A 137,798-nucleotide genomic window follows, 5' to 3' on the forward strand; every position below is an offset into this window, starting at 1 on the left:
GATGACACCGGAACTGAATTCAGAACTCCAGAATGCCCCGAGCTGTAATCGCGTCACGCTAACCGCTACGCCCACTTCCCTTTTTCCTTATAAGGAAAATACTCCAATCCTGGCAGCACAGCAGAGAATACCCTCTGCACGTTCTCCAGAGCACTTGTCGATTCCTCAGCGTGGTGACCACACAATTTTCCAGCTATGGCGTGGCCCAAGCTTTATACAGGTGGACCGCACTTCTATTCTCTGCCCCAGTTAATAATCTTCCCCACCTTCTTCACCATCTTCAGGGACTCTTGGACTTGTATGCCGCTGTACCATGCATGGTAGAGTAGCGGTTAGCCCAGAGTTTTACCGTGCCAGCTGCAAGATCGGGATTCAGTACCCACTGCTGTCTGTAAGGAGTTTGTACATTCTCCCCGTGAACGCATGGGTCTCCTCTGTGTGCCCTGGTTTCCTCCCACATTCCAAAAACGTACCGGTTGGAGTTAGTGAGTTGTCGGCGTCCTCCGTTGGCACCAGAAGCGTGGACACATTTGCAGTCTGCTCGGCATAATCCCTGCTGAGCATAATCCAGCAAGAATTCACTGTATGTTGCAATGTCTTAGCGTGCATGCAACAAATAAAGTTAATTTTTAACCTCTTTAATCTTTAATCATTTCTTCTTGCATATGTTCTGTTATTAGTCGTCCAAAACGCATCACCTTGCACTTATCTGGATTAAACTCCATCTGGCCTTGTTCTGCCCATCTTAACAATGGACCATTATCTTCCCATAACCTATTATAGGTCTACAAGACTATTGACCTGCCTGTCAATAACAACACCAGTGATTGTGTTCTCATGGTGACCTCCACACCCTCTCCACATGATTGTTGAGCTTCCTATAGTGGCCAGAACTGCACAGAGTTCTCCATCTGTGAATTACATATCATATAACCACAGGCTTCCAATCACAAGCACAGCCCTCTGCTCTCCGTTGCCAAACCTACTTCAATAGGTTTCAATGGGTACATTTAATGTCAGAGAAATGTATACAATATACATCCTGCAATTCTTTTTCTTCGCAAACGTCCACGAAAACGAGTGCCCCAAAGAATGAATGACAGTTGAATGTTAGACCCTCAAAGCCCCCCAGCTCCCCCCTCCCACTCATAAGCAGCAGCAAAGTGATGACCCCCATCCCTCACCAGCAAAAAAGCATCTGCACTCTCCACTCAGCACTCAAGCGTGCAGCGAAGCATCAATAAAGACACAGACTCGCAGTACCCCAGAGTCTACTCGTTCACCCGGTAATTCAAAATACCACAGGCCCTCTCTCTCTCTCCCTAATAAGGGAGAAAGAGATGTTCCCATTTCACTGTGAGAGGGGAGACATAACAAAAACAACTCGCCAATTTATGGTGTTAAAAGTCTGTTGTGTCACTTTTTCCAAGCTCTGTGCCCAAAGAACTGGGGTCTCTGGGCACGCGGCCAGCAGCCAGCTTGCTGCCTTCGATCTTCCATGTACTTTCATGACACATTAGGCGGTGGCACCGACCTCGAATCCACCCACCTCCAGAGCCATGGAAATCCGGCACCCTGAAGGCACGCTATCGAAATACCTTTGGCATATTGAAAAGCGGCCGGTCGTGAGGCTCTGTGGGCGGGTCCCATTTCCGCAAAGAACAGAAGTCAGTGTGTAACTCCAGGTCAGGGTCTTCAAAAGAACCCTGAGAAGAAAAAAAAGAGATATTAAAGATAGAGATAGAGCTGTTTCCAAAGATGCAAGCAGAGGAGTTGCCATCATCCCAAGCTCTGCCCTGTGCCGAGTTTGCCTTGCATCCTGTGCGCTCAAACCTTTTGGTTCAGTCGCCCAAGTGAGGCCTTGTCAAAGCCCTGACTGAAGACTATGTAATTAACATCAGCCGCACCGCCCTCTTCAACACATTTCATTACTTCTCCAAAAATTTCATCAAATTAGTCAGACAGGATGTTGAAGTCAGAGTCAAGTTTATTGTCATCTGCACAGGTGCAAAGCCCAAGTCGGTGCGACCTTTCATTGACTCTATTACGCCTTTATTGAGTATGCCTGCAAGGAAATGAATCTCCGGGTTGTACATGGTGGCATATATGTACTTTGACAGTAAATTTACTTTGAACTTTGAGAAATTCACTTGCAGCAGCATCGCAGTCTTATGCAGCAGATAAGCAGCATTCAACTGAGCACCACACATTCAACATAAATTACAGACAGTTTTTGACAAGATAGCATAATTAGAGCAATAAAAGAATCAAAGTCCATTTTAGTGAAAAGTGTCTGAACTGTGATGATTCGGGTTCAGCAGCTGGTTGAAGAATCGAATGGTTGGAGGGAAGTAGCTGTTTTTGAATCTGGTGGTGTGGGACCCCAGGCTTCTGTACCTTCTGCCTGAGAGTGGTTCTGAGAAGATGGCATGGGGACTTTTGATGATGGATGTTGCCTTCCTGAGGCCGTGTCTCCTGTAGGTTCTACCGATGGTGGGAAGGGATATCCCTGTGATGAATTGAGCAGAATTCACTCCTTCCTGCAGCTTCTGATCTTCCTGCATACTTGAGTTGCTGTACCAAACCATGATGCATCCGGTCAGGATTTCTTCGACAGTGCATCTGTAGAAATTAGTGTTCAGTAACAAGCTGGACTTCCTTAACCTCCTATGAAAGTTGGTACACTTCCCTTGTGCATCAGGACAGGTCACCCGAAATGAGATTGCACAGCTGACTCTCTCCACCAGCGTTCCCAAATGTAAAATGGTGCATGTTTGCCCTCCTCCTCCTTCCTAAAGTCAACAATCAACTCTTCAGCTTCGCTGACGTAGAGTGAGAGGTTGGCACTCAACCAGTTTTCTATCGCGCTCCGGTAAGTTGACTCATCGCCTCCTGTGATTCGTCCATCGGCTATGGTGTCATCGATGAATTTGAAGGTAGCATTGGAGCTGTGCTTGGCCACACGGCCATGTGTGTATACAGAGTAGAGTGGGGGGACTAAGCCCGCAGCTTTGAGGTGCACTGGTGTTGGTGGTCAGCGAAGAGGAGATGCTGTTACCAATCCTCACTGATTGAGGTCTGCCGTTGAGGATCCAGTTGCAGAGGGGGGGTACAGAGGCCCGGGTCCTGAGGCTCGATGATGAGTTTGGATGGGATGATTGTGTTGAATGCTGAGCTGTAGTCTATGAACATCAGCCTGACGTACAGGTGCCTGTCGTATAGATGGACCAGAGCAGAGTGAAGAGGCAGAGAAACCGCATCCGCTGTTGACTTCTTCTGGCCAGTTGGAGTTGATCCAGGTTGTTTCTGATTCACACCATAACCAACCTCTCAAAGCACTTCCTTACTTAAAGCAACACACTCACAAAATGTCACAGCAACTCAGCAGGCCAGGCAGCACCAGTGGGAGAGAGTAAACAGTCGACATTTCTGGCCGAGACTCTTCATTAGGACTGGAAAGAATGAAGTTGGGGCGGAGGGGAGGAAGAAGTACAAGGTGGTAGGTGATAGGTGAAACCAGGGGATGGGGGAATGAGTGAAGTATGGAGCTGGGAAGTGGCCAGTCATTCTACTGTTCTCACTCAGCTTTCGGCTGCTGCTTCTGCCTGAACCCAAAGGGTTGGATTGGCTTGACGACCCTCCCCTGGATGGCCCTCCTCCACATGGATTCCCAGGTCAGTGGGGCTGCTACACATATTTACAGAAGCTTTGTGAACATCCGGGAATCTTTCCATCAGTCCTCCTGGTAACCTTCCTGTGTTGGAAAATAGATTGCACTTGTCTGTTTGGAAGTCCAGTGACAGGTATGTGACCTGACCTGCCCAAAATAGATAAGTGGGGTTAGCCAGTGCCTCAGCGTTGGCCCAGAGCAAGGACGCTGATATTGGTTTGCTTGGCCTTACAGTGAAAGTGGAGGATTTTGTACAAACTACACAGATAATTCTTTTCCTGTGCCCCATTAATATTTAGTCTGGGTAGATGCAGGAACATTTGGGAGGGCAGGAATCACTACTGCCCAGTAGGTTATCTGTGCCAAGATGAAAATCTTGATCCTCAGTATCCCTGTCCCCAGCTAACAAGAGAACATGGCAGCACAGGAGGGTATATATGCTGGAATCTGGAGCGACATACTGGGGAGCTCCTGGTTCTTCTGGGCCGAGGGAACTCAGCAGGTCAAGCAGCATCTATGGAGAGAAATGGACAGGCCAAATGAAGGGGCTCAGCCTGAGCTGTTGTCTGCCCATTTCCCTCCATAGATGCTGCAGGACCGGCTGAGTTCCTCCAGCCAAGGGGGCTGGTGGAAGTAATGGTGAAAATGCCTTTTATCGTTGGAAGGTGACCTTTGAGGGATGGGAAGTGGTCCATCTTTGCAGGGTATTATTGTGAGCCTCTATTGTCTGCGTGAAATGGGGCCACTTGGTCATTTGTTTGTTATGTGCTGTACTGTACGATGTGGGAAATCATGGTCTTTCCATGACCATGATTGTTCTTGGCAAATTTTTCTACAGAAGTAGTTATCCATGACATTCTTCTGGGCAGTGTCTTTATAAGACAGGTGACCCCAGCCATTACCAATACTCTTCGGAGATTGTCTGCCTGGCGTCAGTGGTCGCATAACCAGGACCTGTGATATGCACCAGCTCCTCATACGACCATCCACCACCTGGGAAGGCTTCACCTTCATAGGGGGGGCTAAGCAGGTGCTACACCTTGCCCAAGGGTGACCTGCAGGCTAGCAGAGGGAAGGAGCACCTTACACCTTCTTTGTTAGAGACATATCTCCACCCTGCCACCCCAAAGTAAGGTAGAAGACATATATTTTATGGGCATTGATTATGAGGGCCATCCTCTGATCTGTTTCAGAATATTCACTAGCACAGGTATATTCTGCATATAGAGGGTCAAGTGACTTTGTTTCTGGAGTATGCTGGCTGTAGATTGAGCAGTGGATTTGAGGTGAAAGTCTTTTGCAGGGTTGTCAATATCTGGAACTTGCTACTAGAGGAGATGGTGGAATTAGATATAATCATGACATTTGGGGGATGTTTAACACGCACTTGAGTGGGCAAGGCATAGACAGATATGGTTATACAGGCAAATGGGATTAGAGTAGGTGGGCTAAAAAGTTGGCATGGACATTGTGGGCCGAATGGCCTGTGTCTGAGAGTACAACTCTCACCCTGGAAAGGGGGGTTCAATCTGGTATCATTGTCCATTTACAGTCAGGATCACTCACAGTGTAGAGGAGAAAGATTGCTTTATGAGGGTAAGGGTCACCCATTTTATAAAGATATTGTTTTCTGCTTATTTTTATTACATTTATAGTTTCAATGAGGAACAGGACCTTCCAGCCCTTCGGGCAGTGCCGCCCAGTGACGCCCGATTCAACCTTAGCCTAATCATGGGACAATCTACAACGAGCAGTTAACCTGCTGACCAGTACAGCTTTGGACTCTTTGAGAAAACCGGAGGACCCAGAGAAAACCCACACATTCCATGGGGAGGATGTACAGACTCGCTACAGGTGATGTCAAATTTGAACTTCGAACCCTGACGCCCCGAACTGCAATAGCGTCGCACTAACCACCACGCTAAAGTGGCGCCTTTATTAAGGGCAAGAGTCGCACACTTCCTAACTGCAGAGCCATTTCTTTAGTTCAGTGTTGAGGAACTTGCTGCAAAATTTTACAGAAGCGCTACCTGACCCAGAGGAAGGGACATACACTGTGTAAATGTACAGAATCACAGGTTGTCCAGAGCAAGGCGGCTCGCAAGAGAAGCTGTCCAGGGTCGCTCTTTATACAGGGTAATAAACACTCCCTGGGTGACGGGTGTTCCATTCCCGTTTACGGAGGCATGTTTACAAAGAGTCAAGATTCAAGATTGTTTATTGTATCCTTCAGTGCATGAGTGTAAAAAAGAACAAAATGGTTCTTACTCCGGATCAGAAGCAGCATTAAAAAACATACTAGGAGCATAAAGAACACAATAAAAAAAAGAAACACAATGAAGGTTCAAAGATTCATTTATTATCAAAATATGTATGCAGTGTACAACTCTGAGATTCACCTTCTCCAGATAGCCACGAGACAAAGAAAGCCATGGAAGTCAGTTCAGAGAGGAACAGCAATACCCACCAACACGATCATCCCCACCAAATCTCCCTCCCCCTGCACAAAAAGCTAACAGAATAACAACAAGAACATCGACCCCCAAACCCCCACTCCCTCGCACAAAAAAATCTAACAAAAAAGCGACAAGAATATCAGCACTCAAATCTCCCCCCACACAAAAAACTAACAAAAATGCAACAAGAAAGTTGCCCCCCCAGCCCCACTTCCCCACACGAAACGCAACAACGAATCTCCCTCCTCAGCACATAAAACAGTGAAAACACAATAGAAAAACCATAAATATTCTGTAAATATGAAAGCCATCCTACAAAACACAATGTTATGGATGTAGACTGTATGTATGTAAAGTCATGCTAGGTGGTGTGTGTGTGTGTAGTGGTGGTGGGATGGGCCAGTGGGTGAAGGTGTTGATCAGCCCTGACAGCTTGGGTGAAATAACTGCTTTTAAGTCTAGTGGAACTGGTGTGGACACCACGTAGCCTCCTCCCTGATGGGAGTGGGACAAATGGTCCATAAGCAGGTTGGGCGGGGTCCTTCATGATATTGCTAGCCTTTTCCCGGCACTTTTCTGGATATATGATAATGGGAAGGCTGGTGTCAGTGATGCGCTGCAAAGAAAGCAAAGGTGAGAACTCAGTACTCAGGAATATTGACTTTTAAGAAGGATGATTGGGAAGGAAATGATGGAGGTGTAGATCTGATAATAACAAGGAAGATGATGTATAATTGCGAGAGGTTTAGACAATGCTGAGTCGATTAGGTTGAAGGTGATCATAGTGTGATAGGAGCTATGTGTAAGTCTCTGTAACGAGGAAGAAGATTCATGGGTCTGGAGAGCAGGACAGAAAACACTGACTATAAATAACTATACTAATCATTTATTTACAAAGAGAAAAAATTTGAACAAACTTTTAATGTTCCATGAAGTTACTCAAACTATAAATCTGAACGTTCAACGGACAGATAATTAGTTAAAAAGTGCAGGCGGAGCATATCTTCCCACTGGTTCTGTGCAGCATGGTTCAAAGCTTAATTTATTATCAAAATATGCATGCCGTATACATTTCTGAGATCCACCTTCTCCAGATAGCTACGTGTTACTCTTTATACACCCAAGGTGTTTGAAACTGGACACTAGGTGCCGTGGTGCACAGGTCAACCAGTGGGAAAAGAGCATCACAATCTTCAGATGAACCAGTCGGTGACCAACACGATAGATGCGGCTTTCGACCGGAAATAAGCCACGCCTCCATGCAGATCCCAAACAGAACCCCTAGTGCAGAAAAGGGCAAAATTCAATGTATACAAAATGTATGGAGAAAGTTGATAATGTCTCCATACCAGAGCATTAGTATTAGGCGAACTAACACGTTGGATGGTGACGAGCCTGAAGTGGTTAGAGTGAAGGTGGAATCTTTCAAAATCTCTAGACTCTAGAGAGGGACTGGAGGATCAAAATCTGCCAATGTAAGACCTGAGGAAACTAACTGAGTTCAGGAAGGGGAATAGCAAGTCTCACAGGCTTATTGGTCTTTGAGGAAGTATCATCATATCATGATGATTTGGCAGGAGATAACCCCGTGGCGTGGTTTTGTGATAACAACTTTTCCCTAAGTGTCTGCAGAATAAAAAAGCTGGTGAAGGGGAAGCAGTTCACATGCTTCTGTTTTTTTTATCAATGGAGTTGAGTTTGTGAGGGTTGAAGGTTCAGATTCCCAAGAGTGAATCTCACCGGTAGCTTGTCCTGGACCAAGCACATAAACCCATGGCCAAGAAAGCTCACCATTTCCTCTACTTCCTCAGGAGGCTAAAGAAATCTGCCACGACCCCTTTGAGCCTCACCAACTTTTATCAATGCAGAATAGAAAGCATCCTACCTGGAGGTGTAACGGCTTTGGTATGGAAATCGCAAGAAACCTCAGGGAGTTGTGGACACAGCTCAGAACATCGCCGAATTCAGCATCTCCTCTATGGACACTTTCCACATTTCTCACTGCTTCAGTTAAGCAGCCAGCATAGTCGAAGATCCCACCCACCCCAGACATGTTCTCTTCTCCCCTCTCCCATCAGGCAGAGGATACATGCAGAGCAAGTGCCACATCTGCCTCTACACCTCCTCCCTCACTACCATTCAGGGCCCCAAAAGTCCTTGCAGATGAGATGACACTTCCCTGTGAGATTGTTGGGGTTAACTACTATATTTCGGTGTGGCCTCCTATATTTTGGTGAGACCCGATGTAAATTGGGAGATCGGTTCACTGAGCACCTATGCTCTGCCAGAAAAAGCAGGATCTCCCGGTGGCCACCTATTTTAATTCTACTTCCCATTCTCATTCCAACATGTCAGTCCATGGCCTCCTCCACTGCTGCAATGAGGCCACACTCAGGTTGGAAGAGCAACACCTTATATTCTGTCTTGGTGGCTTCAACCTGATGGCATGAACATCGATTTCTCGGACTTGAAAGCACACCCCCCCCCCCACCTCCCTTCACCATTTCACATTCCGATTTCTCTCTCTCACCTTATCTCCTTACCTGCCCATCACCTCCCTCAGGTGCTCTTCTCCCTTTTCTTTCTTCCATAGCCTTCTGTCCTCTCCTATCAGATTCCTCCTTCTCCAGCCTTTATAGACAATAGGTGCAGGAGTAGGCCAATCAGCCCTTCAGGCCAGCACCACCATTCACTGTGATCATGGCTGATCCCTTTTCCTGCCTTCTCCCCACTTTACTCCGCTATCTTTAAGAGCTCTATCTAACTCTTTTTTTGGAAGAATCCAGAGAATTGGCCTCCACTGCCTTCTGAAGCAGAGCATTCCACAGAACTACAACCCTCTGTGTGAAAAAGTTTTCCTCAACTCCGTTCTAAATTGTCTACCCCTTATTCTTAAACTGTGGCCTCTGTGACCTGTCATCTCTTTCACTAAATGACTTCCCAGCTCTTTACTTCACCCTTCCCCCTTCTCCTGGTTTCACCTATCACCTACCACCTGTACGTTTTCCCCTCCTCCCCCCCACCTTCTTGCTCTAACTTCTCATCTTTTTGTCCGGTCCTGATGTAGGGTCTCAGACCACAATGTTGACTGTTTACTCTTTTCCATCGTTCTACCTGACCTGCTGAGTTCCTCCAGCATTTGTGTGTGTTGCTTTGATTTCCAGTATCTGCAGATTTTCTCTTGTTTGTAGAAGATACAAAATCCTGAAAGAATGTACCATCAGGCTTAAGGACAGCTTCTAGACCACTGTTATAGCATTATTGAACAGTTCCCTTATACAATAAGAATAGACTATTGGCCTCACAATCTACCTGATATGATCTTGTACATTATTGTCTACCTGCATTGCACTTTCCCTGTGACTGTACTCTGCTATTCCTTTACCTTGTACTATCTCAATGCAGTGTTATAATCTGTATGATTTGTAAGCAAGACAACTTTGCTTTATACCTTGGTACATGAGACAATAATGAACCAATTTACTAATCTACCAAGTATCAGTCAGAGCAGATATTCGGGAAGGAGAGATAGATTTTCAAAAGGCATTTAACAGGGATCTACCCAGGAGATGACTTTGCAAGGTAAGTATTCATGTGGTTAGAGGTACTAAAATGAATGGAGAACTGGCTAACTAGCAGGAAGGTCTTGGCAGGGGGGCAGCCGTCTGGTTTAATGAGCAGGCTGGCCTTCTGGTAATAAGGTGACTTGCTTGGTTGGGGCTGCTTCTCCTGGTCCAACAAATGGTGCAGCTGTGTGTCCGAAACATTTTTTCTGACCCTGTTGGACACTGGCGATGTAAAATACTGCCTGTCTGGTTCATTGGTTGACTGACGAGGGGGAAACTGTGCGGCCTCGGCTGTTGCGCGGACCTGGCCCTCACACCGTGATGTCATCTGTTACAGCCACCCAGGAGAGGAAGCGTCGGGGGCAGTGTGGGAGAGAACGGAGGCATGGCAGCAACTCTGGGATTCGTGCTGGGGTTGGGGGCTGGCCCCTGCAGACCAGACCTCCCGTCGACGCTGCCCTCCAGTGCTCGCTCCCTCGTAAACAAGCTAGTTTGGGGCGGCACGGTGAGCGCAGTGGTTAGCGCAACACCTTGCAGTGCAGGCAACCCGGGTTCATTTCCCGCCGCTGTCTGTGAGGAGTTTGTACGTTCTCCCCGTGACCGCGTGTGTTTCCTCCGGGTGCTTCGGTTTCCTCCCACAGTCCAAAGACGTACTAGTGGGTAGGTTAATTGGTCATTGTAAATTATCCCGTGATTAGGCTTAGATTAAATTGTGGGGATTGCTGGGCTGGGTGGGTTCAGGGGCCAGGAGGGCCAACTCCGCACTGTATCGCAATAAATAAATAGATTGCCTTCATCTGCGGCTGACCTAGAGTGAGATGAGGAACTGCCGTGTGTTTGCTCTTGCAGAAACATGGCTCCAGGACAACATCCCATGTACCGCCGATCTTCAGACTTTATCAAGGTTGCTGGTGAACACAGCAGGCCAGGTAGCATCTCTAGGAAGAGGTACAGTCGACGTTTCAGGCCGAGACCCTTCGTCAGGACTAACTGAAGGAAGAGTTAGTAAGTTGCGTTCCACCAGCAACTTTGATAAAGTGTGTTGCTTGAATTTCCAGCATCTGCAGAATTCCTCTTGTTTGCGTAGCTGAATACATCTGTATGTATGAATGACAATTGAACGAACTTGAGGAAGCAACAAAACAGGATGAAGGGGGTTCCACAGAGGTCAGTGGTGAGCTGCGGCTGATTGGAGCGATTTAGAGGAAGGACACATATACTTCATGTTTGTCATGTCTGTGGATCATTTCGAACATCAGGGAAGTGCAACATGAAGGAGGAACCTGTGAAAGTGTCCACTTTGAAGGGAAACATGATTAAAGGGCATGATTTAAATGGAGGAATATGGCAAAACACTGAGGCCAGTGGGGATTTGTGGGTCCTTGTGCACAAAGCACCAGATGCCATCTTGCCGGTGGCCATGGGGTCTCTGGGGAGTCGGGGGGAGGCTAATAGAATGCAGGCTTTTGGCTCAGAGGAGCTGAAGTGTAAAAGTTACTGCAGGGCTCCAGTGAGACCAGATCCAGAGCATTGGAAAGAGCTTTAATCGTGTTACTTAAAGCAAGATACATTACACTGCACTGGTAATTGGTTTACAATTATCACATGTACCGAGGCACAGCGAAAATCTTTGGTTTTGATCCCATTCAGGCAGATAGTTTCACAACAACAATACTTTGAGGTAGTACAAGGGAGAATCAGTAGCAGACTGGAGAATATAGTATTACGGTTACAGAACACAGGAAGTGCAGTGTGGATAGGCCAAAAGATGCAAGGACCATAACAAGGTAGACTGTAAGGTAAAGCGTTTCTGCTTATCACATAAGAGGTCTGTAAAGCTGTCCTTCAGCGTGGCAGTAGTGCACTTTCAAGCTCCTTTTCATTCTGCCGTCTTCCTCCTTCCTTTCCAGTCCTGAAGAAGGGTCTCGGCCCAAAACGTCGACTGCTTATTCATTTCTGTAGTTGCTACCTGACCTGTTGAGCTCCTCCTGCCTTTTGTGTGTGTGTGTGTTGCTTTGGATTTTCTGCCTGATGGAAGGTGGCGGGAGGGAGAAGAGAGAATGTCTGGGGTGAGTGAGGTGGGGGGGGGGCGGTCTTTGATTATGCTGGCTGCTTTTCCGAAGCAGTAGGAGATGTGGACAGAGCTCACGGCGGGGAGTCTGGTTTCTGTGGTGAGCTGAGTTGTGTCCACGGCTCCGTGAAGTTCCTTGCAGTTGCCATACCAAGCCATCGCACATCAAAATAGGATGCTTTCTATAGGGTATCTGCAAAAACTGGCGCGGGTCAGTAGGAAAATATTGAATTTCCTTAGCCTTCTGAGGAAGCAGAGACACAGGTGTGCTTTCTCAGCTGTTGGTCCTGGTGGCTGGATCAGAGCAAATTGCTTATGTTTACACCATAAGACCAGAAGACGTACGAGCAAAATTAGGCCATTTGGCCCATCGAGTCTTCTCCGCCATTTCATCATGGCTGATCCATTTCCCTCTCAGCCCCTAAACCTAGGAATCTGGAGTTCTCGACCATCTCCACCTCAGCACCATTGACACGGAGAAGGGCATGTGCTCCACCTCGCTTCCTGGTCAACGACCAGCTCTCTTGTTTTGGGGTAAGACGTGTTGTCTCGACACTGCGCCGCTGGCTCTCTATCTCCTTCCGGTACTCCGTCCTGTGCTTGTTTCAGATCTGGCCCGGCACAGTGGTATCATCTGTCAACTTGTAAATGGAGTTGGAACAGAACAGTGAGTGGATGGGGAGTAAATTCAAAGGCCGAGAACACTGTCTAGTGGGGTACCAGTGTTGGAGATGTTGCTGCCTACCTTTACTGATCATGGTCTATTGGTCAGAAAGCGAAGGATCCAGTTGCAGAAGGTAATGCTGATGCCAGGTCCAGGAATTTGGGGATCAGTTTATCTGGAATGATAGTTCAAAGTAAATTTTATTATTGAAGTACATATATGTCCCCATATACAACCCTCTGCTTCATTTGCTTGTGGGCATACTCAACAAATCTACAGAATAGTAACTATAACAGAATCAATGAAAGACTGTCCTACTAGGGTGCTCATCCAGAGTGCAGAAGACAACAAGTTGTGCAAATGCAAATATAAATAAAGAGAACATGATAAAAATAAATATCAAGAACATGAGGTGAAGAGTCCTTGAAAGTGAGTCCATTGGTTGTGGAAACATTTCAGTGATGGGGCAAGTGAAGTTGAGTGAAGTTATCACCTCTGGTTCAAGAGCCTGATGGTTTAGGGGTAGTAAATGTTCCTGAACTTGGTGGTGCGAGTCCTGGGGCTCTTGTACCTTCTACCTGATGGCAGCAGCGAGAAGAGAGCTTGGTCTGGGTGATGGGGGGCCCTGATGATCAACGCTAGTTTCCTATGATAATGTTTCATGTAGATGTGCTCAATGGTTGGGAGGGCTTTACCCATGATGGTCTGGGTACAATCCACTACTCTTTTAGAATTGTACTGAAGGCAGAGCTTTAGTCAATAAATAGGAATTTGATGTAGCTCCAGATGTTTCAGAGATGAGTGTAGGGAGGCAGTTCACTAGAGGTTCATTGGGATGTCCTGGGAATAGAGGATTCTCTAATGAAGAAAGGTAGAGGTGGTTGGGTCTGTACTCATCTGAGCTTAGAAGATAGATTGTCCTATTAACATAGGAGGTTCTTCATTTTAAAAATAAACTTAATTCATGAAAATACATAAGAAATCAGGACTGGGAAGGAAGGGAGAAGAAGCCAGAATAAGAAGGTAGACGTACAAGCTGGAAGGTGATAGGTGAGGGGGAAGGTAGTAGGTGGGGGAGGAGGGGGGGACGCAGTGCCCACTGGCCTACCGCCCCCCTTTCTTTCCAGTCCTGGTGAAGGGTCTTGGTCTGAAACATCAATTTATTCCTCTCCATAGACGTTGCCTGACCTGCTGAATTCCCTCCATCGTTTTGTGTTGCTGCAGATTTCCAGCACCTGCAGAACCTCTTGTGTTTATGAACGCCGCTCACGGAGCACCTTAGAACAATGCATCCTCCTCCGCCTCCTCCAAATGTTGTGGGGCAGATTGAGTAGATTGAAAGCAGATTGATTAGAGGATGGGAAAGGATAACAGCTACAGAGAAAGTGCAGTGCAGATAATCAATAAAGTGCAAGATCATAACGAGATAGATTGTGAGATCAAGAGTCCATTTTATCATACCAGGGAGCCCCATCTAATAGGCTTATAACAGAAAGAAAGAAGTGCCTGTGACCCTGGTGGTAGGTGCTTTTGTATCTCCTGCCCAATGGAAGAGGGAGGAAGAAAGAACATCATGGTGGGTGGGGTCTTTGATTACGTTGTTGGCTTTACTGAGGCAGTGAGACGTGTGGACAGATTCCATAAAGGGGAGGCTGCTTCCCATCATGTGCTGAGCAGTGTCCATGGCTCTCTCCAGTTCTTGTGGTCACATGCAGAGCTGTTACCATATCAAGCCGTGATACTTCCAGATAAACCCAGAAGGGATGAGGACCACAGCTTCAGCAGACCTCAGCCCTCCCCTGTGCCAAGGGTCTTGTCCATATCTGGAGTCAACGTTCAGTTGGAGAACAGAGCTGGGCTTCTGCTTTGTGCACGGCAGTGAGATCAGCCGTGGAGATGAAGGGTGAGGTTGGGACTTTCTGCTGGACCCAGGGAGATGTGTCTCACACCTCGTGATGCACTCACTGACCACTAAAAATGCGTAGCTGTAAGAATAGCGGTGATTTATTCCTTGTTGCCTCAGTTCCTATTGCCACATCTAACCACATCTATCGCAACAACCACCTGATCTGGTGTCACACTTAGGGAGGAGTGGTCTTATGGGTTTAGGAAGTGCTGGGGAGAGAGAGTGGTCCTTTTCGGGCTGTGCTGTTGGAAGAGGCTTGGGGTGAGCTTGGAGACAAGGGCCTTTGTGGGTTAACACCTTGGGAGTGGTTGGGAGAAGGAGACCATGGAGGTTTAGGGCTTATTGGTCACTGTTTTAGTAAAAATGGTAAATTAATAATTGTCACGTGTACCAACGTACAGTGGAAATCTTGTCTTGCATGCTGTTCATGCAGATTAATTCCTTACAGCGTTGTATTGAGGTAGTACAAGGATCAAGAAAAGAAGAGTCAAAGCTTCATTTATTATCAAAGAATGTATGCAGTACAACCTTGAGAATTGTCTTCTCCAGATAGCCACAAAACAAAGAAAACCATGGGAATTCAAAGAAAAACATCAACCTCCCCCCCCCAACACACAAAAAAGCACTTACAAATTGCCCCAAATTACATCACGCAACAAGAGCATTAATCCATACCCCCTTCTCCCACACACACAGACAAACAATTGGGTGAACTGCGAGAACATCAAATCCCAACCCCAAACCCCCACGCACAAAAAAAACTTATAGATCTGGCAAATTAAATCACTCACACTGCAATAAGAACGCAGCACCTCCCCACACATAAAAAAAAAACAAATCGAGCGAACTGCAAGAAAATCAAATCCCAACCCCTCCCCCACACTCAAAAAAATCAGGTCAAAATTAAATCGCTCAGAAAGAACAGGTAAAAACACAGAATATAACAGACAAAAAACCAAAAAGAGTCCAGTCCAATCCATAAATCTAACACCTGTCCTCCGACGGCCACAAGACGGATCTCTCGAACACAGAGTCACAGCACTGAGGGGGATAGACAAGGTGAAACCACACCAGATTGTAGAATAAATTGTTACAGTGCAGAGACAGTGTAGTGCAGGTAATCAGTAAGGTGCAAGATGGGTAGTGAGTGGTCAGTGGGGTAGAGACCCCAATGGGGTAGTGGGAGAGAGACCCCACAGGGAGTGGGGCAGTGGGGAAGAGACCCCATTAGGGAGTGGAGTCAGTGGGGTAGAGACTCCAAGGGGGAGTGAGAGGCAGTGGGGGAGAGGCACCAATGAGGTGTGGGGGGATCAGTGGGGAGAAACCCCAGTGGGGAGTTGGGGCAATGGGGTACTTGTCAAAAAGTCTCTGAGGTTTAGAAGATGCAGACTCTATCCCTCTTCTCTTCACCCCCATTCGTATCTCTCTGCTTATTCCACCTGCATTTGCCTTTCCTTTTCCATCTCCCCCTCCTCCTCCTCCTGTTCCTGTCTTCCTGAAAGCGGCAGGGAAATAGCTGCTTGCTTTATTAACTTTTGCCATGTCAGTGGTGGGGAGAGAAAAGGCTGCAATCTGGGGAGAAGCTCGCGACGGCTGGAGGAGGCTGTGCTGCTAATGGTGTGTGCCCACTGGGACTCCAGTGCACTCAGCGCCTGCTCGTTCCCACAGCCCGCCCTCTCCAGCAGCGCTTGCCCGCGGGCTCTGCTGAACCAACTGGCGGCTGGCATCAACCGCGGTCCTCAGCTGCTCGTACTGAAAGAAAGGGAAGGGTGGAGGGAGAGAGGTGGAGTACAATGGAGTGAAAGCAGGGATCGGTGAGGGAAGGAGGCAGTTCAGCAGGAGAGGGTGGAGAGCGAGGGCCGCCCCTGTGGGTGGGGGTGGGTTCTGAGGAGAGCTCAGCTATGTGCAGGGGACTCACTCATACCTGGTGTGTGAATGGAGTCAGCGTTAGATCAGACGCTGGGGCTGGATCCTTGCCCTGAGCACAGCAGTGAAATCAGCCACTGAGATGGAGTTTGAGATCGGGCCTTCCTGCTTGGCACAGTGAGTTGTGTCTGACTGACTCGCCCATTTACCCGAAAGCAAAGGTTGGGCGCAGTAAACAGAACTGCTGTGGCTTATCTCTGGTTACCTCAGTTTTCCCGTTACCACATATCAACCACACGTATTGCAATAACACGTGCATTTGATGTCTCCATCATTATACATGACCTCAGGAGGAAGGAGGATGCAACACTCACAACACGCTGGAGGAACTCAGCAGGCCGGGCAGCATCCGTGGGAAAGATCGGTCGATGTTTCAGGCCGGAACCCTTCGTCAGGACCGTAGGGGGAAGGGCAGAGGCCCTATAAAGAAGGTGGGGGGAGGGTGGGAAGGAGAAGGCTGGTCGGTCCAGGTGAAAAACCAGTAAGGGGAAAGATAAAGGGGTGGGGGAGGTGATAGGCAGGAAAGGTGAAGAAGGAATAGGGGAAAACACAATGGATAGTAGAAGGAGGTGGAACCATGAGGGAGGTGGTAGGCAGCTGGGGGAGGGGGCAGAGTGACATAGGGATAGGGGAAGGGAGGGGGAGGGAATTACCGGAAGTTGGAGAATTCTATGTTCGTACCAAAGGGCTAGAGACTACCTAGACGGTATATGAGGTTTTGCTCCTCCAACCTGAGTTTAGCCTCATCATGGCAGTAGAGGAGGCCATGTATGGACATATCTGAATGGGAGTGGGAAGCAGGATGGTCTGATATCACAGCAGACTGTGCCTCATTGCTCCAAAGACCATAAGAGCAGAATTAGGCCATTCAGCCCGTCAAATCTGCTCCACCATTCCATCATGGCTGATTCATTATCCCTCTCAACCCCACTCTCCTGCCTTCTCCCAGTAACCTTTGATGCCCGTACTAATCGAGAACCTATCAACCTCTACTCAGTTTTGATCTGGGGCCATTGGGGTGGCACAGTAGCACAGTGGTGAGCACAACGCTTTACAGTGCAGGCGAACCAGGTTCAGTTCCCGCCGCTGCCTGTAAGGAGTTTGTACGTTCTCCCCGTGACTGCGTGGATTTCCTCCGGGTGCTCTGGTTTCCTCCCACGGTCCAAAGATGCACCGGTCGGTAGGTTAATCGTAAATTTAAAGATTCAAAGTACACTTACTTTCGAAGAATATTATACAACCTTGAGATTTGTCTGCTTACAGGCAGCCACAAAGCAAGAAACCTGAAATAACCGAATTTAAAAACATGATGCACAGGGAAAAAGGGAAAAAAAAAACACAAATCATGCGAACAGCAGAGCAAGCAATAGCATTCTGAGCCAAATTGATCTGAATCCTCAGAGCAGGCCGGTGTTGGCCCAAGCCTCGGTCTCAATTCATCATATTGGTGGGGCAAATTATCCCGTGATCAGTCTCAGATTAAATCGGGAGATTGCAGGGAGGCACGGTTCGAAAGGCTGGAAGGGCCTGTGCTGTGCTGTATCTCAATAAATAAGTAAATTAATTAATAGACCCAGTGACTTGGCTCCACAATAAACTCCACAGACTCACGGCCCTCTGGCTAAAGGGAATCCTGGCACTGGGTGTTGTCTGTGTGGAGTCGCCACATTCTCTCTATGACAGTGTGGGTTTTCTCTGCATGTCCTTTGCCTTCCATATACCAACCGGTCTATTGGCTGCTGTCACTCACATTTTCGTGTGGGTTAATGGAACAGAGTGTCAGGGGAGGTGAGAGAGAATAGGTCGCAGAGGTAGAGGGCAACCAACCAATGCTGAATGGGACTGGAGGGATTTTCTGCAGGGGCCAGCACGGTCCCAGTGGGCCGAGTGGTAGTCTTCTGTTTCTGTAGTAACAATAAGATAGCCTGAAGGATGGAGCACCCGAAGTAATAGAGGAAATAGAACACAAGGGCAAAATGGAAAACGGAGAGATTAGATTATTAGGTTATGAGGACACTCAGTCCTCATTTATTGTCATTTAGAAATGCATGCAGTAAAAAATGATACAATGTTCCTCCAGAATGATATCGCAAGAAACCCAGGACAAACCAAGACTAAAACTGACAAAACCACATAATTATAACATATAGTTACAACAGTGCAAAGCAATACCGTAATTTGATAAAGAGCAGACCATGGGCACGGTAAAAAAAAAAGTCTCAAAGTCCCGATAGACTCATCATCTCACGCAGGCGGCAGAAGGGAGGAACTCTTCCTGCCATGAACCTCCAAGAGCCGCAAACTTGCTGATGCAGCACCATTGGAAGCACCCGACCGCAGCGGACTCTGAGTCTGACCGAAAACTTCGAGCCTCCGACCAGCCCTCCGACACCGAGCACCGAGCACCGAGCGCCATCCTCTGCCGAGCGCTTCGACTCCGCCCTGGCCGCTGAGCAACAAGCAAAGCCAAGGACTCGGGGCCTTCCCCTCCGGAGATTCTGGACCCCACAGTAGCAGCCGGCAGCGAAGCAGGCATTTCAGAAGTTTCACCAGATGTTCCTCTGTGCTCTCACGTCCGGCTCCACCAAATCAGGATTGTGCACGGCACCCTACTTGAGAAATACCAGACCTCACCACCATCTTCTCCTCCCGCCTAAGAGAAGAGGCAACAGACCAACAGCAAGGCAAAGAGACAGTTCGATAGAGCACTAGGCCAAGTGCAAATCAATCTTAATGTGGGCTATGATCAGGCTGCAGCAGACAACATCCACCAGTGTATCATAGAAACATAGAAAATAGGTGCAGGAGTAGGCCATTCGGCCCTTCGAGCCTGAACCGCCATTTATTACGATCATGGCTGATCATCCAACTCAGAACCCCGCCCCAGCCTTCCCTCCATACCCCCTGATCCCCATAGCCACAAGGGCCATATCTAACTCCCTCTTAAATATAGCTAATGAACTGGCCTCAACTGTTTCCTGTGGCAGAGAATTCCACAGATTCACCACTCTCTGTGTGAAGAAGTTTTTCCTAATCTCGGTCCTAAAAGGCTTCCCCTTTATCCTCAAACTGTGACCCCTTGTTCTGGACTTCCCCAACATCGGGAACAATCTTCCTGCATCTAGCCTGTCCAATCCCTTTAGGATCTTATACGTTTCAATCAGATCCCACCCAATCTTCTAAATTCCAACAAGTACAAGCCCAGTTCATCCAGTCTTTCTTCATATGAAAGTCCTGCCATCCCAGGAATCAATCTGGTGAACCTTCTTTGTACTCCCTCTATGGCAAGGATGTCTTTCCTCAGATTAGGGGACCAAAACTGCACACAATACTCCAGGTGTGGTCTCACCAAGGCCTTGTACAACTGCAGTAGTACCTCCCTGCTCCTGTACTCGAATCCTCTCGCTATAAATGCCAGCATACCATTCGCCTTTTTCACCACCTGCTGTACCTGCATGCCCACTTTCAATGACTTTTGTATAATGACACCCAGGTCTCGTTGCACCTCCCCTTTTCCTAATCGGCCACCATTCAGATAATAATCTGTTTTCCTATTTTTGCTTCCAAAGTGGATAACTTCACATTTATCCACATTAAATTGCATCTGCCATGAATTTGCCCACTCACCCAACCTATCTAAGTCACTCTGCATCCTCTTAGCATCCTCCTCACAGCTAACACTGCCACCCAGCTTCGTGTCATCCGCAAACTTGGAGATGCTGCATTTAATTCCCTCATCCAAGTCATTAATATATATTGTAAACAACTGGGATCCCAGCACTGAGCCTTGCGGTACCCCACTAGTCACTGCCTGCCATTCTGAAAAGGTCCCGTTTATTCCCACTCTTTGCTTCCTGTCTGCTAACCAATTCTCCATCCACATCAATACCTTACCCCCAATACCGTGTGCTTTAAGTTTGCACACTAATCTCCTGTGTGGGACCTTGTCAAAAGCCTTTTGAAAATCCAAATATACCACATCCACTGGTTCTCCCCTATCCACTCTACTAGTTACATCCTCAAAAAATTCTATGAGATTCGTCAGACCTGATTTTCCTTTCACAAATCCATGCTGATTTTGTCCGATGATTTCACCGCTTTCCAAATGTGCTGTTATCACATCTTTGATAACTGACTCCAGCAGTTTCCCCACCACCGACGTTAGGCTAACCGGTCTATAATTCCCCGGTTTCTCTCTCCCTCCTTTTTTAATAGGTGGGGTTACATTAGCCACCCTCCAATCCTCAGGAACTAGTCCAGAATCTAACGAGTTTTGAAAAATTATCACTAATGCATCCACTATTTCTTGGGCTACTTCCTTAAGCACTCTAGGATGCAGACCATCTGGCCCTGGGGATTTATCTGCCTTCAATTCCTTCAATTTACCTAACACCACTTCCCTACTAACATGTATTTCGCTCAGTTCCTCAATCTCACTGGACCCTCTGTCCCCTACTATTTCTGGAAGATTATTTATGTCCTCCTTAGTGAAGGCAGAACCAAAGTAATTATTCAATTGGTCTGCCATGTCCTTGCTCCCCATAATCAATTCACCTGTTTCTGTCTGTAGGGGACCTACATTTGTCTTTACCAGTCTTTTCCTTTTTACATATCTATAAAAGCTTTTACAGTCAGTTTTTATGTTCCCTGCCAGTTTTCTCTCATAATCTCTTTTCCCCTTCCTAACTAAGCCCTTTGTCCTCCTCTGCTGAACTCTGAATTTCTCCCAGTCCTCAGGTGAGCCACTTTCTCTGGCTAATTTGTATGCTTCTTCTTTGGAATTGATACTATCCCTAATTTCTCTTGTCAGCCACGGGTGCACTACCTTCCTTGATTTATTCTTTTGCCAAACTGGGATGAACAATTGTTGTAGTTCATCCATGCAACCTTTAAATGCTTGCCATTGCATATCCACCGTCAACCCTTTAAGTGTCATTTGCCAGTCTATCTTAGCTAATTCACGTCTCATACCTTCAAAGTTACCCCTCTTTAAGTTCAGAACCTTTGTTTCTGAATTAACTATGTCACTCTCCATCTTAGTGAAGAATTCCACCATATTATGGTCACTCTTACCCAAGGGGCCTCTCATGACAAGATTGCTAATTAACCCTTCCTCATTGCTCAAAACCCAGTCCAGAATAGCCTGCTCTCTAGTTGGTTCCTTGACATGTTGGTTCAAAAAACCATCCCGCATACATTCCAAGAAATCCTCTTCCTCAGCACCTTTACCAATTTGGTTCACCCAATCTACATGTAGATTGAAGTTACCCATTATAACTGCTGTTCCTTTATTGCACACATTTCTAATTTCCTGTTTAATACCATCTCCGACCTCACTACTACTGTTAGGTGGCCTGTACACAACTCCCACCAGCGTCTTCTGCCCCTTAGTGTTACGCAGCTCTACCCATATCGATTCCACATCTTCCCGGCTTATGTCCTTCCTTTCTATTGCGTTAATCTCTTCTTTAACCAGCAACGCCACCCCACCTCCCCTTTCTTGATGTCTATCCCTTCTGAGTATTGAATATCCTTGAACGTTGAGCTCCCATCCTTGGTCACCCTGGAGCCATGTCTCTGTGATCCCAACTATATCATAATCATTAATAACAATCTGCACTTTCAATTCATCCACCTTATTACGAATGCTCCTTGCATTGACACACAAAGCCTTCAGGCGCTCTTTTACAACTCTCTTAGCCCTTATACAATTATGTTGAAAAGTGGCCCTTTTTAATGCTTGCCCTGGATTTGTCGGCCTGCCACTTTTACTTTTCTTCTTAGTACTTGTTGCTTCTACCCTCACTTTACACCCCTCTGTCTCTCTGCACTTGTTCCCATCCCCCTGTTGTGAACTAACCTCCTCACGACTAGCCTCTTTAATTTGATTCCCACCCCCCAACCATTCTAGTTTAAAGTCACCTTAGTAGCCCTCGCTAATCTCCCTGCCAGGATATTGGTCCCCCTAGGATTCAAGTGTAACCCACCCTTTTTGTACAGGTCACGCCTGCGCCAAAAGAGGTCCCAATGATCCAAAAACTTGAATCCCTGCCCCCTGCTCCAATCCCTCAGCCACGCATTTATCCTCCACCTCACCGCATTCCTATTCTCACTGTCATGTGGCACAGGCAGTAATCCCGAGATTACTACCTTTGCGGTCCTTTTTCTCAACTCCCTTCCTAGCTCCCTATATTCTCCTTTCAGGACCTCATCCCTTTTCCTACCTATGTCATTGGTACCTATATGTACCACGACCTCTGGCTCCTCACCCTCCCACTTCAGGATATCTTGGACACGATCAGAAATATCCCGGACCCTGGCACCAGGGAGGCAAACTACCATCCGGGTCTCTGGACTGCGTCCACAGAATCGCCTATCTGACCCCCTTACTATCGAGTCCCCTATCACAACTGCCCTCCTCTTCCTTGCCCTACCCTTCTGAGCTACAGGGCCGGACTCTGTGCCGGAGGCACGGCCACTGTCTCTTCCCCCGGGTAAGCTGTCCCCCCAAACAGTACTCAAACAGGAGTACCTATTGTTAAGGGGCGCAGCCACCGGGGTACTCCCTATTACCTGACTCTTCCCCTTCCCCTCCTAACCGTGACCCACTTGTCTGCCTCCTGTGGCCCTGGCGTGACCACCTGCCTGTTACTCCTCTCTATCAACTCCTCACTCTCCCTGACCAGACGAAGGTCATCAAGCTGCAGCTCCAGTTCCGTAACGCAGTCCCTTAGGAGCTGCATCTCGATGCACTTGGCGCAGATGTAGACATCCGGGAGGCTTGGAGACTTCAGGGCCTCCCACATCCGACACCGAGAACAGCAAACTGCCCTCACACTCATACTGCCCCTCTCCTCAAATAACAGAAAGTGAATGCCAAACCTTCCTCGCCTCGCCCGTTTCCACCTAAGCCCGTTGAGCCGAAGCTCTTAAGTCTTCACTCTGCTCCCGGCTCACTCCACCGCCCGCAAACTACGCTGCCCACTGTATGAGGCTCTGTTCCTTTTAAATCTGCCACGCTGCACTGCCCGACGTCACACGCCTGTGCAGTCCCGCCTCTCAGAATGCCGTTGGAGAAAAAAAAAATAACGAAAATTTCAAAAATGTCTTTCTCGGCACTCCCACTCAGACTCTCAGACTCCTTTTTCGAATCAAACTCGAAGCAAGATTTCTGCTCTTTTAAATCTGCCGCGCTGCACTGCCCGACGTCACACGCCTGCGCAGGGAATCCTGGGCCAAAGTGATGTGTTCCTAGGACACCTGCCTACAGTACTGTGCAAACAGCGAGGGTGTCTAAAACCTTTGTGCAGTATGGTATCTGTCGTCGTGGAGCGGAGAGAGAGCTTGTAAGTCTGGTGGGAGCAAAACAAGTTGGGAATGGCAAGGGTGGAGTTTGGCAGGAGGTGTATGGGACAGGTGGCAAGGAAGGAGTGCCAGGGATGGGATTGAGCTGGGTGCAGACATTTCCAGCCTGAGACATTGTGCTGAAGACTTTTGCACAGTGCTGTAGTGATTTTATGTGCTGCTCTGTACTGCTGCTGCTGCAAAAAAATCATGACATAGGTGAGTGATGATAAATCTGATTCTGATATGGGTCTCTATTGTTGATGGAGAGTGGGAAAGGGGGATCATGGTTGGGAAAAGGGGAAGGGAGAGGGGAGGGAGCGGGAAGCACCAGAGAGGCATTCTGTAATGATCAATAAACCAAGTGTTTGAAGTCAAGTTAGTTTGCCTGGTGTCTCAGGCCTGGTGTGTCTGCACCTGCACCATCCCCCGCCCCGGCATTCCTTCTCTTCCACCTGACCCACACCCATCCCGCAGTGCTCCACCATCACCATTCTCAACATCCTTTGATCCTGCCAGATTTACAAACTCACTGTCTGCTCCACATTGACAATTACGTTACTCTGCAAAAGTCTTAGGCACCCTGGCTATAAATACGTGCCGAAGACTTTTGCACAGTTCTGTATGTACTTGTACCACAAGGTCTTCCAGGTCTATGGCACTCTCCAGGGCCCTGACATTCACCAAGCATGTTCAAAGGTTCAAAGTTCAAAGGTTCATTTCATTATCAAAGTATGTATACAGAATACAACTCTGAGATTCATCTTCTCCAGATAGCCATGCACTACAGAAAAACCATGACAGTCATTGAAAGAAGATACACCAACCCCTCCCCCTCATGAAAAAGAGAAAGAAACAGAGCTTGCAAACCCCAAACCCCCCCAACCCCTCCCTCACAGAAAAGCTAACAGATCACCCACCCAGACTTGGCAGCTAAAACATCAAATCCCTAACCCTCAAACACCCTCATACAAAAAACCAGCAACAATAACATCAAACCCCCAACCCCCTCTCACACACAAAAATCTAACAAATTGCTCACAAGAAAAATCACCAACAAGAACATCAGACCCTAAATTCCCAACCCCTCTATCACCCAAAAAAAGTAACATATCACCCACCCGCCAATCAGCAACAAAAAAGAAAACACAGAAAAAGTGAAGGAGACCAATATAAACTGCAGTCCATACCGATAATCGCATACAGTGTGTCTCCAAATTTCAAAAACATCCCCCATCAGCATCAAAGGGAATGACAGCTCGAACTCAGTCCTTCCGTGGGGAGCGACCATCGACCTCTGGCCTGACATGGCCTCCTGATCCATGAAGAGCAACCACTGACCTGCCCTCCTCTGCATTTGCCTCGATGTTTCAATCTTCCACAACATTTCAATCAGTGATAAGTGGAGTCAATCATGGCTCCGCACCCCGTCTCTGGTCTCCTGCTCGAGACAACTTGCGCTCGCGGTCCTCTCCTGAAATTTCTTTTGGGGACAGCACAGTACTAGATCATTTGATCAAACTCCAAACTGTAAGTTGCAGGCTCCAACAGTTTCTGAAACACAATTAAGATAGAAAGAATAAGTAAAAGATGTAGAAAAAGTGAAATAATTGACTATCTGGAAGATGTCACCTGAAGAATCGTTGTTCGCCATCTTGACCAGAATTCCCCTAATGGGATATCCTGCCTGATTGAAATGACCAAAAATGCAACACCTCACTCTTGACTGAGTTAAACTCCATCTGCCATTCCTTGGCCCATTTTCCCAGTTGATCTAGACTCTGTTGAGATCTTAGATAACTGCCTTCACTGTCCATTGTACCATAAATTTTGGTGAGGATGCAGGTAGAGAGGCTGGTGAAGATGGCACTTGGCACATGTGCCTTCATTGGCCAGGGCATTAGCTGCATGAACTGGGACATCACCAAGATGCTAGTGAGGCCACAGTTGGAATATATAGTGTGTACTGAGGATAACCTTACAGAAGAATGTAAATCATGAGGGTTGTAGAGAAGATGGACGATCGTGGTCTTTCTTGAAGAGTAGGGGAAGGTATAGATTTAGATAGGGAGGGTAAATTATTTAAAGGGGACCTGAGGGGCGACTTTTTCTCACAGAAATGGTGGGTCTATAGAAGGGGCTTCAACAGAGGAAGTAGGTCTGTGTCCACTTTATGGTGTGCATATATATCCATGTATGTGTGGTCAGGGTATGTGTATGTGTGGATGTCCTTGTCTGCTTGACCCTACTGTTACATACCTCATGGATATCTTGTGACTGTCTTATGAGGTTGATGTAATGGTTTTGCGAAGGTCACATGATGACCTGTTCTCACCAGGTATATAAGTGTAGACCCCTGGTGATGCAGTTAGTTTTCAGTTAGATCGTCAGTCAGATACTCCGCTACACTGCGTATTAGTCACATGATGCAGTAGAGTTTTAAAACGGAGTTTTACTTTCTATTGTAAGGTACAGAAGTGTTGGGCCGGCAGTTTCACCAATAGCTGACAGATTTGTTGATGTGCCTTTTCAGTGGTATTGCAGAGTGAAGACGGGAACCTGAAGGAGTCATTTGGCGGTTTTGGGGAGGATTGGCTATTATTGAATTCGTTCAAGTAAGAGTGATCTACATGAGATGACCTCTGCTAAAAGCAGCAGAAAGGTTGTGCAATATCTAGTTTCTAGAGGAAAAGGTCAGAGCCTTTAAACCGTTTTATTTCCGTCATCGTGAGTCCTGCAGACAAGGCAGGTTCCGGCTGGGATCGGCAGTGATGTCGTGTCTTCGAGGGATTCTTTACTTCAGGGAAGTCTCTCCTAATTGACTGTATAAATATCTTGGACTTTCAAATTTACCATTCTAAGAACTGTGTTCCAATTTACCACTTTAATACTGTGTTCGCATTTACCGCTTTAAGAACTGGTACTGAGTTTAGCGGTTTGTTAAATGGCCGCATAGCAGTTTACTTCTGGTTAAGGTTTTCGTTTGTTTGTCCTTTTACTAATTTTGAGCAGAGTTTAATAAACGTTTATTTGTTTATAAAACCTGACTCAATTCTATATTCATTGTTGCTGGTCGCATGACACTACCCAGAGCTGAACTGCAGACGTCTTTGCTCTCAGGAACTCTTCGTCATGGCAAGGTGATGGTCCTCAGAGAAGTAAGGTCATGTTGTTAAGATCAAGTGGGAGGTTTCAGACAAACTGCGATCCAATGAAGACCTTGATGGTGGAGCAGGTGGAAGATGATGACACGTCAGAACGGCAGTGAGGGCGGAGGAAGACTGCAGCAGCGAAGGGTCCCAGTTGTCTTGTTTTCCGTGTCACCGGACCCTGACTCTGATCTGTAAAGGACTGTGTGGTGGCTGCCCGTGAATTAGCCTCCCCACTTCAAGCAAGGTCACACTCAGGCATTCTCCATTAAGGGAATCCACCTCAACCTCCCAGAATAAGTCCCTTGGTGATCACTAGGTGGTGAAGGGGGCAGGATCGTGAGGACTGAAAGAAGTCACGAGCTGGTACGTTGGGTGGTGGGTGGTTCATTCAATCGTTGGGCTCTTGGACTGAGGCAGAAGGAGATCTTCAGCAGTTGCATCCATGACTAAGCAGCCCTAATTTGGATCCATTCTGCTCACCCCATTGTGGCGGACGGAGTGGAGGTTACATCGGTGAAACCCGACGCAGATTGGGGGACCGCTTCGTCGAGCACCTCCACTCCATCCGCCACAACAGACAGGATCTCCCGGTAGCCACCCACTTCAACTCTGCTTCCCATTCCCATTCAGGTATGTCCATACATGGCCTCCTCTACTGCCATGATGAGGCTAAACTCAGGTTGGAGGAGCAACACCTCATATACCGTCTAGGTAGTCTCCAGCCCCTTGGTATGAACATAGAATTCTCCAACTTCCAGTAATTCTCTCCCCCTCCCTTCTTCTATCCCTATTTCTCTCTACCCCCTCCCCCAGCTCCCTCATGGTTCTGCCTCCTTCTTCTACTACCTATTGTTTTCAGGGCTATAATGTCATTGCGTCCCCTCCCCCACCCCTTTGTCTTTCAAATTACTGGTCTTTCAACTGACGCTACAAGCATTCTTCAAATCCTTCCCCATCTTTCATTCTTCAGTCCTGACGAAGAGTTCCGGCCTGAAACGTCGACTCATTGTTTCTGACTGATACTGCCCGACCTGCTGAGTTCATCCAGCGTACTGAAAGTGTTGCTTTACTCCTTTTTTTTTTGCTATTTTGCGCAATTTTGATCAGGGCACTTTGATGTGGACTGTCTCTGCGGCCTGCAATCAGCAATCGAAACAGAGCTAAATTGAACTGAACAGAACTGAACATTCCCAGGCTGTTTCAAGAACTCTGCGGTTTGATGTTTAAGATTCTGTGTGTTATTCTCTCTTTCTTTGCTGTTTACATGATTTGTTCTTTTTTCGCGCATTGGGTACTTGATGTTTTCTTTGAATGAGTCAAATGTTCCAGTACTGTGCAAAAGTCTTAGCTTCTTTTGTGTTGCGTTTGAAGCTTGATGTTTTTCTTCAAACAGGCGGGTTCCATGGTTTTTCTTTCTTCATGGCTGTCTGTGGGGAAGGTGAATTTCAGGGCTGTAAACTTTGACTATAAATTTACTTCTGAATCTTTAGATATTTCTGAATGATCCTTGAAGACTTCCTCATTATTCTTTTGCAGTATTTATTTTCTGATATTTATAGGAATGTTATACCTCTGCACTTTACTGTTGCCTCAAAAACACCTGTCATTGAGAGTAAACCTAATTCTAATTCTGATATTATTCTGGTCAGTTTCCTTCCTATAAGCATCCAGAACTGTTGCCACATCTTTGCGCTGGTTATCTTGGTATCGTCTGCAAACTTGTCAGAAAGCCATCAATTCCACCATCCAGATCGTTGATACATAACCAGAAAAGAAGCGGTCCCAACACGGACCCCTGTGGAACACCCCTGCATTCTACCAGAAAACACCCCCTTAATTTCAAGTCTTGCCTCCTGCCAGTCAGACAATGTTCAATCTATGCTAGTACCTAGGTAAATCTAGAAAGTCTAAATAAACAATATCCACTGTCTCTTCTTTGTCCATCCTGCCTGTTATTTCTTCAAAGAATTCCAACAGATTTGTCAGGAAAGATTTTCCCTTAAGGAAACCATGCTGACTTTGGGCTTTTTTTTATCACACACCTCCAAGTATCCCGAAGCCACATTCTTAGTAATAAACTTCAACATCTTCCCAACCACTAAAAGTCAGGTGAACTGGCCTATAATTTCTTGTCTTTTGCCTCCCCTCCTTCTCAAAGAGTGGAGTGATATTTGCAATTTTCCAGTTCTCTGGAACCATTCCAGAACTAGTGATTCTTGAGAAGGGAAGTGACAGGTGAGGCCAGACGAGGAGGAAAGTGGGTGGGTAGGGGAGGTGGGAGGTGATAAAGGGTTGAAGAAGAATGAATTGGATAGGAGAGGACGGTAAGGTATAAAGGGGAGGAGGTGATGGGCAAGTCATGAGGATAGTCAAGCCATCAGGTTGGAGGTCACCCGGACAGAATATGAGGAATTGTTCCTCTAACCTGCGTTTGGCCTCATTGTGGCAGTAGAGGAGGCCGTCGGCCGATATGAGAATGAGAAGTGTAATGGGTGCCGCTGAAATATCCTGGTTGCCGCGGCGACCAGAGTGCAGAGGCTCGTCTTACACGCCCTCCTGCAGCCACCGATCGCCCCGGACTCCCGTCTCAGACCCTGCCCCTCTCCCCTCGGTGTTGGCTGCCTCCCATCTCCACTCTCAGGCCTGACGCAGGACCTTGGCCCGTATCGTTGACAGCTCCTTGCCTCCCACAGATGCCGCCCGACCCGCTGGGAGCTCCTCCCGCGCACTGCAACTCAGCGACGTCCCGCTGTGTGATCCACCCTCCGGCAACATCGCCGCAGATGGTCACCCTCTACTCTGTGTCCTGCCTGGCTCCTGGGCGGGGTGGGGGGGGGCATCGTCTATCCTCCTCGGGAATATTGTCACTCGCTGCACACGTACAGGGGACGCGGGTATGCCGGCTTTCCGAGTTTACCAGCAGTCACGCTCACGGCCCCGCTTCTGAAAAATCCCTGCTTCATCTCGTACACCTGCCCTGCGACTGCCTCCGGAAGAAAGTGCCACGCCTAGCGCGAATGCCCCCAGGGTTTCTGCTCCTGACAGATGGGCTAGGGAGCATCGGCAGGACAGACCCGCCTTTGGGGCAGGCAGTACCTCAAAAGGCACTTCCTACTTTCGCATTCAGTCCCTAAAGGCGCCCCTGTTCTCAGTGCATATTGGGGAGTGTGGAATTACAAGTTGAATATTTGCCGAAGAGCAAGCCACAGATCGAAACGATTTAGATAAGAGGAACGATGAGGAGAAAGCATCCCCCCCCCACCCCCCGCAGATGTGGCCGTTCCCCCACCATCTCTGTACATCTTCCCTTTCCTGAGTCAGTGCACCGGAGCCGTGTCAACCTGTCACCATTCGAGCTTATATTTTGGGCCGATCCTGCTCAGTTAGAGATGTGGGAGGCATTTTAGCCTCCTCCACAGGCATTACGGAGCAAATGCTGTAGTGTGTGGGTCTGACCGTCCGGAGGGACAGACAGCACTATTCGTCCCACAACACAGCACCCCACTCACTGGGGGGGGGGGGTACTTTTGAGGGAATTATCCCCATATCTCCACTTTCTACCTTGACAGTATTTTTTTTCATAATTGAAAAAGCGGTGTCTTCTGTATACCTTTATAATTTGTGGAGCGCCGTGTGTGAGAGAATTGCTGTACTGCAGAAATCTACTCGGACGGACAAGTGTGCAAATCTGACCGACAGAAGGAATAATTGACTCAGAAACGAGAGGGGATCTGCAGACGCTGGAAATTCAAAGCAACACACACACAAAATGCTGGAGGAACTCAGCGGGCCAGGCAGCATCTATGGAAAAGAGTACCGTCGACGTTTCGGGCTGAAACCCTTCAGCAGAACTAATTAACAAGTGTGTGTGTGTGTGTGTGTGTGTGCGTGTGTCTTAATGTCTGCTGGTATAACATTTCAGTCTCCCATGGGGATATTCATTTGACACACTTGCACCGCTCTCCCAGACGTATGGATAGAGAAGAGACAAGGAGAAACTGAACTAAGTGAATTATAAATCAGAGTCTGGTGGGGGCAGGGTAAAGCAGAGGTCAACATACAAAATGCATCGAGGAATTCAAAATCTCATAGCTAAACGCTGACTGAAGGCTGAAAGACACAGGAGATGGCTAATAGCAGATACTTAAAGTTTAACAGGCGGAGAGGATTTGCCAGACAGAGCCAGAAACAGACAGTTGGAGAGGAACCCCTTGGCAGTGGGCGGAGAGAGAAATTAAGTATAAGCGAGAAGCAAAACAGGAACTGGGTAAAACAGAGGACAGAACTACGAGAGGGTGTGAGTGAGAAAGGGAGGGGGCAAAGGAGGGACAGACGGGAGGGGAGGTAATCGAGGCAGGTCCCAGGTGAAGAGGGGCATAGCAGGACACAAAACACAACAGGATAAAGCCCAGCAGGTCTGCTTGTGGTGCGGAAGGTTTGCGTTGCTCGAAACATGTTGGAGAGGGTAACCCCAGCACCAGCAACGATCCCGCTCATCTGGACCATCCTGACCTTTGCTGAATTAAGCAGGAGCGAGCAGCCAGCGGCCCAGGACATCAGCAAAGGAGTGGTAAGCGTTTTGGGTGCGTTCCCACGGAACGTGGAGGGGGAAGCCGCGTCGCTCTCCGCGGGGCAGAGGTTGGGAATGAGCGAGGGGCTAGTGCTTGTGGCTGGCAGGGGGTTCAACAGTCAGACGGCACAGGCTTACGATGGAAAGAGAGAGAGAAATAAAGAGTATGTGAGAAAGAGAGAGGGAGGGGAGAGGGGAGAGAGAAAGAGAGAAAGAAAGAAAAAGAGAGGGAAAGGGGAGAGAGAGTGAGAAATAGAGAGCGAGGAAGTGAGAGAGAGAAAGATAGTTCGATAGATAGAGAGAGAACCTTGTGTATTGTGCTAATCAAAATAGGGAGCTGAGATGGCAGTAAAAACAGATTCAGTCGGAGCTTTCAAAGACGGAGAGGTGGATCATGAATGATAGATGTCGGGGATGTGATCGGATGACTTTTGCCCAGTCTATAGCTACAAACTGTATTGCAAGCAATCTTTCCAGTTCTAGCATCGTCCCCATCGGTGCCTTTTCTCTGGATATTTCAAATTCCCAAACGATCATCGACGAGTCGGCGGGGCAATGCTCACCTCCATCTGTGCTAGTGAAGTCGGTTAAAGTGCCCAGCACATGGGCGTTGGGTGCGGTTAGCGGCTCTCTGCTGCAGGCGATCAACTATCACATCGGCTCAAAGATTTTATCAGCTTGTTCAGTAGTGATAGGAGAGTTTCCGCCCGAAACGCCGACTGCTACTCTTTTCAGTAGATGCTGCCTGGCCTGCTGAGTTCCTCCAGCATGTTGTCTGTGTTGCTCGGATTTCCAGCGTCTGCAGATTTGCTCTTGTTTGTGATTGAAAGTGCAGAGTGTTGAGATTGAGGGTGGTAACTCCGTGTGGTAGGTCACAGTAAATGAGAAATCAGTGCGCGCCCGGAGCCTCATCAGGTAATGAAATTAAATGTCACGCTGCAGGTTAGCATAGAGCGGCACGTAGCGCAGTGGTCAGGACATCGCTTTACAGTACCAATTCCCGCAGCGGCCTGTAAGGAGTTTGTACGTTCTCCCCAGGACCGCATGGGTTTCCTCCGGGAGCTCCGGTTTCCTCCCGCAGTCTAGAGACGTACTGGTTGTTAGCTTAATCGGTCGTTGTTAATTGCCCTGTGTTTAGGCTAGGGAATTGCTGGGCTGCCCGGAAAGATTGCCTGTAACTCAATAAATAAGTGACTAGGTCAGTCCCCAGCACCTGGAGTCTTCATTACACACGTACTCGAGTCAGCGGAAGAGGTAATTCAGGCAGGAAGCTGACGGAAGTATCTGAAAGCAGAGGATGTAGGTCATCATCTCATCTCGTGTCCTATTTCTCTGAGTTCGGCCTGAATTTGCTGAGTGAGGTTAAACACAGAGGATCACAGCCCTGTAGCTTTGTAACAGGTTACATATGCTAAATCATTAGCATCATTGTCATTGTGTGCCGTGTCGGATGGCATGGGTGATCATGGTCTTTCCATGACCGTGATTGTTCCTGGCAAATTTTTTCTACAGAAGTGCTTTGCCATTGCTTTCTTCTGGGCAGAGTCTTTCAAAGACGGACAACCCAGCCATTGTCAGTACTCTTCAGTGATGTCAAACAGGACTAGTGATGTGCACCGGCTGCTCATACGACCATCCACCACCTGCTCCCATGGCTTTTCATGACCCTGATCGGGTGCTAAGCAGGTGCTACACCTTGCCCAAAGGTGACCTGCAGGCTAGCGGAGGGAAGGGGCGCCTTAATACAGACATATCTCCAACCACCCCCCCACCCAAAAGTAAAGGTGGAAGACCTTTATTTTGTGGATGTTGATTATGAGGGTCATTCTTTGCTCTGTTTCAGAGTGTGCACTAGTGCAGGTATATTCTGCATGTAGAGGTTCAGGTGGCCTTGCTTCTGGAGTATGCTGGCCGTAGATTCTCCATCCCTCCATCCTGCCTCCCCTTATGCTAAGTCTGAGTCTGAGTGAGGCCTCCGTTGGTCAAAGTTGACCATGGATGTTGTCTAGGTACGCAAGCCAGGACAGTATCATATGGAGAGCAAGCTGTTGCCAGTGTAGCAAGCTCCCTCTCTCTACACAACTGAAGAATCCAAAGGAACGGCGGAGACTGATCCAGTTTGGTACCAGCAGCGTCGCAGGAGTTGCCAGGCAGCGTTGAACTCAACGTCGGACTCCCTTAGGGACTCCAGCTCTGGATTTCCCCCCCCCCCCCGGGTTTACTCCTAAAGCCTTCCCCATGAGTGGGTATAGCTGCCAGGCAGTGGGGGTTTGAGATCAGAGTTTTCCTTCTCCTTGATGAGCTGCCAACTGTGGCTGACGAGCCCAGTCGAAGCAACTGGTTTTAAGGTGCCAGTAACCCACCTTTGCCCCTTCTCCTGTCAGTAGAAACGGTTCTGCCGGGCTTAGTGGCTAAGCCACACGTGAAGGCCAGGAGCTGGACTTGGTTGTCAGAGACTATTTGAGGTACACACCATTGGGAGCATTTAATGGGTAGTGGGAGCTTGTCCCCATTACCACCCCCAGCTATAACAACTTTAAGGAACTATGTGCTAGGTAACCATTACAGTTATGGTGGCATAAGGACTAAAAATATTATTGATATCACAGGGTATGATTAAATATTATATAGGTAACTGCAAAATGACACTATACCCTAATAACTTTCCAACACTTTAAACTTTAACTGTGACTACTTTCACCTTACTATACTTTTGCTTAACCCTGCTCCCAAATGCAAAGTATTTTGATGATTTGAAGAAGCCACTTCCATCTATATGTGCTATCTACCATTTCATTTGATTTTCATTTTAGCTTTCAAGATGACCCACAGCTGAGGCTGCTTAACAGGTTAAGAGTTCATCATATTGCAGGAAATCAAAGATACGAGCTTGAATAGAAGATTGGCTGACTGGCGGGGGTAAAGACTGGAGATAAAGAGGACCTCTTCTGGTTGGCTGCCGGTGATGAATGGTGCCCTGCAGGGGTTGATGTTGGGACCATTTCTTTTCGTGTTATACGTCAATGTTTTGGATGAAGAAATTGGCGATTTTGTGGCCAGGTTTGTGAACGATATGAGGATAGGTTGAGGGCCAGGTAGTGCTGAGGAAGCAGGGTGTCTGCAGAAGGACTTAGACAGATTGGGAGAATGAGCAAAGAAGTGGCAGATGGAGGTGTATGGTCATGCACTTTGGTGGAAGGAATAAAGGCCTGGACTATTTTCTAAACTGGGAGAAAAATTCAAAAATCAGAGTTGCAAAGGGATGTGCAGGATTTCCTGAAGGTTAGCTTGCAGGTTGAGTTGGTGGTAAGGAAGGCAAATGCAACTTTAGCATTCAATTTGAGGAGACCAGCATATAATAGCAAGGATGCGATGCTGGGGCAATGGTCAGACTGAACTTGGAGTATTGTGAACTGGTTTGGGCCCCTTATCTAAGAAATGATGTACGTGTTTGCATTGGAGAGGGTCTAGAGGAGGTTCATTAGAATGATCCCAGGAATGAACTTTGACAAACTTTTATAGATGTGTGGTGGAGAGTATATTGACTGGCTGAATTACAGCCTGGTATGGAAACACCAAAGCCTTTGAATGGAAAATAATACAAAAAGTAATAGATACAGTCCAATCCATGACGAGTAAAAGCCCTCCATCATTGAGCACATTTGCATGAAGTGTTGTCACAGGAAACCAGCGTCCATGATCAAGAACATCCACCACACACAACATACTCTCTTCTCACTACTGCCATCAGGAAGAAAGTACAGGAGCCTCAGGACTCACACCACCAGGTTCAGGAACAGTTATTACCCCTCCGCTATCAGGGTCTTGAACCACAGGGGTAACTTCACTTGCTTCATCATGAAAATGTTTCCTCAACCTATAGACGCATTTTCAAGCACTCTTCATCTCAGGTTCTTGATATTTAATGCTTATTTATTTATTATTATTATTATTATTATTTCTTTCTTTTTGCACCTGCAGTTTGTTGTCTTTTGTACTCCGGTTGAACACCCAAGTTGGGACAGTCTTTCATTGATTTTATTATGGTTATTATTCTATTATGGATTTATTGAGTATGCCTGCAAGGAAATGAATCTCAGGGTTGTATATGGTGATATAAACTGTATGTACTTTGATAATAAATTTACTTTGAACTTTGAATGAAGGGGTTAATGTATGAGGAGCATTTGGTGGCTTTGGGCTTGTATTTGCTAGAGTTTAGAAGAATGGCGGGGGGGATCTCATTGAAACCTATTGAATGTTGAAAGGCCTCGATAGAGTGGACATGGAGAGGATGCTTCCTATAGTTGGGGAGTCTAGGACCAGAGGGCAGCACCTCAGCATAGAAGGACGTCCCTTTAGAACAGTGATGAGGAGGAATTTCAAAGGGTGCTGAATCTGTGGAATTCGTTGCCACAGATGGATGTGGAGGACAAGGCATTGGGTATATTCAAAGAAAGGTTCTGGATTAGTCAGGGTGTCAAGGGTTACGAGAAGGCAGGAGAACAGGGTTGAGAGGGATATTGAATCATCCAGGATAGAATAGCCTCAGTCTGTTCCTATGTTTTAATAGTTTTATTGTCTTAAGTCCTGATAATTTTGAACATGTCCAACCAAACACTCAGAGGAATTTATTTCCATGTAGTGGATCAGTGCTCTTCACAGATTCCTTCCAAGCTGCTCAACCTGCCTTGATTCTGCCTTATTTTATTCTCAGAGATCAAATTTTATTGACCCAGTCCAACCCCACTTTGCTTGTGCCTTCTTGACCTTAATCAGTTCAATTTGCTGTGTCTGTGGAAAGGTTCCCTCTCTCTCCTGCCGTTGAATTAATCCACGGTCTTCCCAAGGGAAGGGCCTCCTGTTGGATGTTGTGAGCAGAATCAATGCCAAGCAGTTTTGATGGGAAGAGTTCTAGAACTACCAGCACTTTATCCAGCAGTGATTTAACATTTCCTGGGCTTTGGAGGCTGAAGAGGCAACACTTGGAACTAATGTGTGCATGTGTGAATCTTGTGGACAACGAAACCATAATCATTGAAGAGGAACCAGGGCTTCCTCACGACTGGGTTTGAATTGTGGAGTCTGAAGTACGGTCCGTTATTGCAAAATGACCCAAAATGTCACCCTACGCCCTCTGCCTCCACTGTCTCTGCTCACCCGCTAAATTCATCCAACATTCAACAGTTCCATTTAATATCAGAGAGCGTCTACAATATACAACCCGAGATTCTTGCTCCTTGCAGACATCCACACAAACAGAAGAGTACCCCAAAGAATGAATGAATGATAGTAAAAATGCTAGAACCCCAAAGCCCCCTTCTCTCCCTTCCCACGCACAAGCATCAGCAAAGCATCAACCCTCCCCCTCGCCCTCGCCCACTTCAGCAAAAAAAGCATCAACACCCACCACCCACCAAGCAAGCAACAATGAAGCCCCCAGCAGAGACCACGATCTGCAGTACAGAAAAACTGATCATTCACCCGACAACTTGGCATGGCACGGGCTCTTTCTCTCCCTATTAAAGGGGCAGAGCGGTGTCACACGGCAAGAGGGGAGACCAACAACTTACTGATTTACAGTGTTAAAGTCTGCCAGGTTTCTTTTCCTGAGTTCTCTGACTCGAGAATCACCAGCAAACTCCTCCCCACCAACGAGAGAAAGAGAGAGAATGATTTGCTGAGTACAAAGCCCCCCGGCAGCAGGTCCGCTGTTCCCGATATTCCGTTTTCTCCCACAACGCACCAGAATAGGATGGGCTCATCCACGGGGCCAGGAAGCCTCAGGCCCTTGGGATATCCAGAAACGGCCGGTCAGTGAGCCCTGACAGCAGGGTCCCATCGCCGCAAGGAAACGCGGTTTGAGTTCAGCTGCAGGTCAAGGGCACTGGCAGAACCCCGTCCACCTTGGAAAGGGGAAAAAAGAGACATTAAAGGTAGAAATTAAGCTGTTTCTGCAGGTGAGTTGAAGAAGCGGCTCTCCAGTGCCATTGCTGCTCCGCCCACGTTCCAGATCATCCTGAAGAACATAAAGACCACAAGACTGCCTTCACAGTACAACTACCGGAAACCTTCAAACTTCTTCAACTTAAATGCTGCGCACCGGTCACCGACGCTGGGTTCTGCTGGTGGGAGTGAGCTCACACTGTGGCCTAGTTGGTCACTGTGATATACTGGTCTCAGTTCACCTTGAACTTCATTATCACCTTTGTACCTTCCTGCCATTCACGTCTAGTCTCACACTGTTACCCATCCAAAATGCCAGAGAAAGTCAGCAGGCCCAACAACACCTACGGAGGGAATGAACAGTTGATATTTCAGGCTGAGCCCTTCGTCAGAAAGGAAGGGGGCAGAAGCAAGAATAAGGTTGTTGGGGAAGGAGGAGGAGGAGTAACACTCACAACACGCAGGAGGAACTCAGCAGGTCGGGCAGCATCCATGGAAATGATCAGTCAACGTTTTCCACAGATGCTGCCCGACCTGCTGAGTTCCTCCAGCGTGCTGTGAGTGTTGCTCGGATTTCCAGCATCTGCAGAGTATTTTGTGCTGAGGAGGAGGAGTACGAGCTGGGGGGTGACAGGTGAGACCAGGCAAGAGGGAAGGTGGGTGGGTGGGGGTGGAGGAATGAAGTAAGACGATGGCAGCTGATAGGTGGAAGAGATAAAGGGCTGAAGAAGAGGGAATCTGATAGGAGAGGAGAGTGGACCATGGAAGGAAGGGAAGGAGGAGGGAAACCAGAGGGAAGAGATGGGCAGGCGAGGAGAAGTGAAGGTCTAAGAGGGTAATCAAATGGGGAATAGAAAAAGAGAGAAAGTGGAAGTGGGGAGAAATTATCAGAACTGACATTAACTGAATTGAATTTGCCTGGACTGTTTTGATGATTTCTGGGTTGATGCTTGTATTTTTTGTTGTTCACACTTTTTTTGCCACTATGCATGATTTTCTGCATGTTCTTTTTCTTTCCTGTTGGGGTTTTGGTGTTTTTTCTTTGAATGAGTTCCACGGTTTTCTGTCTGTTTTGTGGCTGTATGCAGGAAGATGAATCTCAGGGCTGTGTACTGCATACTTGCCTTGATAATAAAACGTACTTTGAATCTTTGAAGTTAGAGAAATCAACGTTAATACTATCAGGTTGGCGGCTACCCAGATGGACTTGCTCCTCCAACCTGAGTGTGGCGTCATCGTGGCAGTAGTGGAGGCCAACATGTAGGAAAGATGCCACCAAATTATAGGAAAGCTGTCAGCAAAATAGAGAGAGTACAGAGAAATTTACTAGAATGTTACCTGGGTTTGATCACCTAAGTTACAGAGAAAGATTGAACAAGTTGGGTCTTTATTCTCTGGAATGTAGAAGGTTGATGGGGGGACTTGATAGAGGTATTTAAAATTATGAGGGAGATAGAGTTGACGTGGATAGGCTTTTTCCATTGAGAGTGGGGGAGATTCAAACAAGAGGACATGAGTTGAGAGTTAAAGGGCAAAAGTTTAGGGGTAACATGAGGGGGAACTTCTTTACAGAGAGTGGTAGCTGTGTGGAACGAGCTTCCAGCAGAAATGGTTGAGGCAGGTTCGATGTTGTCGTTTAAAGTTAAACTGGACAGCTATATGGACAGGAAAGGAATGGAGGGTTATGGGCTGAGTGCAGGTCGGTGGGGCTAGGTGAGAGTAAGAGTTCGGCACGGACTAGAAGGGCCGAGATGGCCTGTTTCCGTGCTGTAATTGTTATATGGTTATATGTCAGAATGGGAATGGGAAGCCAAGTAGAAATGGGTAACCACTGGGAGATCCTGCCTTTTGCAAGGGACAGAGAGAGGGTGCTGAGCAAAGCACTTCCCCAATGTGTAAGCGGTCTCACACATGTAGAAGTCACAGTGGCAGTACCGGATATGATAGATAACTCGGCAGACTCGCAGGTGAAGTGTCACCACACATGGAAGAGCTGCTTGGGTCCCTGAATGGTGGCGAGGGTGAAGTTGTGGGGCAGGTGTAGCACTTGCAGGGGTAGGTGCCAGGAGGGTAATCGGTGGGGAGGGACGAGTGGCCACGGGACTCAGGTAGAGAGCAACCCTCATGGAAAGCAGAGAAGAGGTGGGGGGGGGTAAGATGTGCTTGGCAGTAGGATTCCATTGGAGAACTTGGAAGTCCGTCACACAGTTACCAATGTAATTTAATACTGGTAATACTTACTGACTCGCACAGTCGCCAATGTAACTCAGTGTCAGTCATACTCCCACAGTTTCATGCTGTGACCGGTATAACCCGGTGTGGTCACACACTCACCTATCTCACAGTGACCAATATACTGTGCAAAAGTCTTAGGCACATGTATATAGCTAGGGTGCCTAAGACATTTGCACAGCACTGTATATGTCAATATGGAGCAAAGAGCAAGTTTGTAAATTTGACAGGAAGAAAGGATGTTGGGAATGGCGAGGGTGGAGTGCCACGGGAGGGGTATGGGACAGGTGGCAGAGAAGGAGTGGCAGTGGTAGGGGCTGACATGGGTGCAGACACACTCAGCTCTGAAACACCAAGCAAGGTCATTTGATTACAAACAATTGGTTTATTGATCATTACAAAATGTCTCTCTGGTGCTCCCAGCTCCCTCCTCTCTCCCCTCCCATTTTCCCAACCATGATTCCCCTCTCCTTGCCCCCTTCCCACTCTCAATCCACAACAGAGACCCGTATCAGAATCAGGTTTATCATCACTCACATGTCATGTAATTTGTTTTTTTTTGCAGCAGTGCAGTGCAATACATGAAACTACTACAGTACTGTGCAAAAACCTTTGGCACCATAGCTATATATAAAGTTGAAGTCTGTCCTGAGCCTTGTGGCCCATCAGGCCGGTGCTTATGCCGGTTTCCGTGGTGTGAAGTGACTGAGAGTGCGAGAACAGTGCCTATAAAAGGAATTCACCCCCCTTCGGAGTCTTCATGTTTTATTGTTTTACAACATTGAATCACAGTGGATTTAATTTGGCTTTTTCTGACACTGGTCAACAGAAAAAGGCTTTTTTGGGTTAAAGTGAAAACCAATATCTACTAAGTGATCGAAATTAATTACAAATATAAAACACAAAATAATTTATTGCATAATTATTCACCCCCCCCCATTTAGTATGACATCATTGGTGCAGCTAATTGGTTTTAGAAGTCACATAATTAGTTAAATGGAGATCACCTGTGTGCAGTCAAGGTGATTCAATCGATTGTAGTAAAAATACACCCGTATCTGGAAGGTCCAACCGCTGGTGAGTCAGTATCCTGGCAACAACTATGCCATGAAAACAAAAGAAACACTCCAAGCAACTCTGTGAAAAGGTTATTGAAAAGCATAAGTCAGAAGATGGATACAAGAAAATTTCCAAGTCACTGAATATCCCTTGGAGTACAGTTAATTCAATCATCAAGAAATGGAAAGAATATGGCAGAGCTGTGAATCTGCCTAGAGCAGGCCGTCCTCAAAAACTGAGTGACTGCTCAAGAAGGGATCTAGTGAGGGAGGCCACCAAAAGACCTATGACAGCTCTGGAGGAATTACAAGCTTCAGTGGCTGAGATGGGAGAGACTGTACATACAACAACTATTGCCCGGTTTCTTCACCAGTTGCAGCTTTTTGGGAGAGTGACAAAGAGAAAGCCACTGTTGAAAAAACATGAAATCTCTGCTAGAGTTTAACAGAAAGCATGTTGGAGACTCTGAAGTCAGCTGGAAGAAAGTTCTATGATCTGATGAAACCAAAATTGAGCCTTCTGGCCATCAGACTAAATGTTATGTTTGGCACAAGACAAACACCGCACATCATCAAAAACACAGCATTCCTACCGTGAAGCATGGTGGTGGCTGCATCATGCTGTGGGGATGCTTCACTGCAGCAGGCCCTGGAAGGCTTGTAAAGGTAGAGGGTAAAATGAATGCAGCAAAATACAGGGAAATCCTGGAGGAAAACCTGGTGCAGTCTGCAAGAGAACTGCGACTTGGGAGAAGATTTGTTTTCCAGCAAGTCAGTCACGCCAAACGTAAAGCCAAAGCTACATGGGAATGGCTTAAAAATAGCAAAGTTAATATCCTGGAGTGGCCAAGTCAGAGTCCAGACCCCAACCCAACTGAGAATTTGTGGCTGGACTTGAAAAGGGCTGTTCGCTCATGATCCCCATGCAATCTGACAGAGCTTGAGCAGTTTCGTAAAGAAGAATGGAGAAGAATTGCAGAGTCCAGATGTGCAAAGCTGATAGAGACCTTTCCACACAGACTCAAAGCAGTAATTGCTGCCAAGGGTGCATCTACTAAATACTGACTTGAAGGGGGTGAGTAATTCTGTAATCAATTATTTTGTATTTAATAATAGCAATAAATTTAGATCAATTTTGTAGAAATTTGTTTTCACTTTGGTCAGTGTCAAAAAAGTCAAATTAAATCCACTGTGATTCAATGTTGTAACACAATAAAATATGAAAAGTTCTCGGGGGGGGGGTTGAATACTTTTTATAGGCATGTTATGTGCCTAAGACCTTTGCACAGTTCTATACGTACATTGACAATAAGTGTACTTTGAACTGTGTGAGACTGGGAATGAGTGGGACTGACAGAGTTACAACTATCGCCACTTCTTGTCACCCTCTTTCAGGACTGGCTGACCCGTTATGGTTACCTGCCGCGCCCGGACCCTATGACGAACCAGCTCCAGACCCTGGGGAGCTTGACCAGTGCCATCAAATCCATGCAGAGATTTGCTGGTATTGAGGAGACTGGAATTCTCGGTGAGATCTTGGTGGCATTGGCTGATCAATATCCATGTGGTGAAAAGCGAGCAAGAGCTGGGAATTTCGGAGAATTGATGGGATGAGGAAGGGGGGAAGGGAAAAGCTGAGGAGACAAAAAAGGAAAGTGTAAGATGGTCAGCTATATTGACTCTAACAGAAGCTCTGTACCATTCCACAACACCAAGTTCTTTTCAAAGAGCGTGCTCTCCTTCTCCTGTCCCAGGGCAGGGCAGTGCTGCCCTCCTGTACACTATGCAGCCATGGACAACCCACGGTGGGCAACTTTAAGATTAACCAAACTGGATTCTGAGCAAAATTGGTAATCAAGGGCCATTTCCCATCTTTGAGGCTTTAATCCCACTCTAGCAACTCCAGTGGGCAGGCCACACCCAGCAATGCATCAGAAATGAGATCCTTCCCAGTGCAAGAGTGGAGATTCCTGGCCTCCGGCTGCCCAGAACAGTTGGAGAAGGGGCATTAGAAAGGTACTGACATCCACACCAGGGACATGTTAGACCATTCAGTTCTGGTTGCCTCATTATGGGAAGGATGTGGAGCCTTTAGAGAGGGTGCAGAGGAGATTTATCAGGATGTTGCCTGGATTATCCCATGTCTTATGGGGATTGGATGAGTGAGCTAGGGCTTTTTTCTCTGGAGTGAAGGAAGATGAGAAGTGACGGGGTAGGGGCTTAATAAAATGATAAGTGGGCAGCTGGAGACATTTTCCCAGGGAGTAGCTGACATGAGGGGGCATCATTGTAAGGTGATTGGAGGGAAGTACTGGGGGGGGGGATATCAGAGGTAAGTCATTTACACAGAGTGGAGGATCTGAGGAAGGCCCTGCCTAGTGTTTGTCTTTCTATCTGTCTGTCTCTATTTACCTTTCTCTCTCTCTCTCTATTGGTCTGTCTATCTGTAATTTTCTCTCTTCCCCTCTCTCTCTATCTATCCCTCTCTTCTTTTCCCCATTCTATCTGTCTGTGTTTCTCTCTCTCTCTCTCTTCACCTCTCTAGCTATTTCTCCGTCTGTCCCTCTCTCTTTATCTGTCTCTCTTTCCCTGTCTCCATCTATATCTCTGCTTTTCCCTTCTCTATGCGTCTCCGTCTCTATCTTTCTGTATCTCAATGGATATATATTCTCAGGGATCTGGTGACACAATGCTTCTATTTCCTTCCCTTACAGACATTTGTGAAATCAATATAATTTAACTACAACCCATTAGTGTTACAAATGCCTCAAATGATTTGAACTTCATTTCCTAGCTGCCTTTGGTGAAATGTGAATTCAAGTTTCCAGATGTGTAGGCCATTTGTTAGAGAACGGATAGAGGGGGGTGAACGGTAGATTTTAGAGACCAGCACGACTGCCTATTCGTGGTCAAGCTGAGAAGCAAAATGTTCAGGTTCCACAGTCGCCCGTACCACTATGTGCCCAGGTTCTACCTGTCGCCCTGGCTACGAAGGATGGGTCTGGCCCCACTCCCGCGCAACGCCCCCGTCAGCTGGTCGTTGCCGGCGTACCTGTCCTTCGTGGAGAAGTTCTTCCAGGAGAACGCCTTTGACCACAAGGCCATCAGGCAGTGGTCGGCACGAAGTGTCCTGCAGGCACTGCAGGAGAAGGACGTGATGGACACAGTGGGGTGGTTCCCTGAGCAGACTGTCCAGTTCATCTGGCAAAATGCCTCATCGCCAGATCTCACCAACAGGCACCAAGACCTCGCCTGGCTGGCGGTGAGAGGGGCCCTCCCAGTCAGAGCCCTCCTGTACGCCCGGAATGTCGTCCCCGCACCCCACTGCCCACGGGAGGACTGCAGTGAGGAGGAGTCTGTGACCCACCTCTTTGCACACTGCCAGTTCGCAAAGAGGGTGTGGAGGAGGATGGACGGGCTAGTGTCACGTTTCATCCCCAGCAGCTGCGTAACAGAGGACTCTCTGATCTACGGGCTGTTCCCAGGGACGCACACGGAGACCAACATCCGGTGCTGCTGGCAGATCATCAACTCGGTGAAAGACGCTCTTTGGTTGACCCGAGACTTGATGGTCTACCAGCACGTAGATCAGAGGTTCCCAAGCTGGGGTTCACGGACTCCTCGGTTGATGGTAGGGTCCATGGCATAAGAAAGAGTGAGAACCCTTGCTGTAGGGGAATGCTTTTGCCTGGCACGTTCCAGGCTATGGGAGTACATGCTGAGGTACGCACTGAAGCTCAGTGCAGCCAGCGGGAAGACTCGGAGGGGAAGAACAACATCATAGTGTTCTTCCGTAACCACACATAGAGGAGCTCAGCTGGGTGCGGAAGCCCCTCGAACTACAAAAAGGTGTGGGGGGGGGGTCTAGAGTTTAAAAAGATAAGTTAACACTGCCAAATATACAATATTGACCAACTGACACTAAGAATGTTGAAAGAGGTTTTTTATCCCATTGATTTTGCTTGTGTATATATTTTATTATGAATACAGTTCATTTTTGAGCTATAAGTCACTGTCAGCCAGGCAGGGAAAGGGTGTCAGACAAGGAAATCTGATGCTTTAACCAATTTCTCCCGGGATCAATAAAGTATAACTATGACTAGTCTGTCTCTTCCCTCTCTCCATAATACTCTTTCTCCACCTTCACCCTGTCTCTAAATCTCCCTAACAGATCAGAGAACGCTGGAAATGATGAAGAAGCCGAGGTGCTCGCTCCCCGACATTATCGGCACCTCGGAGATGATGAGGAGGAGGAGGAGGAAGCGGTATGCGCTGTCTGGAAATGCCTGGCGGAAGAAGGTTCTCACCTGGAGGTGGGTGCGACACTTTTTTAATGAAGAGGTGTCGAGGGGAAGGGAGGGCTGGGCCTCTCATAGGCTTAGGGTGGAGTTCACTGATCTGCTCTGGTGTGGGGCGAGGGTCGGTCGTCCACGTACAGGACGCCTCAAGGACTGGCCAGTGGGGAATGGGAAGTTATTATTCTTGACAGGAAACTAAGGCCGATAGATGTTGAGATCTTGCAAAGCTCTGGGGAGCAGTGGGGACTTATGAGGCCCTACATGGGTCACAGAGGCTGGTATGTAAATACATAGGAGAGTACAGCACAGGGACAGGCCATTCTGCCCACAATATTGTGCCAAACCAGTTAAAAATACCTAAACGCTCATCCCTCTTACCTACACCATGTCCTTATCCCTCCATCTTCCTTATATCCATGTGCTTATCCAAACATCTCTTAAAAGCCTCTAATGTGTTTGCCTCTACCACCATACCAGGCATCCACCACTCTCTGAGTAAGAAAACTTACCCCTCACATCCCCTTTGAAGCTACCCCCTCTCACCTTCAAAGCATGCCCCCTGGTATTAGACATTTGAACCCTGGATAACAGATACTCACTGTCCACTCTATCTATGGCTCTCATTATCTTATAAACCTCTATCAGATCTCCCCTCAGCCTCCAACGCTTCAGAGAAAACTATCTACATTTGTCCAGCCTCTCGTGATAGCACACGCCCTCTAAACCAGGCAACATCCTGATAAACCTCTTCTGCACCCTCTCCAAAGCCTCAACATCCTTCCTGTAGTGGGGTGACCGGAACTGTGTGCAATACTCCAGATGTGGCCTCACCAGAGTTCTATAAAGTTGCAACATAACCTCCAGACGTTTTGAACTTACTTACCGTAAGTAATTATGAAGGTTAGAATGTCCCTGTTTATGGGAAGAGGAACTCAAAGTCAAGATCAGTTTTACTTGTCACACGTAACTATAACAACTGCGAAACTTTTGAATCAGTGGCCGACACAGTTCGAACATGTGCCGGAAGCAGCCTCTATAACTGTGCTCACAACTTATTAATCCGGACTGTAGAACTTGGGAATGTGGGAGGAATCCGGAGCACCCGGAGGAAATCCATGCAGTCGCAGGGAGAACAGAGACTACAGACAGAGGTGGGAACTGAACCCCTTGAATTAGGCACCTTAGGCACAAGTATAAAGCTGGGGGGGGTGGGAGCTAGGCCTTTTGCACAGTACTGGAATATTTGACCCATTCAAAGAAAACATCAAGTACCCAATGCGTTAAAAAAAACAAATCATGTAAACAGCAAAGAAAGAGCGAATAACACACAGACTCCTTGAAACAGTCTGGGAATGTTCAGTTCAGTTCAGTTTAGCTCTGTTTCGATCGCTGACTGCAGGCCACAGAGACAGTCCACGTCAAAGTCCACAGAAAAATGTGTAATATGAACTGCAGAGTCCTCTAAAAACAAGTTCGATCCACCAGCTGTGCCAATCAAACCTCACCCAAGACCCAAGGTCTCTGCATCGGCGGCGCAGAGGAGGTTCACCGGGTTGATTTCAAAGATGAAGGGGTTTAGACTATGAGGAGAGATTGAGTCGCCTGGGACTGTACTCGCAGGAATTCAGAAGAATGAGAGGAGATCTTATAGAAACATATAAAATTATGAAAGGGATGGATAAGATGGAGGCAGGAAAGTTGTTTCCACTGGTTGGTGAGACTAGACCTAGGGGACGTAGTCTCAAGATTCGGGGGAGTAGATTTAGGACAGAGATGAGGAGGAACTGCTTTTTCCAGAGGGTGGTGAATCTGTGGAATTCTCTGCCCAGTGAAACAGTGGAGGTTACTTCAGTAAATATACTTAAGACAAGGTTGGATAGATTTTTGCACAGTAGGGGAATTAAGGGTTATGGGGAAAGGCAGGTAGATGGAGATGAGTCCATGGCCAGATCAGCCATGATCTTATTGAATGGTGGCGCTGACTTGAAGGACCAGATGGCAGACTCCTGCTCCTATTTCTTATGATCTTATGTTGCTGATTGACCGCTAGGCTACTGTGTTGCCCTTAAGATTGTGCTTCATTAGTAAAGCCACATGTGGAGGGCCGGACAGTCTTGCAGTACCGAAACAGACCCTTCAGCCCATTTTGTCCATGCTGACCATCAATTACTGATTTGGACCGATCCTATTTTATTCCCCCAACAACTCCCCCAGATTCTACCACTGCACCAGGGGCCATTTACAGCGACCGTCCACCCCTGTTAGGAATGTGGGAGGAAACTGGAGCCCCAGGAGGAAATGCGCACGGTCGCGACGGAAACGTGCAAACTCCGCATGGATGAATCCCAGGTCCGGACCGAACCTGTGTGTCTGGTGCGCCGCCCGTCCTCGTTTAAGGGCAGATGTTGCTGATTGGTAGGTGGGTGCGCCTTTCAGGGTTCGCGCAACGCTGGCACTTTTCCGCAGCACGGTCCCCGTCGTGTAGGAGACACACCTGATCTCAGGTACAGCGCAGCTGCAGCTGGAACAATGCAGTTTTATTGTGGGTGGGCAGCATGGCTCCGTGTGGGCAGGTCTCCTCTTACAAACCTGATGGAGATGATTGATGAGGTTCAGGGTGCTGTTTGCATTTGATATATTTATTTATTATTTATTGAGATAGAGAGTGGAATAGGCCATTCCGGCCCTTTGAGCCACGCCTCCCAGCGACCCTCCTAATCAACCCTACCCTAACCACAGGGCAATTTACAATGACCAACACTAACCTACCAACACGGTAGGTCTTTGGACTGAGGGAGGAAACCGGAGCACCCGGAGGAAACCCGCGCGGTCACAGGGAGAATGTAGAAACTCCTTACAGGAGGCGGCGAGAATGAGGCAAATGGAAAACGTTTGACTGGGTCCCTCGTGGTTGGCTAATCCGGTGGATTAAGTTACCTGGTGACTTGATGGATGGGATTCAAGACTGGCTTGGCCCACTTGCTACTCAAAGTAGTGAGCAAACATTCAAAATTAGCGAGTAACGTAACTCAAAATAGCAAGCAAACGTTCAAAAATAGTGAGTAAGGTAACTTAAAATAGCGAGCAAACATTCAAAAATAGTGAGTAACATAATTCAAAATAACGAGCAAACATTCAAAAATAGTGAGTAACATAATTCAAAATAGTGAGCAAAGAAGCATATTTACTCCGAAAAATAACAGATGTATGCAATCCAGCCTGTCATCCCACTACTTGAACATGGGACAGCAGCCCTGTCAGGCCCCAGCCAAGCTCACCACGCTGTAGCACTTTTGCGTCTCTCACCTGGTCTGCAGCAGCAGGCAAGGCCGAGGCTTGAGGACTAGTCCTGGCTACAAACCTCCCATGTCATCTGTCCCTCCATCAGACGAGAGCAACAGGCCTGAGGCAACTTGCATTATCACTGTTCAACAGAACCCCACGGGTATACTGCACCAACTTTGATGCTTCCGAGTAGCGGGAAGCAACTTGGGGAACTTGTGGTCAGGGTGGTAAAGAAGCCACAGGACACACTGACCTTAATCAGTCGGGGCATTGAGTACAACAACTGGGAAGTCGTGTTGCAGCTGTATAAAACTTTGTTTTGCCACGCTTGGAGCATTATGTGCAATTCTGGTCCCAGCATGACAAGAAGGATGTGAAGTCTTCGGACAAGGTGCAGTAGAGGTTCAGTGGGATGTTTTCTGGGTTAGCATGTGTTTACTGTCGGGGGAGGTTGGACAAACTTCCATTGTTTCCTCTCGAGTGGTGGAGGCTGAAGAGTGACCAGATAGAAGCTTCTGAAATTATGATAGGGTAGGCATAGTCTTTCTCCCACAGTGGAAATGTCAGGTCCCAGAGGGCAGAGCTTTAGGGATGGAGGGACAATGTGCAATTCAGGTTTGTTTTGTTACACAGAGTGGTGGGTGCCCGCGAGAGGAGGTGGTGGAGGCAGATACAATAGCTACGTTTAATAGACATTTAGTCTGGAAGCTGAATAGGCAGGGGAGTGGAGGGATGTGTGCAGGCAGACTGGGGACTAGTTTATTTTGGCACAATGGTGCTGTGCCATTCTGTGTTCAGTGACCAGGATATTGCAGACAAAGCGAGGGAGCCGTTATGTTCCCAATGGACTGAGAGGCTCTGATAGATTTTCTTCTGTTTTTTTTTCTAGATGTGCAGAACAAGCTCTCACAGGCAGCATATCCTGCCTGTCTGCTGCCCGGTACCCCTCTGTGTATGTTGTATCCCCTTATGCTTTATCCAGTTCCCCGACAACTGAGTCTGCCTCCCGGCCGCAGGCTCCATGGCCTGAGGGAGAGGTCAGGACGCACCATATGGTGACAGATGGCCACCACATCTGGGCCCTCGGCCTCCTTCCTCACTGCGGTACTGTCAGCTGCACTTAGGCCCTAATAGGATGGCCTCAGTAGATCCGCCTGCCCTGTGGTTGCCGTGGAAGCGGCCCTACCTGGGAATCTAAGGTCATCAGTCCTAAACGTACAGAACTGTGCAAAGGTCTTAGGTGCTTATATATAGCCAGGGTGCCTAAGACTTCTGCTCAGTACTGTATTTGTTGACGTGGGGCAGAGAGAGAGAGTTTGTAAATCTGGCAGGAGCAAAGGCTGCTGGGAACGGTGAAGGTGGAGTGCCTCGGGAGGGCTGTGGGACAGGTGGCAGAGAGGGAGTCTGGGGGGGGGGGTGCGCGGGAGAGGAATTGGTGCTGGTGCAGACACACCCAACCATGAGAGTCCAGGCAAGGTGATTTGATTCCAAACAATTGGTTTATTGATCATTACAGAATGTCTCTCTGGTGCTTCCTGCTCCCTCCCCCCTTCACAACCATGAGTCCCCTCTCCCTGCCCCCTTCCCACTCTCAGTCCACAATACAGGCCCATATCAGAATTGGGTTTCTCATTACTCACATGACATGAAATTTGTTTTTTGTTTGTAGTAGTAGTAGTACAGTGCAAAACATATAATTATGACAGTACTGTACAAAAGCCTTGGGCACATGTATATGGTAGGCAGCCTAATTATTTTGCACAGTACTGTAGAATACTGCAAAACTAAGACACTGGGTGAGGCTACACAGGAAGTACTGTGTACAGGTTTTTTTTCTCCCTGTTATAGGAGAGAAACCATTTCACTGAAGAAAGTGCGAAGAAGATTTACAAGGATATCGTTCGAACTCGGGACTGAGTTATAGGGAGTCTGGACAGGCTAGGATTGGGGCACAGGAAACTCGTGGGTGACCTTATACAAGTCTATAGGGCCATGAGGGGCATAGATGTGGTGGATGGACGCTATCTTTTTCTAGAGAAGGCCAAGAATAGATACGAACGGTAAGTTTAAGGTGAGAGTGGGAGCATTTAAAAAAGACCTGAGGAGGCAAGGTTTTCACACAGAGGACGGTGTGAATATGGGGTGAGGTGCTAGAGGAAGTGGTTAAGGCAGGTGAAATGACAGCATTTAGATGATTGCACGGACTGGAAATGTTTGGAGGAGTACAGGACAAAGGAGGGGAAATGGATCCAGCATAGATTGCCACTCGAGACAACACTGACAGGATGCCAGTATCCATGCTGTATGACCCTTTGACACTAACCAGAAGACACGGAGCGACTCACCAAACTCAAGTTAAGGATTTTTTTTTGAAACAGTACAAAGCTAACCATGGCAAAAGCCCTCAAGACCTCAAACTCCTCCGTTAAAGCTACCCCAACCTTGACTGCTTTCAGGGTTTATCCACGCCTCCCGATCCTCTACATCACTCGCTCTGCTGTGCCACCACGTCATTCCCTCACATCTTCTCTCAATCCTCCTCTGCAGAAGCCCAAATTTAAACACAAGGTCATAGGAGCAACACCTCTAGGTAATCTCCAATCTGATGGCATGAACATTGATATCTCCTTCTTCATTTCTCACTCTGGGCCCCTTTTTAACTCTTGTCCTCACCTGCCTATCACTTCCTCTTGGTGCCCCTCCTCCTTCCCTTTCTCCCGTGGTCCACTCTCCTCTCCTATTGGATTCCTTCTTCCCCAGCCCTTTACCTGAACAGAAAAGCCTACAAACAGTAGTGGATACAGCCCAGTCCGTCACAGATAAAACCCTCCCCACCATTGAGCACATCTACACCGAGCGTTGTCATAGGAACGCAGCATCCATCATCAGGGACCCCATCATCCAGGTCATGCTCTCTTCTCCCTGCTGCCATCAGGAAGAAGGGACAGCAGCCTCAGGAATCACACCACCAGGTTCAGGAATGGTTATTACCCCTCCTAACATCAGACCCTTGAACTAGGGGGGATAACTTCACGTGCCCCAGCACTGAACTGTCCCCACACTTTCAAGGACTCTTCACCTCATGTTCTCAACATTCATTGCTTCTTTATTGTTATTATTATTATTATTATTATTATTATTATTATTATTGTTTGATCTTTTTTTGTCTTTCGCACACTGGTTGTCCGCCCTGTTGGTACGGTCTTTCTTGGATTCTATTATGGTTCTTGAGATTTATTGAATGAATAAATGAAGAAATGAATGAAAAAATGAATCTCGGGGTTGAATATGGTGACATATATGAACTTTGAACCTCCCAGCTTCTTCCTTCATCCCTTCCTCCACCCACCTGGCTTCACCTATCACCTTCCAGCTTGAACTCTTTTCCCCCTCCCCATCTGGCATCTTCCCCCTTCCTTACTAGTTCTGATGAAGGGTCTCGGCCCAAAATGTCGATTCTTTACTCTTATCCGCAGATGCTGCTTGACCTGCTGCGTTCCTCTGGCGCTTTGAGTGAATTAAACACAGCTAGTTAGGTGAAAATGGCTACTCCTGTTCTCAATTCTGGTCACTGCTCTTGCCTTTAAAACTGCCTATCCCAACTCTTCATCCTCTCTCCCACAGGGTCAATAAGTATCCACAAGTAGCTGACCTGAGTCAGGAGGTAATTACTAATCTGCTACAGTACGCCTTCTGGGTGTGGAGCAACGCCTCACCTTTGGAGTTCCAACAATCGAGTGGGGATGTAGACATCCTCATTGAGTTTGGGAGATCTCAGCATGGTGATGCATACCCATTTGATGGAGCGGGTGGCACTTTGGCGCATGCCTTCTTCCCAGGGGATTATCCGATATCTGGAGATACCCACTTTGATGAAGACGAGACCTGGACCTACAACAGTAAGTATCATCCCAGCGTAAGCACGTGCACAGAGGGCAGTCCATGCCTCACTGCCCAGTCAAAAAAACTCTATGTCAGGGGTTCCCAACCGTTTTTTACGCCATTAACCCAGGGGTCCATGGCTCCCAGGTTGGGACCCCCGGCCTCGTTGTCCCATCAAACACTCTGTGGGTAACCAAGGCACATGTTACGTGTAGAATAGGAAAGGAAAGGTACGTCGCATCCGGTATTTCTCCAGTTAGCGGATGACTTCCTCCCGCGCCGCTCTGACGCAGTGACGTAGTGGGGATGCGTGTACGAGGCAAGTTACAGCAGTGGTTTGCCATTCCCTTCTGCCGGGTGAGTTTCCAAAGAGATCACCAGCTCTTAACCCAGCATGGATAAAAAGTGTGCAGGAGAGCCGGCTGGGTTTGAACTCAGGGCCTCCCACCCCGCAGTCCAGCACTGATGCCACTACAGTAGATTTCTGTAAACCATAAGATGGTCCACTGTCTCCTTCACCACCAGGACCAACTACCTGAAAGGGCGAGGAACTATAGCAGAGTGGTCAGGTCCTTCCACTACAGAAGACTTTAAGATATACTGTAGGAGCAGAACTAGACCACTTAGCCAATCGACTCTGCTCTGCCATTTCATCATGGCTGATCCATTTTTTTCCTCTCAGCCCCAGTCTCCTTCCTTCTCCCTGTAACCCTTCATGCCCTGACTTATCAAGAACCTATCAATCACTGCCTTAGATATACGCAAAGACCTGGCCTCCACAGCCGTCTGTGACAATGAATTGCATAGATCCGCCACTCTCTGAAATCCCTCCTCATCTCTGTTCTAAAAGGGCGCCCCTCTATTCTGAGTGAGGACTGTATTGATTATAAATCAAGCTCATCCCCTCTATATCATCCTGTAATTGCACTTCATCAGGCACGGTTGACCACCCTTGTGCAGAAGGGGATAGGAGGTTCCACAAGGCAACTCCAAATTGATGCGGAGCTGGAGCAGATGCCAGAAGTCACAAACAATCAGGGAGGGTAGTGGAAGTGCCCAGCTGGTCAAGTGGTATCGGAGGGGAGGGAAGCTGAGCCAGCCTTTCAGTTCAAGGACCCTTCATCAGTACAGGAGAAATGGGGGAGCAGACCCTGCCAGTTGCAGGGTGGCAGGACGGCAAGAACAAAGGGAAGATTTCTAAGGCTCAAGCTATCGGTATTGGAACAAAAGGATAACACCCAAATCGAAACAAAGATATAGCTACAGTATTCTGTGGGAAATAGTAACAGACCTTTCAGCCCATCCTATCCATGCTGACCATCAAGTACTTATTAAATCACATTTACTAGTACGTTGCCTAAGCCTACAGTGCCTTGGGGATCCGCGTGCTCGTCCAAATGTTTTTTAAATGCTGTGAGAGTTTCTGCCTCCACTACTTGCTTAGGCAGTGCATTCCAGAAAAGGTACTTCCTTGGATCTCCTCTTAAACCCCCTCTTTCTCACATCGAACCGACGCTCTCTCGTCTTGGACAACTCTGTCGTGGGAAAAGGTTTCCGTCAATGCTCTCTGCGCCACTCATAATTGTGTGCACCTCTGTCAGCCTCCTCTGCTCCAATGAAAACTAACTCAGTCTGTCCATCCTCTCCTCATAATGGAAACACTCCATCCCAGCTCCCAGTCTACATCCTGGTGATTCTCCTCGGCACCTTTTCTTTCCAGATTAGATTAGATTATGAGGACACTCAGTCCTCGTTTATTGTCATTTAGAAATGCATGCATTTAAAACTGATACAATGTTCCTCCAGAGAGATATCACAGAAACACAGGACAAACCAAGACTAAGACTGACAAAACCACATAATTACAACAGTGCAAAGCAATACTGTAATTTGATGAAGAGCAGACCATGGGCACGGTAAAAAAAAGTCTCAAGTCCTGATAGCCCCATCATCTCACGCAGACGGTGGAAGGAGAAACTCCCCCTGCCATGAACCCCCAAGCACCGCAAACTCGCCGATGCAGCACCATTGGAAGCACCCGACCGCAGCTGACTCTGAGTCTGACCGAAAACTTCGAGCCTCTGACCAGCCCTCCGACACCGAGCACCGGGCACCATCTCTGCCGAGCGCTTTGACCCCGGCCCCGGCCGCTGAGCAACAGGCAAAGCCGAGGACTCGGGGCCTTCACCTCCGGAGATTCTGGATCACACAGTAGCAGCGGCAGCGAAACAGGCATTTCATTAGCTATTATTATTAGATATTATTAGATATTAGATATACTTTAATCCCGAGGGAAATTTGGTTTCGTTACAGCCGCACCAACCAAGAATAGAGTGTAAATATAGCAATACAAAAAATCCCAACAATCAAACACCAAAATGCAAACTATGCCAGATGGAAAATAAGTCCAGGACCAGTCTATTGGCTCAGGGTGTCTGACCCTCCACGGGAGGAGCTGCACGTTCGATGGACACAGGCAGGAATGACCTCCCGTACCGCCAGTGTTGTATCACGGTGGAATGTGGCCGAAGTCCAACAGTAAAAAGTTCAATATCCAGTCTGCAAACACGTTCCTCAATCGTAATATACCCCGGATTGCACCAACCGTTGTTATCCGGAACAGTAAGCACGAAACTCCTTTACGCTTACCACTCTCGGTGCACTTCCGGTCAGCCGGAACGGTATTACCCACTGAACTCCTCTTCTCCAAAAGTCTCTGTTGTCTCGACCCGGTCCTCTTTCCTCAGCTTTGTGATCCCCCTCTGCATCCTCTGTGTGTTTTCCTCCGGATTTCAGCAGAGGTGTCTGCTGCTCCGTTAGCTAAGCCAGCCAGGATTTGCTGGTCCATGAAGTACACAGTGTGACCTTGCTTCTGTCCCGCGTGTCGGGATGTAACCATTTCCAGCGCTAAAGAAAACCCAAATAAAACTCTCTCTACCAGCATGTTAGAGAGGGTGCAGCTTCGACGTGTTACCCTGAGAAAAAAACATGTTACCGTGTTATGTTATCTTTTAACGTAAATTAAAAAGTAAGAAGAAGAAAGTAAAAGAATAGATCGGAACGGCTGTACCAGGCTGCATGCACGACCGGCGCATACGCACTAAGCACTATCTAATATCTAATATCTAATAATATCTAATTAAACCTTCTCCTGTGTATTCACACCCTTCCTGTGATGACCAGAACTGGACATCGTGCCCCAGCGTTTTACAAAATTGCACCACAGTCTCTCTACTTTAATGTTCTCTGCCTGGATAGTGAAGGCAGGGTCTTCCTCGTTACCTTATCTACCTCTGCTTTCACTATCAGGACTCGTACACATAGGTCCCTCTGTTCCTCAGTAATTCCAAGAAGCCTGCCATTCATTGGATATATCCTTCCCTTTTAGAATGCCCAAAATGTATAATCTCTTCCGAACCTGGATTAAATTTCACCTGCCCAACATACACAGTGATCAGTTCAGATAATAATTTCCACCTGTCCTCACCACTAATTATCATGTCATCAGCAGACCTACTAACCACGGCTCCGACATCTATATCTAACTGGTTAATATGTATGACAAGCAGGAAGAGTCTCTGTTCCACTGCTGGTGATGGGTATAAAAGCAACACTACTGGTATCCAGCTAACTTTGAGTCCACTTTAACAAATTACCTTGAATCTAACCTTTTTAGACCAGCCATGCAGGTTCGTACGTAAAGTTGTATAGCACAGTAACAGGTTCATGCTAACCAACTTGCTACCTAGGCTAATTCCATCTGCCTACATTTGATCCAAATCCCACTAAACCTTTCTGATACGTGCAACTGCCCAAATCAACATCTCCTCTAATTTTTTATACAGCTGCGTGGACCAGCATGTTTTTACATGGCCTGAAAACTGTGTGGCACTTGAATAAAACACTACATAAAAGACAATTCCAGCTGCATGGCAATGAAGGCTATGTGCGTGGGAGCATTTTAGTTACCACATGGTCGCACAGATGCGCAACTTAGAGGGAATAGTGATCCAAATGTCTTTTAAGCATTTGAACTGTCCCCTCCTCTACCACTTTCTCTTTCCCATCACTGATATCAGCTCACTGAGCTCCCTGTCTTGTCTCTGCAGCCCTTCTTAAATAATGGTATGGTGTTAACCACTCTCTCAGTTACCTTATCTGTAGCTAACAATGATGCAAATGTCTCTGCCAGGGCCCCAGCAATTACTTCTCTTACTTCCCATAATGTCCTGGGATGCACTTGGTCAGATCCCAGGGATTTATCCACCTTTATATGCTTTAAGTCTGCCGGCATCTCCTCTTTTGTATGTTTCAGTATTCGCTTCCCTGAATTCCCTAGGTTCCATGACTTTCTCCACAGTAAACACTGACAAGAAGTATTCATTTTAAGGCCTGCCTGTCTCTCGTGGCTCCACACATAGACAACCACACTGATCCTTAAGAAGGCTTGTTCCCTCCTTTGTTACGTGAAGCCATGGGAGCAGGTGGTGGATGGTCGTATGAGCAGCTGGTGCAGGTCACAAGTCCTGGTTCTGCGACCACTGACACCAGGCAGACAATCTCTGAAGAATATTGATAATAGCTGGGGTCACCCATTTTGTAAAGACGCTGCTCAGAAGAAGGCAATGGCAAACCACTTCTGTAGAAAAATTTGCCAAGAACAATCATGGTTATGGAAAGATGATCATCCATGTGATATGGCATGGCACATGATGATGATGTCATATGGCACGGCCCATGATGATGATGTCATACGGCACGGCACATAATGAATGAATACCTTATAGCATGCCCCTTTATCTCATCTGCCAAAGCTATTTCATGCCCTCATTTTGCCCTCCTAGGTTCATTCTTACAGTATATGTACCTGTAAACCTCATACACCTCAAAGCATTCACAATCTCTACTTCCTACACCTAATACAGACCTCCTCCTTTTCCCTGACCAGAGTCTCATTACATAGAAACATAGAAAATAGGTGCAGGAGTAGGCCATTCAGCCCTTCGAGCCTGCACCGCCATTCAGTATGATCATGGCTGATCATCCAACTCATTATCCCTACTCCTTCACTCGGAAAGGAATACGTCAGCCCTGAACTCCCCCACCTCGTTTTTAAAAGCCTCCCACTAGCCAGATGTTTCTCTGCCTGCAAACAGCCTGCCCCATTCAACCTTTACAAGCTCCTGTCCAAAAGCACCAGAAGTAGCCTTTGCTCAACTTAGGACTAACTTCTGGACCAGTCAAAACGTGTTCCATCACTATTTAAAAACTAACAGAATTATGGCCGGTCAACCCAAACTGCGTCCCCTACTGACACATCAGTCACATGTCCTGCCTTATTTCCTAAGAGGGAGTCAAGTGTTTTCCTCCTTTCTGGTACATCCATTACATAGTACAGCTGGTTAAAACTTTTGCGAATGTACTTAACAAAATCCACCCCATCCAAGTCCTAAAGCCAGTCGATTTTGGGGAAATTAACATCAACTACTACTGAAACACTATTATTGCACACCTATCTGAGATCTCCCTACGTATTTGCTTCTCTGATTTGTGCTGTTTATTGGGGATCCTATTGTACAATCCTAAGAAAATGACACCCCCCTCATCTTATTTCTGTATTCCATTCATATAAGCCTCACTAGATGAACTTCCAGGAATATCCCCTCTAAGTACTACTGCCGTGATAACCTCCTTAATTAAAAATGCAATTCTCCTTCCACTTCCACCCTGCTGGTAGCATCCGTATCCCAGAACACTGAGCTGCCAGTCCTGCCCATCTCCGAACCAGCAATAATGTCCCATTCCCATGTCCCGAATTCATCCGCCTCACCTGTCAGGCTTCCTGCATGAAAATAAATGCTGTTTATTCCTTCAACCTCTCTCGCTCCTGTCCTGTCCCCGCTGGCTTGTTCACTTTAGTGTTTTACTTTACTTTACTTTGCCTCAATTTCCTCACCTACCACACTACTGCTCCGGGTACCCCCTCTCCCCAACCCCCTGCCACACTAGCTTAAATCCTCCTGTGTATACTGAGTAATTCTCCCCATCTGGGATATCGGTTCCCTTCCAGCTCAGGTGCAACCTGACCCTCTGGGCCCCTGTGCCAGGAGAGATCCCAATGACTCAAGAACCTGAACTGTTCCCTCCTGCCCCAGCTCCTCAGGAACACATACATTGATCTCCCACCTCTCCCTGATCCTTAGAGGCACATACGTCCACCTCCTACCTACCCCAGCTCCTCAGAGACACATACGTCTACCTCCCACCTCTCCCAGCTCCCCGGGGACACATTCAGTGACCTCCCTCCTCCCGCAGCTCTTCAGGAACACGTTGGCCTTCCCTAGTCTAGCCATACCCTCACTACCAAGTGGTACCAGGAGCCATCGTTATGTGCCATGTCATATGATGCAGGCGATCGTGGCTCTGACCGTGATTGTTCTCGGCAAATTTTTCTACAGAACTGGTTTGCCATTGCAGCCTTCTGGCCAGGTGCCAGGAGAAAACCAGAGTTCACATCCTGCTTTTGAACCTTCTGCCTAATTCCCCTATTTCCATTCTGCAGGACCATTATTTTCTCTGCTAGTGTCATTGACACCAATTTGTATAAAAGTCTTCAGCTGGAGACTGCATCAGCTGCGCTGAGCTGAGCACTATACAGAATTTTGTTACTACTTTGAAAAACTTGATCAAATTGATCAGTATGGGTCTCCCAGTGGAAAAGTAAAAACCATACTGACCTTCTTTGATCTAACCCTTACCTTCCCAAGCGTTGAACAGTCCTGTCCCTCTAAATCTTTTCCACTGATTGAGGGCAGAGGATTAAGGAGAGAGGAAAAACATTTAATAGGAAGCTGGTGGTGCTTATATGGAATGAGGTGTCAGAAGAAGCCTGGACGGGCATGGATGAGTTTGCTTTCGTATGACTCCATGACTTCCCTACCTGGGTATCTGCTGAGGAAGTCCATGAGGCCGGGTTGGAGAGTTGGCAAGGGTTGTGGACAAAGGTCAGCACTTGGCTGGAGCTTTGGACGGGACTATGCTGTGTACTTCCTGTCAGATGTCTTAAACCAGTTGCAGGCCTCCATGATGTCTACCTAGCTTTTGCCACCAAGATCCAGAGGAGGTTTGTTGATTTCCTCCGCAGCAGGAGGTTCCGATTTTCCTGGAATGTGACAGGTCCGTCTGTGTCAATCACTAAGCTGTGACTCACTCTCTTACAGAGATACCTGTAATGTAAATCTCCCCCACCCCTGGGGCGTGCCCTCATGAGATTTCTCTCTGGCGGGGGGAGCTGCCTTCAAGGTGACGGGCGACTCCCAACAGCAAGCATTGGCTGTGCGAGGGCACGGTTACCTCCTGTGATACTGCCCCCAGTGGGTGGAGGGGATGGTTCTGACTGTAGGAAGGATGTGAATGGTGGGGGTGTAAGCCAGGTGATGTTCACTTTGGGAAGCCCACCAGGTTGGCTGTCATGTATGGAGTTGTACCAACCGAGGAAATGTCAGGGTTAAGTTTTTTACGTGAGTGAGTGGAATGGGTTGCCGGCAACGGTGGTGGAGGTGGATACGATAATGTCTTTTAAGAGACTCCTGGATAGGTACATGGAGCTTAGAAAAATAGAGGGCTACGGTAACCCTAGGTAATTTCTAAAGTAAGTACGTGTTCGGCACAGCATTGTGGGCCGAAGGGCCTACATTGTGCTGTAGGTTTTCTATGTTTCTAACCTTCCCTTGGTCAGCCTGTTCTCCTGCCCGCCCTGCTCGGGAGCCGGTCACACGACTTAAACTTGCTTGGAAATTCCATAGCGTCCAGTAAATGGCTTCCGGCATGAGTCTAGACGCGTGATGATTCTGTTCAGTTACCTGGTGAGGAAGGGGGGCCACGACTGGAGTCCTCCCACTTTCTGGGTTAGCTAATTGACATCCTGTCTGCTGTAGTTTCGTGAGCCTAGGCGGACCCATCTACCAAAGCAGATGAGACGTTGTCTCTGCTCTTTGAGCCCTTGAAATGGCTGCTTCTCATGATTTGACTGGCGTTTGGTCTCCAATGAAAAGGAAGGGTGGATCTGACGGGGAATTTCCTGGTCTGTCTACTCTTAGGCTCAGCCAGGATGGCCATTCCCAGTTCTGGGCAGCGGGTCACTTCTGGGGTGAGTGGGAGTTGGGTGGATCCATCCAGTCTGACTGCAAGGTCTCCCTGGACAGCGATTGTGTTACATTCACTGCGGGGTAGGAAACTACCAGGACTGGTAGCCATCGTGGCAAATGGGATGTATAGTGGGCAGGGAGGACAATACCTTCATTTAATAGTTGGGGTCAATGAGTCATACAGCACAGAAACAGGCCTTTTGGCCCAACTCTTCAATACTAGCCATTCTTCCCATCTAAGCCTGCATTTCACTCTAAACCTTTCCCATCCATTTACCTGTCCGAGTGCCTTTTACATGTTGATGCTGTACCTGGGTAAATAAGCTCCCCCGAGGTCCATTTTAAATTTTTCACCACTCACCTTAAACTTACGACCTTTTAGATTTTTGGTTCTCGTCCCCTGGGAAAATGCCCGTGCGCATTTACCCTAGCTCTGCCCCTCGCGATTTTATACACATCGATAAGTTTGCCCCTCCATCTCTGACATTCGCAACCTCTCCCTGTAACTCGGGCAACATTCCCGTAAATCTTCATCGCATACTTTCCAGCTGCTGTGTAGGATGACGGCCAAAACTGTACACACGGTGCAGCCTCACCAACATCTTGTACAGGTGAAACATCCCAGTCTGTATTGTTCAATTCCCTGACGGATGCAGGACAGGGTTCTGAACCTCTCCTTAACTGCCCTGTCCACCTGTGTATGGTTGTCTACCTATCTGATTTCTTCCAACATAAAACAACATATGCTTGGTAAAGAGTAAATTCCTTGTGGGATCGTAGAACCCAGGTACAGGTATGAAGATGGTCACATTGATTCAGGGTGAAACCTCCATTCTGATTTGTGTATCCCTTGGTCCTTGTAACCCAGGTGAAAAAGGTACAGACCTGTTTGCTGTTGCCATCCACGAGTTTGGACACGCAGTTGGCCTCAGCCACTCCTCTGCCGGACAATCGATAATGAAGCCCTACTACCAGGGTCCCGCCGGAGATGTACGGAGTTATCAACTACCTCAAGATGACGTCTATGGGATTGAACAACTGTATGGTTAGTGTCCTCCTGCAACAGAAATAATCCTCCCTACTTCCCAAATTTCCCTCTTGTTTGTCTCCAGTCTCTCCTCAAACAACTGTCTCTCAACGTCTCTCACCTCATCTAAAATCTCTCCTTCCCTCTATCTCTTGTCACTCAGTTTCTCTGTCTCCATATGTAGTGTTGCTTCCCGATATCTCAGTGAGTCCCTTGTGCATCTCTCTCCTGCCATTTCATCATTCCTTGTGGAAAAAATATGTCCCACAAATCTTCTTTCAACTTTCCTCCCCTCACCCTAGATTCATGGCCTCCAGTATTAGACATTCAAACCTGGGAAAAAGATACCCGTTTTCTATCTTGCCTACTATGTACCTTTAAATTTTTATCACGTCTCACTGACAGAGTGACTGGTGGACCACTCTTAGTCTGGCCTCTACCCTTTGACCTGTTTGGCATGGGTAACCCTACCATGAGCCAATGCTTAAAGCCTTGATTCTGGCCAACATAGATCTCCGGGTTATTGAGTCATAGTCATACTTTATTGATCCCGGGGGAAATTGGTTTTCGTTACAGTTGCACCATAAATAATAATTACTAATAGAATCATAAATAGTTAAATAGTAATGTGTAAATGATGCCAGTAAATTATGAAATAAGTCCAGGACCAGCCTATTGGCTCAGGGTGTCTGACCCTCCAAGGGAGGAGTTGCAAAGTTTGATGGCCACAGGCAGGAATGACTTCCTATGACACTCAATGTTGCATCTCGGTGGAATGAGTCTCTGGCTGAATGTACTCCTGTGCCCACCCTGTACCTTATGTAGTGGGTGGGAGACATTGACCAAGATGGCATGCAACTTAGACAGCATCCTCTTTTCAGACACCACCGTCAGAGAGTCCAGTTCCATCCCCACAACATCACTGGCCTTACGAATGAGTTTGTTGATTCTGTTGGTGTCTGCTACCCTCAGCCAGCTGCCCCAGCACACAACAGCAAACATGATAGCACTGGCCACCACAGACTCATAGAACATCCTCAGTATCGTCCGGCAGATGTTAAAGGACCTCAGTCTCCTCAGGAAATAGAGACGGCTCTGACCCTTCTTGTAGACAGCCTCAGTGTTCTTTGACCAGTCCTGTTTATTGTCAATTCGTATCCCCAGGTATTTGTAATCCTCCACCATGTCCACACTGACTCCCGGATGGAAACAGGGGTCACCGGTACCTTAGCTCTCCTCAGGTCTACCACCAGCTCCTTAGTCTTTTTCACATTAAGCTGCAGATAATTCTGCTCACACCATGTGACAAAATTTCCTACCGTGGGCCTGTAATCAGCCTCATCTCCCTTGCTGATGCATCCAACTATGGCAGAGTCATCAGAAAACTTCTGAAGATGACAAGACTCTGTGCAGTAGTTGAAGTCCGAGGTGTAAATGGTGAAGAGAAAGGGAGACAAGACAGTCCCCTGTGGAGTCCCAGTGCTGCTGGTCACTCTGTTGGACACAGTGTTGCAAGCACACGTACTGTAGTCTGCCAGTCAGGTAATTAAGAATCCATGATACCAGGGGAGCACCCACCTGCATCGCTGTCAACTTCTCCCCCAGCAGAGCAGGGCGGATGGTGTTGAACGCACTGGAGAAGTCAAAAAACATGACCCTCACAGTGCTCGCTGGCTTGTCCAGGTGGACGTAGACACGGTTCAGCAGGTAGACGGTGGCATCCTCAACTCCTAGTCGGGGCTGCTAGGCGAACTGGAGGGGATCTAAGTGTGGCCTGACCATAGGCCAGAGCAGCTCCAGAACAAGTCTGTCCAGGGTCTTCATGATGTGGGAGGTCAATGCCATCAGTCTGTAGTCATTGAGGCCGCTGGGGCGCGGCATCTTCGGCACAGGGACGAGGCAGGATGTCTTCCACAGCACAGGAACCCTCTGGAGCCTCAGGCTCAGGTTGAAGACATGGCGAAGTACTCCACATAGCTGAGTTGCACAGGCTTTGAGCACTCTGGTACTGACACCATCCGGTCCTGCAGCTGTGCTTGGATTGAGACGTTTCAGCTGTCTTCTCACCTGTTCAGCCCGTGAAGCCCACTGTGGTGGTTTCGTGTGGGGGAGGGGTATAGTCATGAGAGCAGGGTGGGGGACTGTGAGGAGGGGTAGGAGGGGAGAGTGGAATATGTGTTGGTTGGGGGCCGACAACAGATGGCTCATGTGGGGGATGGACAGGGGTCACAATGTCAAATCTGTTAAAGAACAGGTTAAGTTCATTGGCCCTGCCCACACTGCCCTCAGCTCCTCTGTTGCTAGTTTGCCGGAATCCAGTGATGGTCCTCATCCCCCTCCAGACCTCTCTCATGTTGTTCTGCTGGAGTTTCCACTCAAGCTTCCTCCTGTACCTGTCTTTAGCCTCCCTGATCCTGGCTTTCAGGTCCCTCTGTATTGCCCTCAGTTCCTCCCTATTTCCATCTCTAAATGCCCTCTTTTTAGCGGTCAGGATGTCCTTAATATGATATAGTTGGGATCACAGAGACATGGCTTCAGGGTGACCAAGGATGGGAGCTCAACAATCAGGGATATTCAATATTCAGGAGGGATAGACATAAAAGAAAAGGAGGTGGGGTAGCATTGCTGGTTAGAGAGGAGATTAACGCAATAGAAAGGAAGGACATTAGTCGGGAGGATGTGGAATCGATATGGGTAGAGCTGCATAACACTAAGGGGCAGAAAACGCTGGTGGGAGTTGTGTACAGTCCACCTAACAGAAGTAGTGAGGTTGGGGATGGTATTAAACAGGAAATTAGAAATGTGTGCAATAAAGGAACAGCAGTTATAATGGGTGACTTCAATCTACATATAGATTGGGTGAACCAAATTGGTAAGGGTGCTGAGGAAGAGGATTTCTTGGAAAGTATGCGGGATGGTTTTTTGAACCAACATGTCGAGGAACCAACTAGAGAGCAGGCTATTCTAGACTGGGTATTGGGTAATAGTGACCATAATATGGTGGAATTCTTTATTAAGATGGAGAGTGACATAGTTAATTCAGAAACAAGTGTTCTGAATTTAAAGCAGGGTAACTTTGAAGGTATGAGACGTGAATTAGCTAAGATAGACTGACAAATGACACGTAAAGGATTGACGGTGGATATGCAATGGCAAGCATTTAAAGGTTGCATGGATGAACTACAACAATTGTTCATCCCAGTTTGGCAAAAGAATAAACCAGGGAAGGTAGTGCACCCGTGGCTGACAAGAGAAATTAGGGATAGTATCAATTCCAAAGAAGAAGCATACAAATTAGCCAGAAAAAGTGGCTCACCTGAGGACTGGGAGAAATTCAGAGTCCAGCAGAGGAGGACAAAGGGCTTAATTAGGAAGGGGAAAAAAGATTATGAGAGAGAACTGGCGGGGAACATAAAAACTGACTGTAAAATCTTTTATAGATATGTGAAAAGAAAAAGATTGGTTAAGACAAATCTGGGTCTCCTACAGACAGAAACAGGTGAATTGATTATGGGGAGCAAGGACATGGCAGACCAATTGAATAATTACTTTGGTTCTGTTTTCACTAAGAAGGACATAAATAATCTTCCGGAAATAGTAGGGAACTGAGGGTCCAGTGAGATGGAGGAACTGAGGGAAATGCATGTTAGTAGGGAAGTGGTGTTAGGTAAATTGAAGGGATTAAAGGCAAATAAATCCCCAGGGCCAGATGGTCTGCATCCCAGCGTGCTTAAGGAAGTAGCCCAAGAAATAGTGGATGCATTAGTGATAATTTTTCAAAACTCTTTAGATTCTGGACTAGTTCCTGAGGATTGGAGGGTGTCTAATGTAACCCCACTTTTTAAAAAAGGAGGAAGAGAGAAACTGGGGAATTATAGACCGGTTAGCCTAACATCGGTGGTGGGGAAAATGCTAGAGTCAGTTATCAAAGATGTGATAACAGCACATTTGGAAAGCGGTGAAATCATCGGACAAAGTCAGCATGGATTTGTGAAAGGAAAATCATGTCTGACGAATCTCACAGAATTTTTTGAGGATGTAACTAGTAGAGTGGATAGGGGAGAACCAGTGGATGTGGTATATTTGGATTTCAAAAGGCTTTTGATAAGGTCCCACAAAGGAGATTAGTGTGCAAACTTAAAGCACACAGTATTGGGGGTAAGGTATTGATGTGGATAGAGAATTGGTTGGCAGACAGGAAGCAAAAAGTGGGAATAAACGGGACCTTTTCAGAATGGCAGGCAGTGACTAGTGGGGTACTGCAAGGCTCAGTGCTGGGACCCCAGTTGTTTACAATATATATTAATGACTTAGACGAGGGAATTAAATGCAGCATCTCCAAGTTTGCAGATGACACGAAGCTGGGCGGCAGTGTTAGCTGTGAGGAGGATGCTAAGAGGATGCAGGGTGACTTGGGTAGGTTGGGTGAGTGGGTAAATTCATGGCAGATGCAATTTAATATGGATAAATGTGAGGTTATCCAGTTTGGTGGCAAAAACAGGAAAACAGATTATTATCTGAATGGTGGACGATTAGGAAAAGGGGAGGTGCAACGAGACCTGGGTGTCATTATACACCAGTCATTGAAAGTGGGCATGCAGGTACAGCAGGTGGTGAAAAAGGCGAATGGTATGCTGGCATTCATAGCAAGAGGATTCGAGTACAGGAGCAGGGAGGTACTACTGCAGTTGTACAAGGCCTTGGTGAGACTACACCTGGAGTATTGTGTGCAGTTTTGGTCCCCTAATCTGAGGAAAGACATCCTTGCCATAGAGGGAGTACAAAGAAGGTTCACCAGATTGATTCCTGGGATGACAGGTCTTTCATATGAAGAAAGACTGGATGAACTGGGCTTGTACTCGTTGGAATTTAGAAGATTGAGGGGGGATCTTATTGAAACATATAAAATCCTAAAGGGATTGGACAGGCTAGATGCAGGAAGATTGTTCCTGATGTTGGGGAAGTCCAGAATGAGGGGTCACAGTTTGAGGATAAAGGGGAAGCCTTTTAGGACTGAGATTAGGAAAAACTTCTTCACACAGAGAGTGGTGAATCTGTGGAATTCTCTGCCACAGGAAACAGTTGAGGCCAGTTCATTGGCTATATTTAAGAGGGAGTTAGATATGGCTCTTGTGGCTAAAGGGATCAGGGGGTATGGAGGGAAGGCTGGTACAGGGTTCTGAGTTGGATGATCAGCCATGATCATACTGAATGGCGGTGCAGGCTCGAAGGGCCGAATGGGCTATTCCTGCACCTATTTTCTATGTTTCTATGTTTAATGTCCTTTGTCACCCATGGCTTGTTATTTGAATAACAAAGGACAGTTCTCGTCGGAACATTGCAGTCCACACAGAAGTTGATGTAATCAGTGATGCATTCTGTGAGCCCATCAATATCCTCTCCATGTGGCTCACAGAGTCATGTGAGACATGTGAGCCTCCAAACCATGACAAGACTGTGGTCCTGTTGGAGTATCCAACAGAAGATCCTTCACAATTTCTGCCTCTGTCTCTCCAGAGAAAAATGACCCAAGTTTGTCCAACCTATGAAAGTAAGCATGCAGGTACAGCAGGCAGTGAAGAAAGCTAATGGCATGCTGGCCGTCATAACAAGGGGAATTGAGTATAGGAGCAAATAGGTCCTTCTGCAGTTGTACAAGGCCCTGGTGAGACCACACCTGGAGTATTGTGTGCAGTTTTGGTCTCCAAATTTGAAGAAGGACATTCTTGCTGTTGAGGAAGTGCAGCGTAGGTTCACAAGGTTAATTCCCAGGATGGTGGGACTGTCATATGTTGAAAGATTGGAGCGACTGGGGTTGTATACACTGGAATTTAGAAGGATGAGAGGGGATCTGACTGAAACATATAAGATTATTAAGGGATTGGACACGCTGGAGGCAGGAAACATGTTCCTGATGTTGGGGGAGTCCAGAACCAGAGGCCACAGTTTAAGAATAAGGGGTAGGCCATTTAGAACGGAGTTGAGGAAAAACTTTTTCACCCAGAGAGTGGTGGATATGTGGAATGCTCTGTCTCAGAAGGCAGTGGGGGCCAAGTCTCTGGATGTTTTCAAGAAAGAGATGGGTAGAGCTCTTAAAGATAGAGGAATCAAAGGTTATGGGGATAAGGCAGGAACTGGATACTGATTGTGGATGATCAGCCATGATCACAGTGAATGGTGGTGCTGGCTCAATAGGTGCTACCCCTGCACACAATACTCCAGGCTACCCCTGTACCTATTGTCTATTGTCTATGCTTTTAGGCTCTGTTTGACCAGTCAGGGTTGTTAGTCCTAAGTAAACCCCTGAACCTGAGAGGACCAGTGAACCACTCTTAGTCTGGCCTCTACCCTTTGACCTGATTGGCAAGGGTGACCCTACCAAGAGCCAAGGCATAAAACCCTGAATCCAGGCAACGTAGCTCTCTGGAGCCTGGATCATTGAGGCATGGAAGCCTTCAAACCCAACGACAAGGTTGTGGTCCTCTTGGAGGATCCAACAGGTGATCCATCAGCATCTCTCCCACTGTCAATGAAGTTCTAGCACAAGACAAAACTTCCATTTCCTCCCCCTTTCAACACTTCACACAGATTGTTCCCTTGATGCCTGCTGGTTTGTTCTTCCATCTCCAGCAACATCCTTCTTCTAAAGCCCATGCCACAGCAGAAGATGCCACACTGGGCTTCATACCTCTTTGCACCACCCAGGGACCAAAACAGTCCTTCCGGGTAAACCCGTGATTCCTTTCCTGTCCAGGGCACAGTATTCAGTGTTCACAATGTGGACACTCTCTACACAGAGAAACCAAACCGAGGGTGGGTAGACTCTTTGCAGAACACTTGCATTCCATGTGCAGCGGGAACCCAGAGCTTCCCGTTTTCCAACACTTTAATTCTCCAGGGCACTTCCGCTCTGACCTTCCTGCCTGGGGCCTCCTCCAGCATGGGCCGATGTAACTTGAGGAAATTTGCAGCCTCTGAACTCAAAGTCCGTAACTTTGTCTTCTCAGTCTGATCCGGAACTGGCCAATCCACCAGTGGCACGGGTTCAGTTGGTCACTCCATCAACACCCACTGGACAAGTCCAACAGGTCTGCGCATTGCAGGTTTTACACCCTTTACGTTTTGGCAACTTAACAGCCCTCAGCTTGAAAAACTTCCAACGTCTTTCTCTCTCTCCAACTTATTGCCCCAACACCGGGTGGCCACATTAACAGCCTATCCTGTGACCACTGTACCCAATCAGAGGTATCTCTGTTGTTCCGCCCAGCTCTCCCTCACCTATTCTAAAAAACTTAAAGCCAACTAGCCTTCTCTCTTTCCCAGTTTTGCCTGGAAACGTCATCTCTGTACCTCTCTCTGCAGATGCTGCCTGACCTGTTAGGCGAATCCATTGTTTCCCGTGTTTAGAGCATTTGTTTTGGTTGTTCGGTGTCAGACACGCGAATAATATTTTGTTTTTGATTTCTGTACATCTCAGTGAAGTCTCCATCAGATTGGAATTGGTTTATTATTGTCACATATAACCAAAAAACTTGTCTTGTATACTGTTTGACAGATCGATCTGATCACTACACTGTGCATTAAGGTAGAACAAGATAACAGAATAACAGTATAAAGTTTACAGCTACTGAGAAACCAGTGCAGGTAGACAATAAGGTGCGAGATCATAATGAGGTAGAATGTGAGGTAAACAGTCCATTGTATCATCCTAGGGAGCCATTTAATAGGCTTATAACAGCGGGAAAGAGGGTGTCCGCGAACCTGCTGGTACGTGCTTACGGGCTTTTGTTCTCCCTGCCTAATGGGAGAGGGGTCTTTGATTATGACGCAGCAGAAGTGTAGACAGTCCATAGAGGGGAGTGCTCCCCAACTCTTCCTTCGCTGCATTGATGACTGCATCGGTGCTGCTTTGTGCACCCACGCTGAGCGCAGCGATTTCATCACCTTTGCCTCCAACTTCCACCCTGCCCTTAAATTCACTTGGCCCATTTCTGACACCTTCTTCCGCTTTCTTGATCTCTCTGTCTCCACCTCCGGAGACAAACTGTCTACCGACATCTTTCATAAACCAGCTGATCCCCACAGTTTTCTTGACCGCTTTTCCCACCCGGTATCCTGTAAAAATGCTATTTCCTTTCCTCAGTTCCTTTGTCTCTGACACGTCTGTTCCCAAGACATTGCAGATGTCCTCCTCCTTCAAAAAAACAGGGTTTCCTTTCTTCCACCTTTGATGCTGTCCTTACCTGCATCCCCTCCAATTCCCAGATATCTGCATTGACTCCATTTTCCTGCCAGTTTAACAGGGATAGAGTCCCTCTTGTCCTAATGTGACACCAAATGAGCCTCCACCAACACATCATACTCCACAACTTCTGCCATCCCCAAAGGGATCTTACCACCAGACACATCTTTACCTCACCCCCCTTCTCTCCACTTTCCAGAGGGATCACACTCTCCGTGATTCCCTTGTCCATTCATCCCTCCCCATTAATCTCCCTCCTAGCACTTACTTCTGCAAGCGGTCTATGTGCTACACCTGCCATTCACCTCCTCCCTCACCTCCCGTCAGGGCCCCAAACAGTCCTTCCAAGTGAAGCAACACTTCACCTGCTGATCTGCTGGGGTTGTCTACTCTAACTGGTGCTCCCAGTGCAGCCTCCTCCACTCTGATGAAACCCGTCGTATATTGGGGACTGCTTTGTCGAGCACCTCCGCTCCGTCTGCCAAAAGGGGAATTTCCTGGTGGCCAACCGTTGTAATTCCACTTCACGTTCCCCTTCCGCCATGTTGGTCCATGGCCTCCTCTTTTGTCATGATGAAGCCACCCTTAGGGTGGAGGGGTAACACCTCCTGTAGCTTCCAACCTGATGGCAAGAACATTAATTTCTCCTTCCAGTTAAAAGTTTAAAAAAAAGCTTTTTCCCTCCCCCTTTCCTCTTCTTCTCTTCCCTACTCTGGCCTCTTACCTATTCTCATCTGCCTATCACCTCCCTCCCCTCCTCCTATGATCCACTCTCCTCTCCTATCAGATTCCTTCTTCTCCAGCCCTTTACCTTTCCCACCCACCTGGCTTCACCTCTCACCTTCTGGCTGTCCTCCTTCCCCTCCCCCCACCTTCTTATTGTGGTGCCTTTCCCCTTCCTTTCCAGTGTCGGCCCGAGACGTTTATTCATTTCCACAGATGCTGAGCTAATGCAGTATTCCGTGAGTGTGGCTTTGGATTTCCTGCATCTGCAGAATCTCTTGTGTTCCACAGAGGGAGTCTGGTTTCTGTGATGTGCTGAGCTGCGTCCGTTACCCTCTGCTGTTTCTTGTGGTTCCATATAGAGCAGCTGCCAAACCAAGTCGTTATGGATCGAGACTGGATATTTGCATTGATAAAAATTGTTAAGAGACAGTGGGGCATGCCAAATTTCTTTAGCCTCCTAAAGAATTGGAGGAGTCAGTGAGGTTTCTTGGCCGTGATGTCTACGTGGTTGAAGCGGGACAGGTGGTTTCTCTCCTATAGGAAGTTGAAGCTCTTAACCTCAACACCACTGATGTAAACAGGAGCATGTGGACCGCCTCCCTTTGTGAAGTCAATGACCAGCTCTTTTGGTTCTGCTGACAACGAGGGAAAGGTTGTTGTCGTGACGATGTGCTGCTTAACTCTCTGTCTCTGGCCTATCGCTGTTTGAGTTGCGGCCAATTGTGGTGGCGTCATCCGGCTGTAGACGAAGTTAGAGAAGAACCTGGCCACGTAGTGACAAGTGTATGGGGAGCAGAGCCGTGGGCTGAGACCACAGCCTTGTGCACCACCAGTGTTCAGAATAATTGAGACTGCTTCCCGCTGTGCTTCTTGGTGCTGGACTACAGTGTTGGAAGATGTTAGAGACCAGGGGTCCACGGAGCCCTGGCTTAATGTTATTAGTCCATGGCGTTAAAAAGGTTGGGAACCCCTGCTGTAGCTCGATAGATTATAGATTCATAGAGACAACTGGAGCAGGTATCAAACATTGGTGACAGCGATAGGACACCCCACAGTGACAGTCTCACTCCTGACGCCCCAATCCCTTTTCCCCCTCTACAAGGCACACAATAGGAATGTGATAGAACGCTCTCCCACCTGCCTGACAAGTGCAGTGCCACCACCTCTCAATAGCATCAAGGAAAATCCCAATTTATCCATACCAACCAATATACCTACCTGAGCTAGTCCCAGGTATGTGGATCATACTTTTCCTATCCTTCAATCTTCCAAATGTTTGTTTAACCTTATAAACGTGCCTCCACCACTTCCTCTGGCAGCTCGTTCCACATACCCACCACGCGTTGGGTGAAAGGCTTACCCCTCAGCTCATTCTGTAAACACACCATTCTCTGCAAGAAGAAGTCCCCTTTAAACTGTTTTGCTCCTCCTTAAACCTGTGCCCTGTGGGAGCCTCAGTAAACCCTCTGACGACAGCCACGGTGCACCGGTGGTGGAGGGAGTGACTGGGGTGCCGATAGCTGCCCGTCAAGCGAGCGGCTTTGCCTTGGATGCCATCGAGGGGTGTTGGCGCCCCCATTGCCACATAACCAGCACTAGCCTACCCATCACCAAGGACATAAATAAAAGGCGCTGGAAAAGGGCCGGTAATGTCGGGAAGGATCTCACCCACCCTGCTCATGGACTCTTTGTCCCACTCCCATCAGGGTGGAGGCCACGTAGCATCCACGCCAGGACCACCAGACACAAAAAACTGTTACTTATCCCAAGCAGAAAGTCTGATCAACACCTCCACCCACTAACCCATCTCCAACCATGACTTCATCACTTCCTATCAGAGTCACCTTAATAATAGACATTCCTGTGACTGGTGTTACTTTATGGACATACATCAACCTATTTATATAAGCTATCTTATATTTATTGCTTTTTATTATTGTGTTCTTTATCTTATTGTGTTTTTTCTGCTGCATCATATCCAGAGTAACAATTATTTTGTTCTCCTTTAGACTTGTGTACTGGAAATGACATTAAACAATCGTGAGTCTTGATTTGTCAGGCAGGCAGGGTGTAATATGTCACTTGCCTGCGTATGGGGCAAAGGTCTGAGGGGGGTGGTATGGCAGTCAGTGGCAAGTCCTCCTCAAGAGGGGGGATCTTATTGAAACGTATAAAATCCTAAAGGGATTGGACAGGCTAGATGCAGGAAGATTGTTCCCAATGTTGGGGAAGTCCAGAACGAGGGGTCACAGTTTCAGCATAAAGGGGAAGCCTTTTAGGACCGAGATGAGGAAAAACTTCTTCACACGGAGAGCGGTGAATCTGTGGAATTCTCTGCCACAAGAAACAGTTGAGGCCAGTTCATTGGCTATATTTAAGAGGGAGTTAGATATGGCCCTTGTGGCTAAAGGGATCAGTGGGTATGGAGGGAAGGCTGGTACAGGGTTCTGAGTTGGATGATCAGCCATGATCATACTGAATGGCGGTGCAGGCTCAAGGGGCCGAATGGCCTACTCCTGCACTTATTTCCTATGTTTCAACAGGGGATCCGGCTGTTGTTGTCACTGAACTTGTGGCTGCCCCAGTCAGGATATGAGCTCTGCCTTCAGCCTTATCACAAAGATCATTTATTTATTCCCAAGCAGCCTCACATCCCCTACTTAGATGCCTGAACCGGTTTCTGAATTCCCTTTTATACTAATTGCCATTTCCTCCTCACACTGACTCTTTGTCCAAGTTTCATTTTCAATTCCCGTATCAGCCTCCTATCTTCAGGCTGGTTCTCACTGCAGTGATCACCTGATAGGCTCCACAAGACGTCTTTTGTCCTTTCAATGTCGTCTTTCTCCCCTCTGTCACCCAACAAGAATTTCTAACTCTTAAATGTAAGAGTCAGCAAGTCATGTTGCAGCTGTGGAAAAGTCTGGTTAGGTCACACTTGAGGAAGGTTCTCAAAGCTTGCAGTGGGATCTGGACTGGCTAAAAAAAGAAACAGAGGAAGGAATTTAATGCAGACAAGTGTGAGGTTGTTCCACTTTGGAAGGACAAACCAGGGTAGGACTTGCACAATGAACGCAGGCCACTGAGGAGTGTGGTAGGACAGGAAGATCTGGGAATATAGGTCCATAATTCCTTGAAAGTGGTGTCATAGGTAGATTGGGTCATATAGAAAGCTTTTGGCACACCGGCCTTTACAAATCAAAGTATTGTGTGCAGGAATTGGGATGCTATGTTGGTGAGGGCTAATTTGGAGTATTGCGTGCAGTTCTGGTCACCAACCTACAGGAAAGCTATCAATATGATTGCAAGAGTGCAGAGAAAATTTGTTGCTGGAGTTGAGGATCTGAGTTATAGGGAAAGGTTGAAAAGGTTACAACTTCATTCCTTGGACTGTAGGAGAATGAGGGGAGATTTCACAGAGGTGTACAAAATTGAGGGGTTGCAAGCAGGTTTTCTCCACCGCAGTTACTTGAATCTAGAGCTAGATGTCATGGGTTAAGGGCAAAAGGTGAAATATTTAATGGGAACCTGAGGGGGTAACTTCTTCACAGAGGTTGGTGAGAGGGTGAAATGAGCTGCCAGTGGGATGTGGGTTCAATTTCAATATTTAAAAGCAATTTGGATAAGCACATGGATGGGAGGGGTATGGAAGACTAGGGTCCAGCTGTGGGTCAATGGGACTAGGCAGAACAACAATTTGGCATGGGCTAGATGGGCTGAAGGGCCTGTTTCTATGCTGTAGTGCTCTATGACTCTATGGATCCTTTGGCTCTGCCTCCACCAGCACCCCTGTCATTCACCACAGTCCCCAGCCACTCGCTGACTGGTCATTTGGTCCTTTTGCTAATTATCTTCTTTCTATGGCCGTTAGATCTTCATGAGTTGGCCCACAGTACTGTGCAAAGGACTTTGGCACCCTAAATATTTTATGTGACTTTAGATGGCATGGTCTCCACAGAGCCTTGTTTATCGAGGCTCTCTGGGATTACCTGGAGAGATAGATGCAAGTGAGGCAGCCAAAGTCCGTAGAAGAACTGTGGCAAATTCTCCAAGATGCTCGGAACAATCTACCAGCCAATCTTCTTATAAAACTGCACGATAGTGAACATCAGAGAACTGATGCAGTTTTAAAGGTGGTCACACCAAATACAAATTTGATTTAGTATTTTTATTGTTACTGCTCTTTGTAGTAATTTTTTTGATATTTAGAAACTTTTCATTTCATCATTGGACTCCCAAGCGGGTCAAATATCCTTGTGGGCAGGTTTGCTAGAGTTGTTTGAGGGGAGGGGGTGGTTTAAACTAATTTGGCTGGGGCGTAGGAACCGGAATGATGAGGATGAGGTAGCTGGTTTACAAACAGAGGGAATGTGTAGGGAGACTCCTAACAAGGACAAAATTGCAGTCAACAGGATGGGTTGTAATGTAAAAGGCAGACAAAATCAAAAAGTGTGAATACAGGACAGAAGGTGTTCTATTTGAATGTGCACAGTATATGGAATAAGCTACATAAACTTGTAGCACAGTTACAGATCGTCAAGTATGATGTTGTAGGCATCACTGAATCGTGGCTAAAAGAAGATTATAGCTGGGAGCTTAACATCCAAGGATACACATTGTATCAAAAGGACAGGCAGGAAGGCAAATGAGGTGGTGTGGCTCTGTTGTTAAAAAAATAAATTAAATTATTAGAAAGAGGTGACATTGGGTTGGAAGGTGCTGAATTGTTCTGGGTAGAGCTAAGGAACTGCAAGAGTAAAAAGTTACCCTGATGGGAGTTGTACACAGACCCCCAAACAGTAGTGAGGATATGGTCTACAAATTACTTCAGGAGATAGAATATGCATGCCACAAGGGCAATTTTATAATAGTCTTGGGGGATTCCAATATGCAGGATGATTGGGAAAACCAGGCTGGTGCTGGATCCCAAGAGGGGAAATTTCTAGATCACTTAAGAGGTGTCTTTTTAGAGCAGCTCATGGTTGATCCCACGAGGGGATCTGCTACTCTGGATTGGGTGTTGTGCGATGAACTGGAATTGATTAGAGAGCTTAGGGTAAAAGAACCCTTAGGGGAAAGTGATCGTAATATGATCAAATTCACCCTGAAATTTAGAAGGCACAAGATATATACATCCCAAGGTTTAAGAAGTATTCTAAAGGCAAGGTGACACAATTGTGGCTGATAAGAGAAGTCAAAGCCAACATAAAAACCAAAGAGAGGGCATATAATAGTCTAAAATTAGTGGGAATTTAGAGGATTGGGAAGCTTTTAAAAACCAACAAAAGGCAAGTAAAGCCATTCAGAATGAAAAGATGGGATACAATAGTAAGCTAGCTAATAATATTAAAGAGGATACCTAAAGCTGCTTCAGATACATAAAGTGTAAAAGAGAGACAGAAGTCGATATTGGACCGCTGGAAAACGATGCCTCAGAGGTAGCAATGGGGGACAAGGAAATGGCGGACAAACTGAACAAGTATTTTGCATCAGTCTTCACTGTAGAAGACACTAGCAGTATGGTGGAAGTTCCAGGTGTCAGGGGTCAGAAATGTGTGAAGTTGCCATTACTAGGGAGAAGGTTCTTGGGCATCTGAAAGGTCTGAAGGTAGATAAGCACCTGGACCAGAGGGTGCACACATTAAAGTTCTGAAAGAGGTGGCTGAAGAGATTGTGGAGGCATTAGTAATGATCTTTCAAGAATTACTAGATTCTGGAATGGTTCTGGAAGACTAGAAAATTGCATATATCACTCCATTCTTCAAGAAGGGAGAGAGGCAGAAGAAAGGAAATTATAAGCCAGTTAGTCTAACCTCAGTGGCTGGGCTGATGTTGGAGTCAATTGTTAAGGATGTGGTTTTGGGGTAATTGATAAAGTAGGCTGTAATCAGTATGATTTCCTCAAGCGAAAATCTTACCTGACAAATCTGTTGGAATTCTTTGAAGAAATAACAAACAGAATAGATAAAAGAGAATTTGTTGATGTTGTTTACTTGGGACAAGCTCTTCGACAAGGTGCCACACATGAAGCTATTTAACAAGTAGTATTATTAATAAACGGTATTACAAGAAAGATTCCAGCATGGATAAACCAGTGGCCAATTGACAGGAGGCAAAGAGTGGGAAAAAGAGAGCCTTTTCTGGTTGGCTGCCAGTGACTAGTGGTGTTCCACAGGAATCTGTGTTGGGGACCGATTCTTTCAACGTTATATGTCAATGATTTGGATGATGGAATTGATGGCTTTGTTGCAAAGTTTGCAGATGATACCAAGAGAGGTGGAGGGGCATGTAGTTTTGAGGAAGTAGAGGGGCTACAGTAGGACTTAAACAGATTAGAAGAATAGGCAAAGAAGTGGCAGATGGAATACAGTGTCAAGAAGTGTACAGTCACGCACTTTGGTAGAAGAAATAAAAGGGTAGATTATTTCCTAAGTGGAAAGATAATTCAAAAATCTGAGGTGCAAGAATTCTTTGCCACAGACAGCTGTGGAGGCCGAGTCTTTATGTATATTTAAGGAAGTCCTTGTGCAAGGTTCCCCAAAGGTTAATTTGCAGGTTGAGTCATTGGTGAGGAAGGCAAATGCGATATTAGCATTCATTTCAAGGGGACTAGAATATAAAAGCAAGGATGTAATGTTGAGGCTTTATAAGCACTGGTGAGGCCTCATTTGGGGTATTGTGAGCAGTTTTGGGCCCCATAGCTTAGAAAGGATGTGCTGACACTGGAGAAGGTTCAAAGGAACTTCATGAAAATAATTCCACGATTGAACGGTTTGTCATATGAAGAGCATTTGCTGGCTCTGGGCCTGGTTTCACTAGAGTACAGAAGAATGAGGGGTGAACTCATTGAAACCTATTGATTGTTGAAAGGTCTTGATAGAGTGGATGTAGAGAAGATGTTTCCTATGGTGGGAGAGTCTAAGACCAGAGGACATGGCCTTAGAAAAGAGGGGCATCCTTTTAGAACGGAGATGAAGAGGAATTTCTTTAGGAGGATAGTGGTGAATCTGTGGGATTCTTTGCCACAGACAGTTGTGGAGGCCGAGTCTTTATGTATATTTAAGGTAGAGGTTGATAGGTTCTTAATTAGTCGGGGCATGAAGGGATACAGAGAGACGGCAGGAGATTGGGCTGAAAGGAAGAATTGATCAGCATGATGAAATGGTGGAGCAGACACAATGGGACAAATGGCCTAGTTCTGCTCCTATATCTTATAGGCTTGTTACTTTTGAAAGCATCTTCACTTTACAGATTCTTTTTGTATATGCCTGAGACTTTTGCACAGTACTGTATCTCTTTAAACTCCATCAATTCGTGATTTTTAAATCAAATCCTCTCACAGCCTCCTCTGTTTCAAATCGAACAACCACAACTTCTTCAGTCTCACCACGTCACTGGAGTCTCTCGAATCATGTTAGTAAGATTATTCTGCAACCCCTCCAAAACCTTCACACTTTCCTATGGCACGTTGACCAGTTCTGGGCCCAACAGTCCAGTTCTTCTGAATTAGTCTTTTATAAAGGTTCGTGGTGACCTGGTTGCCCTCCTATTCTTTCTGCCTCTGTTTATCAAGCTCAGGACTGTGTGGGTCTTTGAACCATTTTGTTTCGCCGCTCTGCAACTTTCAACAAGACATACACATACTGTACCTTGGTTCTCCAGTCTTGTACTGCCTTTGAGCATGAGAGGAAAGAAGTCATGCCGCAGTTATATAAAACTTTTGTCAGAATGGACAGAGTATTGTGTGCATTTCTGGTTACCCCATTAGAGGAAGGATGTGGAGGCTGTGGAAGAGGATACTGTATGGATTAGAGAGTGTGGGGTACAGAGAAAGTTTGGACAAACTTGTGTTGTTCTCGCTAAAGTGTTGGAGGCTGAGGGGAGATCTGATGAAAGTTTTTAAAATTATGAGACATGTTGGTGGAGTTTATGAGGCGTTTAGATAGATGTATGAATATGAATAAACTCATCAAAAAGGCTGGATCCGTCCTTGGCTACAACCCGGACTCTTTTGAGTTGGTGGTGGAGAGGAGGTCACTAAACAAACTGTTATCCATTATGGACAATCAGGCACATCCCCTCCATGAGCTACTGAATAAGTAGCAGAGCACCCTTTCGAACAGGCTCATTCAGCTCCACTGTCACAAGGATCGGTACAGAAAATCTTTCCTATCAAATGCAATAAGCATATACAACAGTTCATCTCTGTGACAGGAGAGCACACATTATAGTACAATAGATTCTGCTTTATTATTTTGTACATTATTATTGCACATTAATAGAACTTATAAAAATATATCAAATTATGAAAGGAATAGATAACATAAGAGGCTGGAAAGTTGTTTCCACTGGTAGGTGAGATTAGAACTAGGAGACACAGTCTCAAGATTCGGGGGGAGTAGATTTAGGAAGGAGGTGAGGAGGAACTGCTTTTTCCCAGAGAGTGGTGAATCTGTGGAATTCTCTGCCCAATGAAGCAGTGAAGGCTACCTCAGTAAATATATTTAAGACAAGGTTTGAATAGATTTTTGCACAGTAGGGGAATTAAGGGTTATGGAGAAAAGGCAGGTAGTTGGAGATGAGTCCATGGCCAGATCAGCCATGATGTTATTGAATGGCGGGGCAGGCTCGATGGGCCAGATGGCCAACTCCTGCTCCTATTTCTTATCTTCTTATATTATTGTACGTTGGGAGAGTGAGGAGTTGATAGAGAGGAGTTGCAGGCAGGTGGTCATGCCGGGGCCACGGGAGGCAGACAAGTGGGTCACGGTTAGGAGGGGAAGAGGAAGAGTCAGGTAATAGGGAGTACCCCGGTGGCTGTGCCCCTTAACAATAAGTACTCCTGTTGGAGTACTGTTGGGGGGGATAGCTTACCCGGGGGAAGAGACAGTGGCCGTGCCTCCGGCACAGAGTCCGGCCCTGTAGCTCAGAAGGGTAGGGCAAGGAAGAGGAGGGCAGTTGTGATAGGGGACTCAATAGTAAGGGGGTCAGATAGGCGATTCTGTGGACGCAGTCCAGAGACCCGGATGGTAGTTTGCCTCCCTGGTGCCAGGGTCCGGGATATTTCTGATCGTGTCCAAGATATCCTGAAGTGGGAGGGTGAGGAGCCGGAGGTCGTGGTACATATAGGTACCAATGACATAGGTAGGAAAAGGGATGAGGTCCTAAAAGGAGAATATAGGGAGCTAGGAAGGGAGTTGAGAAAAAGGACCACAAAGGTAGTAATCTCGGGATTACTGCCTGTGCCACGCGACAGTGAGAGTAGGAATGCGATGAGGTGGAGGATAAATGCGTGGCTGAGGGATTGGAGTAGGGGGCAGGGATTCAAGTTTTTGGATCATTGGGACCTCTTTTGGTGCAGGCGTGACCTGTACAAAAAGGACGGGTTACACGTGAATCCTAGGGGGGGACCAATATCCTGGCAGGGAGATTAGCGAGGGCTACTGAGGTGACCTTAAACTAGAATGGTTGGGGGGTGGGAATCAAATTAAAGAGACTAGGCCTGAGGAGGTTAGTTCACAACAGGGGGATGGGAACCAGTGCAGAGAGACAGAGGGGTGTAAAGTGAGGGTAGAAGCAAAAAGTACTAAGGAGAAAAGTAAAAGTGGCAGGCCGACAAATCTAGGGCAAGCATTAAAAAGGACCACTTTTCAACATAATTGTATAAGGGCTAAGAGAATTGTAAAAGAGCGCCTGAAGGCTTTGTGTGTCAATGCAAGGAGCATTCGTAATAAGGTGGATGAATTGAAAGTGCAGATTGTTATTAATGATTATGACATAGTTGGGATCACAGAGACATGGCTCCAGGATGACCAAGGATGGGAGCTCAACATTCAGGGATATTCAATATTCAGGAGGGATAGACATGAAGGAAGGGGAGGTGGGGTGGCGTTGCTGGTTAAAGAAGAGATTAACGCAATAGAAAGGAAGGACATAAGCCGGAAAGATGTGGAATCGATATGGGTAGAGCTGTGTAACACTAAGGGGCAGAAGACGCTGGTGGGAGTTGTGTACAGGCCACCTAACAGTAGTAGGGAGGTCGGAGATGGTATTAAACAGGAAATTAGAAATGTGTGCAATAAAGGAACAGCAGTTATAATGGGTGACTTCAATCTACATGTAGATTGGGTGAATCAAATTGGTAAAGGTGCTGAGGAAGAGGATTTCTTGGAATGTATGCGGGATGGTTTTTTGAACCAACATGTCGAGGAACCAACTAGAGAGCAGGCTATTCTAGACTGGGTTTTGAGCAATGAGGAAGGGTTAATTAGCAATCTTGTCGTGAGAGGCCCCTTGGGTAAGAGTGACCATAATATGGTGGAATTCTTCATTAAGATGGAGAGTGACATAGTTAATTCAGAAACAAAGGTTCTGAACTTAAAGAGGGGTAACTTTGAAGGTATGAGACGTGAATTAGCTAAGATAGACTGGCAAATGACACTTAAAGGATTGACGGTGGATATGCAATGGCAAGCATTTAAAGGTTGCATGGATGAACTACAACAATTGTTCATCCCAGTTTGGCAAAAGAATAAATCAAGGAAGGTAGTGCACCCGTGGCTGACAAGAGAAATTAGGGATAGTATCAATTCCAAAGAAGAAGCATACAAATTAGCCAGAAAAAGTGGCTCATCTGAGGACTGGGAGAAATTCAGAGTTCAGCAGAGGAGGACAAAGGGCTTAATTAGGAAGGGGAAAAAAGATTATGAGAGAAAACTGGCAGGGAACATAAAAACTGACTGTAAAAAGCTTTTATAGATATGTAAAAAGGAAAAGACTGGTAAAGACAAATGTAGGTCCCCTACAGACAGAAACAGGTGAATTGATTATGGGGAGCAAGGACATGGCAGACCAATTGAATAATTACTTTGGTTCTGCCTTCACTAAGGAGGATATAAATAATCTTCCAGAAATAGTAGGGGACAGAGGGTCCAGTGATATTGAGGAACTGAGCGAAATACATGTTAGTAGGGAAGTGGTGTTAGGTAAATTGAAGGGATTGAAGGCAGAAAAATCCCCAGGGCCAGATGGTCTGCATCCTAGAGTGCTTAAGGAAGTAGCCCAAGAAATAGTGGATGCATTAGTGATAATTTTTCAAAACTCGTTAGATTCTGGACTAGTTCCTGAGGATTGGAGGATGGCTAATGTAACCCCACTTTTTAAAAAAGGAGGGAGAGAGAAACCGGGGAATTATAGACCGGTTAGCCTAATGTCGGTGGTGGGGAAACTGCTGTGGAGTCAGTTATCAAAGATGTAATAACAGCACATTTGGAAAGCGGTGAAATCATCGGACAAAGTCAGCATGGATTTGTGAAAGGAAAATCATGTCTGACGAATCTCATAGAATTTCTTGAGGATGTAACTAGTAGAGTGGATAGGGGAGAACCAGTGGATGTGGTATATTTGGATTTTCAAAAGGCTTTTGACAAGGTTCCACACAGGAGATTAGTGTGCAAACTTAAAGCACATGGTATTGGGGGTAAGGTATTGATGTGGATGGAGAATTGGTTAGCAGACAGGAAGCAAAGAGTGGGAATAAACGGGACCTTTTCAGAATGGCAGGCGGTGACTAGTGGGGTACCGCAAGGCTCAGTGCTGGGACCCCAGTTGTTTACAATATATATTAATGACTTGGATGAGGGAATTAAATGCAGCATCTCCAAGTTTGCGGATGACACGAAGCTGGGTGGCAGTGTTAGCTGTGAGGAGGATGCTGAGAGGATGCAGAGTGACTTGGATAGGTTGGGTGAGTGGGCAAATTCATGGCAGATGCAATTTAATGTGGATAAATGTGCAGTTATCCACTTTGGTGGCAAAAATAGGAAAACAGATTATTATCTGAATGGTGGCCGATTAGGAAAAGGGGAGGTGCAACAAGACCTGGGTGTCATTATACACCAGTCATTGAAAGTGGGCATGCAGGTACAGCAGGCGGTGAAAAAGGCGAATGGTATGCTGGCATTTATATCGAGAGGATTCGAGTACAGGAGCAGGGAGGTACTACTGCAGTTGTACAAGGCCTTGGTGAGATCACACCTGGAGTATTGTGTGCAGTTTTGGTCCCCTAATCTGAGGAAAGACATCCTTGCCATAGAGGGAGTACAAAGAAGGTTCACCAGATTGATTCCTGGGATGGCAGGACTTTCATATGAAGAAAGACTGGATGAACTGGGCTTGTACTTGTTGGAATTTAGAAGATTGAGGGGGGATCTGATTGAAACGTATAAAATCCTAAAGGGATTGGACAGGCTAGATGCAGGAAGATTGTTCCCGATGTTGGGGAAGTCCAGAACAAGGGGTCACAGTTTGAGGATAAAGGGGAAGCCTTTTAGGACCGAGATTAGGAAAAACTTCTTCACACAGAGAGTGGTGAATCTGTGGAATTCTCTGCCACAGGAAACAGTTGAGGCCAGTTCATTGGCTATATTTAAGAGGGAGTTAGATATGGCCCTTGTGGCTATGGGGATCAGGGGGTATGGAGGGAAGGCTGGGGCGGGTTTCTGAGTTGGATGATCAGCCATGATCATAATAAATGGCGGTGCAGGCTCGAAGGGCCGAATGGCCTACTCCTGCACCTATTTTCTATGTTTCTATGTTTCTATATTACTGTGTGTATTATTATTCTGTACTTTATTATTAGTTAAGTCTGCACACTTTTTAAATGTTTTTAAATGTTGCTGCTGTAATGAAAGAATTTCCCCCTCGGCATCAATAAAGTATTATTATTATGATGGTGATGAGGAGGAAGGGTTTTGGATGATACACAGGAGGAGGCTATTTAGTGTAAAATGGCATCAAGGTCGGCACAAATTCATGGACTGAGTGGCCTATCCTTTGCTGTAACGTTCTATCTACCCTTTAAAATTGTGCTGTTATCTAATTCTCCAATAAAAATGTAAGCCATCATATTCCTAATGTGTTATTAGCTTTGAATAAGAAACATGTCTTTGATGCAATTTCACTTGCTTGGGATAGAGTCGTCAGTGAGTGTAAAGGTCACCTCAGACAGAGTGTAATGTTCAGCTGCGAATCCTCGTAATGACTTATCAAAGTGTCAGTGGTTAAGACAAATAAGAGTGGGAAGAGACTTGGACAAAAACACGTTGCTAACTCCTGCTGTTGTACTGGGTCGCCCAGGCCACAGAGTTGGGTGCTAATGTTGCCACTATACCAGGTGTGCTGCCGGACGCTGGCTCAGCAGCCAGCGGTTGCCGGGGCTGAGGTACGGATTCCGTGGAAGCTTGGCGGGCAGTGGATCAGAAACTCAGCAAACGGGCTTCAGTCGGAGCCTGACAGCTGACTGAGAAGAAAAGCCCATGAATTCTGGGAGCGACTGTCTGGGAGACTACAGAGATTCTTTCATCCTACACAAAACTTAACCACTTCAATTAGCTGTCGACCTTTCCCATGGACTTCCCATTTTTCAACATAATGTACATTGATTGAGAACAGTGATATTGCTTTTTATCCACATACACACACGCACATATGCACTCATTGTCCTGCGTGCAAACATTATTTCTCTCCCTCACATACACTTACACATTCTGTCTCTCACATACACTTTTATCTCACTCTTTCTGTGTCTCTCTTTTTCTCTCTCTCTCGCTCTCTCACATCTCAAGGATGCATGCTTAGCCCACTGCCCTGCTCTCTCTGCACCCATGCTAGGAACAGCTCACACACCATCTATAAATTTGCCGATGACACAACTCTTGTTGGCAGAATTTCAGGTGGTGATGAGGAGGTGTACAGGAGCGAGATAGATCAGCTGGTCAAATGGTGTTGTAGTAACAACCTTGCACTCAGTGTCAGTAAGACCAAGGAATTAATGGTGGACTTCGGGTAGGTGAAGTTGAGGGAACACACACAAGTCTTCATCAAGGGATCAGAAGTGGAAAGGGTGAACAGTTTCAAGTTCCTAGGTGTCAACATCTCTGAGGATCTATCCTGGGCCCAACATGATGATGATTATGAAGACACGCAGTCCTCTTTTATTGTCATTTTGTAATGCATGCATTAAGAAATGAGATATTATTTCCTCTGGTGTGATATCACAAAACACAGGACAGACCAAGCCTGAAAAAACTGACAAAACCACATAATTATAACATATAGTTACAAACAGTGTAACAATACCATACCTTGATGAAGAAGTCCATGAGCACAGTAAAGTTCAAAGTTTCCCAAATGTCCCACATCTCACGCAGACGGGAGAAGGAAGAAAAACTCTCCCTGCCATGCCGACCACAAACTGACTCTGAGTCATCTGAAAACTTCGAGCTCTGATCAGCTCTCTGACACTGAGTACTGAGCGCCATTTCTGCCCAAACGATTCGACCTCCTTCTCAGTCACCAAAAGCAGGCAAGGCCGGGGATTTTGAGGCCTACCCTCCAAAAGATTCCCGACCACGCAGTAACGACAGCAGCGAACGAGCGTTTCAGAAATTTCTCCAGGTGTTCCTCTGTGCTTTCACGTCCATTCTCCATCAACATATTGATGCAATTACAAAGAAGGCACAACAGTGACAATATTTCATTAGGAGTTTGAGGAGAATTGGTATGTCACCAAAGACACTCGCAAATTTCCACAGATGTACCACGGGGAGCACTCTAACTGACTGTATCACCATCTGGTACGGAGTGGCCACAGCACAGGATCGGAAAAAGCTGCAGAAAGTTGTGAACTCAGTCAGCTCCCTCACGGGCATGAATCTCTGTAGCATCCAGGACATTTTCAAAAGGCAGTGCCTCAGAAAGGCAACATCCATCATTAAGGACCCCCACCACCCAGGACATGCCCTCTTCCTTCTCATCAAGGAATAGATATGGGACCTTCAAGACACACGCTCAATGTTTCAGGAACAGCTTCTTCCCCTCTGCCAACAGATTTATAAATGGGCAATGAATCCATGAACACTACCTCACTATTTGTTCCTGACGTCCTGACGAAGGGTCTCGGCCTGAAACGTCGACTGCACCTCTTCCTAGAGATGCTGCCTGGCCTGCTGCGTTCACCAGCAACTTTGATGTGTGTCACTATTTGTTCCTCCTTTTTTGCACTATTTATTAAACTTTATATATTCATAGTTCTTGTTGTAATTCACAGTTTTTATTATTATGTGTTGCAAAGTACCGCTGCCACAAAACAACAAATTTCACGACGTATGCCAATGATATTAAACCTGATTCGTTCTGTCTGTCTGAACTTCCTCTTCTTGAAGTTCACAATTAATTCCCTGGATCTACACACAGAAATTCTCAGAGAAAACCAAAATCAGAATGATATTTTTATACTTTCTCTTTTATTAATAGGCAAGAAGCAATCAGCTGGGAATACGCCTGACGACGATCCAGCTCTCAGTCCACAAATCCCCGACGTTCCTTACCCACACCCTAGTAGCAAGTATGTACCACCGATCGAGAACATCTTGCAGCCTACACGCGTCCTCACCATCAACGCCGCTACCAATGCTCACTGACCTGTCAAAAAGTCCTAATTCTAGCTGCTACGTTCGCGTCCGGATCAGTCATCTCCAAAACGAGCTGTAGGAGTCCCGGCTCTGATCCCTGTGGTGCCCTGGGTGGGATTCTGACTGTGACCCCTTCACTCTTAATGGTGTACTGTTGGCTCCTCTGTCGAGTACAGTCATCGCCTGCCCAAATCTATACTTCCTCTCGTACTGAGCCGAATTACTGATGCAACAACACCTTGCCAGTGGGGTGTACGGAAGGTGCCAATGGTGAACAATATTTGATTGGTGTTGTTGAAAGTTGGGAGGGAACTAAATTGGGTGTGTTGGACACTTGGATTGGGGGAAAGACAGGTGAGATGCTGCCTTCCTTATAAATATTATTTTTTCTTTTGTGTTTTTAGGCCTGGGTACGAATCCCCTGATCGCTGTGCGGTAACATTTGATGCTGTTGCTAATATCCGAGGAGAATCCTTCTTTTTTAAAGGTAAGAGGTCATAGGCTAAGTGGGGGGGGCGGGGTTGGTTTATCAATCAGGATGTGTTTCCATCTGTGGATGTGAACTTCCCACTATTCAGGATACTTACAAAGACAGGTGTGTAAAAAGGATCACTGGGGACCCGAGTCACCCCAACTGCAAACTGTTCCAGCTGCAACCATGCAGAAAATGGTACCACAGCATTAAAGCCAGGACCAACAGGCTCCAGGACAGCTTCTTCCACCAGGTCATCAGACTGATTAATTCATGCTAACACAACTGTATTTCTATGTTATATTGACTACCCTGTTGTACATAATATTTATTACAAATGATTATAATTGCACATTCCACATTTGAACGGAGACGTAACATAAAGATTTTTACTCCTCATGTACTTGAAGGATGCAAGTAATAAAGTCAATTCAATTCAAAGCACTTCGCCCCAGCTTAGGAGCAGAGAGGACATCCTGATGGGGACAATGGCTAGGAGGGTCTGAGTGGTGAGCGAGGAGGAGCTGTTGCTCCATAATACCTTCGCTAAGCCTTCTTCCATTGAGGACTTCTTCCTACACCGTGTGAAACTTAGGGGCTTCCCAGGACTCGGTGACTCAGCAGCATCTGGCCAACAATGGGCTCCATCTGTCATGCTGAGTGTTTCATCAGTAGGGTGTCCCATGAGGGTAACACCTGAGTGAGAGAGTACATCTATGTTGGACTTGCTCGGGGGGTCACAGTGTGGGGAGAACTGTTCTCTGTATTTGAGCTGTGATACTTCTCCTCTGAGGATGTTTATAGGGATGGCGTGGACTTAGAACAACTTATTATCTGTACCATGCCGAACCCAGACACTCAGCTTCGGCTTAGACTCCTTCCCCTCCCCGTACCTCCTTATTCTGGCTTCTTCCCTCTTCCTTTCCAGCCCCAGTGAAGGGTTTCGGCCCAAAATGTCAATTGATTATTCACTTCTATAGATGCTGCCTGAGCTGCTGAGTTCCTCCAGCATGTTGTGTGTGTTTTCATTGGCCCAGTCGTCGCTCGCTGGGGTGATGGACAGGGAGCTCGACTTTATATCAGGAGCTCTGGATGATGAGAGATATAGTACACTTTGTCAAAAAGTAAGGATTAAGAAGCTGAAATCAGACGCGGCCCGTGAAGAACATCAGGAAAAAGGTTCTTCGGGATGTTCACTAGATTGGAGCATATTAGTTATAAGGAACGGTTGGACAAACCTGAATTGCTTCCTCCAGAGTGGCAGAGGTTGAGGGGAGAGTTGATAGAAATTTACAAGATTATGGGAGGACAGACAATCAGAGGGCTGAAATGTTATATGTTAGAGGGCGTTGAGAGGGGAAAGTTTAGAGAAGACGGTTAGGGTAAGATTTTTACTTGGAGAGCGCTGGGCACCTGGAGTGTGCTGCCAGGGGTGGTGGTGAAAGCAGATGGAACAGGAGTGTTCAAGAGGCACTTGAACGGGCAGAGAATGGAGGGACCGAGGCCGAGGTGCAGGCAGCTGGCATTTGTTACGAACACAAGAAACTCTGCAGATGCTGGAAATCCAGAGTAACACCCACAAAATGCTGGAGGAAGTCAGCAGGCCAGGCAGCGTCTGTAGAGGGAAACAAACAGTTGACAGCTGGGGCTGAGAGCCTTCATCCGGTTGGACTGGTATCATGGTTAGCAGAGACATGGAGGGCCGAATGGCCGATTCCTGCACTGTACCGTTCCATCTACTAACCTGGTTTTCCTTCATTATGAAGACCATTACTTCTGGCGCATACAACGTGCCGGCAACCTCGTCTCCCTGAATGCGGCACAGATCAAGAATTTCTGGCAAGGGTTACCGGCGGACTTGAAGAAAGTTGACAGCGTCTACGAGAGGATGACGGACCACAAGATCATCTTCTTCATAGGTGAGGCACTAAGCGCTGTGAGACCGAGATCCCCACACATGCAGTAAATCGGATTATTGTTGTCAAATGTCCCCAGGTTTGTTTTGCAGGCCATCTATACAGATCGTCTCATTACAACAGTATAGCCAGGTAGTACAGTGAAAAGCAATAAGAGAATGCAAAATAAAGTGTTACAGTTGTAGAGAAGGTGTCACGGCTCAATGGTTCAATCTAATATGCAGTTGCTGCATGGGACCTATACACAAACAAAAACACTACTTCCATCGAGCGAGTCCAAAGACAGGCGGCCTGATTTGTCACAAATACCTATGAGAGAGAAGCCAGTGTTACTCAACTTTTAAATTCATTGAAGTGGAACTCTCTCCAAGATAGACGTGAGGCACACTGCCTGACCTGTTTTTACAAGATGCTCGACATAGACTACCAATCCCACCTCAAACCCAAACCTATTAGGAGCAGACGAGGGCACTCAATTCAATTTGAAATACTAACTACCAAGTCAGATGTGTACAGCAATTCATTTTCCCCCCTGTACAATTAAAGTGTGGAATAATCTTAATCCTAACACAGTCACACAACCAAACCCAATTAAATTTAAGGCAGCTTTTCTTCTTCAAAAATCTCCTTCTTAAGCCCACCCTCCGCCACCTCCAGTTTAAATTCCATGCGGAATATTTTGGTCTCCTTATTTAAGACAGGATGTGCTGATATTGGAGAGGGTACAGAGAAGATTCACTAGAATGATTCCGGGAATGAGAGGGTTAACATATGAGGAACGTTTGTCCGCTCTTGTACTGTATTCCTTGGAGTTTAGAAGAATGAAGGGAGACCTCATAGAAACATTTCAAATGTTGAAAGGCATGGACAGAGTGGATGTGGCAAAGTTGTTTCCCACGATGGGGGAGTCTAGTACGAGAAGGCATGACTTAAGGATTGAAGGGCGCCCTTTCAGAACAGAAATGCGAAGAAATTTTTTTAGCCAGAGGGTGGTGAATCTGTGGAATTTGTTGCCATGGACAGCAGTGGAGGCCAAGTCATTGGGTGTATTTAAGGCAGAGACTGATAGGCATCTGAGTAGCCAGGGCATCAAAGGTTATGGTGAGAAGGCGGGGGAGTGGGACTATATGGGAGAATGGATCAGCTCAGGATGAAATGGCGGAGCAGACTCGTTGGGCCAAATGGTCAACTTCTGCTCCTTTGTCTTATGGTCTTATGGTCTAATATTTTGGAGGATCAAGAACCAAGAATGCATACAGTACACCGCCCGGTTTTGCAGACATCCACGAAACAGAGGGGAAAAAGAATCCCCGAAAACTGAATAACAGGAAAGCATAGCACCCCAAAGCCCCACCTCCCCCCTACAAGCAGCAGCGAAAGCATCAACTCTCCCCCCACTTACTCCGGCAGGAGCGTCAGCCCCCATCACCCATCATGTAAGCAACAGCAGGTCCCCAGGCACCATGATCTCAAGTCCATCGAAAACTACTGTCCATCCCAACACTTTGACATCTCAACAGGCTCTCTCTCTCTCTCTCTCTCTCTCTCTCTCACACTAATGAGGGAGGGAGAGATATCACTCATGCCACAGCGACAGGGGAGGCCAGCAGCTCACCGTTTCGATGTTACAGCGTTGCTTATTTGAGTTCCCCCGACTCGAGAATCAACAAACTCTCTCTCACCTTCGGGGGATGGAGACGGAGACTATAAGACCATAAGACCAAGGAGCAGAATTAGGCCATTTGGCCCATCGAGTCTGCTCCATCATTCAATCATGGCTGATCCTCTTTTCCCCTCCTCAGCCCCACTACCTGGCCTTCTCTCTGTAACCTTTGATGCCATGTCCAATCAAGAACCTATCAGGCTCTGCCTTAAATACACCCAACGACCTGGTCTCCGCAGTTGCCTGTGGCAATAAATTCCACAAATTCACCACTCTCTGGCTAAAGAAATTTCTCTGCGTCTCTGTTTTAAATGGATGCCCCTCTATCCTGAGGCTGTGCCCTCTTGTCTTAGACTCTCCCATCAAGGGAAACATCCTTTCCACATTTACTCTGTCTAGACCTTTCAACATTCAAGAGGTTTCAATGAGATCCACCCCTGCCCCCCCCACTCATCCTTCTAAATTCCAGTGAGTACAGGAGACGGGGAGATATCACCCAAGTACAGAGGCCTTTGACAGCTGCGCCTGCTGTCTTGATGGTTCGATCTCCCGTGACACTTTAGTCAGTGACATCAGTGAGGAATCAGGTAGACAATAGGGTACTAGGCTATAAAGAGGTAGATTGTGAGGGCAAGAATCGGTCTTATCATAATAGGGAACCATTGAATAGTCTCACAACTCAAGCTTCCTTGAGATTGGTGGCACATGCTTTTGTACCTTCTACCCAACTGGGTGAGGGTGAAGGGAGAATATCTGGGGTGGGTGGGGTCTTTGATTATGTTGGCTACTCTACCAAGACTATGCATAGTAATGTCCCAGCCCCTGAGTTAGCTGATTTTGTTTGGTGTGACCACTTAACGGGAAGGAAACCTTGAGACAAAGTGCGTGGCATAGTTGAGAGGGCAGGGAAGGTTGCAGATTTCCCTAGTAGCTCATCCACCATTAGGGAACATGGGCTGGAATTTAGACCATCATAAAGTGGGTTAGTATTACCCCCTGTGTCGTAGTCTGCTCAATATGGAGAAGCCACAGGATTCAACATTTGGTGTACGTGCTTGAATAAGGAGCCAATGGTGTAAAGTCACCATCTGCAGGATTATCTATGAACAGCTCCAAGTCAGAATTCCATCCAAATTCAGAGTTCAAAGTCAATTTATTATCAGAGTACATACCTGTATATGTCACCAGATTTGCTTTTTATAGGCATTTACAGGAGAATAACAAAATACAACGGCATTTATGAGAACGATAGATAACAAAGGCTGACAAATGCTCCATGAGCAAAAAATAATATTGTAATAATAATAAAGTAAATAATATTGAGTTGCAGAGTTCTTGAAAGTGAGTCATAGGTTGTGGAATCAGTTCAGTGTTGAGATGAGTGAAGTTATTCACGCAGCCTGGTGGTTGAAGGATAATAATTGTTCCTGAATCTGGTGGTGTGGGATCTAAGGTAGCTCCTGCCCGAGTGGTCGTGGCGAGAGGAGAGCATGGCCTGGATGATAGGGGTCCCTGATGATGGATGCTGCTTTCCTGTGACAGTGCTCCTTGTAGGTGTGCCCAGTGGTGGGGAGGGCCTTTCCTGTGATGGACTGGGCTGTATCCATCACTTTTTGTAGGCCTTTCCATTCCTGGGCTTTGGTGTTTCCATGCCAGATCATCATGCAACCAGTTGGGAATGTTGGGTTGGTTGACCTAGACTGAACAATAGAGGTAAGAACTGTCCCGCAGACTATGACCACCTGAGGAACAAGTGATCCATTGCTAACTCCATTCTCTGTCCTCTCCCAGGGTCTCAGTATTGGGTCTTCACCAACACACAGGTGGAGCATGGCTATCCACGGTCCATTAGGGACTTTGGCCTGCCAGTAGACAGCGTGGATGCGGTCTTTGTCTGGGCCCACAACGGCAAAACCTACTTCTTCAAAGGTGACAAGTTCTGGAGATTTGATGACCAGCAGCAAAGAATGGACGTGGGTTACCCCAAGGAAACGAGTCTTTGGAAAGGTGTGCCTTCTCAGCTGGATGACATCATGGGCTTCTCTAATGGTCAGTACGTGAGTGGTCGTCTTGGTGTCACTTAACCTGTACGTCAGTGTGTACACAAGTGTTCGCGCGCGTGTGTGTGTAAATAAGCATCTCCTCACATCCAGCTTGCTTACGATTATAACAGTCGGCACTCGGCAAGGCTCCAACGCCAATTCCACCACCCGTCCCAGGCTTCCAAGCGCAAAAGCTACCCCAAAAGTCTCAAAGTATGTTTATTATCAAACACAAATCATGCAAACAATTGAAGTGAGTACTGACATTCCCAACCAAAATGCGTCCTTAGATCCAAATCCCGGAGCAGCCCGGAATAGGCCCGCAGCCTTGGTATCAGTTCGTCATATCTTATCCCCCGTCACTGACTTCATTGTGAAAGTGGCCCTTCAATGTCACTCTCTGCCTCCCATTTCCAAGCCAATTTCTGATCCCATTTTCCACCTTGCCCTGAATTCCTGTGTTACCTTTTGGATCAGCCCTGAAAGCAGGACCTTGTCAAAGGCCTTAGTGAAGACTATAGAGACTATCGTCAGCTACACTTCCCTCATCAGCACAGTTCGTCACCTCCCCTTAATAAAACATGTTAATCCTCCCTGAACGATCCCAGCCCTTCTATATACATTCGTCCTCCGCTTCAGCCTTTTATCTTATTGAGATTCAGCACGGAATAGGCCCTTACAGACCTCCGAGCCGCACTGCCCAGCACACCCCCTGATTTAATCACAGGACAATTTACAATGACCAATTAGCCTACCAACTGGTCCATCTTTGGACTGTGGGAAGAATCCCGCGCAGTCACGGGGAGAACGTACAAACTCCTTACAGACAGCGGCGGGAATTGAACCCCAGTTGCCAGTACGGTAAAGCGTTGGGCTAACCATTACGCTACCATGACTTTTATCAAAAACTGCCACCACCCCACCCCCCGACCCACCACTACTATTAGATGGAATAAATTGACTTACCCTTGCTGCCCTTCTTGAATGAAAGATGGAATACGTGCCAACCTTCCATCACCTGGCATCTCGTCTGTGCCCGTAGAAGTTTTGAACACTTCTCTCAGTCTAAGCAATCCCTGTTTCCCACAGCAGACTGGGATATACAGGCCCTGTGGACTTATCCACATTTAAGTTCGCCTGTACCTCCAGAGTTCTGCAGTTCCCCTCCCTGAGCATTAGGCCAAATAGGCTGCATGGTAACGGTTAGTGTAATGCTATTAAAGTTCAAAGTTCAAAGTACGTTTATTATCTGAGAATGTAGAATTTATGCAACCTTGAGGTTTGTTTGCTCACAGGTCGCCACAAAGCAAGAAGCCTGAAAGAAACCAGTTAAAGAAACAATAATAATAAAAGACCAACTCTCGATGTGCAAGGAAAAAAAAACATAAATCATGCAAACAATTGAAATGAACAGCAACAATCTGAACCGAAATTGAGCCCTCAGATCCGAACCCTGGAGCAGCCTAGCATAGGCCCAAAGCCTGAGTTATCAGTTCATCATATTAGCGGGCATGGAGCACAGCAGCTGGGGCAGTCTTCATAGTCTCAGTGCTGTTGAGGAGAGAGGAGTAACCATTGCAGATAATGACTGAAATCAGCTCTCCCGCCATCCTGCATCCCCGCCACCCTGGATCCCAAAACCCTGTCTTTTCAGTCTGTCTGGGCCAGTGTTTAAATTGACCAAACAACGGAACAACGAAAGGCTCCAGCGCCCTGGATAGAGGAAAGAATATCACGGAGAGCCAGGGAAGTCAGCTCTCGCCTCCGATTTGGGCTAACGTTTAAATTGCCTAAACAGCGTACCATACCTCGCACTAGGAACCAGGCACTGCTGCTGCAAAAGTCTCTGGGCCTAGGCCACTAGCGCTATGGGTGATCATCTCCCTGTGACTGTGTGGGTTTCCTCTGGGTGCTCTGGTTTCCTCCCACATTCCAAAAATGTGCGGGTTAGGGTTAGTAAGTTGTGGGCACGCTATGTTGGTGCCAGAAACATGGCGACACTTGCAGGCTGCCCTCAGCGCATATTTGGACTGTGTTGCTTGTTTACACAAATAACACATTTCATTGTATATTTTGTGTTTCAACGTACAGTATCTACAACAAATTAAGGCAATCTTTAATCTTTAATTTCTCCCCCTCAGGTACAACATACTTCTTCAAAGGGCAGACCTACTGGAGGATGAAAGCTGGTGAAATTGAGGCAGAATCTAAGGGTTCGACACATCGTGACTGGATGCACTGTGACTTCCCAGAAGAACCTCCTGCACCTAAAGACCCCAGGGCCGAAGGCTGCAGTTGCATGCAGGATTCGAATGCAGGCTGGGTCCCAAAACCCAGTAGGGCCCTGCCACTGGCTGTTCTGGTGGCCCACCTCTGCAGGCAGTACCTCCTGTTGAACTGAACTCTGAGATGATGCTGTCCCATTGTCTCCAACTGGCACCCCCTTGGAAAACCTTTGTCACAGGGCTCGAAAAGAACACAGAGAAAGTGCACACCTTAGGCTTCATCTCCAATGTCCAAGCAGAGAAGTCTGGAGGTTTTTTGAGGGAGGTGTTTTGTGAAAATTCATTAAAATCACTCTCGGCTCTCTATCTGCACTTTTCTGTCTGGTGCTGATTACACTTCTGTCTGTGTACCTGGTCAACCCAGGCAGTGGGATGATGGGATTAGTTTGATGGGCAAAAGCCAGCTGAAAGAACAAGGTGATGGTCACCTTCTCCTGGAGATAGAATGGGGTCCTTGTGGTTGGATGCATCATCAGTGCCTGCTGCCTCAGTGGCGCCCCCCTTAGGGAAAATGAACATCTCATGACTCAACCAGGCACTCGATGCACCAACACACCCGAATGAAAAATTCATCTCTCACTTTGCACAGTCTTTGACCAATGGAAACCAATTGATTCTCCTTGGCAGCTTCAACACCTGAATTGGAAAAGATGTCAGCCACTGTTACAGCAGTGCTCAGGCAGGACAGATTAGAGGGCTTGTCTACTGAGTCCTTATGGGTGGAGCTGAGAAACAGGAAAGGTATGGCCACATTAGTGGGGTTGTATTATAGACCACCTAATAGTCAGCGAGAATCGGAAGAGCAAATCTGCAGAGAGATAGCAGGCAACTGCAGGAAACATAAAGTTGTGGTGGTAGGGGATTTTAATTTTCCATATATAGATTGGGACTCCCATACTGTTAGGGGTCTAGATGGTTTAGAGTTTGTAAAACGTGTTCAGGGAAGTTTTCTAAATCAATATATAGAGGTACCAACTAGAGGGGATGCAATATTGGATCTCCTGTTAGGAAACGGGTTAGGACAGGTGATGGAAGTGTGTGTGGGGGCACACTTTGGTTCCAGTGATCATAATGCCATTAGTTTCAACTTGATCATGGACAAGAATAGATCTGGTCCTAGGATTGAGGTTCTGAACTGGAAGAAGGCCAAATTTGAAGAAATGAGAAAGGATCTAAAAAGCATGGATTGAGACAGGTTGTTCTCTGGCAAGGATGTGATCGGTAAGTGGGAAGCCTTCAAAGGAGTAATTTTGAGAGTGCAGAGCTTGTATGTTCCTGTCAGGATTAAAGGCAAAGTGAATAGGAATAAGGAACCTTGGTTCTCAAGGGATATTGCAACTCTGATAAAGAAGAAGAGAGAGATGTATGACATGTATAGGAAACAGGGAGTAAATAAGGTGCTTGAGGAGTATAAAAAGTGCAAGAAAATACTTAAGAAAGAAATCAGGAGGGCTAAAAGAAGACATGAGGTTGCTTTGGCAGTCAAAGTGAAGGATAATCCAAAGAGCTTTTACAGGTATGTTAAGGGTAAAAGGATTGTAAGGGATAAAGTTGGTCCTCTTGAAGATCAGAGTGGTCGGCTATGTGCAGAACCAAAAGAAATGGGGGAGATCTTAAATAGTTTTTTTGCGTCTGTATTTACTAAGGAAACTGGCATTAAGTCTATGGAATTAAGGGAGACAGGTAGTCAGATCATGGAAACTGTACAGATTGAAAAGGAGGAGGTGCTTGCTATCTTGAGGCAAATTAAAGTGGATAAATCCCCGGGACCTGACAGGGTATTCCATCGGACCTTGAAGGAGACTAGTGTTGAAATTGCAGGGGCTCTGGCAGATATATTTAAAATGTCAGTGTCTACGGGTGAGGTGCCGGAGGATTGGAGAGTAGCTCATGTTGTTCCGTTGTTTAAAAAAGGATTGAAAGGTAATCCGGGAAATTATAGGCCAGTAAATTTGACGTCGGTAGTGGGTAAGTTGTTGGAGGGAGTACTAAGAGTCAGAATCTACAAGCATTTGGATAGACAGGGACTTTCTCCCTAATAAGTCAACATGGCTTTGTGCGTGGTAGGTCATGTTTGACCAATCTATTGGAGTTTTTTGAGAAGGTTACTAGGAAAGTGGATGAAGGGAAGGCAGTGGATGTTGTCTACTTGGACTTCAGTAAGGCCTTTGACAAGGTCCCGCATGGGAGGTTAGTTAGGAAAATTCAGTCTCTAGGTATACATGGAGAGGTGGTAAATTGGATTAGACATTGGCTCAATGGAAGAAGCCAAAGAGTGGTAGTAGAGAATTGCTTCTCTGAGTGGAGGCCTGTGACTAGTGGTGTGCCACAGGGATCAGTGCTGGGTCCATTGTTATTTGTCATCTATATCAATGACCTGGATGATAATGTGGTAAATTGGATCAGTAAATTTGCTGATGATACAAAGATTGGAGGTGTAGTGGATAGTGAGGAAGGTTTTCAGAGCCTGCAGAGGGACTTGGACCAGCTGGAAAAATGGGCTGAAAAATGGCAGATGGAGATTAATACAGACAAGTGTGAGTTATTGCACTTTGGAAGGACAAACCAAGGTAGAACATACAGGGTAAATGGTAAGGCACTGAGGAGGGATTTGGGAATACAGATACAAATTCCCTAAAAGTGGTGTCACAGGTAGATAGGGTCGTAAAGAGAGCTTTTGGTACATTGGCCTTTATTAATCAAAGTATTGAGTATAAGAGCTGGAATGTTATGATGAGGTTGTATAAGGCATTGGTGAGGCCGAATCTGGAGTGTTGTGTTCAGTTTTGGTCATCAAATTACAGGAAGGATATTAATAAGGTTGAAAGAGTGCAGAGAAGGTTTACAAGGATGTTGCCGGGACTTGAGAAACTCAGTTACAGAGAAAAGTTGAATAGGTTAGGACTTTATTCCCTGGAGCGTAGAAGAATGAGGGGAGATTTGACAGAGGTATATAAAATTATGATGGGTATAGATAGAGTGAATGCAAGCAGGCTTTTTCCACCGAGGCAAGGGGAGAAAAAAAAAACAGAGGACATGGGTTAAGGGTGAGGGGGGAAAAGTTTAAAGGGAACATTAGGAGGGCTTCTTCACACAGAGAGTGGTGGGAGTATGGAATGAACTGCCAGACGAGGTGGTAAATGCGGGTTCTTTTTTAACATTTAAGAATAAATTGGACAGATACATGGATGAGAGGTGTATGGTGGGATATCGTCTGTGTGCAGGTCAGCGGGACTACGCAGAAAATAGTTCAGCACAGCCAAGAAGGGCCAAAAGGCCTGTTTCTGTGCTGTAGTTTTTCTATGCTTTCTATTGGACAGGTAGGGCTGGCAAAATGAAGGAATGGGAAAAGAATGGCATAGAAACCAGAAGCTTTTCACTGTATCTCAGTAAATGTGACAACGATAAACCAATACCAATGATCTTTTACTGATAAGATCATTGGAACAGAGTCTCGACACAAGCAATGCCCAGTTTCACCAGAGAGATGAGCGTGGTTGAGGTTGTTCTCCCTGCCCCAGGTGTTCCACCACTGACCAATAACGTTGGCTTCTGTCAGCTATCAGGCGCGGAATTGCAAGGAACACTGCCCAAGACAAGTGCTGATGCTTGCTGGGCTGACCACCAACTAACCCAAGGCCAGGAATCACCCTGCTCTTTTAACAGTGATGGTGCCAGAAACCAATATTGAAAGACTTGATGATTACCCAGTAAGAGCTCAATCAGATCTCCAGGCAACGTGACAACTGAAGCAGTGGAGACATAGGGTGGCTTCATTGCCCAGTGCATCTGGAAATTTAGTATCTCTAAAGAAACATATATGTAATGCCCTGGTTCACGTCTTTACTGTTATGCTGTAGGTATTTCATTTAGCAGTTCTGTACGAGCAGTCTGTTCTGCTTTCAGCCTGTTTGGGTTATTGTTGAAGATGAGGGATGCTGAGGAATGTGTGCAATCCAATCAGGAAGGTGGAACTGGGGGGAGGTTTTTTCTGGTGAGGGACGCTAAGGTGGGTCTTGGGGCTTTGGTTCGATGGGAGATGAAGAGAAAAGACACTGGGGAGAACCGGTCGTTGGATACCCAGGATGGATTGTGAGCAATGTTCGGAAGGTGGTGCGTGCTTCCACGGAGACCGATGGCCCAGCGCATGAGTGACAGAGAAGTTCAAGATGAGCTCTGACTTGTGCACATGGTAGTGACGTACTGCACTAGGGAGATAGTCAGACACATAGGAGTGGACCAAGATGCCATATTAAATTAATCCCATTTGCCTACATATAGTTTCCACCCATCCATTCCCTGCCCATTTATGTGTCTTGAATTCCACTTTGCACCTGCCTCAAACACTCCAGACAAAAGAATTGAAGTTTGTCCAACTACGTTTAGTTTATACTTTCTAATCCGGGTGACATCCTGATAAACCTCTTCTGAACCCCTCTCCAAAACCTTCACATGTGCTGACCAGGACTTTACACAGCGCTCCAAATGTGACTTAACCAAAGTTTTATACAGTTGCAATGTGACTTCCCAGCTTTTATACCAATGAAGGCAAGTATGCCACATACCTTCTTTTCCACCCCGTCTCCTTCTGTTGCCACGTTTAGGGAGTTACAGACTTGTACCCAAGATCCCTCTGTTTATCAGTGTTCCTCAGGGTCAGAATCAGGTTTACTATCCACTGACATATGTCATAAGTGTGTTTTGGCAGCAGACAGTGCAAGTCATAAAAATTACCATAACTTACAAAATAAATAAATAGTTCAAGAGAGGACTAGTGAGAAACTGTTATTGGGTTCATGGGCCATTCAGAAATCTGATGGTGCAAAGAAAGAAAACCTACCTAAAATGTTCAGTGTGCGTCTTCAAGCTCCTGATGGCAACATTGAGAAGAGGGCATGCCCTGGGTGATGGAGATCCTTAATGATGGAGGCCACCTTCTTGAGGTATCACCTTTTGAAGATGTCCTCAGTGCTGGGAGGCTAGTGGCGACTGTTTGCAAGTTTCTGCAGTTCTTTTCCCGATCCTGTGCAGTGGCCCCTCCATACGAGATGTTGATGTTAGAATGCTCTCCATGGTACATCTGTAGAAATTTGTGACTCTCTTTTGATGGGAAAATACCAAAAATTTAAAACGAATTAAATGGCTAATGTAAAAAAGAAAACTAAAAATATTACTGAAGAAGTGTAAACAACAGGAATTCTGCAGATGCTGGACAACACACATCAAAGCAACACACATCAAAGTTGCTGGTGAACACAGCAGGCCAGGCAGCATCTGTAGGAAGAGGTGCAGTCAACGTTTCAGGCCGAGACCCTTCGTCAGGACTAACTGAAGGAAGAGTGAGTAAGGGATTTGAAAGTTGGAGGGGGAGGGGGAGATCCAAAATGATAGGAGAAGACAGGAGGGGGAGGGATAGAGCCAAGAGCTGGACAGGTGATAGGCAAAAGGGGATACGAGAGGATCATGGGACAGGAGGTCCGGGAAGAAAGACAAGGGGGGGGAGGACCCAGAGGATGGGCAAGAGGTATATTCAGAGGGACAGAGGGAGAAAAAGGAGAGTGAGAGAAAGAATGTGTGCATGAAAATAAGTAACAGGTGGGGCCTTAGCGGAAGTTAGAGAAGTCGATGTTCATGCCATCAGGTTGGAGGCTACCCAGACGGAATATAAGGTGTTGTTCCTCCAACCTGAGTGTGGCTTCATCTTTACAGTAGAGGAGGCCGTGGATAGACATATCAGAATGGGAATGAGATGTGGAATTAAAATGTGTGGCCACTGGGAGATCCTGCTTTCTCTGGCAGACAGAGCGTAGGTGTTCAGCAAAGCGGTCTCCCAGTCTGCGTCGGGTCTTGCCAATATATAAAAGGCCACATCGGGAGAACCGGACGCAGTATATCACCCCAGTCGACTCACAGGCGAAGTGTTGCCTCACCTGGAAGGACTGTTTGGGGCCCTGAATGGTGGTAAGGGAGGAAGTGTAAGGGCATGTGTAGCACTTGTTCTGCTTACACGGATAAGTGCCAGGAGGGAGATCAGTGGGGAGGGATGGGGGGGACGAATGGACAAGGGAGTTGTGTAGGGAGCGACCCCTGCGGAATGCCGGGGGGGGGGAGGGAAAGATGTGCTTAGTGGTGGGATCCCGTTGGAGGTGGCGGAAGTTACGGAGAATAATATGTTGGACCCAGAGGCTGGTGGGGTGGTAGGTGAGGACCAGGGGAACCCTATTCCTAGTGGGGTGGCGGGAGGATGGAGTGAGAGCAGATGTACGTGAAATGGGGGAGATGCGTTTAAGAGCAGAGTTGATAGTGGAGGAAGGGAAGCCCCTTTCTTTAAAAAGGGAAGACATCTCCCTCGTCCTAGAATGAAAAGCCTCATCCTGAGAGCAGATGCGGCGGAGACGGAGGAATTGCGAGAAGGGGATGGCGTTTTTGCAAGAGACAGGGTGAGAAGAGGAATAGTCCAGATAGCTGTGAGAGTCAGTAGGCTTATAGTAGACATCAGTGGATAAGCTGTCTCCAGAGACAGAGACAGAAAGATCTAGAAAGGAGAGGGAGGTGTCGGAAATGGACCAGGTAAACTTGAGGGCAGGGTGAAAGTTGGAGGCAAAGTTAATAAAGTCAACGAGTTCTGCATGCGTGCAGGAAGCAGCGCCAATGCAGTCGTCGATGTAGCGAAGGAAAAGTGGGGGACAGATACCAGAATAGGCACGGAACATAGATTGTTCCACAAACCCAACAAAAAGACAGGCATAGCTAGGACCCATACGGGTGCCCATAGCTACACCTTTAGTTTGGAGGAAGTGGGAGGAGCCAAAGGAGAAATTATTAAGAGTAAGGACTAATTCCGCTAGACGGAGCAGAGTGGTGGTAGAGGGGAACTGATTAGGTCTGGAATCCAAAAAGAAGTGTAGAGCTTTGAGACCTTCCTGATGGGGAATGGAAGTATATAAGGACTGGACATCCATGGTGAAAATAAAGCGGTGGGGGCCAGGGAACTTAAAATCATCGAAAGGTTTAAGAGCGTGAGAAGTGTCACACATTTTAATTCCACATCCCATTCCCATTCTGACATGTCTATCCACAGCCTCCTCTACTGTAAAGATGAAGCCACACTCAGGTTGGAGGAACAACACCTTATATTCCGTCTGGGTAGCCTCCAACCTAATGGCATGAACATCGACTTCTCCAACTTCTGCTAAGGCCCCACCTCCCCCCGTACCCCATCTGTTACTTATTTTTATGCACACATTCTTTCTCTCACTCTACTTTTTCTCCCTCTGTCCCTCTGAATATACCCCTTGCCCATCCTCTGGGTCCCCCCCCCCTTGTCTTTCTTCCTGGACCTCCTGTCCCATGATCCTCTCGTATCCCCTTTTGCCTATCACCTGTCCAGCTCTTGGCTCTATCCCTCCCCCTCCTGTCTTCTCCTATCATTTTGGATCTCCCCCTCCCCCTCCAACTTTCAAATCCCTTACTCACTCTTCCTTCAGTTAGTCCTGACGAAGGGTCTCGGCCTGAAACGTCGACTGCACCTCTTCCTACTGAAGAATTGTACATGGGTTCAATGTCCATTCAGAAGTCTGATGGTAGATGGGAAGAAGCTGTTCCTAAAACATTGGGTGTGGGTCTTTAGGTTCCTGTACCTCCACCTTGATGGCAGTGAAGAGAAGAGGGCAAGTCCTGGATGGTGAGGGTCTTCAATGATGGATGATGTCTCTTGAAGATGTGCTGCCGTTTAATGTATGCTTTCCTCTTACATTTGTCCTCCAAAGTCCAATACCTCACATTTTCCAAAATAAACTTTATCTTCCAATTTTCAGCTTGTGGTGTGATACTGTTTACTCTTCAAAGTTCAAAGTAAATTTATTATCGAAGTACATATATGTCACCATATACAATCCTGAGAGTTATTTTCTTGTGGGCATACTCATTAAATCTATAGAATAGTAACTATAACGGAATCAGTGAAAAACCACCCAAATTGGTTGTTCATCCAGCGTGCAGAAGACAACAAACTATTCAAGTACAGAAGGAAATAATAAATAAATAAATATTGAAAACTTGAGATGAAGTGTCCTTTGGTTGTAGGAACATTTCAATGATGGGGCAAGAAAAGTTATCAGGAGTTTGATGACTGAGGGGCAGTAAATGTTCCTGAACCTGGTGGTGTGAGTCCTGAGGTTCCTGTACCTTCTTCCTGATGACAGCAGTGAGAAGAGAGCATGACCTGGGAGATGGGGTCCCCCATGGTGGATGCTGCTTTCCTGCAACAACACTTTACGTAGGTGTGTTCAACGGAGGGGAGGGCTTTACCTGTGATGGACTGGGCCGTATCTGCTACTTTTTGTAGGATTTTCTGTTCGAGGGTAATGGTGTTTCCATACCAGGCTGTGATGCAACCAGTCAATATACTCTCCGCCACACATCTATAGAAGTTTGTCAAAGTTATACATGTCATGTTGAATCTCTGCTAACTCCTAAGGAGGTAGAGGTACTGCCGTGCTTTCTTCGTAATTGCACTTACATACTGGGCCTAGATCAGGTCCTCTGAAATAATAACACCGAGGAATTTAAAGTTGCTAACCCTCTCCACCTCTGATGAGGTCTGGCTCACGGACCTCTGAATTCCTTCTTCTGAAGTCAATAATCAGCTACTTGGCCTTGCTGGCATTAAGAGGATGTTGTTGTGGCACCACTCAACCAGATTTTTAATCTCCCTCCTGTAGGCTGATTCATCACCACCTTTGATTCGGCCAACGACAGTGGTGTTGTCAGCAACTTGAATATGGCATTGGAGCTGTGCTTAGCCACACAGTCTTAACTGTAAAGCAAGAAGAGCAGGGGACTAAGCACACACCCCTGTGCTGATGGAGATTGTGGAGGAGATGTTGTTGGCAATCCAAACAGTCTGCAAGGGAGGAAACTGAGGATCCAATTGCACTGAGACCAAGGTTTTGAAGATTATTGATTAATTTTGGAGGGACTATGATACTGGATGCTGAGCTATAGTCAATAAACAGCATCCTGATCCTTACATCTTTGCTGTCCACATGTTCCAGAGTTGAGTGCAGAGCCAATGAGCTGGCATCTCCTGTGGATCTGTTGCTCCTGTAGGCAAATCAGAGCTGATCCAAGTTGCTTCTCAGGCAGGAGTTGATACCTTTCAACACTAACCTTTCAAAACACTTCATCACTGTGGATACAAGTGCTACTGGATGATAGCCATTGGGGCAGGTCGCCTCTCTCTTCTTGGGCACCGGTATAATTGAAGCCTGCTTGAAGCAGGTGAGTGCCACACACTGCCAAAGTGAAAAGTTAAAGATCTCAGTGAACGTACCAGGCAGTTGATCAGCATGGATCTTTAGTATGTGTCCAGGTACTCCATTCGGGTTGGGTGCTTTTCGTGGGTTCACCCTCTTGAAGGCAGATCGCATGTCAGCCTCAGAGACTGAAATCAGGGGATCATCGGGAAATGTGGGAGTTTGTGATGGTTCCTCCGTGTTTTGATGGTCAAAGCGATCAGAGAAGGCATTGAGCTCATCTGGAAGCAAAGCCCTGTTGTCTCCCATGTCGCTTGATTTAACTTTATAACAGGTGATGGTATTCAAGCCCTGCCACAACTGTTGAGCATCCTTCATGGATTGAGGTTTGGTCCAGAATTTCCACTTCATCTGTGTTACTTGTACTACCTAAGTGGACACCTGATTAGTACTAATCTCAGGGTCCTAGTTTTGAGAATGTTAATTTACGCGTATCTCTTGGCCGAGCCACTGATGTTCTTTTGGGATTATTATGAATAAACTCTCATCACTGGCTCTATATTGGAGTCTGTCTTTCCTCTGCACTTGGATTCCAATATTGCTAGCACACATCAAGACTATAGGTTCACAGAATACATGAAGATTGGAGGAGTCGTTGACAGTGTGGAGGGTCATCTGAAGTTATTGATATATTGGTGTTCAAAGTAAATTTATTATCAATAATACTAACTATAATCACCATATACGACCCTGAGATGTGTTTTCTTGTGGGCATATCAATAAATCCAATAACCATAATAGAATCAATGAAAGAACACACCCAATAGAGCAGACACCTAGTGTGCAAAAGACAACAAACTGTGCAAATACAAAAGGTGAGAGAGAAAAAGAAATAATAATAATTAATAAATAAATAAGTGATAAATATCGAGAACATGAGATGAAGAGTCCTTGCAAATGAGTCTGGAGATCGCGGGAACAGCTCAGTGATGGGGTGGGTGAAGCTGAGTGAGCCAGGAAAACTTCTATGAAGTTTAATCCTGATTGTAGGAATCCTGATTACTAATGAGGCTGGACTACTCATGAATCTTCAGGAGCATCGAGGAATGGGAGGATCTTGCTGTATAAGTCCAAAGATCCATGAAAGAGGCAGTCCAGGTAGATAATATGACTAAGAAGGCATTCCTTAGATGGGACAAAGAATAATTAAATCAGTAAATTGATATATTATGGTCACATGTGGTGACATACGGTTAAAAACATGTCTTGCACAACATTCAAACAGATCAGATTACAACAGTGCTTTGAGGTAGTACAGGGTAAAGCGATTACAAAGTGCAGAATGATGTGTTAGGAAATGCAGTGCAGATGGACAATAAAGTACAAGGTCACAATGAGGTAGATTGTGAGGTCAAGAGTTCATCGCCTTAGACCATAAGACCACAAGACATAGGAGCAGTATTAGGACATTCAGCCCATTGAGTTCTCTCCACCATTCCATCGTAGTTGATTTAAAATCCTTCTCAACCCCTTTCTCCTGCCTTCTCCCCATAACCTTTGATGCCTAGATTAATCAAGAAACTATCAACCTCTCTCTTAAATATATCCAATGACTTGGCCTGCACAGCCATCTTTGGCAATGAATTCTACAGTTTCACCACCCTCTGGCTAAAAAATTCCTCCTCATCTCTGCTCAGATTGATGTCTCTCTATTCTGAGGCTGTGCCCTCTGGTGCTAGACTCCCCCAGTGTAGGAAACATCCTCTCCACATCCGCTCTATCTAGGCCTTTTGATATTCAATGGTTTCAATCAGATCCCCTCCTCATTCTTCTAAGCTCCAGTGAGTACAGGCCCAGAGCCATCAAATGTCCCTCATATGTTAACACTTCCAGTCCTGGGGTCATTCTTGTGAATCTCCTCTGGACCCTCTGCAAAGCCAGCACATCTTTTCTTCGGTAAGGAGCCTAAAACTGCTCACAATACTCCAAGTGCAATCTGACCAATGTGTTATAAAGTTCTGCATTACATCCTTGCTTTTGTATTCTGTTCCTCTCAAAATGAATGCTAACATTGCATTTGCCTTCCTTACCACTGACTCAACCTGCAAATTAACCTTTAGGGAATTCCTGTACAAGGAATCCCAAGTCCCTTTGCACTTCTGAATTTTGAATTTTCTCTCAATTTAGAAAATAGTCTAAGCCTTTATTCCTTCTATCAAAGTGCATGACTATACACTTCCCTGCACTGTATTCCAACTGCCACTTCTTTGTCCATTCTCCCAATCTGTCTAAATCCTTCTGCAGACATCCTGCTTCCTCAGCACTACCTGTCCCTCAACTTACTTTCATATCGTCCACAAACTTGGCCACAAAGCCATCAATTCCTTCATTCAAGTCATTGACATATAACGTGAAAAGAAATGGTTCCAACCCAAACTCCTGTGGAAAGGACCCACTAGTCACTGGCATCAAACCAGAAAAGGCTCCCTTTATTCCCACTCTTTACCTCCTGCCAGTCAGCTAATTTTCTATCCATGCCAGAATCAGTCCTGTAATACTGTAGGGTAACATAATTGTAAAAAATGTACATAATTTACAACCACCAACATTGAATTGGTGTTTGACTTTAAGAGGTTGGCATGATGACATTGTTATGTACAGATTTTTCGCGCACTTTAGTGTTTAGGTTTTGGACTTCCATAAAATGTGTTATGGGTTACTTCAAATGTAAACCACTCACTTCATTTTATTTGCGATAACCTACTTTGGTGACCCCAATACTCTAGGGCGATTCCAGTGTTACTGAGTATGTCGGCCAATGCAGTCACTTTGAAACCACTGGAGTTTTGGGAGCGAAATGCTGTCAGTTGGTTTGCATAAGCTGAGGCCCGGTTCACTCTGCGAGAAATCACTATCCTTGTTTTACTTTTAAAGAGCTCTCCACGCAGCAAATTTCCTGATCCAGTTTGCGTAGCCCTCGCCAATGCACCCAAGAATGGCTTCGCTAAAATGGCTGATAGTCTACACTCGGCTAGGCAGTAGTCCATCATTGGTCCCTTTTCTCTACCTCGATAAGCCCGGTCAGCAAGGCCCTCAACAGAAAGACACCCCTAACGCCAGCAGCACACCCACGTCACACAAGAAGCGCCACCCTGAAAGGGTGTCCTTAATGAACAGTAGGTGACCCTGGCAGCTGGAACCCAGGGTGTTCACGAACCTTTGATGTCCCGAGGCACTGGCACTGTCAAAGCTGCAAGGTGGTCGGCACTTCCTGGTGTTCATACCAAAGCGAGTGTGGTAGAAACACAGGCCCAGTGTTGTCTGCTTGGCAGCTGCAGGCGTCCTTATGTTGGGGGCCTTGCTGAATGGACTTCCGGAGGCAGAGAAGGGAGGAGCAATAACACACCACTGCCTAGCTGAATGTAGACTATCGGCTATTTTAGCGAGTTCGCCATAGTCACTTCCGGATGCATTAGTGAAGGCTTTACGAACTGGATCAGGCACTTGCTGCATGAAAAGTTCTTTAAAAATTATACAAGGAAGGTGATTTCCCAGGGGAAATGTGGTCCTTTAGCTCTGAAGGCCTAGCATTGCCAAGACCGGGCAAGGACAGCAACTGCCTGGTGCGTTCAGACTCCGACAGTCCAAAAGTCTCTAAAAGGTGAGTTTACAGTGATCGTCATTTATCACGGACAGCCGGGCGTTCAAGCAGACTCACCACTCTCACAGCCATGGAGTTGTTGAGCAACCCGACCACATAGTAGAATTTGGTACGGTCAGAGAAAATTTCTTGCAGAACAAACCAGGCCTCAGCTTGTACGAACCAAGTGACAGTATTTTGCTCCTAAAACTCCGGCAGTTTCAAAGCGACTGCATTAGCCAACATGCTCAATACCTCTGGAATTCTTCTAAAGTATTAGGGTCTCTAATGTAGGTTTTCACAAGTAAAACAAAATGAGGCATTTTATGTCAATGAAACTCGAACATATTTTATGGAACTTCAAAACCTAACCACAAACGTGCAATAAAATCCTTACATAACAATGTCACCAGCCTCTTAAAGTGAAACCCCAACGTGAATTATGTACATTTCTCCCAATTATGTTACCCTACAAGCTTACCTTCATATTTCACCTTTTCTCTCATTATTGCTTTTTTTTTCGTTGCCTTCTACTGGTTTAAAAAATTTCCCAATCCTCTAACTTCTCACTAATTTTTGCTATTTTATATGCCCTCTCTTTCACTTTTATGCTGTCTTTGACTTCTCTTGTCAGCCATAGTTGTCTCATTCTCCCTTTAGAATACTTCTTCATTTTTGGGATGTATCTTTCCTGCACCTTCCGAATTTCCCCCAGAAACACTAGCCATTGCTGTTCTGCCATCATCCCTGTTAGTGTTCCCTTCTAATCAACTCTCTCGTGCCTCTGTAATGCTCTGTAATACTAATACATCTGATTTTAGCTTCTCCTTCTCAGACTTCAGGGTGAATTCTATCATATTATGATTACTGTATCCTCAGGGTTCTTTTACCTTAAGCTCCCTAATTAAATTTGGGTAATGACATAACACACAATCCAGAATTTCTGTTCCCCTAGACGGTTCAACCACAAGCTGCTCTAAAAAGACAACTCGTAGGTATTCTACAATTTCCCTTTCTTGGGATCCAACACCAACCCAATTTTTCCAATCTACCTGCATATTCAAATGCCCCCATACTATCACAAAACTGTCCTTTTTGCATGCCTTTTCTATCTCCCATTGTAATTTGTAGTCTACATCCTGACCACTGTATTCAACTCCCATCAGGGTCTTCTTACCCTTGCAGTTCCACAAGGATTCTGCATTTTCCAATCCTATGTCACCTCTTTCTAAGGATTTCATTTAATTTTATTTTACCAACAGAGCCACCCCACCCCCTCTGCCTACCTGTCTGTCCTTTCAATACAATGTGTTTCTTTGGATGTTAAGCTCCCAACTATGATCTTCTTTCAGCCATGACTCAGAGATGCCCAAACATCATACCTGCCAATCTCTAACTGCGCCACAAATCATCTACCTTATTCGATATACTGCGTGCATTCAGATATAACACCTTCAGTCCTGTATTCATCACCCTTTAGATTTTGGCCCCTGGTTACACTTGAACTCATCCCACTGACTGCAATTTTGTCTTATCATTTGCCTGTCCATCCTCACAGTCTCACTATACACTGCATTGACTTGTATACCAACTGCCCAATCCTCAGTCTTATCACTCCGATTCCCATCCCTGCCAAGTTAGTTTAAACCCTTCCCAACAGCTCTAGTAAACCTGTCCACAAGGATATTGGTCTCCCCTCAGTTCAGGCGTAACCCGTCCCTTTTGTACAGATCACACCTTCCCCAGAGGAGATCCCAATGATCCGGAAATCTGAAACCCTCCCCCTGCACCAGTGCCTCAGCCACACATTTGTCTGCCAAATCATCCTATTCTTACTCTCACTGGCGCGTGGTACAGGCAGCAATCCAGAGATTACTACCCTGAAGGTCCTGCTTTTTAGTTTTCTACTTAAATCCCTATATTCTCTTTTCTGGATCTCCTTCCTTTTCTTGCCTATGTCATCGGTACCAAAATGTACCATGACTTCTGGCTGTTGACCTTTGCTCTTTAGGATGCTGTAGACCCAATCCAAGATGCCCCTGACTCTGTCACCTGGGAGGCAACATACCATCCGGGTGTTTCCTTCACGTCCTCAGAGTCTGCTGACTGCTTCTCTAACCATGGAATCCCATATCACTACAGCACTCCTCTTCTCCACCGTCTGAGCCACTGAACCAGACTCAGTATCAGTGATCAGGTCATTGAGGCTTCCAGCTGTTAGGTCATCTCCCCCAAAAGTAGAACGGCCACGGGGTTACTCTGTGTTGGCTGCCTATTCCCTTTCCCTCTCTTGACAGTCACCCAGGTACCTCTTGTAACTTAGGGCTGACCATCTCCCTGTAGCTCCTATCTATCACCTCCTCATTTTCTCCTGTGACCCATAGGCCATCTAGCTGCAGCTCCAGTTCCTTAACACGGCCTCTAAGGAGTTGCAGCTTGGTGCACTTCATGCAGATAGAGTTATCAGGGAGACTGAAAGTCTCCCAAAGTTTCCACATCTTACACAAGGAACATACCACCAACTCTGGGCCCATTCTCAGTGCACTAGCTATGTACTAACAAAAGTAAACTTAATAGAAACTTACTTAGAACCTCCGTCTGTGCTTGGCCAAGCCTGTTCTCGTCTAAGCCTGTTGAGCCAAATCCTGACCACTCTAGCACTGTCCACTCCAACAATATCCACTCCAGCAATGTCCGCTCCTACAAAGGCCGCTCTGCTTACACCTCACTTCTTTTTTTTTTTGGCCACTGCTGAGTTCCTAATAACTTGTTATAATTGCAGCGCTCTGCAAAGTCCCAGAAGTTCCCGAGCTCTTTTTAGACCTTGCACTGCATCTCCAATGATCTAACTTGTGTTGATTGCAGCCCGCTGAAAAGTCCCTATTATATAAGGGGACTGTTCAATTGTCTAATTACAGCAGGGTAAAGGATGTCCTTGAGCCTTGCAGAACATGTTTTTAGGCTTTGGTATCTTCTGCATGATGGGAGGGGGCAAAAGAGAGAATGCCCAGATTATAAGCAACGCACACAAAATGCTGGAAGACCTCTGCAGGCCAGGCAATATCTGTGGAAAAGAGCACAGTCGACGTTTTGAGCTGAGTCCCTTCTTCAGGACTGCAAAGGAAGGAGAAAAGTCAGCGTAAGAAGGTAGGGGGAGGGGAGGAAGAAGTACAAGGTGGCAGGTGAAAGGTGAAACTCGCAGAGGGGGGAGGGGTGAAGTAAAGTGCTGGGAAGTCGATTGGCGGAAGAGATACAGGGCTGGAGAAGGGAGAATCTGATAGGACAGGGTGGAAGACTGTGGAAGAAAGGGAAGGGGGAGAAGCACCAGAGGGAGGTGATCGGCGGGTAAAGAGATAAGGTGAGAGAGGGAAACAGGAATGGGGAACGGCGGGGGTGGGAGATGCGATTACTGGAAGTTCAAGAAATCGATGTTCACCAGATTGGAGGCTACCCAGATGGAATATAAGGTGTTGCTCCTCCAACCTGAATGTACCTCAAGATGGCATGTCGGAATGGGAATGGAAAGTAGAATTGAAATGGGTGGCCACTGGGAGATCCCGCTTTTCCTGATGGATGGAGTGTAGGTGCTCGGCGAAGAGGTCTCCCAATCTACGCCAGGTCTCATTGATATCTTTGATTATGCTGGCTGCTTTACTAGGGCGGTGTCGATAGAGTCCATGGAGTGGAGGCATATTTTCTGCGATGTGCTGAGCTGATTCTTGTGGCTGTGGGCAGCACTGTTGCATTTCCAAGCTGTGATGCATCCAGACAGGATGCTCTCTAATGTGCGTCTATAAAAATTGGTGAGTGTCACAGGGGACATATCAGATGTCTTTAGCATACAGGAGCAGGGAGGTTATGATCCAGTTTTATAAAACTTTGATGAGACCTTGGCTGGAGAACGATGTGCAGTTCCAGTCACTACTCTATAAGATGGATGTGATGATGCTGGAGAGAGCGCAGAGGAGAATCACCAGGATGTTCCCTGGGATGGAGTGTTTCAGTTATGAGTGGCATGTTGGGGGTTAAGAGGTGACATTACTGAGGTATATAATAATATTGGGGATATAGATGGGTTAATAAGCTGGCCGGTGGTGTAGTAGCATCCCCACTGGGCTTTGAGGCAGGTGGTCCTGGGTCCGAATCCGACTGCCTCCCTGCACGCTTTCCACCCCCGTTGGGTTGACCGATGAGCCAGGATCTCGGCCTCGTAAAAAACAGACAGAAATGCTAAAAAAGCTGGCAAGGTTGCCGCCCGATGTGCCACAAGGCACGGGGAAGGAAAGCAAGAACAACAACATAGAAGCAGGGTCGTTGACAGAGTGCAAGAAGTGTCCACGGGGCTTTGGCTCAAGTTCTGGACGATGAGACCAATATGGATAGATGCCCAGTGCTAGCATGGATGATAAACACAAAATAATCTGCAGATGTTGGGATCAGAGCAACACTCACAACACCCTGGAGGAACTCAGCAGGTTGGGCAGTATCAGTGGAAAGGATGAGTCGACGTTTCGGGCCGGAACCCTTCGTCGGGACTGAAGAAAGAAGGTGCTGGAGGGTTGGAAACTACGAGCCTTCTTCCAACTCTCCCCCACCTTCTTTCTTCAGCCCTGACGAAGAGTTCTGGCCCGAAACATCGACTTATCATTTCCACTGATGCTGCCTGACCTGCTGAGTTCCTCCAGCGTATTGTGAGTGTTGCTAGCATGGATGAAGTGGTCCGAGTGGCCAGCTTCCGTGCCGCATGCCTCTGTGACTTCACGGCACATCAAGGTGGACAAATCAACCCACCGAGAGGGCAGCTGGATCACAGAATGATACGGAGTTGTCCTTTTGTCAGGGCAGAAGCCTTCAGGCTGCCTGACACTATATCTCCACTTGGACGTTCCAAAGGTCAACAAGAAGCACTTCCTGAAGTACCGTGTCCAACCTTGGAAAGTGGTGCTGAAGTGAACGCATTCTACTGATGGAGCGTGTGCTGTACAGATGAGATGGAAGCTGTTGATGAAAGATGAATCAAAATCAGACAATGAGAACAGATGGAGATCAAATCCTGGAACTGGTGACTGTTCAAAAAGTTACAGAAGGTCCTGCTAAGAGAACACAGTTCTAAAGTTCTCCCGCAGTTGTGGAAAAGCAGACTGTGAGGAATAGTTCAGAGGATGTGAATACTCTCAGAAAGCCTTCAAGGCAAAACTGTTACTTAAGATGTTTATATATCCAATAGTGATATGTTTCATTATAACTATCTTGTTATCTGCATTAACCATTCAAAGTTCAAAGTACATTTATTATCTAACTATGCACTGTATGTGTACAGTATACAACCTTGAGATTCATCTTCTTGCGGGTAGCCACAAAACAAAGAGACACCCCAGAACATGTAGCTCTTCTGCAGAACAAGAATCGGTTTAGTATAGACACAAGAGGTACTGCAGACGCTGGAAACCTAGAGCGATACACATAATGTGCTGGAGGAGCTCAGCAGGTCAGGCAGCATCTATGGATGGGAACAAACAGTCGAAGTTTCAGACCAGGATTTTAGTTTTAGTATGTTACACACCTTAGAAGATGTAACAGAGGGCATCAAGGGGCTCCGAAATAGAATATAAATATGACAAAGCGATTATGATGGCAAGAACTTTGTATTTGGGTTAGAATAGTGATTCCATACATGTTATTGAGTCATTAAATCTTTGTGACATGTATAATTAATATTGTCACTAAAATATTGGTATGGAATGTTAATGTCTCAAGAATCTGCAAACACCTTGAATAAAGTTGGCTGCCATGGTGATTTGTTACATGTGCCACGTGCCTGATCATGAGGATGATGAGGGATAGAAGGGGAAAATAAATCAGCCGTAGTCGAGCGGCAGGGCTGACTCAATGGACCTAATCACATTGTTCTGCTCCTACAGGACTGTGCAAAAGTCTTAAGCACATATATACTGCACAACCAGGGTGTCTAAGATCTTTGCACGGTACTGTATTTGTCAACGTGGAGCAGAGAGAGAGTTTGTAAATCTGGTGGGAGTAAAGGATGTTGGGAATGGTGAAGGTGGAGTGCCACAGGAGGGGTGTGTGGGACAGATGGCAGAAGAGTGTCAGGGTTGGGAGATGGCGTGGGTGCAGACACACCCAGTCCTGAGACACCAGGTAAAGTCATTTGATTCCAAACAACTGGTTTAGTAATCATTGCAGAATGTCTCTCTGGTGCTTCCCACTCCTTCCCTTCTCCCTTCCCCTTTTCCCATGATTCACCTCTCCCTGCCCCCTTCCCACTCTCAGTTCCACAATAGGGACCCAGATCAGAATCAGGTTTATTATCACTCACATATGTCATGAAATTTGTCTTTGTTTTAGGAGGCAGTACAGTGCAATAGGTAAGATCACTACAGCACCCTAGCCTAAGACTTTTGAACTCTACTGTATGTCTTATGGACTTAAAAAGAGATTTTTCTACCTGAGTAGGCAGACTTCCCCTTTGGTCTGCTATTAAGAGTGGTGTCAAGGGCCATAATCAGAGATGATATCTGCTATTGCATCCAGAGGTCCTTAACAAAAGGAGAAATATGAAAGCATTGTTTTTCTTGAGAGCTGTTTATTTCCTGAATTAACTGAGTACATTTCCTTTCATAACCATGGCAATAAGTGGTGTAAAGGGCTATTGTAGTCTTCATTTGCTGTTGTCCAGCGCCCTCGCTAACAAAAGGGATGTATTAAGACATATTAATTTAATAGGAAAACTTGTCCTTTTAGGAGAAAGAACAGTTGTTCCTTAATATTTATTAAATGACACTGTTCTCACACATATTGATTAGATCAGAAATATACAGTGGTAAACGGATGTTTTGTTTTGCAGTAAGTGGAAGTAACTTCATGAAAATTGCAGACAGCTGAGAGGCCTTTGAATAATATTGTCAGAATCAGGTTTACTAACCCTGACGTATGTTGTGAAATTTGCTGCTTTGCAGCGGCAGTATGGAGCAAGACATAAAAGTTACTGTAAGTTACAAACGAAACAGTCCAAAGGTGAACAACAATGTAGGGTTCAAGTTCAAGTTGACGCTGTCATTCAACCAAACATGAATACAAACAAAACAGCATTCCTCCAGGGCCAAGGTACAAAACATAGTACTAACAGTCACACACAGCACAAAGTACATACAGCACATATAATTATAACAGCAGTAAATGTATAGTCATAAAAAAAAGGTCCAAATTCCTGACATGTACTGTATATTGATAGGTCATGGGATGTTGTTGGCAAGAACAAGCCCGCAGCGGTCCAGCTGCAGACACACGCAATCCAGCTTGTTTTCCAATGAGTGAACACTGGAGGGTATCACTGATGGGAGGAGCAGCTCCCAAACCAGCATGGATGCCCGCAGTGCCACTCTGCCACACACATGGGTTTATGGATTATTCAGCTGTTCTTAAAGCACTGAGTGTAGGTCTTTCGGCTCCTGTACCTCCTCCCTGATGGTATTTACGTGGAGGGGGCTTGGTGAAAGCTTTATTGTGAGACTAGATGTTGAGGATCCATAATGATGCAAGCCATATTCTTGAGAAGCCATCGCTTGAAGATGTCCTTAATAGTGGGGAGGGTTTTGCCCATGAAGGGGCTGGCGGAGCCTACAACCCTCTCCACAGCTTCTTGTGGTCATGTGCATTGGAGGTTCAGTACCAGTCTGTGATGCAATCAATCAGAATGTTCTCCATCATACATCTATAGAGATTTGCTAGTCTTTGGTGAATCCCAAATCTCCTTAAACTTCTAATGAAGTACCGTACAGCCACTGGTGTGCCTTCTTCATGATTGCATCAATATCTTGGGCCAAGAATGGATCCTCTGAGATGCTGATGCCCAGGAACTTGAATCTGCTCACCTATTCCGCTGATGACCCCTCAATGAGGACTGGTATGTTCTCCCAACTTCCCCTCCCTGAGGTCCACAATCAATTCCCTGGTCTTGCACGGCTGTTTTTGCGACAACTCTCAACCAGCCGATCCATCTTACTGTTCAACACCAGTGGCGCACACCTTCCCTCTAGTAGCCTGCAGGTCACCCTTGTGCAAAGTGTACACTTGCTTAGCTCCCTGGAACAGGCTCATGGGTAGCCATGGAGCAGGTGCTGGATGGTCATATGAGCAGCTGGAGCATTTCACTAGTCCTGGTTATGCGACCACTGACGCCAGAGAGACAATCACTGAAGAATATTGATAATGGTTGGGATCATCCGTCTTGTAAAGGCACTGCCCAGAAAAAGGCGATGGCAAACCACTTCTGTAGAAAAAATTGCCAAGAACAATCATGGTCATGGAAAGACGATGATCGCCCATGTCATAAGACATGGCACATAACGATGATGTTATACGACATGGCACATAATGATGATGTCATATGACACAGCACATAATGATGATGAAGAATCACCATTTGAGATTCCGTCAGTAAGACCCATGTTACTGCAATGGTTATTGTTTAATCAAATATAATTCTTAAGATTAGATAAATCTTAAGAACATGTTATCCTTGGTATATGAACACCATAATAATTTTAATCAAAAGATCAATATACATACATGTGTTCGCTCCTGTGAATGACAGAACTAGTTTCCCCTCTCTCTTTCTCCACTTTCAGTCATTCTTTCTCATCAGTCCTGTGTGATTTTGATACCACTCATTGCAATAACATGGAAGTTTGGTTATAATATCTAAAACCATAAGACATAGGAGCAAAATTAGGCCCATTGAGTCTGTTCCTCCATTCCATCGTGACTGATTTATTATGCCTCTCAACTTCATTTTCCTATCTTCTCCTCGTAACCTTTGAGGCCCTGATTACTCAAGAATCTATCAATCTCTGCCTTAAATATACCCAATGACTTGGCCTCCACAGACGTCTGTGGCAACAAATGCCACAGATTCTCCACTCTCTGTCTAAATAGATTTTTCCTCATCTCTGTTCTAAGTGGATGTCCCTGTATTCTGAGGCTGTGCCCTCTGGTCTAGACTCCCCCACTATAAGAGACAGCCTCTCCACATCCACTCTACCCAGGCCTTTCAATATTCGAGAGGTTTCACTGATATCCACCTCCTTCTTCTAAACTCCAATCAGTACAGGCCCATGGTCATCAAATGCTTCTCATATATTAAGCCTTTCATTCCTGAGGTCCTTCTTATGAATCTCCTCTGGACAGACCCTTTCAAATGCAAGCACATCTTCTCTTTTTTAAGGGGCCCAAAACTGCATGCAATACTCCAAGTGCAGTCTGGCCGATGCCTTACAAAGCCTCAGCAACATATCCTTGCTTTTATATTCTAGTCCTTTTGAAATGAATGCTAATATTGCATTTGCCTTCCTTACTACCGACTCAAACTGCAAGTTAACCTTTAGGAAATCCTGCAGGAGGATTTCCAAATCCCTTTGCAGCTCTGATTTTTGAATTTCCTCCCAATTTAGAAAATAGTCCACGCCTTTATTCCTTCTCTCAAAGTCCATGACCATAACCTTCCCTACACTATATTACATCTGCCACTTCTTTGCCCATTCTCTCAATCTAAGTCCTTCTGCAGACACCCTGCTTACTCAAAACTAACTACCTGTCCCTCCAGAAACTTGGCCACAAAGCCATCAATTCCTTCATTCAAATCATTGACATATAACATGAAAAGAAGCGGTCCCAACACAGATCACTGCAGATCACCACTACTCACTGGTATCCAACCAGAAAAGTCCCCCTTTATTCCCACTCTTTACCTCCTGCCAGTCTGTCAGTTTTCTATCCATCTTGTATCTTTCCTGTAATACCATGGGCTCTTACCTTGTTTAGCAGCTTCTTGCGTGGCACCTTGTCAAAGACCTTCTGAAAATCTAAGTAGACAACATCCACTGACTCCTTTGTCTATACTGCCTGTTATTTCTTCAACGAATTCCAACAGATTTGTCAGACAAGACTTATCCTGATGGAAACCATGCTGATTTTGGTCTATTTTGTTATGTGCCTCCAAGCACCCCAATACCTCTTCCTTCATAATAGACTCCTGATGTCAAGCTATAACTTCTTTTCTTCTGCCTCCCTTCCTTCTTAAAGAGTGGAATGACTTTTGCAATTTTCCATGCCTCCAGAACCATTCCAACATATATTGATTCTTGAAAAATCATTACCAATGTCTCCAAAAGATCTTCAGCTACCTCTTTCAGAACCTTGAAATGTAGATCATCTGGTCCAGGTGACTTATCTACCTTCAGACTTTTCAGCTTCCCAAACACCTTCCCCTTAGTAATTGAATGAAACTCACTTCTTCTCCTGACATTCTTGCATCCCTAGAATACTGCTAGTGCTTTTCACAGTGGAGAGTGATGCAAAATACTTATTAAGTTCAATTTCTTTGCCACCACCTCCGTAGGGCTTGATTTGCAAGTTTCAGACGACACAAAACTGGGAGGGGTTGTTGACAGTGAAGAAAGTGATCAGAGATGCCAGGGGGCCTCGGTCAGTTTGGGAAGTGGGCCGAGGAGTGACAAATGGATTTCAGCACAGATAACTGTGAGCTGATGTATTTTGAAAAGTTGAACCGGTTTCACACTTACTCTGAATGGTGGCGTCCTGGAACAGACAGACTTAGGTGTCCAAGTACCTAGTTCATTGAAAGCAGCATCACAGGTAAGATAGTCTGATGAAAAAGATGTTTAATACGCTGGCCTTCATTATTCAGGGCACTGAGTATAAGAGTTGGGAGATTATGTTAGACCAGAAGATATGGGAGCAGAATTTGGCCATTCGGCCCATCGACCTGCTCCACCATTTCTTCATGGTTGATCCATTTTCCCTCTCAGCCCCAATCTCTTGTCTTCTCCACATACCCCTTCATGTCCTAACCAATCAACTTCTGCTTTTTTTTTTAGATTATGAGGACACGCAGTCCTCTTTTATTGTCATTTAGTAATGCATGCATTAAGAAATGATACAATATTCTTCCAGTGTGATATCACAGAAACACAGGACAGACCAAGACTGAAAAACTAACAAAGAACACATAATTAGAACATATAGTTACAACAGTGCAACAATACCATAACTTGATGAAGAACAGGCCATGGTCACAGTAAAAAAGTTCAAAGTTTCTCGAAAGTCCCACATCTCACGCAGACGGGAGAAGGAAGAAAACTCTCCCTGCCGTACCCGACCACAGTCTGACTCTGAGTCGTCCGAAAACTTCAAGCCTCCGACCACCCCTCCGACACCAAGTACCGAGCACCATCTCTGCTGAATGCTTCGACCTCAGCCTCGGTCACCAACAGCAGGCGAAGCCAGGGATTTTGAGGCCTTCCCTCCGGAGATTCTCGATCACACAGTAGCAGTGGCAGCGAACTGGGCATTTCAGAAATTTCTCCAGATGTTCCTCCATGCTCTCACGGCTGTCTCCATCAAATCAGAATTGTCCACGGCCCCTATTTAACAAATACGATATCATTTCACCGGAGAGCTGCGCGTGCTGCGTCGCGCCGCCATCTTCTCCTCTCGCCTCCCGTCTCCCTCCTCCTGCTTTAAATATACATAAAGACTTGGCCTCCACATCAGCCTGTGGCAATGAATTTGGACAGTTGCAGCTGTATATGTCATTATTGAGGCCTCACTCGGGGGTTCTGTGTGCAGCTTTGGTCACCCTGGTATAGGAACCACGTGTTTAAACTGGAAAGGGTGCAGAAAATATTTACGAGGATTTTGCCAGCACAAGAAAATCTGCAGATGCTGGAAATCCAAAGCGACACACACAAAATGCTGGAGGAGCTCAGCAGGCCAGGCAGCATCTATGGGAAAGGGTAAACAGTTGATGTTTTGGACTGAGACTCTTCATCAGGGCTGAGAGGGAAGTGGGGGGGGGTGGTGGGGGGAAGATGCCTGAATAAAAAATAAAAAGGAGGGAGGAGGGGAAAGAGGCTAGCTGAAAGGTGATAGGTGAAGCCAGGTGGGTGGGAAAGGTCAAGGGCTGGAGAAGAAAGGATTTGGTTGGAGAGGAGAGTGGACCATAGGAGGAAGGGGGTTAAAGGGTTTGAGATATAGTGAAAAGTTGTCCAGATTAACTCTTTATTCCTTAAACAGAGGAGAATGTGGGGAGTGGGGGTGACCTTATATCATTTAAAGCAGGAGTTCCTAACCTTTTTTATGCCATGGACCCCTACCATTAACCGAGGGGTCTGTGGACCCCAAGTTGGGAAGCCATGGTTTAAAGTTATGAGATAAAAGCCTATTCCCTAGGGTTAGCAAGTCCACATTTGAAATATTGTGTTCAGTGTTGGATCACCATGCTGTAGGAAAGATGCCATTAAGCTGGAATGTGAGAGAAAAATATTTATGAGGACATCGCCGCCATGGCTGACGGAACTGAGCTATGGACAAAGGTTGAGCGAGTTGGAACTTTATTCAGTGGAGTGCAGGAGAATGAGGGGTAGGAAAAAATCATGAAGGTCATAGGTAGGGTGAATGCGCATAATCCTTTTCCCAGGATTAGGGAATCAGGAACAAGAGGTATAGGTTTAGAGTGAGAGGGGAGAGGTTTCACAGAACCTGAGGAACAGCTTCTTCAGTCAGAGAGTGATCGGTACATGGAATGAAGCGCCAGAGCGAGATAGATCAGGTGGTTGAGTGCTGTTGCAACAACAAACTTGCACCCAGTGTCAGTAAGACCAAGGGGTTCATTGTGGGCTTCAGGAAAGGGAAATTGAGGAACATACACCAATCCTCACCGAGAGATCAGCAGTTTTGAATTTCTGGGTGTCAGCTTCTCTGAAGGTCTATCCTGGGTCCAACATTTTGATGCAATTACATAGAAGGCTGAGTCCTCATCCACCCTGACTCTAACTGCACTCAGTTTGGAAAGTTAAACATACATTGGTGCCATAAGCAATCTTAGATACCGTTGCCTGTGATATAGTTTACACAACAAAACCTCTTAACTCTGCATAACCACTGTATGTCATTTATACTGTACAGAACTGAACACTCAAATTTTGCTTCAGACAACCAGTTTAAAAATAATTGAACTGATTTGAGAGAAGTTGTTGTAACTCATACATTGTGAACGAGAACAATGCACACAGCATTAGATGGCATTGAACAAGACTGAATACTTTATACGATAATAGCTATTGATTAATCAATGGCGAGCCTCAAGATGACAAACATTTCCAGGCACTCTAGAAATCTTCTTTACACTAATAAAGTAAATATAACTATGTAGCTATACAGAGGGGTGTATGGGGTGTCCAGGGAAGGGTAACACCTCTGGTGAAGGGGCTTGTCGTGTCCATTCTGGGACAACTCGCTCACCTTTGGTTCCTGTCGGACACTCAGCTCCCTCCTGTGCCTCCAAGTACAGGTGTCCCCCGCTTTTCGAACGTTTGCTTTACGAAACCTCACTGTTACGAAAGACCTACATTAGTACCCTGTTTTTGCTTTCAGAAGGTGTTTTCACTGTTACGAAAAAAAAGCAGTGCGCGATAAAAAATTCAGCACGCGATAAAAGGCAGACGGCGCAATCGGAAATCGACACTGATCTGGGCCGACAATTACGTGTCGGGCGGCACCTAATTAATTAGCATGTTTATTTCGGCTTTTTTCTTAAAGATGTGCTGTGTGCCTCCCGGCTACCGCTGGACCATTGCATAACATAGAAAATAGGTACAGGAGTAGGCCATTCGGTCCTTCGAGCCTGCGTCATTCAGTATGATCATGGCTAATCATCCAACTCAGAACCCTGTACCAGCCTTCCCCCATACCCCTGATCCCTTTAGCCACAAGGGCCATATCTAACTTCCTCTTAAATATAGCCAATGAACTGGCCTCACCTGTTTCCTGTGGCAAAGAATTCCACAGATTCACCACTCTCTGTGTGAAGAAGTTTTTCCTAATCTCGGTCCTAAAAGGCTTCCCCTTTATCCTCAAACTGTGACCCCTCATTCTGGACTTCCCCAACATTGGGAACAATCTTCCTGCATCTAGTCTGTCCAATCCCTTTAGGATTTTATACGTTTCAATCAGATCCCCCCTCAATCTTCTAAATTCCAGAGAGTATAAGCCTAGTCGATCCAGTCTTTCATCATATGAAAGTCCTGCCATCCCAGGAATCAATCTGGTGAACCTTCTTTGTATTCCCTCCATGGCAAGAATGTCTTTCCTCAGATTAGGGGACCAAAACTGCACACAATACTCCAGGTGTGGTCTCACCAAGGCCTTGTACAACTGCAGTAGTACCTCCATGCTCCTGTACTCGCATCCTCTTGCTTTGAATGCCAGCATACCATTCGCCTTTTTCACTGCCTGCTGTACCTGCATGTCCACTTTCAATGGCTGGTGTATAATGACACCCAGGTCTCGTTGCGCCTCCCCTTTTCCTAATTGGCCACCATTCAGGTAATAATCTGTTTTCCTGTTTTTGCCACCAAAGTGGATAACCTCACATTTATCCACATTAAATTGCATCTACCGTGAATTTGCCCACTCACCTAACCTATCCAAGTCACCCTGCATCCTCTTAGCATCCTCCTCACAGCTAACACTGCTGCCCAGCTTCATGTCATCCGCAAACTTGGAGATGCTGCATTTAATTCCCTCATCCAAGTCATTAATATATATTGTAAACAACTGGGGTCCCAGCACTGAGCCTTGTGGTACCCCACTAGTCACCGCCTGCCATTCTGAAAAGGCCCCGTTTACTCCCACTCTTTGCTTCCTGTCTGCCAACCAATTCTGTATTCATATCAATACCTTACCCCCAATACCGTGTGCTTTAAGTTTGCACACTAATCTCCTGTGTGGGACCTTGTCAAAAGCCTTTTGAAAATCCAAATATACCACATCCACTGGTTCTCCCTTATCCACTCTACTAGTTACATCCTCAAAAAATTCTATGGGGTTCGTCAGACATGATTTTCCTTTCACAAATCCATGCTGACTTTGTCCGATGACTTCACCGCTTTCCAAATGTGCTGTTATCACATCTTTGATAACTGACTCTAGCATTTTCCCCACCACCGATGTTAGGCTAACCAGTCTATAATTCCCCGGTTTCCCTCTCCCTCCTTTTTTAAAAAGCGGGGTTACATTAGACACCCTCCAATCCTCAGGAACTAGTCCAGAATCTAAAGAGTTTGAAAAAATTATCACTAATGCATCCACTATTTCTTGGGCTACTTCCTTAAGCACTCTGGGATGCAGGCCATCTGGCCCTGGGGATTTATCTGTCTTTAATCCCTTCAATTTACTTAAAACCACTTCCCTACTAACATGTATTTCCCTCTATTCCTCCATCTCACTGGACCCTCTGTCCCCTACTATTTCCGGAAGATTATTTATGTCCTCCTTAGTGAAGACAGAACCAAAGTAATTATTCAATTGGTCTGCCATGTCCTTGTTCCCCATAATCAATTCACCTGTTTCTGTCTGTAGGGGACCTACATTTGTCTTAACCAATCTTTTTCTTTTCACATATCTATAAAAGCTTTTACAGTCAGTTTTTATGTTCCCTGCCAGTTTTCTCTCATAATCTTTTTTTCCCTTGCCTAATTAAGCCCTCTGCTGAACTCTGAATTTCTCCCAGTCTTCAGATGAGCCGCTTTTTCTGGCGAATTTGTATGCTTCTTCTTTGGAATTGCTACTATCCCTAATTTCCCTTGTTAGCCATGGGTGCACTACCTTCCCTGATTTATTCTTTTGCCAAACTGGGATGAACAATTGTTGTAGTTCATCCATGCGATCTTTAAATGCTTGCCATTGCATATCCACCGTCAACCCTTTAAGTATCATTTGCCAGTCTATCTTAGCTAATTCACGTCTCATACCTTCAAAGTTACCCTTCTTTAAGTTCAGAACACTTGTTTCTGAATTAACTATGTCACTCTCCATCTTAATGAAGAATTCCACCATATTATGGTCACTCTTACCCAAGAGGCCTCTCACGACAAGATTGCTAATTAACCCTTCCTCATTGCTCAAAACCCAGTCCAGAATAGCCTGCTCTCTAGTTGGTTCCTTGACATGTTGGTTCAAAAAAACCATCCCACATACATTCCAAGAAATCCTCTTCTTCAGCACCCTTACCAATTCGGTTCACCCAGTCTATATGTAGATTGAAATCACTCATTATAACTGCTGTTCCTTTATTGCACGCATTTCTAATTTCCTGTTTAATGCCATCCCCAACCTCACTACTATTGTTAGGTGGCCTGTACACAACTCCCACTAGCGTTTTCTGCCCCTTAGTGTTATGCAGCTCTACCCATATCGATTCCACATCTTCCCGGCTTATGTCCTTCCTTTCTATTGCATTAATCTCCTCTCTAACCAGCAATGCTACCCCACCTCCTTTTCTTTCATGTCTATCCCTCCTGAATATTGATTATCCCTGAATGTTGAGCTCCCATCCTTGGTCACCCTGGAGCCATGTCTCTGTGATCCCAACTATATCATATTCATTAATAACAATCTGCACTTTTAATTCATCCACCTTGTTATGAATGCTCCTTGCATTGACACACAAAGCCTTCAGGCTTGCTTTTACAACACTCTCAGCCCTTATACAATTATGTTGAAAAGTGGCCCTTTTTGATTTTTGCCCTGGATTTGTCGGCCTCCCACTTTTACTTTACACCTTACTACTTTTTGCTTCTACCCTCATTTTACACCCCTCTGTCTCTCTGCACTTGTTCCCATCCCCCTGTTGTGAACTAACCTCCTCTCTCCTAGTCTCTTTAATTTGATTCCCACCCCTCAACCATTCTAGTTTAAAGTCACCTCAGTAGCCCTCACAAATCTCCCCACCAGAATATTGGTCCCCCTAGGATTCAAGTGTAACCCGTCCTTTTTGTACAGGTCACACCTGTGCCAAAAGAGGTCCCAATGATCCAAAAACTTGAATCCCTGCCCCCTGCTCCAATCCCTCAGCCACACATTTATCCTCCACCTCATTGCATTCCTACTCTCACTGTCGCGTAGCACAGGCAGTAATTCCAAGATTATTACCTTTGTAGTCCCTTTTCTCAACTCCCATCCTTACTCCCTATATTCTCCTTTCAGGACCTCATCCTTTTTCCTACCTATGTCATTGGTACCTATATGTACCACGACCTCTGGCTCCTCACCCTCCCACTTCAGGATATCTTGGACGTGATCAGAAATATCCCGGACCCTGGCACCAGGGAGGCAAACTACCATCCGGGTCTCTGGACTGCATCCACGGAATCGCCTATCTGACCCCCTTACTATTACTACTGCCCTCCCCTTCCTTTCCCTACCCTTCTGAGCTACAGGGCTGGACTCTGTGCCGGAGGCACGGCCACTGTCACTTCCCCCAGGTAAGCTGTCCCCCCCAACAGTACTCAAACAAGAGTACTTATTGTCAAGGGGCACAACCACAGGGGTACTCTCTAGTACCTGACCCTTCCCCTTCCCCTTCCTAACCATGACCCACTTGTCTGCCTCCCGTGGCCCCGGTGTGACCACCTGCCTGTAACTCCTCTCTATCAACTCTTCACTCTCCCTGACCAGACGAAAGTCATCCAGCTGCAGTTCCAGTTCCCTAACGCGGTCCCTTAGGAGCTGCATCTTGGCGCACCTGGCACAGATGTGGACGTCCGGGAGGCCCGGAGACTCCAGGACCTCCCACATCCGGCACCAAGAACAACAAGCTGCCCTCACACTCATACTGCCCCTTTCCTCAAATAACAACAAAAAATGAATACCAAACCTTTCTCGCCTCGTCTGTTTCTGCCTAAGCCCATTGAGCCAAAGCCCTTAAGCCTTCACTCTGCTCCTGGCTCACTCCGCCGCCCGCAAACTCCGCTGCCCGCTGTATAAGTGCTTCGCGGATCTGTATCAGTCGGTGCCTGGAGGGTGGGGGCCACTGCACCACACAAACTCTGACTCAGTCTAACACACCATCATCAGTGTGCTCTGCGCTGTCTTCCCAATTCCAGTAAGTGATACTGCACTGTACATACATTATTTCTACTTTATATCAGCTGTGTATTTTTACGTGTTATTTGGTATGATTTGGCAGTTTCATAGTTTAAAGGTTACTGGAGAGAGTGTTCTTGCCAACAGCGCTTGCGTGAGATTTTCTGCCGATGGTGCTTGCATGAGATTTTCGTAGTGGAGAACAGTTCAGTACTGGTTGTGGAAAAGTATTTCTACTATATATAGGCTGTGTATTTATCATATCATTCTTGCTTTTACTATATGTTACTGTTATTTTAGGTTTTATGTGCTATTTGGCATGATTTGGTAGGTTATTTTTGGGTCAGCGAACGCTCACAAAATTTTCCCATATAAATAAATGGTAATTGTTTCTTCGCTTTATGACATTTCGGCTTATGAACTGTTTCACAGGATCGCTCTACCTTTGGATGGCGGGGGAAACCTGTAGCTGTTTGCACGGGACAGTGGCCACACTCCAGTACATCACTTCGACAGGTGGGCTGAAGCAGGTGAGGGCAGCCAGTAGATACTCTGGCGAGATAGGGAAGTGCCTGTCCTAGCACGTGAGGTCTGCTCCAGTGGACTGGGCAGATGAGGTCAACAGCGACGTCCAACGGCTGCACTTTGTGGAGAGTGAACAGCATGACATGGCACAGGAGCCACATGGCCATCTACTGCAACCAAGGAAGACCGCATAGTTTGTGACGACTACTCGTGCCACTGGACCAAGACTCCTAAAGTTCAAAATATATTGAGTATCATAGTCTATATACATTATGCAACCTTGAGGCATGTCTCCTTACAGTCACCCACAAAATGAAGAAACCAAGTAGAATCCACTAAAAAAAAGACCATCAAACACCCAGTGTTCAGAGAGGGGATAAAAACAGATCATGTGAATAAGAAAAGTGAGCAAGTAGCATTCAGAACAAAAGTGAGCCCATAGACACCAAGCCTAGAGCAGACCACAGCCTCAGCCTCAGTTCGGTGCAGAGCCAAGTAAACGTTGCGGAACTCTTAGACACGGAGCCCGAAGCAAACAGAGCAGGCCACAGCCTGTGTCACAGTTCGGTGCAGAGCCAAGTAAACGTTGCGGAACTCTTAGACACGGAGCCCGAAGCAAACAGAGCAGGCCACAGCCTGTGTCACAGTTCGGTGCAGAGCCAAGTAAACGTTGCGGAACTCTTAGACATGGAGCCCGAAGCAAACAGAGCAGGCCACAGCCTGTGTCACAGTTTGGTGCAGAGCCAAGTAAACGTTGCGGAACTCTTAGACACGGAGCCCGAAGCAAACAGAGCAGGCCACATCCTCAGCCTCAGTTCAGTGCAGAGCCAAGTAAACGTTGCGGAACTCTTAGACACAGAGCCCAGAGCAAACAGAGCAGGCCACAGCCTGAGTCACAGTTCTGCGCAAAGCGGAGTACACAGCTGAGGTTGAAAGAGTGCAAACTTCCCCAGTGCAAAGGCTTTTCCACTTTAAAAATTCTCCCGCACAGATCTCCTGTCATTGTTGGATATGATGGACAACCATTCTACAGCTGTTTACATTGTTAAACAGCAGCTGCACACTGTAGGTGTATGCAATGCATTACCAATACAAATTGCAAGTGTTGCTGCAGATAATCTTAGTCACCTTTGCATAAAATGCAATGGTCGATCCTACAAAGGACATTAACAAAACAGTGTTGGCTCTCACAATGTCTTGAACCTGTCCTAGATCTCAATGAATACTTCACTGGGGAGAGGGATGTGGAAATTAAGGGAACACTGCTCAGACATTCTGGAGCACATCAGGAAGGAGGAGTGTTGGAAATTTTGAAGAAGGGTCTCGGCCCGAAATGTGACTGTTTATTCCTTTCCATGGATGCTGCCTGATCTGCTGAGTTCCTCCAGCATTTTGTGTGTGTTGCTTTGGATTTTCAGCATCTGCGGAACTTTGGAAATACTGGAGCACTTTCAGAATTAGAATTAGGTTTAATATCAATGGCAGTTGTTGTGAAATTCGTTAACAGTCAGGTGGATAAATCCCTAGGACCTGACAGGACGTATTCCAGATTGCCAGGGAAACAAGGGATAGATGTCTGAGGCACTAATGAGGATTTTTGCAGTGGATCACCATGTCTTCTCTGTGCCATTTTAGGCACAGCTGAGGTGTCATAAGACTGGAGAATAGTTAATGTTGCCCCCCTCATTCAATAACGGGCAGTAGGATTAAAACTGGAAACTATAGGCTGTTGAGCCTTTGTTAGTGGCAGGGAAGTTGTTGGAGAAGATTCTGAGGGACAGGATTTATGTTTACTTGGAAAGACGGGATCTTATTAAAGGGAGTCAATATGGAAGATCCAGTCTCACAGATCAGACTGAGTTTTTAAAATAACGCAGACAAAATGTTGGAGGAACTCAGCAGGCCAGGCAGCATCAATGGAAAAGAGTGCAGTCAGTGTTTTGGGCCAAAACCCTTCAGCAGGACTGGAGAAAAAAAGCTGAGGAGTAAGTTGAAAAGGTGGGGTTAATCTACTCCTCAGCTTTTTTTCCTCCAGTCCTGCTGAAGGGTTTTGGCCCGAAATGTCAACTGTACTCTTTTCCATAGATGCCCCCTGGCCTGCTGAGTTCCTCCAGCATTTTGTGTGTGTTGCTCAGATTTCCAGCAGCTGCAGATTTTCTCCTGTTTGTGAGTTTTTTTCAAGTGGTAACTAAGAACATTGATGAAGACAGAGGGGTGAGCATATGGGTTATGTGGATTTCAGCGAGGCTTTTGGCAAGGTTTCACTTGGTAGGCTGGACAAGAAGGTTAAGGTACAAAGGATCAATGTGTTAACAAACTAGTTCCAAAACTGGTTAGGTGATAGGAGTCAGGAGGTAGTGGTGCTTACTAACTTTTAACCTCTAACAAGTGGGGCACCACAGAGATTGGTCCTGGGTCCTTTGTAATGTAGATATAAATGACTTGGATTAGAGTGTGTGTTCATAGTCCGAAGTTCAAGGTAAATTTATTATCAAAGTACATCTATGTCATCGTATACAACCCTGAGATTTGTTTTCTTGCGGGCAAGCTCAGTAAACCCGAGAAACATAATTGAATCAATGAAAGACGGCACCCAACAGGACAGACAACCAACCAATGTGCAAAAGACAACAAACTGTGCAAATACAAAATAAAAAAGTAAATAATAACAATAATAATAAAATATTGTCCTATTACTTGTTTACAAACTATATATAAAATATATGTAATGTTGTCTGTAAAGAGCTTGTACATTCTCCCCGTGACCAATGTCCCTCAAAGGTGTGCACATGTGCACACACCAACATTTTTTCTACTAGCACACAGAGGGATATAAACTGCACACAAAATGTTGTCACTTTCCGCCTCGTTGGCATGTTAAGTATATCTCACAATCGTACACAGTCATATTTCCTTTTCCGGTTTCTGATGCGTATGGTGTTTTCAACGTGGTGTTTGTGATGATTTGTCTGCAGATTTTAAAACTGGCTTATTTAAACTGTTTTTATTGAAGAAATTATTCAGTGGGCGCATATTGTTGTCACTGGGCATAAAAATGCATGGCACAAGATTTCTGCGCATACTGGTCTTTACAAATTAAAGGGAACATTGCCTGTGACCGGATTTCCTCCCACGGTTCAAAGACGTACCAGTTGGTACATTAATTGGTCATTGTATATTGTTCCATTTTAGGCTAGGATTAAATCGGGGGATTGCTGGGCAGCACTGCTAAAAGTCCAGAAGGGTCTACTGTCACATACCCTGTGACGGGTTAAAGATCCAGCAGAAATGGAAAACACTTTGGAGTCCAGTATTACTACTAACCAATAATATTTATTAGTAACTACGCAATACAGTAATATAAATGCAGATAAATCAAACAGATTAGCGATGATTTTATATATATATATATGTGCGCGTGTGGAAATATAGGAAAACCAAGCTCTTCAAGTCTAGGGGTAAATGGATACAGTCTTACAGTGATGAGTAAAGTTCAGTTCAGTTCGTGGTATTGAGTTGAGTAGTGATGGAGAGAAAGAGAGAGAGATTTGAGTCTTCAGGTCAGCTGCCACCATTGATCTTCCCGTTGTCCTCCAAAATCCTCAAAATCCTTCAGAAGTCACTGACTGTGACCATAACAAAGGAGACCGTTCTTCTCTGGTGGAATTATCAACCCAGGCGAGGGTTGGACACATGAATGACTCCCCATCAGTCACCCGCTAGAGCCACTGATCGACCCACCTGATCAATCCTCCAAAACCCACCTTTCTGCAGGCACAACCAAGCTCACTCAGTGTCCAAAACCATGTGTCTGTAGGTCTAACAGCTGACTTTCTATTTATCTCACCGTGCTGAATACCAACAGTCCATCAAGCAGCTCCTCCCTTCTCTCTCTGTAAGAACTTGGAAGCTGCTATTGTCCTTGCAAAAATGTAAACATGTTGCCCAAAAACCATAACACCAGCTCAAAGCAGTCTTCACCTCTCTCTCTCTTTCTTTCCCTCTCTTTTAACAAGGTGTCTGTGTTGGACACTTCTCTCTCTCTCTCTTTCCAAAAGCACAGTTCATAGGGGTAATTCAGGACCCCGTCACACCACCTTCCTCTCAGAAAAAATTTTGACGCAGGCAAAATTTTAGTTTAAATGTAAATTACAGAGTTTTAAGCAATACATGTATAATCGTCAGATAACAGAGCAAAAATGTGTACAATTTCTAACTTAACATCTAGATAAACAATCAGCTATATTATTGTCAGTACCTTTCACATGTTTGATTGTCAGGTCATATTCTTTCAATACCAGACTCCAATTTAATAACCTTCTATTTTTATCCTTCATCTTAGTTAGAAACATGAACGGATTGTCATCCGTGTAAACCACAAGTGGTCTCTGGGCAGGACAAACATAAACTTGAAAATGTTGTAAAGCCAGAATAAGTGCTAGTAATTCCTTTTCAACAGTGGAATAATTTTCCTGGTGCTCATTAAATTTCTTTGAGAAATAAGCTACTGGGTGTTCAATGTCATCCACACCCTTCTGCAACAGTACTGCCCCATCAGCTTCATCACTAGCGCCTGTTGCTATAGAAAATGGCTTGGAAAAATCAGGTGCTTTGAGCACAGGATGATAACACAGGATGGTTTTCAGACGTTCTAAGATCTCTTGGCAAAGATCACTCCATACAAATCTTTCACTCTTCCCTAGGAGCTTCGTTAGGAGGAAAGCAATGTCAGCAAAGTTCTTACAAAACGTTCGGTAATACCCAACCATTCCCAAAAACCTTCTTAATGCTTTCTTGCCCATTGGAAGGGGAACCTCAGCAATAGCTTAAATCTTGGCCTGTACAGGAGCCGGTTGTCCCTGGCCTACTACATAGCCAAGATATGTAACTGTGGCATGGCCAAGATCACTCTTAGTGAGGTTCACAGTAAGATTAGCATTGGACAGCCTGTCAAATAGTTTTTCTACCACTGCAACATGCTCTTCCCACGTGTCGTTCCAGACCACTAAATCATCAATGTAAGACCCTGTGTTTTCTAACCCTCTAGTCACAGAATTGATCATTCTTTGAAATGTCCCTGGAGCATTTTTTCATCCTGAAGGGTAAAATATTGTACTCATACAGTCTAGATGGTGTCACAAATGCTGATATCTCTTTAGCCCTCTCTGTCAAAGGAACACACCAATATCCTTTTAACAGGTCAATCCTTGTAAGGTATTTAGCCTTTCCCACTTTATCAATACAATCATCCACTCTCTTTCCTTGTTCCTTCTTGTTTCCAATTTCTTGTTCAACTATTTTACTTTTCTCTAAATTCATTCTGTAAGGATGCTCTTTGATCAACTGGGCTGAATTTACAACGACGTCATGCCCTGCAGCCGTACACCATCTTGGAATGTCAGAAAATAAATCTTTATGCTTGCTAATTAATTCCTTCAATTGATTTTGCGGATAAGATTCCAACTGACGGACCTTGCCAGTAATCTTTTTCAAAATAATGGAATTCTTAAATCTTGTTGATACTTGATTCAGTGGGTTAAAATGACTTTGCACCTCATTCCCAGCCTTCACGACTCCATTTGTTTTCATTACAGTCCTCCCAGGTGCCATCCTATCAAACAAGTGTTTTATTTTAATTTGAACATTCTGCAAACTTTCCTTTGCAAGGTCACAAGCGTTGGCAAGTCTCCCCTGGAATTTTAAAATATAATTAAGCACACTGACACATATTTCCAAATCAGACCACAGTTCTTTGAGTAGGGTCAAAGGTCCTTTTGGCCTGTGACCGAACACAGGTTCAAATGGACTATATTCCAATGATTTTTGAATTGAATCTCCAACAGCAAATACGAGTAGGGGAACCCCCTCATCCCAGTTTTTCCCATTTTTCACACAATATGTTTTAATCATTGTCTTAAGAGTGGAGTTGAACCGTTCCAAGGCTCCCTCAGACTCTGTGTGACATGCAGATGACACAATGGGCTTAGCTCCCAGTTCTCCAACTATCCCCTGGAATGTTCTCGAAGTAAAGTTACTATCCTGGTCAAATTGAATTTCTTTGGGCAGACCTACCAGTGTGAAAAACTTACTGAGTGCTTTTACCACAATCTTGGGCTGGTTGTTTCCGAGAGGCACCGCTTCAGGGAACCTAGATGCAGCACACATAACAGTTAGCACATACTGATGACCAGCTGCAGTCTTTGGCAAAGGGCTAACATAATCCACTATGATCCTAGGAGAAGGTTCACCAAAAGCAGGTATCGGTTTAAGTGGTGCCACTTGAATAATCTGATTAAGTTTCCTCTCAACCTGGCAGGTATGGCAATTCCTGCAAAAATTCACAACATCTTTTCTTAAACTAGGCCAGTAGAATTACTTCATAATCCTGTTCACTGTCTTTCTCACTCCATAATGTCCACCTATAGGCATCTTGTGGGCCAAGTTTTAAATTTCAGCCCTGTAAACCTTTGGAACCACTACCTGATGTTCTGTGGCCCAGTCCTCACTAGCAGGCACAGTGGCTGGTCTCCACTTCCTCATCAACACCCCATCTTTAAGATAATATCCTGTTGACTCTCTCTGAACCTCCTCTTCTGTGAGAGCTGTCTCCTTTAAAGCCACCATTTCTGAATCTTTATTCTGTTCCTCTATGAATTCCTCCCGGACAAGGACAAACCTTTCTCATACACCTTACTCTCCAAATTCTGTTGTAACATGGAAGGTAGAGAAGTCTGTGACACATCATCATACTTTAAACCCCTGGTTTTGCTCTCATGAGCCTCAGCAGACTTTCTAAACATGCTTCGGGTCACTACACAGGCAGGGTAAGCATTATCCTCTCTGTGTGGATCATTAGCAGCAGCTTTGCTCATTAGTTGAACTGCTGAATACACACCATCACCTTGGAGAGGTGTCAACCTCCCCCCGTTGTTTACTAAACTCAGTACGATCACCAAACTTATAACTACCATGTGTATATTGTGGAAAAGGCCAAACAATCCATTTATCTTATTCCTACGACCTTTATTCTGACCTGCCTCCATAACATTATCATGAACAACATAATAACCTTGAAGGTGTTTACCCCCAAATGTCAAAACAAAATTCAACAGTGTGGCACATACTTCTTCAGCAGGCCTTTGTCCTACAAGCAGGGTCAAAGGTCGCACAACCAATCCAACCTTCACAAGTACTTTATCTAAAAGTCCAGAAACAACACTTTTCTCAATATCTTCAGTAACATTTACCTCATCAGTTTTCATCTTGTCACTAACTTTTAAAACACTGTCTAATACAAGTGACTGAGAATCTTCAATTTCCACCAGTATCAAGGTTAACCCCTTATTCACTGAACCAAGACCATCTGACACAAAAGAACTGCATTCCTTTCCAACCGAGTCAGACATCTCAGACCTTAACTGAGCTTCAACACAAGATTCAGTACCCTGTGAATCCACGGGTACTGCAACAACCTGACCACAGGCAATCGGGACTACTGCCTCTTCTGGGCTTTCATCACTTGCCCCAGTTTCAAATTCAAAGTCACCCCGAACCTCCCAGCTACTCTCTGGGTAACTCTCATCTGGAATAAACTCAACCTTGTGGGTTAAAACAACTTATCAGATCCCCTTCAGGGTGGTGGCATCCTCTTCATCTGGGTATGCCCTTACATCATAGGGGACACAACTTTTAAATTCTTCAATCAACACAAGCTCTTTCGAGCTGTAATAATCAGCAGGGCCTAACACTAAACCTCTCAGCTGCCACATCTCCCTCTCAAACTGTCTCTGCTTTTTCTGCCTCTCCTGCCTCGAGCTGTTTCAGTTGCAACTCGTGCTCCATCTTTAATTTTTCCAACCGTAGCTGAAGCTCAGCCTCAGTAAGTACTTTACCTTCAGCAAACATTTTCAACACATCCTCAGGAAATTGCTTCATCCAAACTCAGTTACAGAGAAAGGTTGAATAGGTTAGGACTTTATTCCCTGGAGCGTAGAAGAATGAGGGGAGATTTGATAGAGGTATATAAAATTATGATGGGTATAGATAGAGTGAATGCAAGCAGGCTTTTTCCACTGAGGCAAGGGGAGAAAGAAACCAGAGGACATGGGTTAAGGGTGAGGGGGGAAAAGTTTAAAGGGAACATTAGGGGGGGCTTCTTCACACAGAGAGTGGTGGGGGTATGGAATGAGCTGCCAGACGAGGTGGTAAATGCGGGTTCTTTTTTAACATTTAAGAATAAATTGGACAGGTACATGGATGGGAGGTGTATGGAGGGATATGGTCTGTGTGCAGGTCAGTGGGACTAGGCAGAAAATGGTTCGGCACAGCCAAGAAGGGCCAAAGGGCCTGTTTCTGTGCTGTAGTTTCTATGGTTCTATGGTTCAAATATAATATTCAACTATTTTTTTGAATTTCTACCTTAGTCATACCCATCTTTACCGTCTTAAGTTCCAGTTCCTCAACAATTTTCTGCAACTCATCCTTCTCAGCTCTCTTCAAAACCACAGGGTTTGGGGATGCCAGAAATTTCCTAACATCCATTTCTGCTGTTTTTCCACACAACCAAATCAAAAGGGATTTCCCCAATCAATTCAAATAAGCCCCCAGATAATTTTTAGAATGGCTCCCACCAATATGTTCATATCTCGGATGCAGGCCCCAATTTTCTCACGTACCCCATGATGGGTTAAAGAACCTGCAGAAATGGAAAACACTTTGGAGTCCAGTATTTCTATTAACTAATAATATTTATTAGCAACTACGCAATACAGTAATATAAATGCAGATAAATCAAACAGGTTAGCAATGATTTTTTATATATATATATATAGTTTGCATAATAAGGTGTCTGTGTTGGACACCTCTCTCTCTCTTTCCAAAAACACAGTTCATTGGGGTAATTCAGGACCCTATCACACTATTCCACGCTGTATCTCAATAAATAATAATAAGTAACAAGAACTGAAGTGATAAATTTTAGAAAACATTTTATGCACTTGAACACATTAGATTAACACTACCAAGGACAGAAGGAGGCAGAATAACAGACATTAAAAATTTACACAGCTGTTAAATAAAACTTCTAAGGATGTATTTTCATCAACGAAACCAGGATTCTGCACTCCACGCGAGTATATACAATTCTGGCAAGAAGCACACACCACTAAACTTTTATGAAGGTACAACCAAGAAGAACGAAGAAAGTATCACAACAGAAGAAAAAGTTAACCAATGACCCTCCATGGAAAACAACCCCATGGTCTGAGCAGACTAGTTGTCGACAAGGAAGCGTCGAACGCCTGGTTTAGAGTTGGAGACCTCTTCCCAGAAACAGAGGGTTTCCTTGTGGCAATACACACAAAAAAGACCAAAAATACATAACAAAACACCAACAAATTCAAGACGATAAACACAGAAAATGCCAAGAGAAACCAGAAACAATCCAACACATGACAGGATCCTGCAGCAGTTTTAACTCAATCTGATTACTTACACAGACACAATTAAATGGCAAACATCATTCACTAAAATCTTGCTTTACAACACAAACTCATAAAAGACACCATACTTTACTATGAATACAATCCTGATCCAGTTTTAGAGTCAAAGTCTACAAAATTATATTACAACCAATCCATTGCTACAGATAGGGCAATCCATTATAACTGTCTGGATATATTATTACAGGTTAAACAAGGAAGAACATCTTACTTAATAGATATAGCCATTCCAAATACACATAACATTTCATTGTGGCTGATCCAATTTTCTTCTCAGTCCCAATCTCCTGCCTTCTCCCTGTATCCCTTCATGCCTTGACTAATCAACAATCTATGAACCTCTGCCTTAAATATACATAAAGGCTTGGCCTCCACAGCCACCTGCAGCAACGAATTCCATAGATTCACTACTCTCTGGCTAAAGAAATTCCTCTTCATCTCTATTCTGAAAGGATGCTCCTCTATTCTGATGCTGTGTCCTCTGGTCTTAGACTCTCCTACCATGGGAAACATCCTCTCCATGTCCACTCTATCAAGACCCAGAGCCATTAAATGCTCTTCATATGGCAAGCTGTTCAATCCTGGAATCATTCTCTAAATTGAAGCGGTGCTATGAGTGGATATGGGAGTGAAGAAAGCATTTGATATAACTGCCTTCATATTGGAATGTCATATTACAGCAGTGCAAGTCATTGGCAACTCCTTGTTTGTAATATAGTATACAGTTCTGGTCAACGTACTATAGGAAGATCGCAGCAGCATTAGGGAGTACAGAAGTCATTCACCTGGAATGGGAGACTATTGTTACAAGGAAAGATTGGATAGGCTGGGTTTAATCTCACTCCAACCTAGGAGGCTGAGGAGTAACCTTATAGAGGTTTATAAAATTACAAAGGGAACATTCAGATTTTTTTTAATGCAGGGCAGGGAGTCTAGAATTCAAGGGTATGGGTTTAAAGTGAGAGGGGAGAACTTTAAAGACCTGAGGGCTAAATTTATCCACACAGAGTGGAACATGTTACCAGAGGCAGATGCATTTAGATCTAAAAGGCTTTTGGATGTCTTTCGGATGTGGGGCATCCAGGAAAACTCGTGCAGTCTTAGGGAGAATGTTCAAAATGGGAATGGCACAGGAAGACATGGACCTAATAAGGGCAGTGGGATTAGCGCCGATGGGGACCACAGTCGGCATGGGCGAAGGAGACTGAGAAGGCCTGTTTCTACTCTATTCAATTTTATGATCATAAATTCTCCCTTACATAATGACAAGTGGCTTACCATCAATTCCCCACAAATGCACTCAGATGATGTCAGGTAATTCATATATTATGAATGAAGACTACAGAACATTACAGATGACACAAGAACTGGTGGAGCTTTAGATAGACCAGAAGGCTGTCTTAGGATACAGAGGGAGGTAGATTAATCGGAAAGTTGGGCAGAGAGGTAGCAGATGGAATTTAACCCAGACAAGTGTAGGAAGTCAAATTCTGGTAGAACACATAGAGTTAATGACAGGAATCTTCAAGAGTGTTGACATACAAATGGACTTTGGGGTACAAATCCACAGCTCCCTGAAAATGGTGACACAATTTTAATTCAAAACTCCCCTCCCCTGGGTAAAAGACTCCTATTTCTGTCTTTTGAGGAGATTTGGTATGCCACCAAAGACTGTAGCAAGTTTCTACAGATGTACCATGGACAGCATTCGAACTGGTTGCATCACAGCCTGGTACGGAGATGCCACAGCTCAGGATCGGAAAAAGCTGCAGAAAGTTGTAAACTCGGCCAGCTCCACCACGGGTGCCAGCCTCCCTAGCATCGAGGACATCTTCAAAAGGCGATGCCTCAGAAAGGTGGCTTCCATCATTAAGGATGTCCACCAAACAGGATACGTCCTCTTCGCATTGCTCCCATCAGGGAGGAGGCAGAGGAGCCTGAGGTCACACACTCAACGTTGTAAGAACAGCTTCTTGCCCTCCACCATCACATTCCTGGACAGTCCATGACCACTACCTCACTATGTTGCTCTCTCTTTGCAAACTTAATTGTTTTCAATATATTCCTTATTGTAATTATTGTAACAAATTTCACAACATGCAGTATGTGAGTGACAGTAAACCTGATTCTGCTTCTGAGGAGACAACAATGTTTCAGGCCAGTTAATACATCAGGTTAACTTTGTTCTCTACACAGTCCATGTAAACTGCTATTTTCAGCACATTTCCCTCTTTCACCTTATCTCCTTACCTGCCCATCACCTCCCTCTGATGTTCCTCCTCCTTCCCTTTCTTCTATGGCTTTCTGTCCTCTTCTATCAGATCAGATTATGAGAACACTCAGTCCTCTTTTATCGTCATTTAGAAATGCATACATGCATTAAGAAATGATACAATGTTTCTCTAGAGTGATATCACAGAAAACAGGACAAACCAAAGACTAACACTGACAGAACCACATAATTGTAACATATAGTTACAGCAGTGCAAAGCAATACCATAATTTGATGAAGGACAGACCATGGGCACGGTAAAAAAAGTCTCAAAGTCCCGAGTCGATCGACTCCCGAGTCCCCGATAGCAGGCGGCAAAAGGGAGAAACTCCCTGCCATAAACCTCCAGGCACCGTCAACTTGCCGATACCTTGGAAGCAGCCGACGCAGTCCACCCGTCCGAAAACTTCGAGCTTCCGACCAGCCTCTCCAATACAGCCTCCCGAGCGCCATCCTCTGCCAAACACCTTCGACCTCTCCCCGACCACTGAAAAACACAAAGCCAAGGATTTCGGGGCCTTCTGCTCTGGGGATTCTGGTTACCATACAGTAGCAGCGGCAGCAGAGCGGGCATTTCAGAAGTTTTCCAGATGTTCCTCCGTACTCTCACGTCTGTCTCCA

General features: G+C 46.0%; 1 protein-coding gene and 1 long non-coding RNA gene across 4 annotated transcripts; one reads left to right on the forward strand and one right to left on the reverse strand.

Annotated features, from left to right (window-relative positions):
• Positions 1 to 6,372: 6,372 nt before the first annotated feature.
• Positions 6,373 to 32,407, reverse strand: LOC140204907 (uncharacterized). Of its 2 annotated transcripts, XR_011887721.1 has the most exons (4): positions 31,889 to 32,407; positions 24,945 to 25,157; positions 12,509 to 12,602; positions 6,373 to 7,407 (listed from the first exon to the last, which is right to left on the reverse strand). It is a non-coding gene; the product is annotated as an uncharacterized lncRNA (long non-coding RNA). The 2 variants fall into 2 exon arrangements; XR_011887720.1 differs by lacking the exons at positions 24,945 to 25,157; positions 31,889 to 32,407 and adding an exon at positions 16,258 to 16,447.
• On the forward strand, positions 31,049 to 94,325 carry LOC140204906 (matrix metalloproteinase-17-like). 2 transcript variants are annotated; one of them, XM_072271839.1, is made up of 10 exons: positions 31,049 to 31,325; positions 41,957 to 42,089; positions 44,733 to 44,874; positions 51,769 to 52,043; positions 61,042 to 61,218; positions 85,484 to 85,574; positions 86,046 to 86,128; positions 87,880 to 88,032; positions 91,484 to 91,741; positions 93,876 to 94,325. In XM_072271839.1, exons 1-10 carry the CDS (start codon positions 31,209 to 31,211, stop codon positions 94,133 to 94,135), a joined length of 1,689 nt encoding a protein of 562 aa, XP_072127940.1. In that variant the 5' UTR covers positions 31,049 to 31,208; the 3' UTR covers positions 94,136 to 94,325. The 2 variants fall into 2 exon arrangements, with proteins under 2 accessions (XP_072127940.1, XP_072127942.1); XM_072271841.1 differs by lacking the exon at positions 41,957 to 42,089 and having other exon boundaries at positions 31,236 to 31,325.
• Positions 94,326 to 137,798: the final 43,473 nt, after the last annotated feature.

The sequence above is a fragment of the Mobula birostris genome, chromosome 11 (assembly GCF_030028105.1).
Source record: "Mobula birostris isolate sMobBir1 chromosome 11, sMobBir1.hap1, whole genome shotgun sequence".
In the NCBI taxonomy this organism is placed as follows: domain Eukaryota; kingdom Metazoa; phylum Chordata; class Chondrichthyes; order Myliobatiformes; family Myliobatidae; genus Mobula; species Mobula birostris.

Bases quoted from the DNA above. Each gene is read 5' to 3' on its own strand.
- LOC140204906 (XM_072271839.1), top strand. From the start codon at position 31,209: ATGTTGGAGAGGGTAACCCCAGCACCAGCAACGATCCCGCTCATCTGG. The intron at 61,219-85,483 runs GTTAGTGTCCTC...TTTTATTAATAG, and splicing joins TGGGATTGAACAACTGTATG to GCAAGAAGCAATCAGCTGGG. The intron at 86,129-87,879 runs GTAAGAGGTCAT...TTCATTATGAAG, and splicing joins AGAATCCTTCTTTTTTAAAG to ACCATTACTTCTGGCGCATA.